At 41.1% G+C, this 115,278-nt stretch overlaps 6 protein-coding genes across 14 annotated transcripts in view; 3 read left to right on the top strand and 3 right to left on the bottom strand.

The window, feature by feature from the left end:
• The first annotated feature begins 1,616 nt into the window (after nucleotides 1-1,616).
• On the top strand, nucleotides 1,617-19,708 carry rimkla (ribosomal modification protein rimK-like family member A). Its single transcript, XM_010875598.5, has 5 exons — nucleotides 1,617-2,541; nucleotides 11,289-11,519; nucleotides 13,685-13,771; nucleotides 15,701-15,904; nucleotides 16,706-19,708. The coding sequence occupies exons 1-5, from the start codon at nucleotides 2,379-2,381 to the stop codon at nucleotides 17,215-17,217; spliced, it is 1,197 nt and encodes a 398-aa protein (XP_010873900.1). The 5' UTR covers nucleotides 1,617-2,378; the 3' UTR covers nucleotides 17,218-19,708.
• A 2,166-nt stretch (nucleotides 19,709-21,874) lies between these two features.
• On the bottom strand, nucleotides 21,875-40,809 carry zmynd12 (zinc finger, MYND-type containing 12). 2 transcript variants are annotated; one of them, XM_010875597.3, is made up of 8 exons: nucleotides 40,608-40,809; nucleotides 39,139-39,280; nucleotides 32,484-32,652; nucleotides 29,549-29,718; nucleotides 29,054-29,176; nucleotides 27,763-27,844; nucleotides 26,715-26,860; nucleotides 21,875-22,397 (listed from the first exon to the last, which is right to left on the bottom strand). In XM_010875597.3, the coding sequence occupies exons 1-8, from the start codon at nucleotides 40,751-40,753 to the stop codon at nucleotides 22,212-22,214; spliced, it is 1,164 nt and encodes a 387-aa protein (XP_010873899.1). In that variant the 5' UTR covers nucleotides 40,754-40,809; the 3' UTR covers nucleotides 21,875-22,211. The 2 variants fall into 2 exon arrangements, with proteins under 2 accessions (XP_010873899.1, XP_019907498.1); XM_020051939.2 differs by lacking the exon at nucleotides 29,054-29,176.
• A 214-nt stretch (nucleotides 40,810-41,023) lies between these two features.
• On the bottom strand, nucleotides 41,024-48,012 carry LOC105013806 (epithelial membrane protein 3-like). Its single transcript, XM_010875596.4, has 5 exons — nucleotides 47,743-48,012; nucleotides 43,296-43,412; nucleotides 43,074-43,176; nucleotides 42,847-42,987; nucleotides 41,024-41,963 (listed from the first exon to the last, which is right to left on the bottom strand). The coding sequence occupies exons 2-5, from the start codon at nucleotides 43,371-43,373 to the stop codon at nucleotides 41,788-41,790; spliced, it is 498 nt and encodes a 165-aa protein (XP_010873898.1). The 5' UTR covers nucleotides 43,374-43,412; nucleotides 47,743-48,012; the 3' UTR covers nucleotides 41,024-41,787.
• Nucleotides 48,013-49,374: 1,362 nt separating this feature from the next.
• On the top strand, nucleotides 49,375-82,873 carry ccdc30 (coiled-coil domain containing 30). 4 transcript variants are annotated; one of them, XM_020051848.2, is made up of 27 exons: nucleotides 49,375-49,484; nucleotides 50,286-50,493; nucleotides 51,155-51,337; nucleotides 52,997-53,117; nucleotides 54,868-55,058; nucleotides 55,189-55,263; nucleotides 56,094-56,177; nucleotides 56,674-56,827; nucleotides 57,575-57,690; nucleotides 60,182-60,273; nucleotides 60,382-60,574; nucleotides 60,813-60,914; nucleotides 61,242-61,367; nucleotides 61,546-61,683; nucleotides 61,958-62,136; nucleotides 62,838-63,084; nucleotides 65,620-65,742; nucleotides 66,410-66,580; nucleotides 66,868-67,077; nucleotides 67,218-67,375; nucleotides 68,221-68,386; nucleotides 68,609-68,769; nucleotides 69,966-70,107; nucleotides 70,339-70,475; nucleotides 70,605-70,728; nucleotides 73,253-73,320; nucleotides 80,825-82,873. In XM_020051848.2, the coding sequence occupies exons 2-27, from the start codon at nucleotides 50,473-50,475 to the stop codon at nucleotides 81,066-81,068; spliced, it is 3,726 nt and encodes a 1,241-aa protein (XP_019907407.2). In that variant the 5' UTR covers nucleotides 49,375-49,484; nucleotides 50,286-50,472; the 3' UTR covers nucleotides 81,069-82,873. The 4 variants fall into 4 exon arrangements, with proteins under 4 accessions (XP_019907407.2, XP_010874004.2, XP_019907408.2 ...); XM_010875702.3 differs by having other exon boundaries at nucleotides 68,648-68,769; XM_020051849.2 differs by lacking the exon at nucleotides 56,094-56,177.
• Nucleotides 82,874-86,695: 3,822 nt separating this feature from the next.
• znf362b (zinc finger protein 362b) lies at nucleotides 86,696-97,208 on the bottom strand. Of its 5 annotated transcripts, none has more exons than XM_034295806.1 (10): nucleotides 97,143-97,208; nucleotides 96,908-97,042; nucleotides 94,629-94,692; nucleotides 94,133-94,358; nucleotides 93,022-93,168; nucleotides 92,470-92,815; nucleotides 91,966-92,190; nucleotides 91,249-91,327; nucleotides 90,788-90,946; nucleotides 86,696-89,431 (listed from the first exon to the last, which is right to left on the bottom strand). In XM_034295806.1, the coding sequence occupies exons 3-10, from the start codon at nucleotides 94,689-94,691 to the stop codon at nucleotides 89,315-89,317; spliced, it is 1,362 nt and encodes a 453-aa protein (XP_034151697.1). In that variant the 5' UTR covers nucleotide 94,692; nucleotides 96,908-97,042; nucleotides 97,143-97,208; the 3' UTR covers nucleotides 86,696-89,314. The 5 variants fall into 5 exon arrangements, with proteins under 5 accessions (XP_034151697.1, XP_019907410.1, XP_034151698.1 ...); XM_020051851.2 differs by having other exon boundaries at nucleotides 94,133-94,385; nucleotides 97,143-97,207; XM_034295807.1 differs by having other exon boundaries at nucleotides 93,022-93,126; nucleotides 94,133-94,385; nucleotides 97,143-97,206.
• A 4,499-nt stretch (nucleotides 97,209-101,707) lies between these two features.
• Nucleotides 101,708-115,278, top strand: part of si:ch211-112c15.8 (tumor necrosis factor receptor superfamily member 1A) — an 18,265-nt gene continuing 4,694 nt past the window's right edge. The window contains exons 1-8 of the mRNA XM_010875590.3: nucleotides 101,708-102,002; nucleotides 102,621-102,714; nucleotides 108,148-108,255; nucleotides 108,552-108,686; nucleotides 109,759-109,846; nucleotides 111,024-111,145; nucleotides 111,388-111,543; nucleotides 114,440-114,465. Of these exons, the coding sequence (XP_010873892.2) occupies nucleotides 101,940-102,002; nucleotides 102,621-102,714; nucleotides 108,148-108,255; nucleotides 108,552-108,686; nucleotides 109,759-109,846; nucleotides 111,024-111,145; nucleotides 111,388-111,543; nucleotides 114,440-114,465 (792 nt within the window). The 5' untranslated portion in view covers nucleotides 101,708-101,939. The remainder of the gene's footprint in view (nucleotides 102,003-102,620; nucleotides 102,715-108,147; nucleotides 108,256-108,551; nucleotides 108,687-109,758; nucleotides 109,847-111,023; nucleotides 111,146-111,387; nucleotides 111,544-114,439; nucleotides 114,466-115,278) is intronic.

Genomic DNA, 115,278 nt, shown 5'->3' on the forward strand with positions numbered 1-115,278 from the left:
GACAGCCTGCCACAGATTTTACTCATTGTACACATATAGAGAAATTGTTTTCTGAACTAAATAGAAGCCTCTGTAAAAATAAGACCCTATGTGAAAAGGTTTTTCTGTGGAACCCAGAAAGGGTTAATCAAAGGTTTCCCCTCCCACGGGGCAGCCGAAGAACTCTTTTGGAAGCTTTTTTCTGACAGTACGGGCTGTACTGGGAAATCCACATTAGAGCAGCCATGTAGGAATACCCTGTTTGAGATTAGTTAAGCCTCTGCTTGAAAATAGTTAATGAGAGTCATATGAGAATATAATCATCCAATGTTTTGTCTTCCAAATGTACAAAATCCTTCCAGATCCTTGAGATCCTTCGATCGGCACTCATGGACTGTAATTGAAACCACATTTTTTTGGGTGAGATTCAGGTCCTAGGTGGCCATTGGAAAATGTTGATTTTATGGTCAATTAACCTTTTGTGGGTGTTGGGGGATGTCAATGTGTGCTTGGGGTCAGGAACTTGAAGTAAAATCCATTTCCTGACAAGTAAAAAACTCCTAGCAGGGGGAATAGGTTTTTTAGCCAAATCATCATGGTACATTTCTACAAATACCTGATGAAGAGATACATTTTCATGTCATCTAACAAATGTAAATGCATGGGGTTTGCTGAATAGCATTGCCTACATCCTTGAATCAGGTGATGTATTCTGCGTGCCTCTGAAAAGCTCTTAACCATTGTATTGGCAATGTACCACGTCCCTTGTGCCATTTTGCGTAAGTATAATTACCTTTGTCATCTTGTCAAGGCTGCCAATATTAGTGTTGAGTACATACTTGATCAGGGGTATGTGGTTAAAGACTGTACACTGTCAAAAGCTATTTCTAAACACAACACATTTTACTAAATGCATTTTACCTCATGAGCTGAGCTCGGCAACTAAACAAACGAAACAAATTCACTCGACTCTCAGCTACGCGCCATACGTCATCGATTTGGGCACCAGGCGTGTCCGTATCCTCCCCACAATTACTCTCGTGATGATCAGATCAGAGTGGATTTATTAACATTGGGTATATTGCTTTTGAGGTGTTGAATGATACAGATTAAACTTGGTTAACCCGGTACTAATGTCTTGTACAATCTACAGATTGTCTGGTCATGAAAGATCAGCAGTGGTCAACGTGTCTATTACGCCACAGCTAAGACACATTTTAACGCTGTTTTAATTCGTGCCCTTTCAGCATCACAACATGGAGACGGAGGCGTTGATATTCACCAAACCTCCCAGTACCCGGTCTGAACCGGTTCGGGTGATGCGCGAACTCGTGGTACTCCCACCTCTGCGCTGCATCTATCTCATGCACAGAATCACAGCACCCGCGCGCCCACGTTGGTCACACCCCAGTGTTAATTCACACATTCCGATTGGCTCACATGCCTTGCGAGCCTCCACGATGTACGTATCCTTATTGGATAGTCACGCTGGTAGATTGGTTCTCGCCCTGAGTCCGGAGTTTCACTTTATAACCAATGAAATTATCTAAATGCCCAAACTCCTCCTATCCTGAGCGATCTGAAACGATTACGCCTACTTCTGTGCGGTTTGGTTCATTAAATCCTATAGGGCCATATGACCGGTTAAACAAATTATCATTGGCCAAATATTGTCCGGGAACGCGGAGAATTGAGTTGTAAACGAAGCGCGTGCTTGAATAAAAAAGGCAGGACTGAAAACAGGCGTGCACCTTTTCAGCACCGATACTCGTGGATAGCGGTACTAGTCTTTTCCGCCAGCTAATCAGACCAGACAAGTGAAGGGATACGAGCAAACGCGGTTTCATCGATAATCTTAGAGCTAACACAATTGTGTTATTCAGCCAAGTGGCTGTCGTGTTCACTGGATAGTAGCTGTTGAGTCCGATGCGCGGAGGATTCGAAGAAAAACTGCACACGCTTTGTTTGCCCTAAAGGGCTGGCTTTAAGTGCGAGGAGTTAGGGAATAGACGGCTGCTGCTACTAGTATTGTTGTTTATTAAAGGGAAGAAAACGTATTTAAAACGGCCTTCTATCGTTACACAGCTTTTGACTTGTGCTCATTGTGATTCAGCGGGATCGTGAATCGGATGGGACCAGGAATAACGGCCTGCAAATGAAGGGAAGCAAGTGGAAATCGAGTAATTAATCAACTCAATTTAAACGAACAGCCTCAATCGTGGTGTTTGATTTTAAGCCACATTGCTTGTTCGTGTAGATGCACTCCATTGTGTGAGCATCTTTGTATTATTCCCGTCGCTCTCTGACCAGGATCCCGCGCTCTCGCCGGCCCGCCGCCCTCTCGGCTAAATCTGTGTTTTTGTGCATTTTGAATCCGCACGACCCAATTTGAGAGAAAGATGTGTTCTCGGGTTTGGTTTGTGACCGACCGGCGTATTCACCAGGAGTACCCTCAAGTTCAGATCCTTCGGGCTCTGAAACAGCGATGTGCCGAGGAGGATGTTGAATTCCGCTCGCTTCTCATGGACCAAATTGTGCTCACCATCAGCGATGGACATTTAGGCAAGTATCAGCGATTAGAAATTGCACATGTAGCTAATAGTTACACAAAACACGTATTGTTTTTTTTATAAGGGTTTTATTGTGTATTAGTGTCTATGGTGGGATGTAGTTGGTTACTTCACTGAAGTAACGTAGCTATAGCCACAATAGCCAGCCTAGTAGCAGGTAACGTTATTGTTTCTACGCGGCAGCTGAGGGCATGCTAACGCAAACTGCTATGTAGCTAACCCACTTCCAGACAGACTCGAGTGGTTAAGACGAAATAGCTAGCTAATGATACATCGAGTTAACTATTTTATCACAATAATGAAATACGTTCTATTCGTGGAACCTGCTCACCATCAGAGGGAACAATTAGATAGGCAAGTATCACTTGCTAGATTGGACGTTAAATCGTGTATTTCTGTCTATGTTGGGTTGTATGGTATTACAGCGTAGATGTCCATTAGCCAGCCTAGCTGTAGCAGGTATCCTCATTGTTCAGTACCGCAGCCCATAGCTGGCTATCGAGAACTGCTAGCGAGCGAACCCAGTTTCCAGACAGCTTCGAAAAAGAGCTTCCATTAAGTCGAATAATTGCTACGTTTTCAAAACGCGTGAGTGTTAACACTGATCATAATAGCATTGGTAGCTGTATAATAATTACATTGCTGACATTATACCATAACAAGCTGTCTTGAACAGCGCATAGCATAAGCAGGATGGCTAACAAGCTATTAGCCATTCTTCTGAGCCATCACAGGTTTGCTATCTAACCTGCGTTCAATGAAGGCATTGAATGGTACAGTAATATGATGTGCGATGTACATTGATTTGTAATTTGTGACGCGTGTTAGCTTGCAAATATTAGCTAGATTGTTTAATTGGCTGTATTTGTATACTTTTCTTCTGAATGCTCTTGAATCAATATTAATTCAATGATAGGTAATAAATGGGAGAAATCGGGTTTGTCACGAGGCACTTGCATGCAGGTAAAACACGTCTGGTTGTTTTTTGTCACGTGCACGATTACAGTAAAATGCCTTCATTACATTGTAAACAATTTTCTCATCGCCAGAATGCAGTGTTCAATATCAACTATTATGATTTGTATTTGTGGGTGACCATTGTGATAGAACCCACTATCAGTGTTTCTACTATGATTGTATTTTCTTCCGCAGCGGGGGCTGGTCATTTGGTATGTGTTCTGCGCTATTTTGTCCCATGAACCTCTTAGCTAACATTGGGAAACGATTTCACGTATCTTAAAACATTAGAATTTGTTTGTGTTGCTGTAAGCTATATTGTGTGCGTCAGGTAAATTTAAATGATGTTGGTCTGACAAATGTTCCTAACAGAAACCCTGCTGCCAACACTTGTGTTCTGGGCACTTGATCCTAGTCTAAATGTCCCTTCATGGACATTAGTCTTGTTCTGTTGCAGTGTATATACATATTGTATATTTTACTTTTACACACCTGCATACATACAGTCCCTACAAAGTATTCAGACCCCTGACAATTTCTGCTTTTACTGAATTACAAATGTTCTTTTAAATAGCAGAACTTAAGTCAATTATTGTTAAGTGGAATATATGTAAGAAATCCAAAAGATCTGGAATATGTTTCTTGCATAATTACTCAACCCCTCACACATTTGCCACATAATATGCTATTTGCCTTTTAAACTATATAACAACAAACTATTGCTGGGCCAGAGGTATGCGGTAAGACTCAACACATGCGTGCGCACAGCGAAATAGACATTGTCTTTAGGCCTCAGTTGCTGTGAAGAGTATCTGTCAGGAAAGTGTAAGTAGTCCCTGGAAAGTAGCATGCAACAACTAAGATTTTCACCTGTTTATGCATTTTATTTTTATTTTTTATCTCTAATGCAAATCTGGCCATGGGTAGTGTAATGAAGCTCCAAATCACAGTGTGAAAATATCTGGGAGTTTTGGTGGATGAAAAGATGAGTTTCACCACCCATGTAGAATACCTTGTCAGAAAACTCAAGCTGGTTATTGGGTTTTATTACCAGAACAAAGCTTATTTTTCCTTCACCACCACAAAAGAGTTGATTTAATCATACTGATCTCTCTGTGTCGGACTATGTTGAGACTTTACGCAGGCTCAAATACTGATTCATTCTTATTTATAAGGCCCCTTTGGGATAAATGCTGCCTCTATCCTCTATTCTAGCTCATAATGAAAACACAATCTATCCTCTGTATCAGCACAAAATAAAGACCCAAACAAGCTCAGGTCCCAATTTTATTTTATACTAACAGTTCCAAAACTGAGAATAGAGCTTTAGAAAAATTTTAACAAAATGAATATTACTGTTGTGATGCATCGTTGCCTTGGTAATTTGGAATGGGTAGCCTAATAGATCTAGTCAGCCTACTGGAAAAAATCATGTATTCCTGGCGGCTTTTCACTTTTCAAAGTATATATACTGTTAACTTCTGTGTTATTGATTTTATGGCCAACACTTACATTTGAGTAATAATAATTACCCACTTCAAACTTCTCATGAACTCTATAAAAAAGTATAGTGTTGAGTTTGATAGCAGTGTAAAACCTGTCAATTTGATTAGGCTGCTAATTATTTGCCAAATGATTTTTTTCCTAACTGATAAATAGCTCAAGGTCATTTTTGGCATTCTACCTAGGGCTGATTTAGGTTAAGTTCTACCTACAGATTACTATTAACATTAGCCTTATTCTAAGGTAACATTTCACCCACTATGCACTTACATGCTGTGGCTTTGACGTTCTGACACACCATACACAACAAACCGGTCATTATGTTTTACAAAAATTATACACATCTGGTTGGGTTGTCCTGGGCATGGAAACCTGAAAAAGAACTGCAATGATGATGCCTAATGTTAAGAATGTTGCGCATGCTTTCATAACTAGCTAGTTAATTGAGGTTACAAGTCAATACCAAACTCTGTAATGCATGCACATGATTACAGGATTCTAAACTTTTGGAAATGACTCATATTTCCTGTCTACAGCTTAATTAACTGTCCATTCAGATACTAATGAGATACATTTGTGTGGGGCCCATACAGAAATTGCCTTATTATTTTTCAGGAGAAACACTGCAAATCCTATGTGAAAAGGGTTTGTGTTCATGTTGCCATTGACTTAAAGGAGAAGCAGCAAGCTGACTCCAAAATTCAGGGAGGGAGCTGTCTCTTGACCAGGCTTGGAATTTTGTCATTTTAGGGGGAGAAATGAAAAAAATAAAATAAAGAAAATGTAGTCATTTTCGGTGTTACAAAAATGTTTAGCACACAAATGCCACATGCCAGGGCACAAAGGCCATTGAATGAAATAAGAAGATTTGGAGCTTACAAATTGACAACTTGAATTGCTTCATAAGAAGAAGAAAAAATGACATGAAAACTTTTAATCATACTTTGAATAATAACATTATAACTGATATGTTTTTTCCACATAAAAAGTTAAATGGTCATGTTTTAATTCTTGAAATTACATCTGTTGACCATTTTGTTAAGGCTAGTTGGCCAGAAGGCTAACATTACCTCAGTTACTTCGCTGGGTATATTTTAACATCACAATCACCTGCACTACTGAGTATGACCTACAAAAACAAGTATAGTGACTTTTGTGCACAGAGCAAATCATTTTTGTTTTTTAATCTTTCAACACGAACGTTGGCATGCCACCTGATGTCAAATCTACCGTTACTTTTCGGGGAGCTCACAAAAGGCCTTGGGGGGTATTCTCCCACTCAGAGGTCGGAACTTTCCCAGTTGCTCATGAACGCACCTTCCAAAACAGAGAGGTTTGATTCAGTTAAGCACTAAATAAGTCCGCTATCTATTGATAACTAGCTAGCTTGCTTACCTGCATGTAGTTGTTCTTGTGGTTGTTCTCGGTTGCGAACTACAAACAAACTTACGAACAAACTGCTGTCTGTGACATTTTGACAGTAGAAGGGGCACAAAAGCCATGGTGGCTGTAGGGTGTACCATTTTTGGGGCATCAAGGCCAGAGCCAAGGGCAACGACGGCCATGGCCGTTGTGAAAATCCTATGCTGCTCTTGACATGTGGCAGTTAGCTTGGGAATGTCCTCTGAATCCAAAAGCCTCCTCTCCAGTGGGATGGAGTCTGATCTGGGAACCAGACTTTAGTCTTACATGTAGGATAAATGTTGAATGTGTGACTCACTATTACCAAAACTCAAAGCCTCTTGGACACCTTCTGGCTGAATTGGTTAATAGCCTATTTCGATGGTAGATAATCTGTGAAAAAACCCAGGAGGAAGGGAGGGTATGACCATTGGCCTAGATAGTTAATCAGACAGCTGTCTAGGTTAGGCACAGCCACAACTGGAGCACCACCGTGTCCTGTGTGCCCTCTAATCCAGCTGGCCCTGGATATGGCTTTACCCGTTAGTGTTTACACCCCAGATTAATGGCCAGTGATGGCTTTAGCTCATAGACATTGACTGCAAAATGTTTTGTTTTTTTTACACATCTTAATGGGTTATCACATAGGGATATTCAACCAGTCCTTTTAAGCCTGGCAACACTCATGGTTCAGCTGAATCATTATGAAATTATTCTATGACTGAATAATGGGGTCATACTTGCATATTAGCGACATCCTAATAAATGTGGCCTCTGCGTGGATCTAATAAGCAGTATAAAATAACAGCAGGATTGAAAGTGTTTAGTTTGACCCTGTAGACTGTGAGCCATTCTATGTATAGAAGACTAACTGGCTTAGCTTGTTCCATGTAGTGGTGGTGTTTATTAGATGCTGTATGTTGTGGAGACTGGCTGTGCTCAATAACAAATGTTACTTTTACTACTTCCCGTAAGAGGCCAAACCCGGTGATCAGCTGAAGGAATCTCACATCCCATGATTCAGAGATATATAGTTGGCCTTCTGCATGGAGGCGACACACAAACACTTTTCACCACTAGATGACAAATATAACATATTAGTAATATTCCCAAACAACAGAGGATCTCTAGAGCTTTGGCCAACTGATCACATTGGGATTTTCCAGAGCCAGTCATGTGATGTGAGAAAAAATGCTTCAATGATAGACCAAAGAATCAGTTCTTCTTGAATCCTTACCATGGTATCCATAACATGATTCCTAGATTTGTCACGAGCACGTTTGCTGTTGACAGTACCCTTTCAGCTTGATGGTTGTATTTCAAACCAAACTTTATCTGTGAGAAATTGGACAGGTGCCAACTGGTCTGAAGTATAGGTAGGACGAAGAACACGTTAGGCTATATTAGCTTAGAAATTAACACCATTTCATGTGAAGAAATGCGTAGAATACATTACTGATATAAAGACTGCAAATTGATTTGAATCCCTCATTTGATGGAAAACAAAGAAATAAGCTACTTGTAGCCTATTTAAGAATGCGTTGAAGGATGCAGTAGTTGTGTCATGGCAGATAAACAGGACATGGTAATGATGGCAGGTTAGGAAGCAATTATACCAGTTTGTCCTTTTTAGTCGCCTAATATAATAACACCCTAGCGGTGAAGGACACATAATTCTTCTCCCCGTAGAAAGCTGTGTCAGGACAACTCATTTGTGTGTTCTCAAGCGATGGGAACAGTGGCATTTACATATTATGACTTGTGCAAAGCAGCTTGCATAGGTCTAGATCAGGGATGAGCAACTTTGACGGTTCGTGTCTGCATACTCAGAATCAACAGCTCATCTACAAATATGCAAGATATATTATTTTCCATCAAAATGAAATAAGTCTGAGGACAATTTTCCTATTAGAGTTTGTGTGTGTTTGCACATCCACCTCATTTCATGTTGTGGGACTGTCTGCTACATGTGGCTGTATTGTCAACATACAAGCTACAGTGACGTGCAGTCCAGCCAGACACCCTCTCCCTAGAGGAAGTGGTGCCCGGTTCGTCCTTGCCAGGGTTGCATCCAGGTCTGGCAAGGCCTGCAGAGCGCTGGCATGGGTCAACCCAGCCGTACTGTGACGTCAAAACGGAATGCATAGAATTCCAACGCGGGACGGGAGTCCCCCACTCAGCAGTTATGGGGCCAGTCGAAAACAACACCCAGTTAATTGGCCTGTGAGGATTGAAGGCCCGGTGTCCAGACAGGGGACAGATCAGACTGTTGGAAATGCCATTCTGTTACCCTACCCAAAATGGTACCACCTTCTCTCCCAATGTGATACCCACTAACACATACGTATTTTGGACATTTGACTGAGATGTCCGAGAAACACGGGACATTCCCCACCAATAGCAGTTCAGATTTATTCATCCTGTTGGGGTCACATGTCGAACAGCACACACACACAAGTAAATAAGTTCTGTATTTGGGATTGTTCTAAAGACAATGGACTGAATAAGAATTGGATGCCTGTAGTTTAGACAATAGACAAGCTGTAGTTGGGACCAACATAAATATTACACTAAACAGGTTTAGAAATGTCCCTTTTATCACTCCCCTCAGCATCCCCCCTTCAGTCCCCTAAACTCTGGCTCAAATGAGACCCTCAGCAGTTCATAATGGGATGAATAACCAACAGCAGAGTTATCCAAGATGGTCTACTACCCCACTACTCAGGACTTCTAAAGTAATAAGTTAGTATTGCAGTTGAAATGGGGAAGACAAGATGCACTTGATAATTTACTAGGCTAAGATTTTACTTCTAAAGTTAAGTAGCTAGCAAACCCGCTGATATTTTTACTGATGTTTTGGTAATGTAAATCAAGATCTGGTGTGCAAACTAATTCCCTTTCCTGGGACAGTAGGGATACGACAAGATTAATGATAAAACTTGAGAGATGTTTTTTTTTCTCCATAGAATGCAAGTAGAATGGATTTAGGATATGGACTTGCTGTGTTTTGAAATAAGAGCAGAAGGAAAACCCGAACAAAATGTTTTGCCCATTTATCAACTAGATTGTAATCATCTAGTTATAGCAGACACATTGGTCGGCAGAATTACATATAGCCTTTTTTATGATTAACTATACATAGAAGGATGCACGCAAAATGTCCCCAAATTAGATGTGCATTCGCAATGTGGCCTCGAAATTAGGTGTGTATGATGTATACCTGTGTTCGGCCTTGACTGCATCACCGGTCCTGACCTTGTTTCATCACAGCAACTCCCAGTGGGCTCGGGGGAGTAAAAAAAAAAAATCCAGTTTGCCTCCTCTGAAACACGGCTCTGCCAAGCCGTTCTGCTTCTATTCACATTGCTATCTCAACCAGAATCGTCTGAATCGGCGCATGAGAGTGCACACTCCTTCGCCTTTGACCTCAGTTAGGCTTTTATGTGAACAATTTGTCTGAGGGTGTCATTAGACAAGTCAAGGAAATCCCTGCCTGCCATGTCTCCCTGCATCTGGAGCAATGCTGGGCCAATATGCGCCATTCTTTACGGGATTCCCTGCCTGGTGTGGCATGACCAGGGTGTGAACCTGGCTCCCAGAGACACAACTGTGATGCAGGGCCTCAGACTGCTGGGACACTGACAAGGCTTTCGGATAGTTTTTTTTACATGATCACGTGGCTCCCTGACAGTACTGTATGTGCACCCACTCGCCCCACATGAATAAAGGGATTCATTGGGGTTTTGCATGTGCTCTGTGTAGTTCCCTTGGAATCTGAGACAAGCGTTGGGAAGTGACTCGGTCCGTGTCCTTTCATACTTGGATGTGTCCACGCCTGCACAGTCAGAGCAGCGAGAATGGAGGGCGAGAGGAGCGGCGACGGCCAGGGCTACTCCTAAACACGCTTTTTCACTTCTGTCATCCCTGACACGGTTCTCCCCACCTCTCCAGCAGTAAAATCTCCACCCTTTTTAAATGATGTGGAGTTATCTTTTGACCTTCGTCTGAACCAAATGTCTAATTTGTCCCATCTGCTCGCTACCTTTCCATACCAGAAGCCAGTGTTTGGGCTGTCACATAGTTTTTGTTTCCGTGCCTCAGACACAGCGACCTCTGTCGATCCAGGGTTGACGCTGTCGCTTTGGTGAGTGGAGATCTTAAGATGGCTGAAAAGCAGGTCACGGTGGGGAGAGGAGTGCTGCGTCAGTGAGAAGCCTCCCTCCCTCCGTCCGTCCCTTCCACTGCTCCTCACGCACCACCATCGCCCCATCTGTCTCTCCTGCAGAGCTGCTGGGCCACAGCCCCAACTGAAAACCTTGCTTCTGCCCCCCCCTTCCTTTTTCCTTTTCATCCCTTCATCGTATGCGGCCCTCTCTTTTGTTTTTCTCTCCACTCCACCATGTGCTGGTGCGAACACTTCTGTGTGTCTCCTCATTGTTATTTTCCCCTAATTAAAATGGCTGGTAGTTCGCCCAAGCGGGCTGTTCGTTGACGGTTAAAATCTCTGTGCGTTGCCCCAAGCTCGATTTTTAAAACATTTGCAACTCTCAAAATACTATTACGAGGGCTTCAACCACATGAAGAACCAACACATACTAGTCTGGGCCCACGCCTCTGCCAGCTCAGAGTTCCATAATCACAGAAGCTGCATACACAAACACAGCAGTAGCCATTCGCATTGAGACGGAGCCTACATTCAGTGCAGTGGTAACCGCTTCATGGGTGTGTTATAGCAGGATGCTGTTGCCAATGTTCCAGAAGGGCGCAGGTTGTCTGGTTGGCTGTCTCGTGGTACAAAGCAAGCGGCTGTCTCTGAAGCGTGACTTTGGGACATTTTAAGCTGATGTATGTCTTCTCTTCTCTGCCCCTTCTCCCCAGGTCTGCGGGTGGAGCAGGAGGTGGTGACATCCTACCCTCAGGTGGCGGTGGTGCGGGTGCCAACACCGTGGGTGCAGTCGGACAGCGACATCACAGTCCTGCGCCACCTGGAGAAGATGGGCTGCCGTCTGGTCAACCGGCCCCAGGCAATCCTCAACTGTGTCAACAAGTTCTGGACCTTCCAGGAGCTGGCCGGCCATGGGGTCCCCCTCCCTGACACCTTTTCCTATGGTGAGCCCCGAAAGCTTGGTCGTGTTATTGCTCATTCTCATATTTGGCCCCAAATGACGGTTTTCTGTTTAAAAACTAGTGTGTTATGTTTAATACATTCTTACGGTAAACCTACTTCCTCTGAGCAATGATCATTACGTTTTTTTTTTTTATGCAGTTTCCAATTGTCTGCAGTGTAGTGTCGTGTAATCTGATGGGATAATTTATGCAGTTGTACAATTGTCTGCAGTGTATTGTCCTGTAATCTGAGGTGGTTATTTATGCAGTTTCCAATTGTCTGCAGTGTATTGTCCTGTAATCTGGGGTGGTTATTTATGCAGTTTCCAATTGTCTGCAGTGTAGTGTACTGTAATCTGAGGTGGTTATTTCAGCCTTAGTGTTTTCCGGAGGTATATTTGCCAAGCTCAAAATGTTGAGTTCAGCGGAGATTGTGGAAATTACGTGTTGTTATTAGGGATTGTTATAAATACTAGCCAGGACAAAACCAATGCGGATGTTTTGGTAACGTACACGTTAGAGATTTAGAAGTGGGTTGATCAGTGTGACACAGCCCTTCCAAATTTCCACACAAGCTAGGAGTGTCAATTTGTAGCATGTATAAAAGTTAGCATAAGGCTCCTGGTCTCTGATCCCATTGTACTACCCTCTGTTGGTTGTTTGTCTCTTGATGAAGGCACTTAACCCCCCAAAGTAGAATAACTGCCCTCACCTGAATTCATCATCACTATCCCAATTCCACATCCTCTTTTCGTAGTGTATCTGGTCGGTCATTATTTGGATTTTGTTCCAGTGTAATTTAGTTTGTTTTCGCATCTTACTTTGTTTTGTTACGCCTTGGCTCTTTTATTAAAAAGCTCTGTTCTTGCTGCGCCTGTGTCCGGCCTTCTGCCTACAGTGTTACAAAACGTTTGTGGGGGGACTAAAAACACTGGCACAGAAATAGTTCTACTATCAGCAATGTTATTGCTTTTCCAAGGCTAGCAAAACAGAAAAGACCAACAACACAACACTAACCACGCTACAAGCTACATGTTTCAGTTGACTGCCTTGTTCAGAGGTTCTTAAAAGTTTGTGCTTCATGACCCACAAATGAAGATGTCTGTTGTGGAGCAACCCACTATAATGGTTGAGATGGAGAAAAACATACACGGACTAAAGAATAAGAAAAAAAAACGGATTTAATTCAATGTTCAAAACAGGTATTAATAATATTCTCGTTAGGTGGGTTTTGGCGCAGAAGAGGTGGTAAAGCAAAGACAAATATTTTCAATATCCCAAAACTTCCTGAAGTGTTGGCTAATGGCGCACATAGAAGAAAGTGGCAAAGTCATTACATCTACCCAGAGACAAAAACACACACACTGTTTTTGTTTTGTTCGAAGACTAAACCAAGGCTGACAGACAATTTTGAAATTTTAATTTTTTAACTTTATAATTCAACAGTGTCATGTTGGTTGTTTTCCCCCAAATGTTAGTGAGACTACAGAGGCCAGGCAGACCATGCAGTGCAGGAAGGCTACACTGCTTATGTAATGCCCTCCTCCACCCTAACGGCTTTGACAGTAAAAGATCCCTCCCACTGCCCCTCCCCTCCTCTGGCTTTCTTCCCGCTGCAGCAGCCAGTGACGCGGTAGAGGTGGACCTGACATTTGCTGTGCCCCTCTCGCTCTCTCTCTCTCTCTTTCTCTTTCGTTCTCAGCAGTGTGGGCGTGTGCATTTTGGAAAAGGCTTGTGCAGCACACATCTGGTCCTCTGTTTAAAAAAAGAAAGGGGGCAGAGAAGAAACGGAGAGCACAGAAACAAGAAGCATGAACCTGTTTCCTTCTCGCACAATGTGTTCCACGTTATTTCTCACATCAGAAACCCGGAAGGCCCAGGCGGAACCGAATAAAGCCAATTCCCTTCAATGTCTGAATGTCAACAAATTACTTTCAACTGTTAAACGTCTTATCAGATTTAGTCACATGACAAATGTGACAATTCTTTTTATTGTTAATACAGAATGACATAACCACAGCAATTTGAATCCAATGGCAATAATTTCCCAGCAACAACATGGCACAAATGCCCTTTTGCATAGTCAAATGACTGAGGTACAGAGCTTCAAGGTGAGGGTTTGATCACTGGACTAATTGGGATGGGTTTTTGTCTTGTGTGTTTTGTAGGGGGACATGAGAACTTCCGCAAGATGATCGACGAGGCGGAACCGCTGGGCTACCCTGTGGTGGTCAAGAACGCACGTGGTCACAGAGGTCAGTCAGACTCAGACCTAGGCCTCTGGGTTCATTCCTGCCCTGGTTCTATAATCATCTTCCACCATGTTGTGGGTTGTCACCAATCAAATCTATGTCCACCTATATAAGGTAGTTAATAAGGTAGTTAGTAGTTAATGAAGGAGTGCTAAGTGATTCTGATTGTGCTGTCGTAAAAAGGAAAGAAAAGAGTAATTATACTTATTTTATCATCCTTTAGTTTCATATTGTTTCCCACTTATTTTACCTGGTAAGTATGCTAAGAACACATTGTTATTTACCTTAACACCCTGGGAGAAATGATGGTTAACTGTCTTGCTCAGCAACAAAATGGCAGGGTTAATCACCTTGCCGACTTAGGGATTACAACAGGCGATCTTTCATTCACTGAGCTAATGGTTACCACTGGGCTAACCTGCCGCCCCCACTTATTTAAGGTAGGATTGATGGACAGGTTTTTGAACCTTAAACAAATGCCAGGCCTGGAAAGACATTGACCCTGGGTTATTCCCCAGTGGAATACCAACTGGTCTATTCATAGTCATTGACACTACCTCACAGCCTCCCACTTGGTGGTCCATTGTCTGTATGAAAAGACTAGGTAGCGACAGGGCATAATTATACTTTCAAGACAGGCCATTCTTAAGGAAAGTGGCAATTGGTGAAAATCAGCCGATGAACAACTTCTAAACCAAACACTACATCCAGCTAGCTATTCAATAGCAATGCCAACAGGGGCAGAGTTGTGTTCCCTTTGTTGGCTTTATTTAACTTGGTTGGCTGATGGACACAGATTCTTTTTTTTGGTGTGTGGGGGGGGGGTTTGTACTCTTCTCCTTACTTTCTCTCATTGAGATATGGCTTGGGGGGGGGGTTGTACTCTTCTCCTTACTTTCTCTCATTGAGATATGGCTAACATTCTGTCCCGTCTGCATGGTGTAACCAACGCAACCTATTCAGATGTCTCGACACAGACCTCACCACACTGGCGTGCTCCTGTTACGGTCGCGTTCCATGATCGCGCTGACCTGTGTCGGGGTTAGAGGACGTGCCACGGCACGCGAGAACAGAGTCTGTGCTAATTAAAACGGGCCTTGGTATTTTTGAAAGCCTGTGTGAGACGCAAACCAGTTCTCGCCACCGTGGCTTCTCTGTCAGTGTCTCGAGAGGTTAATACATTTCCATTGTTACATGGCCATCTACGTGAGAGGTGTCGAGCATTCACACCAACACGGTCAGCTTTATAGGCATACTGAAAGTAGTGTCTATGTAGACTGTACAGTACTGTCACATGGCTGGCTACAGTCATGTGTATGAGCTAGGGATAAGCACCGTTTTATTTTGTTTCTAATACATTTTGTCACAATCGAAACAAATGAGTGAATCAAATACAAATGTAGAAAGAATGGATCCTTTATGCATTTACATACAAGAAAACAAGCAAAACGACAGTATAAAGAGAAACAAAAACCAGCAGAGAACAACCACGAAAAAACCAAACCCAGGAATTCTTGTCTTGAGCCGTGTTCTTTGTTTAAGAGTCAGTTTTCTGGTGACAGTCCTTGTATTTGGTGGTAAAATGTTCAAGGCCTTTCTGAAATTAAATGCTGCTATCCATTCCTTGTAGTCTCTACAGCAGTGCTCAGCTCGTGTTTAAAAAAACGTGTATCTGGATATTCCCTGACCCATCCGTGGTACTATTCAAATACTAGAATCATTTGAGACACCCAGCCCTAGGCTGAGTAAAGGCTTTAAGTGAGTGAAGACTCTTGCTCACTCTCACGCTGTTGGAATCTCAACACTGAAATGTTGTTGAATTTTCAGAAAGCATCTTTGGCATGTGTAACGCTAGGTAACCAAAACATATCCCTCACTCTCGCATCCTTCCGCAACCCCCCCCCCCCCACCCCCCTACGCGCTGTCTGACAGGAAAGGCGGTGTTCCTGGCCCGGGATAAGCACCACCTGGCTGACCTGAGCCACCTGATACGGCACGACGCCCCCTACCTCTTCCAGGAGTACGTGAAGGAGTCGCACGGCCGCGACGTCCGGGTGGTCCTGGTGGGCGGACGCGTCATCGGCTCCATGCTACGCTGTTCCACCGACGGACGCATGCAGAGCAACTGCTCCCTGGGTGAGTGATGTTGAGCCTGTCTGGGAGGGCAGTGGATGCTGGACAGACGGGCATCTCCGTGGCCACACGGGACCCTTTTTCTCCAGCGGCTAGGTCTCTACAGTAGTTCTGGATAGTGACAATGGTCTGGGACGCATCAGCTTTTAAATGGAATTACATGAAACACATGTTTAATCATTTGGTTATTTGAAATGTTTTGGATCATAATTTCTTTTAAATTGCGCTTAGGGTTTACATGAGGATTTCAGTGTTTGTCTGTGTTTGGAAACGACACTGGACCACAGGACTGGTTGAATTTAGCGGCAGAAAGACAATAGTTGAGTTGAATGTCACTTTTGCAGTTGAAGACAGGCACGGTTACAGTTGTCTTAAGGTCTGCCGTTTGAGGCATGCTGACACGCTCATGGCTTATGACATTTTGTGGTCATTGTTATTTGACAAGTATCACATGATGTTTATAACAAGATTTAGTTTGTCTCATGCAAGCATAGATTCTCTGGCGCCATTGTGCAAAATAAACCCATTTTTCATTTGCTTTGATAGTATGTGTAGGTCGAACACCAAACAAATAACGATTACATTTTTTAATCAAACTTGATACACTCGATTTGGAACAACCTAAATACAAATGATCCCACTTAAAAAAAAAAAAATACATGTGATAATTTTGAAGAGAACAAATCCAAATGTTTACTGTTCTTCCACGCTAAAGGCCTCAAAGAGTGGGAATAAGGAAGTCCCACGGCGGCCAGTCAGCAGTTACTGTGTGATGACCTCCCCTTCCGCCCGTCTCGTCTGCAGGTGGTGTGGGGATGATGTGTCCACTGAGCGAGCAGGGCAAGCAGCTGGCCGTGCAGGTGTCCAACATCCTGGGCATGGACGTGTGCGGCATCGACCTACTGCAGCTCAACGACGGCTCGTTCGTCGTGTGCGAGGCCAACGCCAACGTGGGCTTCATCGCCTTCGACCAGGCTTGTGGCATGGACGTGGCGGGCATCGTGGCCGACTACGCCCTCTCGCTGCTGCCCAGCCGCCTCACGCGCAAGATGTCGCTGCTCTCCGTTGTGTCCAGCGCCAGCGAGACGAGCAGCGAGCCCGAGGTGTGCCCCGCCCCCAGCAGTGTCCTCCCCGAGGCCGTGTGCAACATGAGCGTGGGCTCCACTTCTAGCGAAAGCGACCCGGAGCTGGCCGATACGACCCCTCAGCCCCCGAGCCGTCAAGCTGGCCCTGACCCGGCGCTGCCCGAACTACCCGACCCAGCCTACAACTTCAACACCATCCTCGCCAACGAGATCAAACTATTAACTGAGTGAGCTGGACACAGCCACGCACGCGCACGCACACACCACACACACACAAACACACACAGACACACACAGACACACAAACACACACAGACACACAAACACACACACTTACAGACACGCACCTGAACACATGCCGACGGACATACCTGTTACAGAGCACAAACACAATCTCCTATACACGTTACACAGGCAGGATGTTACATGCAAAAGCATGAGCTGAACAAACAAAAATAAAATGAGAAAATGCCATGACCACAGAAACTGACGTTATGAACAGACGTAGACACACGCGCCTCCTCATACTAACCCCCCCCCCCCCCCCCCCCCCCCCAAAACACATGGAGATTTGAGGCTGCTCCCCTGACTCTCCTCTTCTCCCCACTGGCTACTACCCAGTTAGTTTACACCGATGGTGGCACAAGTTGAAACCAGAAGGTTAGCTGAATTCATTCATCTTTTAGCTTTCAGTTGCTTAGTGAAGGCGAGTTGAGCGAGAGTGTTTCTATTTTTTGGGGAGAACCCTAAAGAGCATTACATACACCAGCACATAGTCCACCGGAATCTGTCATCCAATTTAGCCGAACGCGTACAACCAAATGCCGGCTTATGCTGGAGAATGATATTGATGAGTGGTTGTCGTTGTAGATCAACCACTGAGGACCTAGCCAAGCTTGCGTTACTGGTGGTGAATTGAAGTGTTTTGCAAGTTATTTTCTCCATGACTGGGGAGGGGTACATAGGGACTCCATAGACGGTCCTACTGCTCCATGAAGCAGAGAACAAACAGGACACCCTGTCACAGGACCTGTTAAGTGCAAATTAGAGCCAATTACATTTTCTACCTGAGATAATTCTGGAAATAGGATGACTTGAAATTCACAACTTAATTAGCATTAGACTCATGAATTATCTGGCAACAAAATGGGATGTAACCCCCAACACTGACAAGGAGCCCCTGAACCTGTGGTCTGACTTCTCCACCCTCAACAACTCATTGACAATGTTAGAAAAGCTTAGAGTTCATTAGAATAACAAAAGTGACCTAGAACCTTCGCCCCTTGGATCACGTTGTATAACAAAACACTACAGGACCTCCACTCAATTGAATTCATTGGATTAATAAAAGAAAATAAATAAATAAGCATAGAGGTCAAGAACAATTGACAATGAAAGTCTCTGCGCTACTGTCACACGGTTTTCAATCTCATGTTTTTAGCAGATAGTTTTAATTAGCCTTTTGAGCTTTTTACAAGAACAATAGTAAAACGGTGACTTTCTCTTATGAGATGTTTTTTTAAATTTCATTTGAAATAAAGCACTTTAAGATAAACATATGAATTCCATGATTGAACTATACTCGGGAGGGTAGTTAAATCCGTCTACAGTGAGTTACAGTGAATTAGATGAGTTACTGGAAGTTTTACACTAACGAATAATATACCTCAAAACAGAAGTTCTCACTGCCATAGAATACACTACTTTGAGTCATACATATCAGCCAGCTTCCTTCTGATTTCAAGTGAATGTTCACATTAGGAGCTCCTCCCCTTGATACATAGGATGTACATTAGATATACTCAAGTCTATTGTTTGTAAATTATTTTAGAAGTGTTCATTCCAATGTCTCTGGCTGATATGATATCCCTATGGGCTGAAATAAATTCTCAATTTAAACACTTGAGTAAGCTATTGTGTACCTCAGGTTGGTTTGTACAGAACCGCAATGTGAAAAATAAAGTTTTAACTAAGAGCATGAATGCTATTACCTCTGTGAATTTGGCTAAATGTGGTTAATCAGTCCAATGCTTAGGCCAATGACAAATTACTGTTTATTCGACTCAAGTGAGGTAAACTTCATATAACATGTTGTACAAATAAAATGCAAAGTAAAACATTTTTTTTTCTTCCAGTGTGTTTTTATTTAATTTTGTATTCCTTAAAAGGAAAACATCTCCAGGGATATTTGTTTTCTACAGCTTCTCTCTTGGGCTGTTGGTTACTTGCAGTTAAATCTTATACCATTCAACCTTTAAAAAAAATTCTGTCGACCAGGTATCACCTCTGGGGCATCTGCCATCAACCGAAAACATTGTCAGTAATTATCTAAAGCACAACCCACCCATGTGCCCCTTAGTGACTAGCTACAACATTAGTCTTGAGACCCGTAGCCCATATATAGAAGGCACCTACGTTGAACAGTTGACCCTAAGACATTACTCAGGGAAGCAGCCTTGATCTCCTACCCACTCCCAAGGCATGTGACATATCCATCCTAGCTACAGGTCTGCCTAAAATGTTTATTGACAACAAACAAAAAAGAAATGTTAAACTATTAAAAGATGCAGCATACCATGAAGGTTAACATGCACTTTTTTCCTTGCTTGTTTTCTAATGTTCAGTGTTTTTTCCCTCTAATTTATGGTATTTTTTTAAGGAAAAAAGTGGTTTGTGTGCACTAATCCTGTCTCAAATAAAGTGAGGCCGCTGTGAAGCTTGATTTTTGTGGGGGCAATTTACTAACGTCTGGATTCTAACAGGGGTCTGTTTGAGACAGTAATCATGAGTGTGCCAAATGCAAACACGGCAAATAATTGATAACTTTTTAGGAATAAGCTGTCAAGTAGCTCAGCGGCTCCCCTGGGAGTTAACACCATTTACAGTACTGTGATTTGTCCAGCATTATGAAATGTCTTTCTGAGAAAACTGTGAATCCACTCTAGGGCCAGGGGGTCTGTTAATACGTTTAGGTTGTAGGGCCAGGGGGTCTGTCAATATGTTTATTTTTCAAAAGTTTACATGTGTTGTTGTATATGAAGCCTGTTTCATTCCACATCCTTCTTTTTTTGATTTATGTAAAGAGAAGACATATCCTCTACCTTAAAGGGATAGATCACTGAAATTACACAGTGAAAATTGGTTTCCTTACCCTGTAAGCAGTCTGTGAAAATAAATAAATCCATAGTTTTCCTGGCATTGCTTCCATATGCTAAAGATTTGACATTTGTTGCACAAATTTTATCCATGTCCTGGTACTGTGATAAGCATTTGTTGGTGATTTTAAAATAATGTTTTAAATATGCTAATATTGCTAAGCTAACATGACTCAAAGGGGATTTGCTCCACAAACATCACAAGGATGGTACTGATATTATAATATTTGCTTATAGTTTTCAAATCATCAATAAGTGAGTTACACCAACTATTTTAAATACTCAAATGATTCAAACAAGATGCCAGAAAAAAACACATATATATATATATAGCAGGACTTGGATGGGACATTTGCTATAGATTCTAAAACATTAACATATGGAAACAGTGCAAGACAAACAAACCCATTACATTGATAACTGTCACATCATGCCCAAAGGCTGCTTTCTGGTGATGGACAGCTGTGTCATTTTGTAATTTGGATGAACTATCCCTTTACAACCAGCCATAGGAAAGAATGAAAGGATTACCATTTCATCCAATTTATACATTGTTGAAATAATATCCCTATTCACTAGATTCATATAAACTACAAAGCATATCTATGGTCATTTACTCCGTATGGTTGTGTCCCAAAACAGTTACTATGCCTTATCATCCTATTTCCTTGGTGGGCACTGATTTGAAAATGTTGACAGTGTTCAGACTGGCTTAGTAAATACCCAACTATTCAGTGATATCATCTCGTCTTATCAGATCAGTGGTCATCATAGACAGGGTGACAAGGAACCAGTTGGTTAAAACAGGTTACACTGCCGATTCTATTTGACACAGCTGCAGGTAATTGGTAAGTAATTACATGGTCCTGGTAGGACAAAACACTCCAGCCTGCTCTGTACTGACCTCTGGTTAGTCAAAGTCTGTCTCACCAGTGGCGGTCTATACACAACCTCACAACAAAGTTACTATTTATTTCTGAATTGCTGCTAATGTATATTTCGCTCAAATATTTGAAAGGGAATAGCCTAGGGAATCAAGGAATCTGACATGTTTCTGAGTTTCTCTGCCTCTCAACACCTAGGAAATAAATCTGAATGCCAAAAACATGCATTTTATAATTAAATACTAACAATATTAGTAGTGAAATTATTTTAACATTATTTGTGTTTTGATATAATATTAGAAACATGTCAGAAGTGACTTGAAAGAGTTTCTTAGAAGCCTTTCATCCATCAATATGTTCAGAATTGAGCTTGAAGTTTGCTCTAAGGTTTACGACACTGATTGATATATTTAGTTTATCAATAAAAAAATGCTACTGATATGCCCCCTATTTGTTCAGGATTTGATTAAAATCTCTTCAATTTCAACATTAACCATAACACAAATGTCACCTTCAAAGCAACTGTGTATGATGAAATATTAAAAACCTATCTAAATTATATGCCATTTTAGAATGCGAATGCCAAGCTTCTTTAAGCTGGGGTCATGCAAGAATTATGCGTGAAGAAATATGGTAAATTATTGCTTTTATCATATGTGAACCATTTTGACAGCATGGCAAAAATGGATCCCACATTTGATTCTTACTGACCAATTTACTTTGTGCAAATATTATGTAAATAGACACCTTTTTTTTAGATTAAAATAAAGTGATTTATTCATTATTCATAACAGAACATTTGTTATTTTTCTCATTTCACTATTCAAATAAAGTTTCACTCACGGACAATGTGTTATCAGCATTATCTTATTCATGGTGATGCTATTTTAGAGGAATTGTAATTTATTTAGAAACTACAGTACATAGCCATAGTGTGAATCTATACTACCCACAAATGGGAATAGATGTTTCAAGTGTGCCCATGGTAGAACATGAATTTCACAACTAAAATGTACATCTGCTAACATGTCTGCTAACCAATCTGCATCATGGTACAACAATATTCTGAAATCCCAAACTCATTCTGGTAAGACACATCTTATATCAGAATCCTTACACATCCTATCAGAAGTCTTGGTGGAAAGTCACAATATTTTATTCTAAGATTGTACCATAACCCATTTTGTTAGGACTCTACTTTTGTGTTGAGCTGAGAAGGTGGCAGGTTGTTGGATGGACATGGTTCAGCTTGGTTGGTATGGTGTTGGGCAGTCTCTGCTGCCAGCTGCATCAGGCTCTGGATGGGCTCTGTCAGGTTGTGGTCTGGAACCAGCTGGATGGACTGCAGAGCCTTCCTGCCAAACTCCAGTGCCTGAGACAGCGCGCACACACACACACACACACACACACACATAAACAGTAGAGCTGTTGCACCCGGTGCCTGTGGTGCCATGTAGTATACTCTATATACTAATATGTATCACTGTAGGTTGCCCTTTATACCAACACCCTGACATTTTCTCCTTATTGATGTGCCCACTGATTGGAGAAAGGCTGAAAACCTACCCAGTCCTTTGATCTCTCAGTGAGAAGCTATGAGGTAACGAAGATGAAAAAAGAAAAGTATTCTGAACTACTGGAACACTGCCTGGACCTTCACTATGATCACTGTAAAAATGTTTTGCAAACCAGATAGAAGAAATGTAACATCATATGGGTTCATTAAAAAGATCCAACTTTATATAAGAGTCCCTGCCTAAGAATACTTACCAACCAATCACTATCCCCCTGAATTGAAAGGGGTAATCCACCCCTGAAACAAAAATCATCAGTCTGATGAGAGCCTGTTCTATCAGTAGATAAAATGCAATTTCCACAACTAAACTTCAAAGTGGTGTGCCTGTGAAATCTGAAAAACGTCTTGCAACTCATCTAACTCATTAGCTACATTTTCTTGTGATGGGGAATAATACAGCATGACATTTCAGAATGCTTTAAAAACAGATGCCTGCCCTCCAGAACGCCGTATCAGCCAGTATGATATGGCAAAGTTGCCTAGAACACATCCATCCGTGTATATCGTCATGACAAAGTAGATCCTCAGTATGCACTGCACCATCATAATCAATATTAGGTTCAACAGACTTATTCACATGTTGGTTTCTAGCTTATTTCAACTATAAAATGATAATACATGGTTCTCAGCCCACTGTCACATAGACTGTTTGATACTTTCTTTGGCTAGAGAATGAATTGGAATAAGAATGAACAAATACCTGTGCCGATACAGGACTCTTATTTAAATACGTCCAACAGCAAGCAAATGTGTCTCGTTTGTACGACCCGTGGCAATTTGTCAACCTGCCCTTTGTCAACAGTCTTTTGAAGCATAAGTAGTTTTTTTGCCCACTGATCTTTTCTACTTACTTTTGCAAGGGGTTTGTGCTTCTATTTGTTGACAATAAAATAAGTAAAAGGCACAGATCATGCTTGTATGATTCCTTGTCTGTTCTGTTTTGTGTTCAATAAAAATATATTTAGTGTATTTACAGTAGAAAAGTATATGGTGGGTCCACAAAATTGTATCAAAGAGCTTACTTCATAACCCAATGTTTGTATTATTTATATTTCATTATTCTTAATGAATATGTCTTACAATACAGCATTCATATTATTAAAGATTACAAAGAAAAACTAAGATTACAACGAAAACGTCATCTTTATAAAAGGGGTAGGAGGCCCAGGATCATTTTCAGGTAAATTTGTTAGGGAAGAGCTCCAGACTTCGGTAGTTGGCATGTTAAGTTACTTTTTTAATCGGACCCATCAGCACGACTTAAAAAAAACATGATTAGGTCAAACGCAATTGTGAGTCATGCATGTCCTGATATCAAATTCTCTAGAGTCGACGCATACGGAGTTGCGTGTTTGGCTGGGTGTGAGCAACCCTCCCTCTCGGTCACTCCGTGAGGGAATGGACTATCGGCAACAACAGCAACCATTTGGCGCAGTAAAATCTTTCAAAATGAAAGAGGATGATTTATAAAACAAATCAGATTGCGTAGAAGACGAGATCACAGTGAAACGCGGCCAATACAATAACCATTTACGAAGTTGAAATAATACATTGTTTTCACTATCCAAATTTTATTCGGGTGCAATGCTAAGAACAGCATTGAGGGCGGAGACACCTCAGCCAGCGTATATGGTCCATGTTCCACGCGCATTCTCGGCAGCAACACAGAAGTTCCGCTTTTAACAGTTTGATGTCACCAATACAGAAAAATCCGTTGTACACAAACATTATACGAACAACACAAAACACGTAGATTTTGTGATGAATACAAAAAAAACTATTTCAACGACTGACATTGACGTGCTGGCTAGCTCGATCTGTCTTCTGTGTTAATAAACCGTTTGGTTTGAATCCTGAATGCTGATTGGCTGATAGCCGTGGTATATTTAAGAAATAAGACACGAGGGGGTATTTAACATGGCAAAAGGTTCTTGGTTTGTGCTCAGACGCTAGAGCACTTAGCACCTCGTCCGAATTAGCGATTGCCACGTTCACAGTACGGTGACAATCAGAGAGCGGTGGGTACACATACATTTTGAGCATGCGCAAGTAATACCATACATTTACTTCCTAAATCTTTAGCATAGCATATTAATGCTAAAGCTTGAGGCATTGTGTATGCAAATAGCTGGTAAAAAAAAAAATCACAGTTAAAGCACATTTTCTGAGCGAATATTGCAGTTACAATAGGATCCTGTCTAGACCAGTGAGTGACAGATCTCCATGCTCTGGGAGAAACGTAGCTGGAGTCAGCCAGGCTAAGAAAACCTGCCTTCATAATTGAACAATTTTGTAATGTACATTTACACAATTTTACACCAAAAAAATCATATTTCCCTGGGGACAGAAATGGCACAGCATAGTAGGAATGTCCCAGGTTCAACTTCTAAGAAATGTAAGTGTAAGCAAGGAGTTTGTTAAGGATATAGCATAACCCCTTTTTAGGATAAACCTTTTACAGAAAGCACCCCCCGGCACATTGCTAAGGACTCCCAGATGAGCAGACCACACATACCCAGAGCTCTAGTCCAGCCTGGGAAGATGTGGGGATGGGGAGAGAATGGCCCTAGAGACCATGACACTGGTTTGAATTGGGTATTGGAACTGGTATAAATATGGGGACATACTTCATTCAAGTGTATGAGAGTCAGAGGAGTGACTAAATGCCAACATGAAGTTAATAGGTTCAAGTCCAGAGAGAGTATTTAAGCCGCTGTGTTAATGCAGTCTGTAGGCATGGAGGATTGTTTCTGGTCATGTAGGAAGTTGTGTGGGTGAGTACATAGCAGAAAGGTAACAATGTAACAAGACATCAGATAATGCTCCTGAGTTGAAGGATTAGGTCAAATATGCCACTGTCAGTCATATCTTGAAATCGAATTCTATAGTGTCTGCGCGTATAGGTGTTGCGTGTTTGGCTGGGTGTGACCAACACTCCTTCTTGCTCATTCTGTACGAGGGAGTGAACTATCTGGAACAACAGCATGAACTTGGGAGGTGTACGTCCCAATAGCAGTAGCCTAATCATAGATGGAAACATCGGTTTAAACATACAATCTAATCAAATTACTGAATGACGTTCCATGTTCAAATAAATATGTTAATGTTTTACTTTAATGTATGAGTTTATTTGTGGAGTGACCCAATCAAATGCTGGTGTCACCAAATGAAAAATGAATGCCACCAGTGGAAAATGTTAGTCTGGAGCCCTGAGTATGGATCTTACCTTACAATTAGCTTAACCGTAGCAAAATAAATCTGGTTGTGCATCAGCAGTTTTATTCTTGTTTTGTTAGTCACTGACATAGCATTTGTTTTTGTGACGACACCTAAACAAAAATGCCTGCAGGGGACTCTCAATTTGCATGTAGTTGAACTGGAGAGATTAAAGCAGGGCTGTCCAACTCTGTTTTTGGAGATCTAGGGTCCAGTAGGTTTTCCCTCCAACTCTAATTTAGCACACTTGATTCTAATTATTAGCTGGATGAAAAGCCTAATCGGGTTAGTCACAACTGGGGATGGAAAGAACCTACATGACAGTAGATTCCAAGAACAGGGTTGGGTGGTCCTGGACTAAAGCAACCATTTTGGTTAGGAGAGTTATTTTGACCAAGACATTATGTGTCTGGTGCACTAAAGACCTTAGGTACTGCAAATACTTGAACCCTCTGACATCCTGATCCATTGAACTCTGAGAACAGTCCTCTGGTCAATGGGGTGAGTGACCTTCACAAAGTTACCTATTAAACACTCTCTTGCAAATCATTCTCTTAATTTGCATGACTTTTCTCATAGATTTTGGCCCAGTTTCACAAGGCCTGGGCACCTTAAGAGGAGCACAAATGCCTCTGCTAAGCCGTAGCATACCTTCCGGATCAGAGAGACGATGCACTGGATGGAAGCCCAGGGAGGGGAGTTAGAGTATCAGGCCAGTCGCATCATGTCTCGCTAAATCCCAGCAGATCGATAGTCTTTAAGGCTTTAACAATTATAAGCCAATCTTGCCTTTACACAACGCTCCATGGGAAGCACACAATGGAGGTGAATAGAAGAAATGTCAGTGTCACGGTTCATTCCAGATCCAGGGCACATGCTGTTGTTATTACACCTCACCTTCTCTGGGGATCCACACAGAAACCACAGCATGGCTAGACAGTGGGTGACTAAGGCGTTCTGGGTCTTATCCTGCTTAGGGCTGCTCTCCTGAATCTCCAGCATGGCCCTTAGCATTTGATCTGCTTCCTCCTGCTGAGCCTCATCTGCATGGGGATTAATTACAAAACACATGTGCATCCAGGTCTCAAAGCTTTTTACAATGTTTATGTGTTTAGGGTGGTTGTCATGGAGGTAACCCACATCCACCACCAATGAGAATGTAGCCTACAGTAGTACCCAGGCCAGTCATCCTGTGTCACAACGCTCAACACATTAACATAAGGTGAGGTAGACGCACCGCAGCAGAATTTGGTGACTGGTGATAGCTAACAGCAAGGTCATACTATGCCGTGGAAGGTAGCCTGGGAAACTGCATTGTTGTTAACAGGCTTATTAGTGTCAGAACTAGGGCAGGACAGCAGCAGAGAGGTGGGGTAGGAAGCTGCGACAGCCAGAAATGTGTCATGAATGGTCTAAGTCAGCCTCCAGCATGTTGATGTAAAGCTGGGCTTTAGCTCTTGGACAGCACGTCAGGCTTATGATGCTAAATTTAGTGCCACTGACCTTATTTGAATTGATCCACAAGTGTTGCCAAATGCTATTGTGCTGGTGGAGATGATGATGATGATGCCTACTGATGTCACCAAGCCACTTTGCGCTGGCAGTGATGCTGTTTATTAAGTGTGTGATTGGCTGTAGCATGTGGCATGCCGTAGCCCACCGAATTAAATAGACCAATCAAATGTAATGTATCACAGAGGGTGAACACATGATTATCAACACAATTGTATATACAGTGGTTATAATTACTTTGACTTAAGGAGCTGAGGCTAAATCGCTGGAATCATTACAATCAAGTTTCCATTTTATTATTCTCTTGGTTTGAATGATTTGTCAATAAACTAACCTGCTGAAGAGGCAGTACACACATACACTAAACCACCATAGAATGTTTACATACTTCACAGCAGTCCTTGCTATGTATTCTATATAAAACTATACCCACCAAAGGATTGCTCCAGTGTCCTGGATCCTTCAGTATGAGTTTTCAAGAGTGTGGTAAGGTGAGAGTGCCATGTTCTTGCCACCTGTATTCACACAACATAGTCATAGCATACGATTACACAGCAAAACATTATTTCAACAGATGCTTTAAAGTTGATACATAAGTTATACTGCTCAAAAAATTTCTCGATTAACAAAATATATGAAGGATCTAAATCTTTACTGTACATTGTGTAATTCATTGAGAACAAAATGATGTAACAACGGTCAATGGAAACCAAAATCTGCAACTGATTGAGCGCTGGATACAAACTCACATCAAAGTAAACAATTGAAATCACAGTCTGTGTGGCCCTCCAAGGATATGCCTCCCCAGACCATCACTGACCCACCGCCAAACCGATCATGCTGGATGACGTTGCAGGCAGCATAACATTCACCATGGCGTCTCCAGACTTTAACGTCTGTCACATATGCTCAGTGTGAACCTGCTCTCATCTGTGAAGAGAACAGGGGCCCAATGGCGGACCTGCCAATTCTGGTAATCTCTGGCAAATGCCAATTGAGCTGTAGAGTGTTGGGCTGTGAGCACAGGTTCCGCTAGAGGATGTTGGGCCCTCATGCCACCTCCATGGAGTCTGTTTCTGACAGTTTGGTCAGAAATATGCACACCAGTAGCCCGCTGGTGGTAATTCTGTAAAACTCTGGAAGTGCTCCACCTGTTCCTCCTCGCACAAAGGAGCAGATACCGGTTCTGCTGCTGGGTTGATGCCCTTCTACAGCCCTGTCCAGCTCGCCTCATATCTCCTGGTATCTCCTGTATACTCTTGAGACTGTGCTGGGAGACACCGCAAACCTTCTTGTGACAGCACATATGGATGTGTCATACTGGAGGAGCTGGACTACCTGTATAACCTGATTGGGGTGCAGGTACCGCCTCATGCTACCAGTAGTGACAAGGACACGACACTGGTAAAACTACAGAAGAATTGGTCAAGAAGGATAAGGAGAGAACAATATTCTTTGGCCACCACCTGCAAAACCATTCCCTTTTTTGGGGGTTGTCTTGCGGTTGCCTCTCCAGTACATCTGTTGTCACTTTCATTTGCATCAAAACAGGTGACATTGATTCACAATCACTTGTGCTTTCTAACAGGACACATTTATATTCCTGAAGTTTAACTGACTTGGTGTTATACTGTGGTGAGTATGTGTTCCCTTATTCTTTTTGAGCAATGTATAATTAATATAGAACTCTTTTTTATTAAATTTTATGGAGACACTTATTTTACCTCATTGTATAAAGAACTGGCGATGTCCATCTTTCCTTGTTTGATAAAGACATTGGCCATTAAAAAGTAACCACCACAAGTGACAATGTTATTCATGCCATACGCATCACTGGCATAGTACACCTGAAAACCAAATAAACAATGTTAAGATATGTAATGCAGCAAAAATGGGGGGCGACTATTCAAATGGGTAGTGAACATGATGAATAATTCCTCCATCTCCAGCGTCGGTTTGGCATGGGGGATAGCAAACCAATTATTTTATTGAACACAGCCCAACTTAGACACACAAGGATATCAAGCATCTCAAAGTAAGATTGGTGATCGACAGATGCTTTGGAATACAAGCCATAACCTGAACAGCAATTATTGGTGAAAGGCATGAGTCATTCTATGCCCAATCGTAGTCCTAGTTTTACACTAAGATAATGTATATCAGTTTTACTTGTCCTAGCAGCTCTGTGGTTTTTAGGCACTGGTTGATTTGACACTCACGTCGTTGGCAAAGTGCAACAGCGCGCCCTCCAGGTTTTCTGTGGCGGTGTAAAGGCGACCCAGATTGCGGTGCAGCTGGTGGAGGACAGTGTGACTACAATTGGGTGTCTTCATCACTGTCCATTCAGCCTGAGACATATATTCCTCTGCCTGGGCTAGACTGCCCAGTCCTGGGGGGTAGAAGACAAGAGGTGGTTTTTCCTCCTTCAGTACAGTGGAAAAATCTGTAGCCCTACTGGCCTGCTCTACAGTAGCTGGGTCAACGCTCACATTAAGTTTAAAACTAGATATAATTTACTCTACAACATTTATTAGGAAAACATTTCAATTTAAATAATGTTTTTACATAATATGTAAACACAGTTTTCTATATACATTTGCAACAGGAATGTGTCACGCAGACAAAGACAGCTAAATAAATAGCTCTCACCGAGTTAGCTAGTTCTCAGAAATGTTCTTCCCGCCAGCTGCTGCAATGTACACAGCTCATGAAAAGGAGCTATTGTCAAGCTATTGTCAAGAAAACATGGTGGCAGACAGGCTAATAATTAATCATTTGGGGGGAGTATGATTACAAATTTAAGGGTTAGCCACCTAGCTACTTGATGTCTGCAAGGCGAAGCAGCCTTAGACATCCCCAGTTGCTGCTTAAGGGTCTAACATTAAAATCCATTGGTCATTGTATTCACACTAAAGTGAAAAATAGGGGCGCCATATTACCTCAGATGGTGATGGTCAACAATTTAGATGTTCACCTGTTTTTGCACTGTCAAAAAAGGTTATAGCCAATGTAAATTTGGCAGTTATTCTTGTTTATCAAAATAAACAATAGTGTAAATGGGCCCTTAAACAGTATGTACATATGGTCCTACAGATTAGAGGTAAGGGTTTCAACATCTGAATAATGAGAAAACAAAGCTGTCCAGTGATGGCAGAACACAGAGCTTGGATAGGGATGTACGTTTGAGCATTGGCTGCAGCAAAGGATCAAATTAACTTTAGTGGCATGAGAACATTTCCCAGCCACATAGATACTTTTTCTACCAGTCAAAAATGAAGAAGGATAAAATGTACTAATTTGCAGGGTGTTTTTGTCAAAATAAAAATGTTACTGAATAAAACACAGCCAAGTGCCACTGATGCCTTGTTCTCATCGGCGCCCTGGACACCTGTTGCCATGTTTGATATGTTCTGTGCTACACAAAAACACTCTCAGATACACCTCTACTCAATAGAACACAGAGAATTTTACTTCAAGCTGTTACATAGCGTAGAATACTGCTATCAAACGATTTGTTAATTTCCAAAACTACCAGGGGTTTGGCAGAAATAAAATCATATTGATCTGTCATTGTAACAGCAAATGGGAAAACACAAAAAAACTGAAGGATTGACACATTCCCTCTTTACATCACACACCCTCTCACACACCCTCCTCCCTCTCTTACACACAAACACGCACCTTGTCCATCATATACTGTACACCCGCACACTACTCCTGTCTTTTTCTCAGACATACACTATTCTCTCTGCATTTCTCTATCACATACACAAGTCACCAGAGTCTAGGCTGACATTTGACTGATTAGTCTTGTTAACCAGTGGAAGCGAAACATGTATTGACCTAAAACTTCAGGGAAATTCTGACTACATAGACAGTGTGCAGACACAATGTACTAGAGCATATTTTTCTTTCTATGTTCTTTTTCTCTTACACACCTATCGATGAGTTAATGCAGCTGTGCAATCAGCTACTATATTATGTACATACATAAAATGTGCAAATTTGTGTCAGTAGGTGCATGTTTTGACTACAGATACCCGGATGAGTGAAGCTGTGCTATTTTTCCTTTAGCAGTTAGAAGCTGCATAGCAGCGATGCCTACGCAGCTGGCTTGTGCTCATTGTTCTATCAGGTGAATTGACAATGCCCTATCTGCTCTCGTTAAGCAGGCGGCTCTCTTCTGTCAAATGTTTGCATGTGCAAACTGAGCACGGTCTGGGAAAGAGATTAGAGGGCGTTATGGTGTGTGTTTCTTAATAGATTTTGTGGAACCATGTTATTATCTGATTTAAAAAAAGTTACTCTCCTGTATGCTTGTTGGCTCCCTGCCAAAGAGGCTGATAACAGACAGATTAACCCGTAATTAGTACAGTGAACCCACATTGAGTATTTAATTTTATCCCCTGGCAGGAGGGGAAGTTACCCTTGCTATTCTGTAGGCAAGCACAATGGTTTTATAGTGGACACATTTCAATTGGAAGCTAGAGGAGTGAGTAGTGTCATGGGAGACCTTCGGAAGGTTGAACATAAGACTGGCCGTGGTATTCTAGACAGGTTGCAGAGGTTTGGTGGCACATGCAGGGAGCCCTACCAACAGTAAGATACATGCTGCAGCCCAAAACAAATTCTTTCCACCAGCACAGATAATACAAAAAAAGAAATGATCAAAATAATACACCAAAAATTCACCATATCAATAACTAACACCTAGTTGTTGCACACAACTCTGAGCCTTGCAGCCATTAGCAAGCTGGCGTTTTAGCTACATGTTCACACTTTTATATCAAAAAACATCCACGCTGGTTATATAATTAATATAGGTTTGGTAAATATAAGGGTTGAATAAAATGATAATGTACGACCATTTTTGCGGACAATAAGTCTAGTCTGGGAAAAAAAAAAGTAAATTTACCTGATTTTTTCAGTCCTAGACTAGGCTCAATCTGTGCTTGCAAAACTTTAGCTTCTTTAGCTTGTGTTACAACTATCTTGTGTTACAATAATCTCCCTTCTCCTGTACTACTACCATTAAATAAATATTGTAAATACAGTAACCCATAGCAGCATTTGAATTGCTTTCATTTCTGCCTTATATTGGTTCTTTGGTAAAACAGCTTTTTGGGGAGGAGTTTTCTCAGTAATGTAACTCACCCACATTGGCCTCGGCCAGTAGAAGGTATGCAGGGACCAGCTGGACAGCACTTGGGCCGTAGACATCCATAGCACAGCGCAACGAAAGCTTGGCAGCAGGAAGTGACTCCTGGTACTTCCCCTCAAACAGCTTCTTCTGAGCCACAGCCCTGGAAATCTCAATCAGCTCCTTCCAAGCAAAGAGACCCAGCCCAAATAAATGTTTGAGATTGAGGCCAACTGAAATATATAACCATTTACTGGCTGTTAACGGATGACTACTAGGGATAAACATGTCTGACAAACTTTGATTTGGTGGCAGAGCCTAAAATTAAGCCCTGCCACCCGCATTGGATTTGGTGGGTGGTCACACAGGGGGACCACGTTTCACTCACTTCTTTGGAGAAAAAAATCAAGTATGATCAGCTTCAAGTAATATGCCATAGCTATTTTCAAAGTATTTCTGCTTAGTTTATAGTATATAGTTGGAATACAAATCCCTTATACATTTATCTGACCAGGCACGGTGGTGGGAACATCAGAATGTGCACACTGTAACCTAAGTGGAGTGGTTTTAGAAGCCCAAAAATGTTAGTTTAAACTACAACCACTAGAAAGATTAGTACACTACACTAATCAGAATCCAACTAGCAGATTTCATAGGAATGACAATCCCCCACAGACACTGCCATTAGCTACATTACCAGAAACCTCATGCCAGCAACACGTTTGTCTCATCAGTGATACAGTATTTTGGTTAAATACTCAGGTCAAAAACCTTCTGCCAAAAACAAGGAAATGTTGCAATAATACACTGTTACTCTTACTAAAAAAAGTTTTTTGAGAAACGTTCCACAACATACTTCTTTTTTATTGGTGGTTAAGCCTGATTGTGGAGAAAAACTAAATATCAACAAGCCATTCAGATTTTCAGTGCCATTCCGCCGAATCGGTGCCTTAGCCGTCTCCAGGCATTACATGCACAAATATGCAGGAGAAGTATCCGTTTAATACATTATATTATCAAGCAAATTGTCCTGCACTTAGTCCTAATTGCAATTTGATAATACATCATGTATAACCTTAATAAAAACTACCTAGAACACTGAAAAAATAGGATTTTAGATTATATATTTTAGATTAGATTCAACTAGATTCAATGGCTGGGAGCTGGGTACCCGTGATGTGCTGGGAGGTTTTCCTTCCAGTTGGCTACGGCACAACCACCAAAACATACTGTGACGCTGTTGGTCAGAATGCTCTCGATTGTGTAGCGGTAGAAGTTCACAAGGATCTTGGTGGACAGTTCTTCAGCCTCCTCAAGAAGTACAGGCGCTGCCGTCCCTTTTTGTCCAGGGCTGAGGTGTTGAGGAACCAGGAAAGGTCCTCAGAGATATGGACATCAAGGAATTTTTTTAAGCTGGGCACACGCTCCACCTCAGTGCCATCGATGAGAACTGGGGTGTGACTGCAGCCTTTAGACTTCCTGTAATCCACAATGAGATTGTTGGTTTTCTTTGCATTGAGAGCAAGGTTGTTATCAGGGGTACCCCTCCACCAGTACCCCTCCTCCACCGTGCTGGCGCCTGACTCGAAGTGATGCCCTGTGTCCATTAGTGATGGCCACAGGCCCATCCATCTGGTCCATCAAGAGTCACCCTCATTTCATCTATCCATAAAACTTTTGAATAATCTGTCTTCAGGTATTTCTTTGCCCAATCTATACGCTTCTACGTGTGAATCTTGTTCAGTGGTGGTCTTCTTTCAGCCTTCTTGACCTTGGCCATGTCTCTGAGCACCTGAGACCTTGTACTTCTGGACACTCCAGGTAGGTTGCAGTTCTGGAATAAGATGGCACTGGAGAATAATGGGTTCCTAGTAGCTTCACGTTAAATTGTTCTCAAGTCTTTTGACCTCATTGCACAAATACACCTGAAAATGATCCAATCCAATGAGCATTCAAGTTTATATGGTTTGGAGTTGGACAATTTGCATAGAAATAGAATACTCACTTGCCTAATAATTGTGCATGCAGTGTATGTACCATTTGTAAAGAAAACATGAGTGAGCAGGCAAAACGCATGTCTTCTATTTCTTATGGGATTCACTTTCAACTGTCATAACAGAATGGCACATTCATAAAACATGGCAACAAAGAAAAAAATGAAATTACCCCTGTTCAAATGTCTGCATACTGTGTATTGCCCCCTTTAGCATCAATGACAGCGTGCAGTCTTTTGTAATAGTTGTCTATGATCCCTCCCAGATTGGCTCAATGATATTAAGGTCAGGAGAATGTGATGGCCACTCCATAACCCTCATCTTTGTCTGCTGTAAACACTGAAGGGTCCACTTGGCCTTGTGCTTAGGGTCATTGTCATGCTGGAATGTCCAAGAGCGTCCCATGTGCAGCTTCCGTGCAGAAGAGTGCAAATTGTTTGCCAGTATTTTCTGATAAAATAATGCATTCATCTTACCATCAATTTTCACAAGATTCCCCTTGCCTTTAGAGCTCACACACCCCCAAAACATTAGTGAGCCACCATCATGCCTCACAGTGGGAATACTATTCTGTTAACTATAGGCCTTGTTGGGCCCTCTCCAAACATAGCACTTATGGTTGTGACCATATAGCTCTATTTTGGTCTCTTCACTGCTTTTTTGTGGCATTGGCGCAGTAAAGGCTTCTTTCTGGCAACTCCACCATGCAGCTCACTTGTGTTCAAGTATCGTTGTATTGTGCTCCTTGAAACAACCACACCGTCTTTTTCCAGAGCAGCCTGTATTCCTCCTGAGGTTCCTGTGGGTTTTTCTTTGTATCCCGAACATTTCTTCTGGCAGTTTTGGCTGAAATATTTCTTGGTCTACCTGACCTTGGCTTGGTATCAAGAGATCCCCAAATTTTCCACTTCTTAATAAGTGATTGAACAGTACTGACTGGTATTTGCAAGACTTTGGAAATCTTTTTATATCCTTTTCTTTATATAGTTCCATTACCTTACACAGACACTAATTAAAAAGCCACAGGTGTGGGAAATTGACCTTTAAGTGCCATTTTCACCTGTGTGTGTCCCCTTGTGTGTTTGTAACAAGGCCAAACATTCAAGGGTATGTAAACTTTTGATCAGGGCCATTTGGGTGATTTCTGTTATCATTATGATTTAAAAAGGAGCCAAACAACTATGTGATAATAAATGGCTTCATATGATCACTATCCTTAAATTACATTTAAAAAATTGCATGATCAGTCATATTTTAAAAATCAATGCCAAATTATCACAATTTCTACCAGGGTATGCAATCTTATGAGCACAACTGTATATTGAATGTACATAGAAAGTGGCCAGAGCATATGAAGTGTTCATGTGATCAATAGAACAATGTTGCTAGTTGAGAAGCCTTATGAAGGAAGTATGGGGGATGTGCCCTGATGCTCCAGTAACATCTACCAGATAGCAGCAGTGTGAACAGACCATAGCCTGGGTGGCTGTACTGTTTTATGATGTTCCGTGATTTCCTAAAGCATTCTGTATGGTATTGTAGATGCCCTGCACAGAAGGGAGTTGGCAGCTGATAATGTGCTCTGCTGACTTGTAATCAGCAGCGGAGCAGCTGCCATAAGTGATGCAGTCTGAGAGGAAGGTCTCAATGGTGCACCAGTAAAGGTTGGTGAGAATTCTTGCCAAAGTGCCCTCAGGAAATATAGGTGCTTCCAGAAGTACACAATAATTCCCTTATTCTTGCGTTGAGAGTTTGTTGTCCTGGCACCAGTTTGCCAAGTCACTTACCTCATCTCTGTATTCGGTCTCATCATTGTCGGCCGCAAACTTAAGGATGACATTCGAGCTGTGTGTGGCCACACAGTAATGCGTGAACAGGGAGTACAGGAGAGGACTGAGTACACAGCCCTGAGGGGCTCTGATGCTCAGGGTCAGTGCAGAGCAGGAGATGTTGGCCATTCTCACCACCTGGTGTCTGCTCATCAGAAAGTCCAGGATCCAGTGCAAAGGGAGGTGTTAGGACCCAGGGTGCTGAGCTTGGATAAAAGTAATTGTGGGTTCGATCATAGGCACAAAATGGCCAGAAACAAAGAACTATCTTCTGCAACACATCAGTCCATTCTCTGAGAAATGAAGGCTATTCAAGAAACCGAAGATCTTGTACAATGCTGTTTAATACTCCCTTCACAGAACAGCCCAAACTGTCTCTAAGCAGAATAGAAAGAGGAGTGGGAGGCCCTTGTGCACAACTGTGCAAGCGGAAAAATACATTAGTTTCTAGTTTGAGAAACAGACACCTTACAGGTCCTAAACTGGCAGCTTCATTAAATAGTACCCTCAAAACACCAGTCACAATGTCAACAGTGCAGAGGCAATTCTGGAATGCTTGTCTTCTAGGCAGAGTTACTAAGAAAAAGCCATATTTCAGACTGGCCAATAAAAAGCAAAAAAAAAAAAAAAAGCATGGATAAAAGAACAAAGACACTGTACTGAGAAAGATTGGAAGAAGTGTTATGGACAGACGAGTCAAGCATTTGAGGTGTTCGGATCACAAGGAACAACATTCAGACCAAATGAAAAGATGCTGGAGGAGTGCTTTACACCATCTGTCAAGCATGGTGGAGGCAATGTGATAGTCTGGGGGTGCTTTGGTGGTGGTCAAGTGGGAATTCTGTTCAGGGTAAAATGTATCATGAAGAAGAAAGGTTATCACTCCATTTTGCAGTGCCTTACCATACCCTGTGGACGGTGCTTGATTGGAGCTAATTTCCTCCTACAACAAGACAGTGACCCAAAGCACAGCTCCAAACTATGCAATAACTATTTAGGGAAAAAGCAGTCACACAAGCACACACTCCATACATACACTCTTGCAAAAGTATGCACACACAATTGTTATAGTTTTTATGATGCTATTTAGACGTTAGACGTTTTTTATTTTGCCAAATATAATGACCTGTTTTATCTTGTTTTATTTGAAGGAAGTTGTGAGATATGCAGTTATTCTCTCACACTCAAACACTCATACCTGTTACTCAGTGTTCATTCCTGTTACCTAATTGTTTTTTAAACAACTTATTTTTCAATTATGTTTGGTTCATCATTTAAACAATTGTATGATAAATCAGAGGATAGACTTTTGAAAATATTGAAGTTGGGGTCACTCTTAAAAAAAAAAAATGTCTTGGTGTTTTAAGAAAAATTATATTTCGCCTACATATGTTGTGACTATTTAGCTACAGATATCTTTTTTAACATGAAGAGAATCATTTCTGTAAGATGCCATCTTAATTGAGGGAAAAACACAGAAACTAGTTGACTTATAATTGATATAAAAAAAGTTGTAAGACTTTTCAATCATTTAATCAATCAAATTTATTTATAAAGCCCTTTTTACAACAGCAGTTGTCACAAAGTGCTTTACAGAGACACCCGGCCTTAAACCCCAAGGAGCAAACAACAGTAGTGTTGAATTTCAGTGGCTAGGAAAAACTCCCTAAGAAGGTCGAATTTTAGGAAGAAACCTATCAATCAATCAATCAATCAAAATGTATTTATAAAGCGCTTTTTACAACAGCAGTTGTCACAAAGTGCTTTACAGAGACACCCGGCCTTAAACCCCAAGGAGCAAACAACAGTAGTGTTGAATTTCAGTGGCGAGGAAAAACTCCCTAAGAAGGTCGAATTTTAGGAAGAAACCTAGAGAGGACCCAGGCTCAGAGGGGTGACCAGTGAGATATTAAGAGTCCAATTGGAATAATAAATAAATTTCTCTTGGCTAAATCCAGAGTGTATTTGATTTTAGACTAGGTCAGAAGTATGACCAGGTGGACAAGGACAGGAACAGCAACGGTCCCCCCAAACCAGGTAATCCGCAGGTGTGGACCAGGACCTCATCTCTTTCTAAAATTTAAAATTGGAGGAAACTGAGAAAAGTTAGTAGTACATCCCTCATGTCCCCCAGCACAATAATATAGCAGCGTAACACCTTGGAAACTGAGACGGGGGGGTCCGGTGACACTGTGGCCCTACCCGGGGGAGGCCCCGGACAGGGCCCAACAGGCAGGAAATCAATCCAACCACATTGCCAGGCATCAACCAAAGGGACACCCACCAACCGCAACCCCCCTGAATGAGGGCCGAGTATTGCTAGTAGCATACAGCCCAACTGCACAAGTGCGCAATAGAGAGTCAACAACAAGCCAGTGACTCTTCCCCCGAAGACCAGGACCTCATCTCCTCCTAAAATTTTAAACTGGAGGAGACTGAAAAAAAAGTTAGTAGTGCATTCCTCACATCCCCAGCACAATAATATAGCAGCGTAACACCTTGGAACTGAGACTTTTGGTAACAGGACTGAGAAAAATGCAACCATCTTCCATTAAGAAACCTTGTAAAAAATAAATACAATTGCCTGAGATTGACCGTAACACATTTTGAATAGTTAAATGCGCTTATTTCATACCATGCTGAAAAAAGTTTAATTTTGAAGTTACAACATGCAAATGGCACCGATTCGACGCAATGGTCCTTAAGGTCTTGTTTGTTTGGCCAAACTATCATTATTTAGAAAACCGTCTAAAAGGACAAACAGGGAGCTAACTGCCTATTTTTTTATTTAGATTTGCTGTGATGAGCCCAAATGAATACACGCCTGGTAAGTGTCTGTTTTTTACTTGTCTGTGCTGTATCTGTGCACAGTGGTGGTCTCTGTCCGCTTGCAGGCTGTGGAAGGGCATTGTGGTGCGAATGGGGATGAGCAGCTGGCAGACCTTCTCATGAATCCCTACCCAGTCAGCCTGCTGGTGATCGGTGTCACTGGAAAAACACAAGACATGAGTTGCAAACCAGTCTAAAGAATAGACTCCTTTCCCTTTGTCCTAGTTGATGCCTGGGGTAATCCACAAGCAGGCTTCGAACCCTGGTCCTTTGTATGTCATACCTATATCAGTAAGTTTACAGAAATTAAGTTTTCATATTTTAAGTTTAGGATACAATTTTGGGATACTAGACCAGCCTGTAGTCACACTACCCTTTAATTTCATAAGAAGGCAAAGGTCTAACCTATCACATTCCACAATGTGCTATATCTTTTCAATTCCACAAAGGCATTGTTAATTGTATGCCATTACATTTCACATCTATAATTTTTCATCTTGCTATTTTCCCACTGCTTTCGCAACAGACTGAGTTTCCTCATGTTTTCTTTCTGTGGCGCTTGTTCATTCCAACATGTTTTTACTGGTCAGGATTCAAGGCACTGCAGCCACGTCATCGCAATAACTCAATTTAGCGCAACACATGTTGGGTCACAAAGGCTGAAGTATTCAGAGTTAAGGGGCTCTTGAGAACACTGAACTGTACTTTCTCATTCAAAAAAATTCTTGAATCTGTAGTATGCAGAGTTGAGCTGGTTGGGATTGCTTGTTTTGAATGTGTACAATGCTTCATTGATTCATGGAATTTGCATCACATTTTTAAATGCAGAGACACATGTCAAGGGGCCAGAGCCAGGGATATAACTCATTCTAGAGGGAATGGCTTTATTGGCTCTTCATTTTAAAGCTTACCACTAGCCTAGTGGAAGGCTATCATTAAGTATTTGGATACATTTATAAGTAGCCAACTCAACAAAAAGTGATCGATTTATAGAATATATAGTTGCCCTTTGGCTCAAGAACAATTAAGAATAGTGACTATATAGTATAAAGTAGTACAGTTGCTATCACAAGCTGCACTTCAGTGACCACACAGTCAAAAAAAGGCTTAGTTAGACATACTTGACATTCTTCTCTTAAAATACATTTCAGGAGAGCTAACTTACTTTCCAGCTGTTCTACTAACCACATGTTGACTGAGAAGACACGTTTTTCTTCTTCTGACTGACCATCTAGCTACGCTGGTAATGTTTGTGAACACTGCTATCTAGTGTTGAAACTGTCATAAAACGTAGTCAGAAAGCTGTGAAGTGCTATGACTTAACAGAACTAGCAAGTAGTATCTAGCCAAATACGTGCATTATTATCTAGGCTTTTTGACTTTTAAACTATTGAATTTATTGTTTAAGCTAGCTAAAAGTGTGCGTGTGTGGTTCACCAATTAAATAGCGAAGTCTGCTAGTACTATAGCGGTTACTTCAACTTACCAGTAGAAAGTGACCCGACATTTGGTGCATTGCAGGTACGCCGGTTTATGACAAAGCTCACATTGCTTTTTCACTCCTTTTGGGTTTGCAAGTGTATGTAACGTTGACTTAAGTGACGACACTTTTGATTTACTAACTGAATTCATAATAAATAAGTGTCCGGAGATGACAAATCTTGTTTACATTGTTTCCTGAATGCTTGAAGTTGCTATGGAAACGACGGTTGGTCCAGAAAGACAACTACGTCACAGAAATCTGTTTTTTCATGTAGGAATAGACCGTTTCTAAACAGTAACATCACCGCTGTTGTTGAATGTTAGTTAATACAAAATAATAGGCGTGTTTTTTTAGAACACTGAAAATAAGAAAATGTCTATTTAATATAATTGTTATATATATTTTATTTAGAAGTTAGAGCTCTAGCTGATAAGTCTACACATTGCATGTACAAAAATACTTGATTGGTCTACACATTGCAGGTACAAAAATATAATTCCCTACATACATACAGTATATTTAAAAGCAATACAAGTTTCATTCTGCAACATTAGGAATATATATTTGGCAGTTGTTATCATTAGCTTCATAAATCATAGATTTACAATAAATAATGGCTTGGAGCTTTCAGACATTTCCAGATATAGCTCTCTACGTATTGGGACATTAAATATTTTAAAATATAGACTTTTATTTAAAGTTTTTTTTTTAACATAGATTTCACCATTTATGAATGACAACACTTTTGATACATAATGTAACAGAACTATTGGGACAGATTCAAATAATGTCCAAAGCACTCATATTTAGTATTGGTTTGCATTCCCTTTGCATACAAAACATTTACACACATACCCTCAAATAAAAGCTGAGTATATACTTTAACCTCACAGCCCAAACCTTTGGAGTTTAGAGCCAAATTTACTAAAATAATCTTCACTGTCCCAATCCTTACAGAGGTAACTGTAAATGCCTGTAGCACTAAATAATGACGTTTTATTGTTTCCTGAACATGCTTTAGCAAGAATGTTTTACCCTGTGTCTAAATTGCAAAAACATACACGTTTTATCCAAAAGATTCTCCTCTATTGTTTTAATAAAAAAAAAAAAAACAATATATTTCAGCTGCTTCCATTTGTCAACAAACCCATACATGTACCAAATACTGTCCTCTCTCCCCTTTTCACTCTTTCTTACGTAGGTGTATGTACATGAAGCCACTGATAAGTAGTAGCGGCACACACACCCAGGCCAGTATGAAGCAGTACCCAAAATGTCCTTTAGTCAAGTCCTTTGAGTCCTGTAGGATCTCATTGTTGTGCAGCGTGTAGATGAGAGCAGCTGCAAATGCAGTAAGACCTGGATGAACAAACAGCCAAAACCAAGTTAGGAGTCATACTCTATAAGCCAGCACAGATGTATATGCTTCTCCCATTGCTTAGTTTCCTGCATCAAACAAACAACAATTCACCTTCACATAATGCTTCCTCAGATTACCTGATATGACATACAGTTCCAAAATGTATGCTCTCTGGGAGTGGAGTAGTGTTCTCTCTTGAAATTAACATTTGTCATATAAAGCATGTGGTATCCGGGAAAATCATTTGTCTTTTTTTTTTTTATAGTATAACCTGTGTAAGACATTGCATTGCATAATACTGTCTAGGGTTGATTGAACAGGAATTCGGATACTCCAGGCTATCGTACCTGGTTGTTAATATTCTATAATTGGTAATTGTCTATAAAAGGTGTTTTGTATTTCCTACATTAATCAGAGCTTGTTTTTTCAACTGTGTAACTACAAAATGAATTTTCTGTTATTTCAATAAAAATCTCTGTCTCTCTCTCTCTCTCTCTCTCTATCTATCTATATATATATATATATATAATACACTAATTTGCAATAATATAAGGTGAAGGGGTAACAATTGTAAGAAATAAATCCTGTGCATTAATTTACAGCTGGGGAGAATTAGGGGTATTATGATGCAGTAATTTAATTAGCTGGCTCACTGTGATGAGCATAGTGTTGGGAAGGTCACTTTTGTTGACACACATAATCAACACCATCTCTTTGCAAAACACTTGGGGTGGAGCAAATTTGAGCCTGGAAAAATTTGGACTGTAGTGATTTCTGATGCAAAGTAATCGTAAACCTACTTGCGTTTAATGATGACGGAAATGTCCACTATCTTTTTGAATAAAAATCTGCATAAAATCGATGGCAGATTCATGTCATTACCTGCAAAGACTTGACATAACCCGGTGAAGTAAAACAGCCCTCCTTTGGACAATGTGAAGAGCTGCCCAAGGAAGACCAGAAAGGAGACAGAGGAGAAGACCACTGACAACACCATCAACACCTGAACCGATTGGAGCCAATCTGAGAAAAACAAGGAAAGATCACTGAACATACAATGGTTCAAAATATAATTTCAATGATTTCATGGTGTAAAAAGATACATTTACCAGTCTCTTTGGAAGTGGCACACAACCAGCTTGCTGTGTCGTTGTCAAGTCTACAGTTGTGCCAGAGATCTGAGATCTCCATCCCATCCCAAACCCACCAAGACTAAGAGGGGACAGAGGTAGAATTTCTTTTCAGAGACCATCAGAAGTCTTTCTCTAATACAAGTACAATTGAATTATGTAATTAATTAAACCTGTATGTTGGTAAAGTAGATCTCCCACCTTCTCCATAGTAGCAATGAAGAGAATAGCCAGGGTGATAAGATGCAGCAGGGTCACAAAAATCAATAAGTACGCCATACCTCCAGATCCAGTCAGATAACGGATAACAAAGTGAGACTGAAATGACAGCAATGAAAATGATCATATAACAGGCAACATGTTATTTAGCAGTGACTCTTATTCACAGCAACCGACAGTTCTTAAGATGATCAGGAGAGACAATCACATATCATAGTCGTAGTAGGTAGATTTGTTCTAAATAAAGAAGTTATCAGAGAGGAGGGCTTTTATTAGGGGGAGGGCTGAAATGTTTGAGCTGTCATATAGAGTTTTACATAGCCAGGAGGTACCTAGGGGTAGTTCTGCATTCAAATTCATTGTAATAGGTAATCACTATGATGGTCTTGTAGTGGATGCAAGATTTGATTGAAAGTCAGTGGAGTGAGCAGAGGAGCAGGGCGACATGGGAAGGTTCTGGAATGTTGAACACCAAAAGAGTGGCAATTTTCTGAATTAGCTATTGGGGTATGATGAGTTCCTGAATCAGGACACTTCTTCCCTTGTGAGTAAAGGTTCTACTCAATGAATGTTGAAGAGCATGGAGTTGAGTCCTTCAGCAGTGAGTCAATGCTTTTATGTTTTCTACTTATGCCTTGACCTCTTCTTCCCCTGTTTCTCCAGACTGAAACATCCTAGTAATAATGTCCAGCTACCCAACAATCAGCCTACTCAACACCCAACTCTTCCCTTCCCCAAAATTCTCTCATCAACATACAAATCCGATTCGAAAAAAGTTGGGACACTGTACAAATTGTGAGTAAAAAAGGAATGGAATAATTTACAAATCTCATAAACTTATATTCAATTCACAATAGAATATTGATAACATATCGAATGTTAAATGTGAGACATTTTGTAATGTCATGCCAAATATTGGCTCATTTTGGATTTCATGAGAGCTACACATTCCAAAAAAGTTGGGACAGGTAGCAATAAGAGGCCGGAAAAGTTAAATGTACAGTTAAGGAACAGCTGTAGGACCAATTTGCAACTTATTATGTCAATTGGCAACATGATTGGGTATCAAAAGAGCCTCTCAGAGTGGCAGTGTCTCTCAGAAGTCAAGATGGGCAGAGGATCACCAATTAACCCAATGCTGCGGCGAAAAATAGTGGAGCAATATCATAAAGAAAAATTGCAAAGAGTTTGCAGTTATCATCATCTACAGTGCATAATATCATCCAAAGATTCAGAGAATCTGGAACAATCTCTGTGCATAAGGGTCAAGGCCGGAAAACCATAATGGATGCCCGTGATCATCGGGCCCTCAGACAGCACTGCATCACATACAGGAATGATACTGTAATGCAAATCACAACATGGGCTCAGGAATACTTCCAGAAAACATTGTTGGTGAACACAATCCACCGTGCCAATCGCCGTTGCTGGCTAAAACTCTATAGGTCAAAAAAGGATCCAGAAGCGCAGGCATTTTCTCTGGGCCAAGGATAATTTAAAATGGACTGTGGCAAAGTGGAAAAGTATTCTGTGGTTAGACTAATCAAAATTTGAAATTTGGGATGCCATGTCATCTGGACTAAAGAGGACAAGCACAACCCAAGTTGTTATCAGCGCTCAGTTCAGAAGCCTGCATCTCTGATGGTATGGGGTTGCATGAGTGCGTGTGGCATGGGCAGCCTACACATCTGGAAAGGCACCATCAATGCTTACAGTTATATCCAAGTTCTAGAACAACATATTCTCCCATCCAGATGTCGTCTCTTTCAGGGAAGACCTTGCATTTTCCAACATGACAATGCCAGACCTCATACTGCATCAATTACAATGTCATGGCTGCATAGAAGAAGGATCCGGGTACTAAAATGGCCAGCCTGCAGTCCAGATCTTTCACCCATAGAAAACATTTGGCGCATCATAAAGAGGAAGGTGCGACAAAGAAGACCTAAGACAGTTGAGCAACTAGAAGCCTGTATTAGACAAGAATGGGACAACATTCCTATTCATAAACTTGAGCAACTTGTCTCCTCAGTCCCCAGACGTTTGCAGTTTGTTATAAAAAGAAGAGGGGATGCCACACAATGGTAAACATGGCCTTGTCCCAACATTTTTGAGATGTGTTGATGCCATGAAATTTAAAATAAACTTATTTTTCCCTTAAAGTGATATATTTTCTTAGTTTAAACATTTGATATGTCATCTATGTTGTATTCTGAATAAAATATTGAACTTCCACATCATTGCATTCTGTTTTTATTCACAATTGTACAGTGTCCGAACTTTTTTGGAATCGGGTTTGTACATATCTTTCTTAGTTTTTTTGTCATTTAGCTGATGCTCTTACCTAAAGGGACTTATTACATAAATTTTTATTGCATATAGTACTGTGATGTTCCGATAAAGCACAGGCCTAAAACCCAACAACAACCAAGCCCAGTTTGTGAGTAATGGCCATTCAGATGGCGCCTGTAAGAATAATTATCTCTCTCCCTGTCCCTTATAAAAGAGGGGATGCTTCTGAGTTTGAGGAGGAACCCTGTGGACACAGATATACCCTCCCTGTTAGAAGGAGCTAAGGGCACTACAGAGTCAAAGTCCTGTGACTAGGAAGAAGGGATCATTTACTGCTTCAATTAAGATCTCATCAATACCCTTTAAAGATCTGTACTATAGGCCGGAGTTAAGCCTGCTTTCTGCACTCATAGTTCAAGACAAGTAACAGTCTTTGTTTTTGTTAGCTCCTAAGTCTCTGCTATTGTGGCAGTCACCTAACTTGGTTAAGTCAGTCTAAGCTATATACCTTTTCCTAATTTTTCAAGAAAAGGTAGTCTGGTCTGCTTTTGTTTATGTTTTTGTATGGAAGTGAGGTTATATATATAAAAAAGCACAAGGTTCCTTGACATTATTTTTTGGCTCTTTTATTTCCACCTGTCCTGCCCATTTTGTTTCTTGTTCGATTAGTTCCCCACAAACGTTCACAGTACCTATAGTACTTAAAAAAAAATGTTTTAGTTACAGTGGGGAGGAAAATGTTTGAATGAGCCAATTGGAAACTAGGGATGATGGTATGAAAGCCAGATTAAAACTGTGGTCAGGATACCAGGGTTAACACCTATCCTCCAAGACAAGTGCCTTGGGATCATTTGTCACCACAGGAAGTCAGAACACCCATTAAAATCCGATCTGAAAGACAGACCACTGACTGTCTCCCCTATGACTTTAAAATGACCACAATCAGACACCAGCAAGAAAACATTTATATCAGTATCCCTTCTCTTTTTACATTCGAAAACACTTGAGCAAACTCAAACATTAAGGTTATAGGTAGTTAAAAGAGGTAGGAAGGGAAGTGGGCTGAAGAGGCAGTGCCTGAAGACATGAGGGAGTAGAACTTAGTAGAAAGGAGAGATGACAGGATAAGAGATGTAAGGAGCGATAGAAAATGAAGATTGCCACAGCAATCAACGTTTAGGAGGGGTCCAATTTTGGGGTGGGAAAATCATGACTGTGAAATTATACCATGATTTTTTTTTTTTTGGGCTTGGTTGGAAAAATATATTGGTTTTGAGGGTATCCAAAACAATGTTTTCATTATAGTTGAAATCATGCTGGTAAAATGCTGGAATGAACAGCAAATCTATGTTTTTGATTAACATCACGTCACAAGCACTGCACCCCTCCCCCTCAATGTAAATGGAAAGTCTGAGCTGTGAAAATCCAGAATACACTCTTACGGTCACAAAATATGAACTCTTTCTAAAACTGCATGTTTACTAGTTTGTGTCACTGTACCATGCCTGTATTTAAATGACAGGGTGGAGCTGTTAAAATTAAAATGCTGTCAACCAATTTAAGTACCCATAAACTTCTGCTGTAACGGAAAAAGGAAATTACATGTGGGAATGGCACAGCTTGGAGGAGTCTGATTTAAATACCAAATACAGTTAACAAACAGTGATATATGCAGTAGTTCTGTAATAGTGTTATAGTAATAATAATTATTCTACCAAAGGGACATGATGAATTTACCCAACATAGAAGAGAGAAGGATGAATGTCTGTACTGATCTTTATCTTTAGGAGAGGTCCAATTTGAGGTGGGTAAGTCATGATTGTAAAATTATACCATTAAATAAAACCAATTCAATCTGACAACTGCATTCATTCTTTGATGTGACCATATACCACATATTCATGAGAATTAGACTAAAACTCCAAACAATTCTGTATGAAAAAAGCTTTATAACAAGCTACCTCAATTACATATTCCATGCGGTATGATATGAATACTTGTTGTGATATTACATTTAGGAGGTGCCTTTTCTTCTATTATAAATTCTGAATATACTGTAGTCCTATTGAATATGTATATTACAAACTGTATAATAGTGCAAAAGATCCATAATTGTCTTAGAAGATTGTCTACTCACCTAAGTTTGAATAGTTTTGTTCCTCTGAAACCAGCGTGCCCTTCTGTACCACTCCGAAAAAGTTTCCTTTCTGGTGGTCCTCTCTTTTCCACTCTTGTCACTGCCCACCCAATTCCCCCACTCCCATTTTTTAACACTCCATTTCCAAAGTTTCCAGGAGGAGGAATGCTGCAGACTTTTTTAAAAGGAACTTTAAACGCCCATTTCCTTCTGGTTGAACAGAGCTCCCTTTGCTTTCTAGACTACTGCCAGTCCAAAATCACCATCTAAAAAAAGAATTAACCCAGACCCACCCACGAGTGCTACAATAACAACTCAGATGAAAAGATTTCTACCACAGAAATGTGAATTTGAGTTAAAACCAAATCTGCTGGGATGATCAGATTAGGTATTATTTTTTTATGAATCAATGTATCCAATTAATTAGGTATTGTTGCGATGTAAATTGATATTGATGTATAGTGTGTTTTAATAAAAATAATAAAAATAAACATATTCCATGAAAGCATTTGTGCTAGGTTTAAAGGACAGATTTTTCATGTTTTTCTTTGGGGGGGTCTAAGATTCAGGTTGATAGTAAATATATTTTATTTGAGCAATAAGGTCTGAGGATGGGTATTTAAGGTCAATATACCCAGGCTACGAACAGCTTGTTTGACTTATTGCTTAATTATCAATCCATCTAATTTATTTTATAAAGACTTTTTTACATCAGAAGTTGCCCCAATGAGCAAGCTACAACAGGAAACTGATGCACAGAGGCTAGGAAAAACTCCCTGTAGGTTTGAAATCTAGAGACCTAGAGAGGGGCTGGACTCTGAGGGGTGGCCAGTCCTCTTCTGGCTGTGCCTGGCAAAGAGTACATGACCTGTTTGTGCCACAACAGTATTTTGCATGGTCAAATGACCAGTGGGTTAATAAGTACAGATGGGCTGTGCCCAAAAGCTTTAGGCAGAATCCAGATCAACTGCACAACCAGGTGGACAAGGACGACCATGTTGGGAAGTGACAGCAGGAATAATCAGCCAGAGACTAGATTTGTATCTTATCCAGGGGAAATTTGGACAGTGAAATCTAGAAGTTGTCAGGCCAAGAAGTATTGATGCATAGTCCAGGGATTCAGGTCCTTCTAAGATTCAACAGGACAGACACTAGAAGAATAACAATTATAAGGTATAAAATTGGGACTGAGACAGTACACACTGACCCTAGTCCCCAGGCACCACTATTGCAGCATAACACTAGGGACTGAGTCTAGGTCAGGAGACACTAACCTGATTGGCACTGTCTGGGTTATCATAATGGTTCGAATCCTACTTGCTGATTGGCTAATCCATGTGTAGTCTCTAAAGGTTTAGATAGGGAACACAAATTTGATGTTTATGTGTTCATATTGTTAACAATAAACATGTTCTCTTTATTTTATTAATTGGAATTATTTTTATTGAATGGATCAGATCCAAATTCCGATCCAGTTCCTTTAAAATCATTGTTCTGATTCGTAATTCGGTAACGGGAGGTTTCACATTTCCCCTTTGTATCACCTGAATGGTATATTCCGTTGCCTAGGTGCTTGTAGAAACAACCTACTTGTTCATGCCTGTTGGCTGGCTGCCGCTGTTCTTACGACGGCTGCGCAACTCAAGCTAGCAGCCTGACCCTTGACTGAAAGTGGTGGGGTAATAAGTTAGATCGACGTAAGCGTCCAAGATTTAAAGTCGTTCATTTATTTACTAGCACAAGTAAGTCAGAACTTCTTAGCATGCATTTGTGTCATTTAACGTTTGTTGTGCAAACGTTAGCAAGCTAACGTTAGCTAATGCTAAGGCTCCGTGATTGCTAACCTGACCGTAGTAACTTAGCTTTGAAGTTGTTCGTCGGCTGTGGGAGTCAGATATTTGGGGCAGAATTACTTGGAATTTCATCCAAACATTTAGCCAACGATGCACTGCCTGTTTTATAGCTAGCTAGTTAAGGCAAATGTTGTCTGGCCACTTGTTGAGGGACATTGCGCCCTGTAATCTTAGTGGTCAGGACAGCAATAAGTAGTACGTGCCTCTAGTTTAGAGACCCACAGATGTTTGACAATGTTTTAAAGCTCTGAAAAGGCTCATCTGATTCACTATTCAATGGCTTGGTGATTAGGTGAAAAGTCTAATCGTGTAAGCTTGCTCTGGAATATTCTAAATACACATGGAACAGTAGGGAGTCCCTGATGAGAGGGTTGAATAGCGCTGTGTACGTTTCTTAGTGCTCAAAAGGCAGTTTTATGTGAAAAACTGGGTGGGATTGGTTAAGGAAAGATCACATGGTTATATCCAGCTCAACAGTATGAATCAGCAATTGATCACAATAATACTTATATACAATAACCACATGTGCCCACACTACCTGAAAGGTGTATACACATTAACTATAACTTTAGTACTGCTCCATTTGGGAGACCCCATCATTTGAAAAATGTGCAATCCTAATCAATTATGTCTGCAGCTAATTGTCATTGTTTGCGTTTTCCTTGCTCATTTATTGTTGTTCTTTTTCAGGTGACTAACTTAGGATGATTTCACGAAAATATATGTTGATGTCGCTGGTTTGCACCAATCCATGTCTTGTCTTTCACATCACAAGCTGGTCAACAGTGTGCCATGTAGCCTGTTAGTTACTTGGTAACGTCTCCTGAGGAAACAGTTCATCAATTGCAGATGCAACTACCTGGGATCTAGCTAGTTCATGGACATGGATCATGATGAGGTAAGCTACATTCAACCCTTAATTTGTATTTTTAAATGAGATTGCCAGCTAAAACCTTTGCATTGCATGACATGAGACTGTTCAAATCACCATTTATTCAAGATGGCTAACATAGGCCAGCCTTCATTTGTTAGTTAGTCAATGGGGCTTTGTAATAGCAAAGTATGACAATTGGCCAAGTACTTGGCTCTGATAGTACTTGGCTCTGATAGTTTGTGTTAGATAAGAACCATAACTTCCAGAGTCATCATGTGACCAAAGGAAAACAGCACAGTCTCTTTGTATCAGTCCTATGCGGCACATTGTTTTTACTATAACAACCGACACCTTGGTGTGGTAATGAACGGTGTCTGTGTGAGACCTGATGATCTGTTGTAGCTTGTCGAGCTGTTCTGCTGACATTCGCGTGTTGAACAATATGGAAGTGCATAGCCTTGCAGTCTGTTGAACGATGAGCCGTCTCAGGTTACGGGACGTTTAAGCATAGTGTTGGCAGAGGTCTCTTTTAATTGTCCTTCTCCCATGTGTCATAAAAGTGATCACGTTACAGTTGGACATACTGCTTGGTCATTTTATCCCTTAAACTCAAACTATTACAATACAGCATCACATACAACGAGGATGTTACATTTAGCATAATGCGTCTTGTTCTGGTGCTCAGGTCCCTTCAGAGTTGGATCAGATCGCGTTGCGTTTGCAGGAGGGCGGCCTGGCTCCCTCAGCAAGTGCAGAAGATTGCCAGCGGCACCTGTGGCGTCAGCTCCTGCAGTGCGAGGGCGACCTGCACACTGCCTCCCTGGAGCTGCACTCACTGCGTATACAGCAGGACACCGAGATGAAGGAGGTGAGCCTCTGCTCAACAGACCGGTCTCATCACTCAGTCCGTATGAACAGACTTGGGTCAATTCCCACTGCAGAACTATGCAGCTAACCATCTTGAGGTACACAACACATGTGGTTCTGGAAGACTACACTAATAACGTAGAGCGAGTGCACCGTCCTATCACCAGCAGGGATTTTCAGGGTGCTGCACTGGGAACATGAATGACTACGGATGTCAGTCTGGCAATGTCTGAGACTTACTCTGGATTTACTTGTACGTGAATCACTTTTTCAAAAACTGCTCATCAGAACAATTAACTGCGGGAAGTAGGGCGGCCGATGCTCTCTGCTCACCTTGAAGTTCAGATGACTGACTAACTGAAATTCTGAAATCGACTAGGTCCATATAATCTCACAAAGCATAATATAATTCCTGCAAAATTAATTTTGAGGCTTGTGTGGAGTGAAATTATAGACTACATCAAATGTACATGTAGTTATTTATTTCCGTCAGCATGTTTAGATAATGCAATGTGTTTGTATCTTGGAGTCATAAAAGTTGGAAGTATTTTAGTCACATGAATTTGCATCCAAGATTAACTGAAATCCTTTCAGAAACATCTTTATTTTTTTTTATTTTTTTTTTACAGTTTTTAATTTCCTTAATCTTAGTTGATCTGATATATTTCAAAATGTGGAATTTACTTAACTAATGTCAACTACCTATGTGTATGTAGATCAACTAAAAGCCATCGTGCTATTGATGTATAACATTCTGGTGAGCAAGGATGTATTTAGTCTTCCACTAACTCTAAAGCAATGAGTACCATTATTTAAAAAGGCTTAGTAATACCAATACTGTGTAAACTTAGGTTAGTCTGGTTTTCCTAGAAGCTTGAAATACAATACCAAATGTATTTTCAATGTGTACAAAAATATTTCATATAGTTTTAGGATTACTGAGATTGTAATTATGTGCTTATCTCTGTTCAACTGCTTAATCTCAACACCACTCCAGCATTTGAAGGAAATAGAATGGAAGCGTAATACTGCACTGCTTTCAGCGAGCCTTTCAGACATGGCGCATTTGTTGGCGGTTTAGCTGTTAACTGTTACACTGCTGCTCACTTTCTGGAGGCTTTCAGTAAGTTGTTAGGTATGTATGGTAAAGCCAGGGGCCACAGACGGTATGCTATTTCATCCCTTCTCATGAAGAATGGTGAATGATAGCATTGATATCCGTACTTTACTAACCTTCCTACTGGTACACGAGGACACTGGGGAAAATCGCGGTGTTGTCATGTACAATATTAATTTTGCAAGAGCATGTAATATTTTGAAATTCATCTCAGCCATGTGTAATGTTTGTGGAGTAGTTTACTTCTTTTACATATGCAGCACAGTTCCTTATTGTAGATTCACTGGATGTTTGCAGCGTGTTCTGTTGCAGTCTAATAGAGTCAACAAATTGCTATCAACAAAAACAAAGTTTACTACCATTAGTTATATGCAATTTATTATACATATAACTTATGGTAGTAGAGTTTTAACAATACAGTTTAGTTCTGTCCAATTTTGAAACTGGTGCTGGTGAAAAACCGGTCCCGGTTCTTAATACATCCCTCCTATAGGGTGTTGGTCTCATCCATGGACCATTCTCACTCATGTCTGTTGGTCTCAGGTGGAGAACTATGTGGAGCACATCCGTGGTCTACTGGAGGAGCGCGAGGCTCTGACAGCTGACTATGAACGGGACAACCAGCAACTCCGAACAGACCTCCAGAAGATCCAGCTACAGCAAGGTAGAGTATTTATGCAAGATCAGTGGATATGCCAGACCCATGGAATATGTTTACACTGACACATATTGTAAGCGCAATTATCCATACTCATGTCATGTTGACCATAGTGGCCATAGTGGATGGTGACAACATCACTTAAAACAAGTTTGATTTGCACTTGTCTGGTGGTCAACAACAGTGGAGCACAATGAGCCAGTACCACAGAAACATGCCAAATGGCCTTTAACCAATTTGCCATATTCTATATGTTCACCATGTGGTGGTTAGACTGTTAACCTAATGAAAGAATGGAAAGCATAAAGCAGTAAAAATTGTCAAATAGGACAAACTCTGTTTCCCTCTAGTTATCTTTCAGAAAGTTGTTTTTTGCAAAGTAATGAGAGCGAGTGAGGAAAAGGTGTGCATTTGTAGTTTACCCTACCCCAATTCAGAATATACACTGATCAGCCATAGCATTCTGACCACTGACAGGTGAAGTGAATAACACTGATCATTTTGTTATCATGGCACCTGTCAGTAGGTGGGATATATTGGGTAGCAAGTGAACATCCTGTCCAGAAAGTTGATGTTTTAGAAACAGGAAAAATGGGCAAGTGTAAGGATCTGAGCGAATTTGACAAGGACCAAATTGTGATGTCTAGACGACTGGGTCAGAGCATCTGGGGTGTTCCCCATCTGCAGTGTTCAGTACCTATCAAAATGGTCCAAGGAAGGAAAAGTGGTGAACTGGCAACAGGGTCATGGGCGGCCAAGGCTCATTGATGCACGTGGGGAGTGAAGGCTGGCCCGTGTGGTCCAATCCAACAGATGAGCTACTGTAGCTCAAATTGCTGAAAAAGTTAATGCTGGTACTGATAGAAAGGTGTCAGAACACACAGTGCATCGCAGTTTGTTGCGTATGGGGCTGCGTAGCCATTTACCAGGAGAACACATGGCACCAGGATGCACTATGGGAAGGACCCAAGCCGGCGGAGGCTGTGTGATGCTTTGGATATTGTTCTGCTGGGAAACCTTGGGTCCTGCCATTCATGTGGATGTTACTTTGACACGTACCACCTACCTGAACATTGTTGCGGACCATGTGGATCCTTTCATAGCAATGGTACTCCCTGATGTCATTGGCCTCTTTCAGCAGGATAATGCACCCTGCCACAAAGCAAAAATTGTTTAGGAATGGTTTGAGGAACGCAACGAGTTCAGGGTGCTGACTTGGCCTCCAAATTCGATCCATGGAGGCCCCACCTTGCAACTTACAGGACTTAAAGGATCTGCTGCTAATATCTTGATCCCAGATACCACAGCAAACCCTCAGAGGTCTAGTGGAGTCCATGCCTTGCCGGATCAGGGTTTTGGTGGTAAAAGGGGGACCTACACAATATTAGGTAGGTGGTCGTAATGTGTTGGCTGATTGGTGTATATTGTACACAGTCCTTGCACACTTTGACATTGGTGTAACTCTTTTAGAATACGCATTTTATTTTCAAATGTTGAAAATGTTGTCCTCGCAACTCTCTCTTTGGCCGTTTTCTAAAACCGGTTGTTTGGTTTCTGATTGGAGGTGGCGTTTCAAGCTGTGCCGTATTGCCCGCCACAAACATACCCTAATCTTATTTGACAACTATCCATTTGTTTGTAGCTGTATGTCAACTTTGTGTAGATTTTGTGTGTTCTGTCCCTATATGTTGTCTACCACTAACAGCAGTTTGTGTAAATGTACTTAGTGAATAAGGTGATTCTGATTCGCTGTCAGACTCCCAAAGGAAAGAAGTAGTGGAGATGCTAGCCCAAGAGGGCTTGGGTGAAATATGCCTCAGTAGCCCCAGTGAACAGGTGGCTTACCTGCTTGTGGAGAGGGCCACTTTGCTGGAGAGACTAGAAGCTGCAGAGAGGCAGCTGGACACGCAAAGCCTTACAGGAAACCTCAGGGAGGTCCAGCTTCAGGTAAACAACATTGTTGGTTATTATATGGTTGTATTACATAATAAAGGGAATAAGTATAAATGCTTACAAATACAGTAAATTATGTGCAGTCTGTGTGATTTATGGGTTGTTGGGTTGCTGTGTTAAACAGGAAGAGCTTGATCTTATTCGTCACACTATGGAGGAAGAGTTAAAACAGCAGAAAAAGTATGAAAACATGATTCAGGTAAGCAGGGATATCTGAAGAAATGTGTGTGGAAAACCAAATTTTACTGTGAATGTTATGCTCCTACCACGTAAAAACAGTAAAGAAAGTTGGGAATGTAACTACACTGTATATATTTACAGTACCAGTCAAACGTTTGGACACATTCAAGTGAATGGGTGTGTCCATACTTGTGACTAATAATAATAATTTGTACGGTTGCTCAATTATAATGAGAATAAAACATAGTAATTGCTGTTTTAAATGTGGTCAAAGAGGTGTTGAAAAGATGTGAATAACTATTAATTTGTAATTAAGTAATGAAAATTGGTAGCAGCCTCAATTGGCTAGCATATTTACCATGTTTTTTCTCAATACCTAAAACAGAATGTCCGACGGTGTGAGAGAAAGCTGAACTAATACCACTACGCAAAAACGGTTAACTAACCTTAATTAGAACAGCTGCTCAATTTTAAATGTGCTTCTTGCACGTAGTAAACAGTATTTGATCAAATAATATTCTATTTTTCAAAGAACAAGTTACTGGACTTTAGTTAAAGCTATTGTCTAATATTTGTAGGGTTTATTTGGGGCAATTAAATTATAAAGTAGTGTTCATTATTGTTTGGAATTAATGATTTTACCCTTCTACCAGGAAATCCAAAAAAATGGCAGTGCTGGTTGACTGACAAACTTCTCAGTCTGCCTCCAAAAAGATTTTTCTTACTGTATCAGTTTTAGTGTACCAAGTTTCATAATCAGATCATAAAGTGAATGATGATGTCACCCATCTACTGGACTACGTAAGGTCTCTTTTTTGAATACTTTTACCCTTGGTCTTTCTACTCAAGGATCACCAGTCTCCAGCTCAGAGACACTGGAAGAAGCTTTTTGGCCTACGCAAGTCCTCACAGAGCACACACAGTGGTGCCCCTGTAGGTCCCATCTGCCGTGTCTAACTAACAATTATCTTGTACAGTAAATATTCGATGCAACACTGCATGGATCAAGGTTTCTGTGATTTTTTTTTTTTAGAGCCATACTAATGTTTGCAAAGCATTCAGGAGACTACTCGCAGGGCTAAGCCAAGAGCCTCGCTTACTGCCTCCTTCTTTTCCTTTTAAGACTGACATTCTGAATGGCATGGGCATGGGGAGTACTGGGTCTAGTGGACATTGTACTCCTCAATGTGTACAATCTATTTGACACCGGGCTACTCCGTCTTTTGCCTCTGTTGGCTATGATTTGGGCTTCAATATTAATTTTAACTTCAGTGAAACAAAGTGCCAATTGTTTTCTGTTCATCTACAGTTTGTGCTATATCAGGTTTAAATATCTATAAAGATTATATCTTTTTGACAAAAATGCATTAATTTTGACTTCTAACAAACGCATGGTTTCTTTACTCTGTATTTCTTCTCCATCTCTCAGGTCAATAACGAGGAGGTATCCCGGGAGCGCTCCAAGCACCAGCGGCTGGAGAGGGATCTGGAGGAGGCATCTCAAAGGCTTGACATGGCCCACGAGGACATCCGCAGGCTGAAAGACGAGCTGGAAACTGCTAAGAAGACACAGGACATGTGTGGTATGATTATACTATATACACAGACCAGTGGTTCTGTTGAACAAGGACTACCAAATCTACCCATCACTAGTGTAATTGAGCAAGCTGATTTAATGAAAGGCCACGGTAGTTGCTACGAAACATGTCTCATTAATTTTTAGATCAGACAGCAAGCTCAATCTACAAATGACATCATCGGTTACTTGAAGTCAACCAATGACTCATATTTTAAATCACTCATACACCCCAAGTAGTGTATCACGGTGGATTTTCCATTTTAATGCTTTTTTCCTCTATATTCAATTATTCAAGTCTGTCATCAAGAATTGGTTCACACACTTCCCTCAAGAGGAGTAGTAAGTAGTCAGAGCTTGTCTGGTAAGGAGTTCGGGAGCCATGCTATTATGCGACCACAACTAGTCACCATATGTCCCAACTATCTCCATTTGTAACAATACTTTTGTGTAAGAAAAGCCATATTTTATAACAAGGTTTGTTCACATCTCAATTTGTTATCAGTGAGAGAAATTAGATAAAACTATTTTTATTATATCTGTATTTATTTTTATCTGCGAAATATCTGTATTTCTCAAACCGGCAAACAATATCACCTCTGGTATGTGCATGTCTCTCAGCAGTTCAAGGAAATAAATCAGTCTGTTTAGTGGAAGTTATGTTATACTGAAAAGTCATTGCACCTCTTAAGTGGCACTTAATTTGAAGGGGTTCCCTGCGAAGCCCCTTCAGACCATACCTGTTTGCTTACAGATATGATGGAGATAAAAAAAGTGAAGGAGCACAATGAGAGACTGGAGGGTGAAATCCAGGTTCTGAGAGAACGAGTACGCTCCCTGGACTCTGAGAAGAAAACCCTCTTACAAATGGTGAGCAGTCACTGAATGTATAAGCCTAGTGATCACTCGGTTGCTTATTTATTCAAGACACCACCCTCTTTGCAGAAATATAGATTTCAGTCAGTGAGTCATGTGACCATAGCTAACCGGTTACCAGTCTTGTTAGCTATCGTTTGCCTGGGTTTTGAAACGCAAGCTGATGTACAAAATTAAAACCTATAGTATTGACGTTAATAGTATGCTACAACTACAGTCTACTATGTTTGCCTCAATCCTTTGTCGTCTTGCTCAGTTTTCTCGTTTTCCCAACAGCAGGCAGAAAGGCTTTGAAGCATTGAGATATCACTCACATTTATTATAGAAATCCCTTTTTACATCAGCAGCTGTCACAAAGTTTATACAGATACCCAGCCTTAAACCACAAAAAAGCAAGCAATAACAAGTAATTCATGCAGTAGCTAGGGAAAGCTCCCTAGTGTGGTCAGAACCTGGGAATGAACTTAGACAGGAGCAGACTGAGGAGTGGCCTGTCCTCCTTTGGTGAGGATGGCATTATCTAACAGGCGTGCCACAAACAGGTGAATAATGGCACAGAACAGTGGTGTGCGCAATGGTATCTCTGTCCAAAGAACTTGTCAGGCCTTGTCAAAGATTGGCTATTGGAGTAGACGACCACACTGTCAGCTAAAATGATGAGATTCTCCAGTGACCTTGTAATCTCCAACATTGGCCATGCCTGGTTTGACAAAACACAATTAAGTTTAATTTAGTGGTCTGCACGGTCACCAGAGCAACGTTTGGGACGAGATGGAATGGGCTGTTGGTGGCATAAATCCACTGCCATGTGGATAAATACACTGCCATCTGCAGCAACTGCCTGATGCCAGTGGGTCATCATGGACCAACATCCCTGTGGAATAATGTCATGCAAAGGGGTCTAATCCAGTAGTCCTAAAATATAAGGGGTGGGAATTGGTAAGATACTGAAAAAACTGCTACATACAGTATCTCACAAAAGTGAGTACATCCCGCACATTTTTGCAAATATTTGATGAAATCTTTTCATGTGACAACACTGAGGAAATTACACTTTGCAACAATGTAAAGTAGTTAGTGTACAGCTTGTATAACAGTGTTAATTTGCTGTCCCCCCAAAATAACTCAACACACAGCCATTGATTTCTAAACCGCTGGCAACAAAAGTGAGAACACCCCTAAGTGAAAATGTCCAAATTGGGCAGAATTTGCCATTTTCCCTTCCTGGTGTCATGTGACTCATTAGTGTTGCAAGGTCTCAGGTGTGAATGGGGAGCAGTGTTAAACTTGGTGTTATCGCTCTCACACTCCCTCATACTGGTCACTGGAGGTTCAACATGGCGCCTCATGGCAACAACTCTCTGAGGATCTGAAAAAAAGAATTGTTGCTCTACATAAAGATGGCCTAGGCTATAAGAAGATTTCCAAGACCATGAAACTGAGCTGCAGCATGTTGGCCAAGACCATACAGCGGTTTAACAGGACAGGTTCCACTCAGAACAGGCCTCGCCATGGTCGACCAAAGAAGTTGATACGCCGCACACTGCAACTATTTGATCTGCATGACTGTCGTCCCAGAAGGAGGCCTCTTCTAAAGATGATGCACAAGAAAGCCCACAGTTTGCTGAAGACAAGCAGACTAAGGACATGTATTACTGGAAGCATGTCTGGTGGTCTGATGAGACCAATATAAAGTTATTTGGTTCAGATGGTGTCAAGCGTGTGTGGCAGCAACCAGGTGAGGAGTACAAAGACAAGTGTCTCTTGCCTTCAGTCAAGCATGGTGGTGGGAGTGTCATGGTCTGGGGCTGCATGAGTGCTGCCGGCACTGGGGAACTACAGTTCATTGAGAGAACCATGAATGCCAGCAGTGCTGGAATTAATGGTGGCCACACAAAATATTGACTCTTGGGGCCCATTTTGGACATTTTCACTTAGGGGTGTGCTCACTTTTGTTGCCAGCGGTTTAGACATTACTGGCTGTGTGTTGTGTTATTTTGAGGGGACAGCATATTTACACTGTTACACAAACTGTGCACTCATGACTTAACATTGTAGCAAATTGTCATATCTTCAGTGTTGTCACATGAAAAGATATAATCAAATATTTACAAAAATGTGAGGGGTGTACTCACTTTTGTGAGATACTGTATATGTATAATTACTGTCAAGTGTCAAGTTTCTTGTCCAAAAACAGTAATTGGTCAGTATGCTCTGATGGGAGTGCACTCCTCTGAGCATTCATGATATTGATTCTAGAGATCAGAGTATCGATACAATACTGTGAGAAAAAGAATTGCGATTCTACATTAAGTCATTGTATCGCCACAGCATTATGAATATAGTGTTACCATATCACTTAACTCATTCTTTATAAACTTGAACAGTACTGCTGAACTCCTATTGCAGTGTGATATGTGTAGTACTTGTATGATCCCTTTCATGATGGAATCATTTGTTTACAATGTATTTTCCTCTTTGTCAGGGAGATGGCGACAGCAATGAGGACCCTAAAGGCCTGCCTACACAGTTGTTGACCTCATCGAAACTTGACGAACAGGAGCAGATTCATAAAAGGTATGGATGCACCCTCATCCCCTCCACAATAAGTATGGTCACTCCCTCCCTTCAACACACTTACCTCCACACTGTCTCTGTCCCTGATTCTGTCCCCACATCCTCCAGGTGTCACGAGGCCTTAGAGGATGTGAGCTGCCAGCTGCGGGAGTCGCAGCGGCGCATGCAGAGGCTACAGCGGGAACAGGAGGACCTGGTGGAGAGGAACGAGGAGTTAGAGGCACTGCTGGGAGAGGCCCAGAATGCCAGCAAGGAGGAGTCCCAGCGCCACGAGGGAGAACTCGAAGGACTCCACCGCAAGGTGAGATAATGGGTTGCTGTGGTTGTTGGCCAGGGAATGAGTTATCCTTTGCTGCAAGCATGTAGGTGAAAACGTTGTTATGCACTGCATCTCGATTTTTGACTCTCGCTCCTGCACTGGAGTGGTGACAAGAGAAGGCCGTCATCGCAAATTGGACATTAAGAATGTTGACTAGTTTTTTTTTTAAATGAATGAATTTAAATCATTATATAGTGTTTATTTAAACTTCCACTCACAGATAAAAAGCTTAGAAGCAGAGCAGAAAAAGATAAATGACCAGGAGCAGGCACAGAAGGATGGAGCTGTTGTTGGCAGAGAATCAGAGACATGCTTACATCAGGTAAGAACATTTTATACTGGTAGGTAGAGTGAAATTGTACAAGTTCACCTACCTGTACCATTTATTTTGTTCTGAGTACTTTCAAGTGTCAGGCAACTGAATGATTGTTATTTAAACCGTTGTTGGAGGCCAGAAAGGTTTGTTTCAGGTACACAGTTTGGCCAACACATAGGCTAGAACCCTTTGATTGCCAGCTGGGATTTTTGAATTTCCAGAACAGGAGCTGTGCTTGGTTTCAGAACAGGTGGGGGGGGGGGGGGGGGGATAACAAAACAATTATCAGTGAACATACATTTCAACCAACATTTATGTTTTTCTTTGTTCTAGTTGAAGGGCAGCAGTCAGGAAAGGATGGCTCTCCTGGAGGCTCGTCTGACCCAGGAGAAGGATTGGAGGAAACAACTGGAGGGGGACCTCAGGACGGCCCACATTGCACTTAAAAAGGACAAAGAGGTACACTGCAAGGCTTGCTAAGTAAAATAAGAGGGTTTGAATTGGTCACAGACGTCTCCTTTGGACAGCAGACTTTTCAAAGTGCGTTAAAGCAGCTTCAATTATTTGGAAATGCACAATAGCACAATAATTTTTCAATTTTTTAATGATATTGTAATACTGTCGTTGTCAACTGAAGTCATTGCAGAGAGATGAGAGGGAGCTGCGGAAACTGCGACTGGAGTTGCAGGGCCTGCAAACTGAATGCCAACAAGGGAAAACGCTTATCAAGAGCCTAACCCAAGTAAAAACTGAAAAGGGAATTTTGGAAGAGAAAGTGAGTTGGATTTGCCAAATTGCTCCTATCTTTTCTAACTGATGCATTATTTTCACCATTGTCACATTCTACAACAACATGAACTTTGAGTCACATTATAAGGCCAAGCCAAGATATACAGGCCCAACCTGGTTTTTAGAATAGTCCCGTCCTTAATTTTCTTCCGTCAGCAGAACATGCACTCCACTGATCAATAGACTATATGGTGGCATATGGAAGTTACCAATGAGATGACTAGTGAATGTGTTTTTAATTGGCCTTGTGCACACAACAGGTGGCCCAGTTGGAGCGCGCTCAGAGCAGACACCAATGTAACCGGGAGTGCCAGACCGAGAGCTGCCGAAACCAAGAGGGCCTTAAGCAGAGCCGGGAGCAGGTGGGGAAATTGGAAGCCAAAGTGGAGCGTCTCACTTCAGAGCTCTCCAGGTTGGAGAAAGACAATAGCACATTGAGGTTATTATCTAACTTACTCTGGACCAGATCTGGGCCATTTTTTATGCATTTTTTCCTCTTCTAACTTGGGACTGATTTAGACCTGTTGGGGTTGTTAGACCTGTAAAACAAATCTGCCCATCTGTATAAATTAAATACTAACATCATTTTCAGTTAAGAATCGTGACCACACACCTAACTTCCCCAACACTACGATTACTCATTCCTACTACCATTGCAGAGATAAATAAAAAGGCTATACAGATACTCTCAGTCAGCAGAAAAACATTGATTAGCTATTTTACATCTATATTGTTATATATATTTTATCTATATTTTTTGAGACTGAGAGAGTAACGTTCCCAGGCTCTGAGACTCAAGATAATTAACCGGGGCTTTGGGTCTACCCGAACCTCCATGACCACAGAGGCAATCCCAAAGATTCTAGAACAGAAGCTGCACAGATCAGGGCATTGGCCAAATCTCTTAGGGCAGTTTCCTCTTGGACGTGATTATACTTGTCACACATTACAGTTGCCAGGGAAAATAAGTCTGAAAATTCATCCTCCCATTTAGCGTTTAGAGTGTCTTGTAAGAAGTGTTTGTTTTTTGCTAAAGTTCAGGGACTTCAGGTTGTGTACTATTAGGTTGCCACCTAGTTCACACTCAACAGTGCAACAGTAAAAGTCCCCCTGTGTCTTATGGTCTGTGTCAAACTTCAGGGATGAGCTGGTGCAGGAGAAAAGGCAAGCCACAGACCTCCAGAACCAGCTGACTGCCAGGGAGAAGTGGGCAGCTAAAGGAGAGGAGAGACTGGGCATGGAACCGCTCCATTTCAATGAACAATTCCAACTGTCTAGCCAGTCCCGGCTGGAGGCTGCAGGGCACAACCGGCCTGGACGGGGCACCCCGGATCCAGACTACAACCTCCCCCTAGCAGAAAGGCTTAAAGATGAAGGCCTCAATCAGGTACCCTGGACAAGCATTAATATAGAGACAACAGTCAACATGGGGGCTTTATCCCAAATAACCCCCTCCCCGTCACCCCTCGGCCCTTCATTTGCCCAAGTGTCCCAAAGCTCAGTGAATGAAGACTATTCAAGGTGAAGGGCAGGGGTCAGTTTGACCTGGGATCAATTTGTTTTTTGTAGTAAGACCACTTAGGAAGTGGTGTTACAAGCGGTGTCACATGGTCCCAAGTTGTCTATTTGTCATTTATTTTATTGGTGTGAGAATAAGTTAAATGTTGCCATCCTGCAGTGATCCCTAACAAATTCATTGAGATTGAGCTTTAAAGGATTCACAGTTTAATGGCTGCCAATGTCGCCTTTACGATGTATTAACTCTGGGCTGTGTAGACATGCATAAAGATATATATTCTTTCTGGCATTTTATTCTTTATTGTCAGGACAGTGGTGGAAGATTTTTTGCTGAAAGAGCAGTAGGTCAGACCCAAATCCTCCATGCAGCAGCACATTTGCACTGGTGGCAGTGGCTATGACCACCCCAGACCACAAACTAAAGACATACAGTGGGGAGAACAAGTATTTGATACACTGCTGATTTTGCAGGTTTTCCTACTTACACAGCATGTAGAGGTCTGTAATTGTTATCATAGGTACACTTCAACTGTGAGAGACAGAATCTAAAAAATCCAGAAAATCATATTGTATGATTTTTAAGTAATTAATTTGCATTTTATTGCATGACATATGTATTTGATCACCTACCAACCAGTAAGAATTCCGGGTCTCACAGACCTCTTAGTTTTTCTTTAAGAAGCCCTCCTGTTCTCCACTCATTACCTGTATTAACTGCACCTGTTTGAACTATTTATCTGTATGAAAGACACCTGTCCACACACTCAATCAAACAGACTCCAACCTCTCCACAATGGCCAAGACCAGAGAGCTGTGTAGGGACATCAGGGATAAAATTGTAGACCTGCACAAGGCTGGGATGGGCTACTGGACAGTAGGCAAGCAGCTTGGTGAGAAGGCAACAACTGTTGGCGTGATTATTAGAAAATGTAAGCAGTTCAAGATGACGGTCAGTCTCTATCGGTCTGGGGCTCCATGCAAGATCTCACCTCGTGGGGCATCAATGATCATGAGGAAGGTGAGGGATCAGCCCAGAACTACACGGCAGGACCTGGTCTATGACCTGAAGAGAGCTGGGACCACAGTCTCAAAGAAAACCATTAGTAACACACTACTCCTTCATGGATTAAAATCCTGCAGCGCACGCAAGGTCCCCCTGCTCAAGCCAGCGCATGTCCAGGCCCATCTGAAGTTTGCCAATGACCATCTGGATGATCCAGAGGAGGAATGGGAGAAGGTCATGTGATCTGATGAGACAAAAAGAGCTTTTTGGTCTAAACTCCACTCGCCGTGTTTGGAGGAAGAAGGATGAGTACAACCTCAAGAACACCATCCCAACCATGAAGCATGGAGGTGGAAACCTCATTCTTTGGAGATGCTTTTCTGCAAAGGGGACAGGACAACTGCACCGTATTGAGGGGAGGATGGATGGGGCCATGTATCGCGAGATCATGGCCAACAACCTCCTTCCCTCAGTAAGATCATTGAAGATGGGTCGTGGCTGGGTCTTCCAACATAACAACGACCCGAAGCACACAGTCAGGGCAACTAAGGAGTGGCTCCGTAAGAAGCATCTCAAGGTCCTGGAGTGGCCTAGCCAGTCTCCAGAACTGAACCCAATAGAAAATCTTTGGAGGTAGCTGAAAGTCCATATTGCCCAGCGACAACCCCGAAACCTGAAGGATCTGGAGAAGGTCTGTATGGAGGAGTGGGCCAAAATCCCTGCTGCAGTGTGTGCAAACCTGGTCAAGAACTATAGGAAACGTGTGATCTCTGTAATTACAAACAAAGGTTTCTGTACCAAATATTAAGTTCTGCTTTTCTGATGTATCAAATACTAATGTGATGCAATAAAATGCAAATTAATTACTTAAAAATCATGATCACTCACAGTTGAAGAGTACCTATGATAAAAATGACAGACTTCTACATGCTTTGTAAGTGGGAAAACCTGCAAAATTGGCAGTGTATCAAATACTTGTTCTCCCCTCTGTACCTTATTTATTGATCTTGTGTGTGCAGTAAAGAAGTGTACACAATGTATTATTTTTTTTTGGTATGTGTTATTTTAAAATATGCTAAGTATGTGTGGGAGCAAAGGGGTCTTTCTCAAGGACCGAATAAGGAGGGTTTTCACATTGTTGGCTTTGAGATTAAAACCAGTGACCTTTCAATTACTGGCACAACACTGTTGACCGCTAGGCCACCCTGCCCTCCCTCTGTCCACTGAATGTTTTCTAGAATATAGCAGGCTATAGCTCAACCCCAGTATGCAGACATTGATACAAATAGTTTGACTCATGCTTGACTGGGTGTGTGTGTGTGTGTGTGTGTGTGTGTGTGTGTGTGTGTGTGTGTGTGTGTGTGTGTATTTGCATGTGTGCGTGCTGCAATTCCCTACTAGGTGGCGTCACTGAAGTATGAGCTAAGTAATCTGCATGCCAACCAGGTAGAGGAGCGGCAGCTGTCCACTCAGCAACAGCTGGCCCTACAGGCCCAGGTCAACGAGGCCAAGGCATTCATCAAGGTCAGGACTCAACCTCCACTGACCTTAACTCAAGCTCTTTTCAACACCACATTAGTGTTGCCCAATCAATTTTCCACTGAGCGAGGTCCCCTTGAAGACAAGCCGACATCACTCCAAATACTTTCTTACCTAATGCAATCAATTCAAAGAATTGCTGCAGACGCGCGCACGGAAAATCAGAAGTTCCCTGTTTCCTAGCTCTAAACCTAACCTTTATGTGGCCTTAACTTAATCCACCCTGAACACACAACCCAACCCTAAACCAAACCAGTAAGGGCTAATTTAAAAAGGATCCCTCAAATTAGTACTGAGAATTTGTAATTGCACCTCAAGATTATTTTATTAATTAATAATGGCCCAATCAATCAAATGTATTTATAAAGCCCTTTTTACATCAGCAGTTGTCACAAAGTGCTTTTACAAAACATCTGGCCTCAAACCCCAAGGAGCAAACAACAGTAGTGTTGAAATAATTTTTTCCCATCGGCTCGAGAGACCCACGGCCAATAATTATGGAGGGGACTGTATGTCAGCTTTGTTTTGAGCAGTCTAAAAATGTTAGGGATCATTAGATCACTAAATTTGGCATACATCTACTGAGATGTTTTATGATCACACTACCAGCTCTCCACCCATACTCATATCTACCTTCCTAATGCCCCTAAAGTCCCAGGAATCACTGCTTGGACAGAAGTCGGAGGAGAACAAGCAGCTGAAGCAGGACCTCCAGAGAGCACAAAGTCTGTTCACCTCGGCAGAGAGGGAGCTACGCTATGAGAGAGAGAAGAACCTGGATCTGAAGAGACACAACACCCTACTGGACCAGGAGAAAATCAAGGTACACTTAACACAGTCCTAGTTCACCGAGGGCCTATACTAGCATTTATTGACGTTTTTACTTAGTCATGCATTGGGGTATTGGAGGATAAGTGCAACATTTAGGAACTTTTCCCATAAAACTTGCAACCATCGAGCCCAGAATACCTTACATCTTGTCATCTTATTATAATTGTGTGTGGTTCTGTGGGACCTGGTGTTAATGAGGGGTAATTAACCATACCCACATTTAGAGTGTATTTACAAAGACATTTTGTGACTGGTGGTTTGTAATGTTTTCTTTCCCAGGTGTGTGCGGAGCTGAAGCAGGCCCAGACGAAGCTGTCCCAGGCAGAGCAGAATGGTTCGGTGCAGGCTGCGGAGACTGAGCGGCTGCAGCACAGGATCCGAGACCTGGAACTGGAGCTGGCCCGCAGCGGGCAGAGCCAGAACACCAACGCCAGCCTGCAGGAGGAGCTCCAAGCCGAGAGAGCTCGTGTAATTGCCGCAGACAAGAAGGTTAACTGCTCAGTTCTCAGTTTTGTCTTTCGTCTTAGTCATATACGTCCTGATTCAACTTCGATTGCCTCAGTTGATTAGTTTTGCCTCTATTACTGCTTAACATATAAAGCTTGTTGTACCTGGCCACTGTACTGCAGGTTTTGGATCTGCAGCAGCAGCTGAAGAGTGTCCAGCACCAGCTTCATCTGGAGGAAGCACGCGCTGGGGAGACCAGTCGGCTAGAGAGGGACAACAAGGACATGTCCGACATAATTTCCTCTCTCCGTGCCAAACAGCAGGAAGACCAACTGCAAAGGTGACTTACAGAGGGCTTTGACTCTGGTGTGACTAAATTCCGCATGCATACAAGTGTTTGCTATGAAGGACATTTACTTGTGTTGTAGTATTCTGAATCCAAGTCTGTTTGCTTTTGTGAGTTGTAGGCTATTTGCGTTTGGACTGTGTTTAAGTATTGGTGGAAATGGATCATCTGGTGAACGGCACGGGGAGTGTGGAAAGGCAGGCAGGCTCCACTCTGATGCTGATCTAACAGGCGCAGGGACGGTCCTGCTTCCCCTTGGCAAACCAGTCCCCAGTCGGCTTTTAATTAGCACAAGCTGTATGACTGAATGAATACCCGTGGCATAGAGCACCTAGGTTCGGTAGTCTAGGTTATATTCATGGTGCCTAACAAACCATTTTTGTAGTGAAATTTAGTTATGTCCCGCCCAGATTTGTTTTGTTTGATGAAACGTTTCGCAACTAAACCTTTTTTGGGGAGGTATGAATGCACTTAAGCTAACTTCAATGGAAGCTTAGACTGGATATCAATAATGTGGTGGCACAAAAAGCTACGTAAAGGGATAGCAAACCATTTAGTGGCTACATTTCACCATTACGCTACAGTGCTGTATATTGGGTAGATGTAATTCATTTCAGTTCATTTGAACCCAATGACTCAGACTTTAGCATTTGGACCAGGACTCGAGCATCGTAACTCTGACTCTTGTTGGAGAGACTTGTGACACCACCATTGGTGGTGTGGATTTGACCTCAATTCTAACGTAGTCACATGGACTTCACTCCGACTCCAGGTTGGGTGACCAAACTACATCACTGACCGATTTGTTGTTTTTCACGTGAACCTTGGCTTTCTTTCAGGACGTTGTTGGAGCAGAGGGAGGAGGAGCTCCAACATCAGGTCCGCTGTCTTAGGAGTAAGGAGGTGTCGCTAGGACGCAGCAACTCGGAACTCGGCCACCGTGCGCAGCAGATGGAGACCCGCCTGGCCGTGTTGGAGGCAGAGCAGAGCAGACTCACTGAGGAGGTCAGTCAATACTGGGCCCAGAGGTGGCTTCAAAACCTTTTTGAAATCGTTTAAATGTAGTGCTTTTTTATCCGTTGCTTCTATTACCACAGGAAAGCTAAATATTATTAAATTTTTTGTTAAGTTATTTAATTATTTGAAATAGTATTTCAACCGAGGTTTGCGGTAGATGCACCCAGAACATGTGCAATTATTGGAATCTGATAACTTGAAGTAAAACAGATTGACAGTTTGGCTTGGTGCATGTGGACTGGTCATCAGCACAGACATAGCCAGAGGAAATGTCTTGGGTTGGAAGAGGAGCTGCTGTCCAGTAAACAGGAGAGCGACCGGCTACAGGAGGAGCTGCAGCAGGTCATCACACAGCTGGACACATACATCAGGTCAGAGCTTGTTCATCAAGATGTCAACGAAGGGGCTTTTCACACTAACTGGACCTGCCCGGTTACACGTCCACCTGAGTTGCTGGAACTGTAGAAAACCAGCCAATAGGAAAGGAACACGTATGAGCCAGGACAATTTCTTTTCAAGTTGGTTGGACACAATATTCTGAAAATGGTTGGTGTAACTAGCACATTTACTCACAAAAATACCACCGGCCTCACCACCATGAAGTACTGTGTACCCATACAGCACACAACCATACCATGACTTCCTCAGTCAACAACATAAACACTTACACACCGTAGAACAGGGTCTCCTACCGGTTGTTTTGGAGCCCACTTGAGTAGCTTGACAAACCATTCTGAAAGAACATTGCAGTACTCGCATGCTTTACTACATTGTTTCAAAACATGTATTCAGCAGAAATTATTTTGGGCACATACAATAGGACATGCCAAAATGCTGAGCTTCTGTTGGTTAACTGATTTCACATTGGCTTCTGTTATGAAATGGAAAAGCTGCATCCCCCATTCCATTCAGGGCAATAAGAAATGTGATTTTCTCAAGACTATTCGAACAATGTAAAATGTTTTTCAAATCTATAACATATCATATGTTTAGGTTATTCTAGGCAATGCATATAATGGCACTTAATATATCATAATAATGTAACCTCTTCCCCTGAGACTGGGTTCTAATGTGGCTACAACATATTGCTACATTATTTACACAGTTTGCTCAAATTCTGTTCAAGTGAGAAGACAAGCACTGAATATGTAGGGAATCATTATGCCATATTAATTGCTATGAAATGTCTTTAAAATACCAAAACAATAGTTTTGACTGCAATTGTGAGCTGGTTGAATGAAAGATATTGAGAAATTTACTAGCACCGGTTTCTCTCAAACTTCCATCTATAGAGAAACCAAATAACCACCAAAGGTCAATTTTATAACTAACATTACCTCGCTTGATTGGGGAAAGTTGATTTGAATGCATTATTGCAAACTTCTCCATTAGCAGCAGCAGTACAAAAAGACCAGCACATTAGTCTCTCTAAATGGCCATTATAGGGCCAGATGCACATTTTAAAAGGTATTACAATCAAGAAACGAAGAACGGGACAAAAGTCTCATCCCAAGGTAATGCGTTCCTCTACCTCCATCTCTCTCCCATTTTGGCTATTCACATACAGGAAGTACAACGACAAACAATCACAGCACAAGACCAAGCTGAGGAAGGCCAAGCAGATCTTCCTGAAGGCAACGGCCCATAGAGACCGCACCATCCAGAAACTGGAGAACGACCTGACCCTTGCTTCCAGTCTCTCCCACAAGGTTAGTCTGTTCTTCCATTGGTTGCATGGTTAAGTCATTGGGAAAGGTACAAACATATAGAAACATTAACTTCACAGTCCAATACTATGCATGTTTTCAACACCACCACTCTTCAACAGGCACAGAAAAGCCCATGGGGAAAATCGTGGACTAGAAATAATAGTGATTATGATAACCTTCTCTTTTTCATTCCCTTTCTCCCTTACCTCTCCTTTCTCTAATTGGATGCAGGAGAAAGACTGGATCCGCACAGTTATGGAGGAGAATGAGAAATTGCTGGTAGAGAAGAGAGAGCTTCTGAAGCAGATGAGCGAGGCTGAGGAGATGGGGAGCAACAGCCTAAGAACAGCCTTCACTGTTCAGCACAGGTATCATGTACTTCATCTGGTTGTGGTTACATTTCTCTACACCCTTCCCCGGCTTTCTGAGAAAATATTTTGCCTGAGCTGCAGATGAGTGTTTTCCACATCCTGTCTCCTTGACTTATTTCATGATAGGGTCAACTTTCTGGAGGTGGAAAACCGACAACTTCAGGAAAGAACCCTTAAGCTGGCCAGTCAAGTGGGAATGCTGGAGCGGGCTCTAAGGAACGTCCAGTCACAATCACCATGCAACCTAGAGGTATGAATCCCAGAGGTCCTGACTTAAAAGAGAAAAAGCATAATGTTGTTGAAAGTTTACCTATGAATTATAATAACTGTATAATGATTCATCTCTAAATTAGGTTGGTTATCTACCCGAAATGAATCGCTGAAGACAACTAAGGTTCTGAAAGAGGTACCTTAAATTGTAGGGGAATAGCAACAAAAATCTCAGATTTGTTTAAATTCTTAATTTGCTTGAAGTAATTGACGGACTGTCTCTCTATGCATGCAGCTCTTTCGCCCAGGGGGAGCAGGGTTGTTCTAGGCCAAGTGCAGCGCCAGGGCTGGGTTTCATTTCTCATCCCCCATTGAAGCAAAGTTGCAAAATAACAATTATCTTTATGAAAACAAATGTTTCGTGACAACAAAATTAGGGAACCCCAATCGATAGTGGTGCATGCCATATACATTTAATGTGATTCATCTCTGTCGTGGCCTTTAAAGTTGACCTTTTCTAACATCTATTTCCTCTTTCTAAAATCTGTTTTTCTTTTTTGTTCATATTCCGCTAGGGTGCTTATAGTTTTGTATTACATTTTTTGTCAACAGTAGAGAAAACATATTTCTGAAATCAGTAAACGTCAATCTTTAGCCTCTTTGTGTTGACCGCGTACAACAGTAATTAAATTCAAAGGAATTACTTATCGAAGCCCAAATGTCTGTTAGACAGTTCAAAGAAACGGACAGACGTGGCAGTATGCAACAGGTGCTTAGACTGACAGAGGATGGCAGACAAGGACCGCAATCAGCCTGCTATTCAAAGACCAGTGTGCACATCCGGCCAACACACTGGAACCAGGCGCTTGTGCTTACTGAGCAGTTCCATATTTAAATCACAATGCACCCACAGCCTTTTTAATGACGAGATAAAAATCTCCTTGCCGAAGACGTTGTGAGTCTTCCTGTCAGAAACAAAGCTCTTCATGGCAGTGATTGATGACGTCCTTTTTCTTTTCTTTTTTGTCTTCCGCTGGATGAAATGGGCCTATCAATAAAGTGGGTATTGTTGCAGCCACCTGGCAGATAAGCGTCTGTTATATAGAGGGATTTACTGTAGTCGTGGTCTTTTGAGCTGCTCAGATGATGCTGTTTCAGGGTGTGATTCCGTGTGGATCGCTGGATTTTCATGTAGTTTCAAGGATGCGAAACCCTTTGTCGCCTTCTGCATACCCTCAGTTAACCTTCTCATAGTTTTCCCATTTTAAAGATGCTCAGCAGAGAATGGGGAGACTCTGGCTTTGGAGAAAGATCATTGTTATAGCCTCTCAGTTCACATTGCATCACAAATATACAATATACTGCAGGTGACTATGTTTCGGTTACTAGTCGAATGCTCTAACCGCTAGACTACCTGCCACTCCTTTACTTAATGTTGATTTAGTCAATGGAATTCATGTCTTTTAGTCGTTACAGTGTGGAAAGAGTTGTAAATCATATTACGGCCAATGTGTTTTTCTTTTTCCATTTTCTCAACTTTATTTAGTCTCAGGTAAGACATTTTAAGAACCAATTTTCATTTGCAATGACAACCTGGCCTGAAGCGTAACGATTGCAAGACAACACTTGGTTACTCATAATTAGAATCAAAACCACATGTATAATGGGACAGATTAGAGATGAGTAGACTACACCATGATATACATGAATACAGATAAGGTGGTAAGGTGTTCACTATAAGGGTGATGCTTATAAAAAGGTTGATGGGTCGAGAGTTTTCGGCAGTTTGTTCCAGTCATCTGTGGCAAAGAACTGAAATAAATGACAGTTGTTGGAATACAGCCATTACGTATAGTGGTTACTTTTGTTTATAACATACCAGTCGAACCAAGGGAGAGAATTCAAACGTTTATTGAGTGGTATTGCAAGTGTAGTTTCTTTGGTTGTTGTACTCCTCTCACAGATAAAACAGCAAACACTGATATTTATGCAGGAGACTAGAATCCCCAACACAGTAGCTCAAGCCCATTGGCCCCAATTATAGTTGCAAGCTTTGACAGAATGTGACTTCCTGTGAACGTGACTTCCTGTGAACAAATACAAAATAGTGTTCTGTTGTTATCTAAACACGTTTAACTCCTAACAAAACAATATTCTCACACGGTCAAAGGGATTGTCGACTTTAAGAATTACCATTGTGAGGTATCTAGTGCAACTTTCAATTGGGTTGGCTGATGTTGAGGAAAGGGCTGAGGTAGATGGGGATTTGCCTAAAAGGGTGTGGAAAGATCACAGCGTTGAGGGGGCAGTGGTGCTGATTCAGATGTTGTTCTGATGGACTACATCTAATTTATTCAAGTTACTATTGGCGGCAAGACTGTAAATGACATGGCTATATTCGTATGATGGTCATTTTTACAAGAGTATACTTGTAGCCATCTGTTTAGGGAATAGAGGGAACCTGTTCAGTTACTGTATAGAAAGAGATCATGAAATTCATTGTGACCCTTCTCCAACAATGTTTTCCTAACACCTTCTTTTTTTCCCTCTGCATTTCTCCTCAGGATTTAAAAAAATTGTTTCCTTCCGAAACTCTTGCGAACGACAGTGTCCTTCAAACACCAACATTAAGGTAAAAATTGCTTATGAATATATTGCATTTTATCTTTATATTTCATATGCTGTATTATAGTTTGTTTCATTATTTGTACAGATATTTGATAAATGAAACATTTTACAGATGTTTAAACAGATTTAAACATAATATATCCATATAAATTGGTGGGAGTACCTTTTTGTTGTTACGGTCTAGTCACACCACCATCAGATCAAAAATAGACTAAATTCTTGCTGGAGACTCTGTGTGGCAAGTTATCAGGAGATCACGGAAGACTGAATAAACAAAAAAAAACAGAACTAAAAGTTAAAAGGAGAAGGACAGGCTATAGTACCTCTTATCTGTTTTAGCTGATAATGTAAATGGAGTTGAAAGGGAAGAAATTGCAGAAAAAATATCTAGCTTACCTAAATTAGCTGATCTGTTTGATGCCGTCAAGACAGCTACTATGTTAACCAGATGAGTTGATAAATTACAAGAATTAACTGTCACGGCTGGGTGTAGTGGAGTGTGTCAAGAACTTGGAGCCAAACGCAGGGAGGCGATAAACAAAACTGTATTCTCAAAAATATAATAATACAACAAAGGCACGCTATACACGGCGACAAAACGCTCAAACGAACGTGCCTCTCTCCACAATATAAAGACATAGAACAATACCACACAAAGACACCCAGAAACACAGGAACTAATATAGGCAACCTAATGAGGGAATGGACACCAGGTGTGTGCAATAACAAGACAGGACAGTGCCGTGGGAGGAGGAGCGGCGTGGCTAGAGGACCGGCGACGACGCGCGCCGAATACCACGTCGGGGGGGATGGCGCGCGTCCTCCACGCGCGTCCTCGTTACAGTACCCCCCCCTCGACGCGCGGCTCCCGCAGCGCGCCCCCGCCGGCCCCGAGGCCGACCCGGAGGACGCCGCGCAGGACGATCAGGGCGCCGACGATGGAAGTCAGTGAGGAGCTCAGGATCAAGAATGTCCACCGCCGGCACCCAGCAACGCTCCTCCGGGCCGTACCCCTCCCACTCCACCAGGTACTGCAGGCCCCTCCCCCGGCGCCTCGAGTCGAGGATGGAACGGACAGAGTACGCCGGGCCCCCCTCGATGTCCAGAGGGGGTGGAGGGACCTCCCGCACCTCAGACTGCTGGAGGGGACCAGCCACCACCGGCCTGAGGAGAGACACATGGAACGAGGCATTAATCCTGTAATCAGGGGGAAGTTGTAATTTATAAGTTACCTCGTTCACTCTCCCCAGGACTTTGAACGGCCCTACAAACCGCGGGCCCAGCTTCCGGCAGGGCAGGCGGAGAGGGAGGTTCCGGGTCGAGAGCCAGACCCGGTCGCCCACAGCGTAGACCGGGGTGTCGTTACGCCGGCGGTCAGCAGCGGACTTCTGGCGAACACCGGCGCGCCGGATGTGTCGATGGGCCACGGACCAGGTGTCCTCGGCGCGCCGGAACCAGTCGTCCACCGCCGGAACCCCAGACTCGGGCTGGCTCTGCCAGGGTACCAAGACCGGCTGGTACCCCAGGACACACTGAAAGGGAGTCAAGGACGTGGAGGAGTGGCGGAGTGAATTCTGAGCATACTCTGCCCAGGGCAGGAACTCCGCCCACTCCCCCGGCCGGTCCTGGCAATAGGACCGCAGGAACCTCCCCAGGTCTTGGTTCACACGCTCCACCTGCCCATTGGCTTCGGGGTGGAACCCGGAGGTGAGGCTGACCGAGACCCCCAATCGGCCCATAAAGGCCTTCCAGACCCGGGACGTGAACTGAGGGCCCCGGTCAGAAACAATGTCCTCCGGCACCCCGTAGTGCCGGAAGACATGGGTGAATAGAGCCTCTGCGGTCTGCAGAGCCGTAGGGAGACCAGGGAGGGGAAGGAACCGGCAGGCCTTTGAAAACCGATCCACAACAACCAGGACCGTGGTATTGCCTAGTGAGGGGGGAAGATCGGTCAGAAAATCAATGGACAAGTGAGACCATGGTCGTTGTGGAACGGGCAAAGGATGTAACTTACCCGCCGGAAGGTGTCTAGGTGCCTTACACTGAGCGCACACCGAACAGGAGGACACGTACGCCCTCACATCCTTAGCCAGACCGGGCCACCAGTACTTATCGGTAAGGCAGCGCACAGTACGGTCTATGCCTGGGTGACCCGTGGAAGGGGACGTGTGGGCCCAGTAAATGAGACGGTCACGGACGTCCAGCGGGACGTACTGACGACCCGCAGGACACCCAGGAGGCCCAGGATCGCCACGCAACGCCCGCTGAATGTCCGCGTCCACGTCCCACACAACCGGCGCCACAATGCACGAGGCGGGCAGAATCGGTGTATCATCTACCCGCCTTTCACCCGCGTCGCACAACCGAGACAGCGCGTCTGCCTTGGCGTTTTTTGTACCCGGAATGTATGAAAGAGTGAAATCGAACCGGGCAAAAAACAACGCCCACCTGGCCTGGCGAGGGTTCAGTCTCCTCGCCGCCCGGATGTACTCCAGGTTACGGTGGTCGGTCCAGACTACAAACGGGTGTCTCGCTCCCTCGAGCCAATGTCTCCAAACAGTCAAGGCGTTAAACACAGCCAACAGCTCCCTGTCACCAACGCCATAGTTGCGCTCTGCCTCACTGAGCTTTCGCGAGTAAAAAGCACAGGGGCGACGCTTAGGAGGGGTACCTGATAGTTGGGACAACACAGCACCTATCCCAACCTCAGAGGCATCCACCTCCACTATGAACGGCAGTGACGGATCGGGGTGAGCCAGAACCGGGGCAGAGGTGAACATTCTCTTAAGGGTGCGAAATGCGACGTCTGCCTCGGTCGTCCAGGTGATCCGGCTCGGCCCACCCTTCAACAAGGAAGTAATAGGAGCTGCCACCTTGCCGAAGCCCCGTATAAACCTACGGTAGAAATTGGCAAACCCAATAAATCGCTGCACCGCCTTAACCGTGGTGGGAACGGGCCAATTACGCACGGCTGACACGCGATCGACCTCCATTTCCACCCCACCGGCGGAAATCCGAAACCCGAGGAAGGAGACGGCTCGCTGGAAAAACGCGCACTTCTCTGCTTTAGCGTACAGGCCATGCTCCAACAGCCGCTTCAGCACCCTGCGAACGAGAGACACATGCTCAGCACGCGTAGTGGAATACACGAGGATGTCGTCAATGTAAACCACGACTCCGCGCCCCAGCATGTCCCTAAACACGTCGTTCACAAAGGACTGAAACACTGCCGGGGCATTCATCAACCCATACGGCATCACCAGGTATTCGTAGTGACCCGTGGTGGTGCTGAAGGCGGTTTTCCACTCGTCTCCCTCTCGGATTCTCACCAAATTGTACGCACTCCGGAGGTCCAGTTTCGTGAAGAAGCGCGCCCCATGCATTGACTCAATATATTGGGAAATCAGGGGGATAGGATATGAGTACCGGATCGTCAGTTTGTTTAACGCCCTGTAGTCAATGCACGGACGCAAACCCCCATCCTTCTTCCTCACAAAAAAGAAACTCGAGGAGGCGGGCGAGGTGGAACGGCGGATCTGCCCCTGCCGCAGGGATTCGGCCACATAGGTCTCCATCGCTGCGGTTTCTGCCTGCGACAGGGGATACACATGACAATAAGGCGGCACAGCATCTCCCTTTAGGTCTATAGCACAATCCCCGGACCGATGTGGTGGCAAACGACTAGCCATGGTCTTCGAAAAGACCAGCGCTAAATCGGCATATTCCGGGGGAATGTGCACTGCGGAGACACTGTCTGGACTTTCCACCGAGGTCGCACCAACGGAAACACCTAGACACCTCTCCTGACACCCCTGAGACCACCCTGTCAACACTCTCTGCGACCAGGAAATAGTTGGGTTGTGTCCCGACAACCATGGAAGACCCAGCACCACAGGGAAAGCAGGAGAGTGAATAACATGAAACTCAATCTGTTCGGTATGGGCGTGCTGTACGGTCATCGTGATAGGGACTGTGACGTGCTCAACGAGACCAGTGCCTAGTGGTTTGCTGTCTAAGCCCGTAATAGACCTAGGTTGAGACAATGGCACCAGCGGAATGCGCAGTTTCCGTGCGTAACCGCTGTCCATAAAATTCCCAGCTGCGCCTGAGTCTACGAGCGCCTTACACTGAGAGTTAGTAGGGAAATCAGGGAAGGCCACCAAAAGTGTCATGTGCTTCGCAGAGAGCCCTGACAGTGTGTGTGGTCTACTCACCTGACTCGGTGTAGTGGTGTCAGGCTTCCTCCGCTCGACCCTCTCTCGCTGGAAACAGTGGGAGGCAGAGTGTCCCTTCCTCCCACAAAAGGAACACTCCCTAGACCGCACCGTCTCCCTTCGTGCGGCGCCTCCCACTTCCATGGGTTCAGGTCCGGCGACGGGGTGTACCGGAGGGGGCTGATCATTCCCGGTGCGTCCGCGGGTGGCTAGCAGATTGTCCAGCCGGATCGCCATGTCGACGAGCTGGTCGAAGGTCAACATGGCGTCCCGGCAAGCCAGCTCCCTACGGACGTCGGACCGTAAGTGGCACGGGAAATGATCAATAAGTGCCCTGTCGTTCCAGCCCGACCCCGCCGCCAGGGTCCTGAACTCCAGGGCGAAGGCCTGTACGCTCCTTGTCCCCTGCCTCAGGTGCACGAGACGCTCGCCGACCTCCCTGCCGTCGGGCGGGTGATCGAACACGGCCCGGAAGAGGCCGACGAACGCCCCGTAATGGGCCAACTCCGGCCCGTTAGTGGACCAAACGGAGTTGGCCCAGTCTAACGCCTTGCCCCTCAGGCAGGAGACAAGGGCCGAGACCTTCTCCCTATCCCCCGGGTGAGGGCTGAGGGAGGCGAAATATAGCTCCAACTGGAGCAAAAACCCAGAGCACTGGGCTGCGTCTCCGCTGAATCCCTGAGGAAGGCTCAGCTGAATGGTCCTTCTCTGCGACGGTGGAGACGATGGCAGGGGCACTTCGGCCGGGTTGAGTGTTGGTGGTGGTTGCTGCTCAGGTGGCAGCCTCGCCTCCAACCGCCGCATAGCCTGGACCATCTCGGTCATGGCCTCCCCCAGGGACGCAATCATGCTGCCATGGTGGTGGAGCAGGTCACTCCCCGCTGACTCCATGGTGGTGTGGTATTCTGTCACGGCTGGGTGTAGTGGAGTGTGTCAAGAACTTGGAGCCAAACGCAGGGAGGCGATAAACAAAACTGTATTCTCAAAAATATAATAATACAACAAAGGCACGCTATACACGGCGACAAAACGCTCAAACGAACGTGCCTCTCTCCACAATATAAAGACATAGAACAATACCACACAAAGACACCCAGAAACACAGGAACTAATATAGGCAACCTAATGAGGGAATGGACACCAGGTGTGTGCAATAACAAGACAGGACAGTGCCGTGGGAGGAGGAGCGGCGTGGCTAGAGGACCGGCGACGACGCGCGCCGAATACCACGTCGGGGGGGATGGCGCGCGTCCTCCACGCGCGTCCTCGTTACATTAACATACTTTACCAACTTGAGTGAGCTTTCTCTCTTGCTCTCCTGATCACTCAGATGCACTCTGTACTAAGAATGTCAGGAGAATCAATAAAAGAAAATAAGTCACCATCATCGCAAGTACAACAACCTCAAAAATCGTCAATGTTTGCGCTGTAAAGATACTTCTATGAGGCAAATGCCCAAAGAACCAGTAGACACCCAGAAGCTGACATTAATCAGCGGGCCTCTAGGAGAAAAAACAAAAATTTACTGTCATTATTTAACATTCGCTACCTACACTCACCTAAAGGATTATTAAGAACACCTGTTCAATTTCTCATTAATGCAATTATCTAATCAACCAGTCACATGGCAGTTGCTTCAATGCATTTAGGGGTGTGGTCCTGGTCAAGACAATCTCCTGAACTCCAAACTGAATGTCAGAATGGGAAAGAAAAGTGATTTAAGCAATTTTGAGCATGGCATGGTTGTTGGTGCCAGACGGGCCGGTCTGAGTATTTCACAATCTGCTCAGTTACTGGGATTTTCACACACCATTTCTAGGGTTTACAAAGAATGGTGTGAAAAGGGAAAACCATCCAGTATGCGGCAGTCCTGTGGGCGAAAATCCCTTGTTGATGCTAGAGGTCAGAGGAGAATGGGCCGACTGATTCAAGCTGATAGAAGAGCATCTTTGACTGAAATAACCACTTGTTACAACCGAGGTATGCAGCAAAGCATTTGTGAAGCCACAACACGTACAACCTTGAGGCGGATGGGCTACAACAGCAGAAGACCCCACCGGGTACCACTCATCTCCACTACAAATAGGAAAAAGAGGCTACAATTTGCACGAGCTCACCAAAATTGGACAGTTGAAGACTAGAAGAATGTTGCCTGGTCTGATGAGTCTCGATTTCTGTTGAGACATTCAGATTGTAGAATCAGAATTTGGCGTAAACAGAATGAGAACATGGATCCATCATGCCTTGTTACCACTGTGCAGGCTGGTGGTGGTGGTGTAATGGTGTGGGGGATGTTTTCTTGGCAAACTTTAGGCCCCTTAGTGCCAATTGGGCATCGTTTAAATGCCACGGCCTACCTGAGCATTGTTTCTGACCATGTCCATCCCTTTATGACCACCATGTACCCATCCTCTGATGGCTATTTCCTGCAGGATAATGCACCATGTCACAAAGTTCGAATCATTTCAAATTGGTTTCTTGAACATGACAATGAGTTCACTGTACTGAAATGGCCCCCACAGTCACCAGATCTCAACCCAATAGAGCATCTTTGGGATGTGGTGGAACGGGAGCTTCGTGCCCTGGATGTGCATCCCACAAATCTCCATCAACTGCAAGATGCTATCCTATCAATATGGGCCAACATTTCTAAAGAATGCTTTCAGCACCTTGTTGAATCAATTCCACGTAGAATTAAGGCAGTTCTGAAGGCGAAAGGGGGTCAAACACAGGTGTATGGTGTTCCTGATAATCCTTTAGGTGAGTGTATACTGATATGTCTCCCACAAATTGCAAATGTTCCTTAAAAAGGTAAACATTTGACTTGTTTGCTGTTTTATCAAAATATCTATCTAGAATCTTAATTTTAATGGTATTGAATAGACGTGCAAAATACTGGGAGTGTGAAATCCATTATAATCCATATACTGCGGCTACTGCCAACCTTCTCCTTCTCCACCAACTCCATCTAATTATGCTGTTGCCGTAATTTTTCCCCATCATTTTGTGACCCTATTAATGTTTCTGCATTGTTGCATTTGGTGATTTATGACGGTTTTATGATGATTGAGACCTGTTAATGGGAGATTTGTGATGAGTGTACTACAGTTTTATTTTGACAACAAAAAAAAAACCTAGGCTGGTCCCATGGTCTAAGCCTATACTGATGCAGAGTGGGGCAGAATCCGCCCAACTGCTTTGTCAGTAAAACCCTCGCTTGTAGCTCGGTCGTTTATAATTTCTTGCTTGCCAGTCCTCCAATTGTTCCAACAATAGCCACTTGTTTTTTTGCAGTCTTAAGTCTGGTGTGTGTGACCCTCTTGGCATCCTCAATGCCATTTGCCGGGTAAAAGTGGGCGAACACGTGGATGGCATCCAGACGTCGTCCTCCACTGCCGAGTCCCAATCCTTTGAACTGAGCTACCTGAACCTCACCTCTCCTGTAGCTCCCTCTGACACCAAAGATCCAGATGAGGCTAGTGACCTGTGTGGGGAGTACCCAGGTATGAGGAATGGGTTAAAGGGTGGTACCCTGTAATGCAAAATGGCCACTCCACTGACCACAAGAGGATCTGTTATTATTGGTCTAGTCTTCATTACCAGTCTCTGAATAGGCCTAGACAACAAGGCTATTGTTACAGTCTGGTCGTGTCTGAGTGGTAAACCTGAGTGGTTATTTTAAAAGACAAACATTTACTAATGTACTTGTTGAAATGTAATCTTTTATTTTTTTCTACTGTAATGACTTCCGGGTCTTTTCTGTTTTGTCTGTGGAACCTAGTTTTGAATTGTCAAATAATAGCACTATAAAATGAATGGTTTTGTATTCAACGGAAAAACAAGAACATTCTTTTTGTTTGAATGGTTCTGGTGTCACAAAGGTTTTGCATGTCAAATGGACAATAATGACATTAGTGACACAGCTAGGGATGGGAGGTATCTATTATATATTCTTTTGTCACCTCGTCCGTGTCCCATCCCAAGATTTACAGTATTACGCACACAAAAAAAAGTAGTAATTTATGGAAATGCTTACAATATTAGCTTAGCTACTCCAGATTTCTTTATAGACGCTCTTAGCTAATAATGCAATTAAACAGACTAATTGCAAAGTCAGGCAATCCAGCATTAAGTAATAGATAGTAGCTAGCTACCAACAGTTAGTTTTGGTGAGTTTGGACATTTTAGAAGCAAAAGAGAATGAGAGAAATTGAACAAATTTACATGAAGATTAAGTACCTACAATAGTTGTCTGTGAGTGTGTACAGACCTGAGTGAGTGGACAGCAGGTATACAGGTGAGAAATAGATGTACACTGTGTGTCAAATACAGCAGAAAGTTAGCACTATGACGCCCTGACTTGTTCAGTCACTTACTTGGCTAACTAAAAAGTTACATTAAATTCAAAACAGTTTGCTTTGTGACCTGACATACTGAAAAGGTGACTGCTGGTATTTACTTGAAAAGCAGCAAAGAATATAAAAATGTATAAAAGAAAACGTAATAGAAAAATTAACAAAATTTTTAACAAGGTATGGAAAACGTTACTGTTGCTATTAATCAAAATGGCCCAGGGATATGTTATATATGATCGCCAAGCCTCACCAATCTCTCTGATGTTAAAGAATGTACTATAATGACATTGTACTGGAATATAACAACTACACATGTGTCTGGTTTCAAATAATGTAAGATTGAATCATAGTTATGAAATTGCTTCTTTGAAATGATCACTTAAACATTTGAGTTGGTTGACAATGAGGAATGTGGCAGTGAACTGGTAGCTTTAGGATGTGACCATTGTTTGCTTTTATTTTCTGTGAAAAATAAGCCATTGGGATTGTAATATGTTTATTAAAATGTCTAGGACTAAGCCTTAATGTGGGACAAGTTTACAAATGTTTTCTATTGAGTAGAACATATTGTGTCTGTAATGTAGGTGAGAATGTTAGTTACAACTGTATGTTGTATGAAATGCTGCATATACAGTCACCTCCAAAATGACGGTAGCCTTGATGAACATGAGCAAAAAGGTACACAAGTAAAAAGCTATATTATGCTCAAATTTACAACTTCAGAGAGAACCTTTAACATGCCTATTTCAGAATGATAGGCATCAAAATAATTGGCACCCCTAAAGATTCTTCATTTATATATTTTTATATTCTTTAGACTAAGTACATTTTAGTCTTAAAGGAGCCATTTGTAAGCTTTCCACAAAACAAACACATAAAAATGCAAATTGTATTATAAAGGGTATTGTGGGAAGATGGTAACTGAAATGGAGAACTTCACAAATATTTTGTCAGCGTATTCACGCTAATAGATTCACCGTCTTACTAATGATTGTCTCCTGTTTATTTTGGTCTGCATGTTGTTTCTTTACCTGTCTTAAAGATATTGGGGTGCCGCTCTGAAGACAAATAAATATAGGTTTCACTTTCAAACAATGGAGGAAAGCCCACGCTAATATGGACCTGGAAAGCATTCTGTTGACCATATTTATTTTATGTGGGTAAGAGTAACAAGCTAGCTACATGGTAGTTGGCTAACCATGCATCTCTGTCCAGAGCCACTCAGTTATAGCTATACCACAAGTATGATTGACTATGAAAACGGGAATTCCAAGTCTAACATTATAGCTAGCTGATTCTATATGTTGATGCTAAGAATATCTAGAGTTCTAATCGACCATTTGTTATCAATCGACATGGGGGAAGGCTAGGAACTCACAAATGCAAAGAGACTGGTGGTGTTAACCTTTATAAATCAGGTAATTTATTAAAACCTAAACATATCACGTAACAATATTTGGGTCGTAATTAAGAGTTTCAAAAAGAGTTGAACCAGACCAGTACAGTTTGTGAGGAAGATGGTTGAGGCGTCAAAGAAGAATATACAATTAGATGCTATTGTCAATATGTGGAAGTGTTGCCAGAAAGAAAAGCCTTGATTTGAGATGAACTAACAAAGCGCATAGAGCTTGCTCAATAGCAAGGACATGTTAGTCAAACCTGTTTGCTTTTTCAAGGAAACAGAAGATGGTGTACCCAAGAACAGAAAAAAAAAGTCAATTAAATTGGTTATTTACCACAAAGACAACATTTTGCAATAGCCATCATTGTCTCCAGACTTTAAAAAACCTTTGATTTAAATCAAAGCAGGCAGTCCATAAGGTCATACTAAATTAGGAAGGTACCATGAAAGAATATGTATTGAGGAATGGTCTAAGATCTCGTGTTCTCCACACTCATACAAATAAATTCTTAGTGCTATTTTCCTAGAAAGGCAAAGGTGCACACAGAGCTGAAAACAAGTGTGCCAATAATTTGCACAAGTCCCTTTAATCCTTAATGAAGTAGAATATACTGTCACTAATTTTGGAGGAGACTGTATGGGTGTGTAGGCTGAATGATGAGATACAGAACGCAGACTTTTAAGTGGCCATTATTAGCATCAATAACTTTACCACCAAAACCATTTAAGCAGCGGTTCTCAAACCTGTCCTTATGGACCAGCGGATGTTTCACATTTTTATTTCACACTTGAACTAGCTCATTTGATTTACCTGAACTAAAGAGTGATAATTAGTTCACAAATTAAATCCGCTATGGAAAGGTTGACGGTCCACAAGTAAAGGTTCGAGAACTGTACACTGTAGGCTACAGTAGGGTTGTATTGCTGTTAGAAACAGGGGGGTTACTCGTGGTACAGAAAATGTTGTCCTCTTATTAACACATTCCATACAATTCAATAACATTTTAAATAATTAGAATCTTAACAGAATAGGACATCTCTCCTGACACTGATAATTTAAACAACCATCTAATAGGCCTATCCCTAGGCCTACAAAAAAACAATCGTATAATCTTTTTTTGTCACAGTGTTTATTTAAAGGCTTACAGAGCAATGTCAATATGATTGTTATTCAACCTTTATTCAACCACTGACTGTGTACTAACAGTTATGGTAGCCTTTAGAGGTTGAAGCTAAGCATCTAGTATTATGTATGATATGCTTTGTTATTCTCTAATTTGACTTTAATGTGCCTCCAATGATAACGTGTAATGCTCTGTCTCATTGCTATGCTGAGAGCTGAATAACAATCTACAAATAATGCATACTATTTACAGTCATTCATCTGAGACTTGCATCATAATTGAGAAGTTGACACATTACAATAATGTTTATTTTTAGGTATTAATGTAAATACAATATTTAAAAAAATAAAACATGTATTTTCTTAAAGCTAGTTAATTGTTACCTATATATTTGATTCCTTTGTGTGATTTAAGTTATACTTGGGTTATTGATTACGGTCAAACAGCAGCAAAACATTTAGCAACATAAAATGTTTTGCAACTGAATTGACAAGTAACATTCCAACTCTGAAGTGTTTTAACTAATGGTTGTGTTCCAGGATCAAAACGACTGTGCCCACTGAATGATTTACAAATTACCTTGCATCATCACTATATGGACTCTTTCACATTCTGTGGCATTACAAAGTGTACTTTAAATGGATTTCAGTCTGCTTTTTTTTGATCTACCAAAAATATTATATAATGTCGGAGTAAAAGTAACATTTTATATATGTTAAATACAAAAAATTATGAATGAAACAGACAAGCCTAAATTAGTTACAATTTGGCCTAACAAATCACACGACTCAACTTGTAAATTTGATACATGAGACATCCCATCAAAGAGGGCACTTTGGATTATTCTGCGATGAGTACAGTAAGTAGTTAATGGGAATCACTACATAAGTAGTTAATGGGAATCAACTAGCCTAATATTTGCATTAATTACATGAACAATAAGCAAATTGTAAATACTATTAAAGGAGAATTTAATTTGTAATCTCTAATATAGTGTATTTTGAGAAGTGACATAGTTGAGGAAGTATCTGTACCCATACCAAGGCATTTTATGACTTAGCTAAACAATTATGTGATGCAGCCTGACAACCTGAACGCATAAGTTCAATAGTATTGCCATTTATTGACCACTTAGATTCCTGTTGCGCTATATAAAATAATTTATGATTAGTTAATGGAAAAATAATCCAAATTGATATGGTAGACAAGTATCTCATTATATTATAGCCAATACCTAGTTTAGGGCTCAGGAATTCTCACTCCTTTCTCCTTTTATGTTCTAACTGAATAAACTCTTTGTAAATATGAGCAATTATGCATTATAGAAGCTGCTATCTTGGCAATGGGATGTTGCACTAAGTAATAAATGAGAGGGTTTCATTTTGTGGAAACCCCCTCATTTAATATATGTTTAGAGATAAAGAAAATATGAAAAATACATTTCTTTCAATAGTTTTACTTTAATTAAAGATTAATTAAATTAGATTAGGTAAATAATTTGAATGAAAGACCAAGAGGATAAACAGCAAAGACACTATTTTCACAACCTGTTTTGCTCATATTTACCAAGGGTTTCAATATTAGTGGAGGGCACTGTATTGCAATGTTGAATGGAGAATGACATGTGGCTGTAAAAACATTTTTTGGTTTGAATTGTTCTAAACAGTAATGTATAACAATTCCAAGTTTGTTGTAACAGTCTGTTTATTAAACAAGGTATTATTATTTTTTTTACATTGATATTCTTAGTTTTACTTCTCAGTCTTGTGTGTGCATATTAAGTTGTCTAGAAACTTTATATGAAATCACAAAAGACAAAAGGTGTAATTAATCTACACATAATATATATTCATTGAGAATATGGGTTAACAGTTAATTAATATACAGATTACAGTTTGGATATTCCATGCGGAAAAAATAAATGTTTACAGGACTGAATACTGAAGAACACAATACAGAATGTGAAAATAAAATGGTCATTCAATGATAATAGTTAAGGCTTATATGTAAATAACTGATATAAAACATGAATATTAATAACAAATGATCAATATTCAGATAAACTAAAATAATTACAGTTCATACATAAACATACCTGTACAAAACCCTAACCCAAAACAACAGTTTATGAAAAATTAAAATGTATACTATAAATGAGCATCATGTTTTACAGTACAGCAACATGTACATTTCCCCATTTTTTTCTCAGAAGAGATTAAATTGAAGAGGCAGGGTTTGTTGTTGGCATAAATGTTTGTTTTCAGGCCAGTGGCATGAATTATAGTTTTTTTTTTTTTTTTTTTTTTTTTTTATACATACTATATGTATTTAACAATATCCTCAGTTACATCTCAAATAAACATCTAGCCTTAGCACCTTTTCTAAAGTAACCTGAAGAATACAGGCTACTAGTACCATCCAGCAACCAGAAGGTTAAATTACAGTAAAAATACAACAAACAATACTGAGTATACCATGATGAAACACTTGCAGTAAAACTGCCAGTTCATATGAAGTTATATGGTATGAACCTTTGAACAAACTCAAATTTACTGACTGCACTTTAAACACGTAAAAACTGGCTGAGACTTTGTTTCACAAATCAAATTAAGATAAAAGGTAGTGGGTTTAGGGTTTATATTGGGTCACTTTTTGGTCCAACTATGCTTATTCCAATATCACTGTCATGTTAAAACGGTTGTATTGATTTTATATAAATGAAGCAGCACAGATCTCTGTTCCCAGGCTTGGTAGTAGCTTTACTTGACTTGGTGATAATATTTTGAAGTGTAATGTGAAATAAGAGAGTATAACAAAATACAAGTAAAAAAGAATTAAAGAAACAAGCCATTTGACCTTCAATAAATGTATGCTTACTATATGTGTTGAAAGTATAATTATATTTAGAGAAAAACAGTACCAAAGTGGCAACATTTCCCCCCATTAGTGGCCTATCTATCTCTATTATGCAGTAATTCTGTCCTAGGCCAGAAATTCTCATTAAGCGTTTACCTCCAAACTGATGCAGGTTGCTAATACATATTTGCAAAATGGGGGTAGGAATTTTTTGGTGCCCACATGGATGACATGAATAATAACAAGAAATGCATTGCAGCTGTTGAAGATTGAAATTTGTTTGTGTAATAATTACAGTGAACTGTGTAATTAATATTAATATTTGGACAGGCACCTGGACAGCGTTGTCAATTGATTCTCTAAATTAGAAATATAAAGTATAGGCTCTGTTAATATGGATAGTTTTATGAAGCATTTGGAGAGTTCATTCTGCATGCTGCAGTGCCTCGGGTTTGTCTATTTAAGACCAAAGAATGCTGGAAAATGATTTAACTGTGCTTGCCTCTGGCAACAAGGGGCTTGCAAAATGAATGTCTATGATAAAACAATCTTGGGGTAATTCAGAAGGGTTCTAAAGTAAAATAATATCCTGCAATTTCATCTTTTATAATGTTGTGAGATTCCCAGCGCATATTCTCTTCTTTTAAAAAAAAAAAAAATCATTAAAACAGCAGAAGTGGCAACATTGGATATTAAACTTTAGGGCCAATATTGTACATTTGACAAAAAAAAAGAATACATATTAATGTTTATTGTTTGATAACATGGTAAGCTCTGGACATGGTCTTTCAGGTAAAGACTACTGGTGTGGGTCATTTAACTTGATGGGTCCTACCCCTCTAGCCAAGGCCTGCCTGACTGTCACAATAACAGTCATCAGCTGTTGGACCTATATGTCTTAAACTACCTGCCAATCATCGTTCACAACACCTTTCCCCTAACCCTGCCCTGTACGCATATGTCTTGTGGGTACCACTAGTTTGTGTTCGGGTCCTGCCTTTATATGGAGCAGTTGTGTAATTCACAAAACAAGAGTACAAATACTTAATCCAGTAAAGTCACTCCCAATAAGGCCAACTTTGAATCCATTCAATTCCATGCTTATATGTGCTGTGTAAAATAGCCTTAGGACAAAATAATATTGCACTACACAGCTAATTTTCACCTTTTTGTTTAACAATTAATCTGGATTTGGCTCATGTTGGTGTAAAGCCACCAACTCTATAAGACCTGGCTGCAATGAAAACAGGTAAACGGTTCTGTTAACTTTAACAGTTCAGTAAATTGGTGTCTGCTCTTATAAACTATTGTATATGATCTTGATTCCATTAAGAATAAACAATGATTGATCTTGACAATAGTAAACATTAATAAAAAAAAATTACAGCACTTTAGGTTGTTTCATCATTCCTCCATGGGAAACAACATTACAATTGATTTGGCCAATGATTCAAATTGTTTTCTGCTGAAATGCTTTTATAGTCTGACACTGTAAACTCTGCTTTAACAAAAATATAATAATAATTAAAAACAAACACTTTCAATTAGACACAGTCAATACTCTTAGCTGCCTCAAGCAATGCTTTTGCATTTCCATCGGAAAAGATTGAAACATTTGGAGCCAAAAAGTGCTTTAAGATTATCTTTGGATGTCTCCAGAACACACCCAGAAAATATCAATCTATTCATTTTCTGTATTAGGGCAAATATTGTCTAGCACATTTTAGAAACCCATTTGATGGAAGAAAAATTATTAAACATGAACTTTTTAGGGCCAATGCATAACAACTTTGTAAGTGCTCAGTTGTATCTGACTCAAGACATTCTAACCTTTGTTCCCATTGACACTGAATGTGCCACGCTCAATTTCAATTCAACTGACGCAATCTGTGTCAAAATGGAAAAAGGGTTTGAAAATAAATGTCTGGCGTCGTATGACGCATATGTACGTCTTGTTTTGATGGCCTTATGTGCAGTGCCCCTAAACTATAGCCTTACATATAAAATGAATACAACAACATACAGTAATGCTGTCTGGATGGAAATCTCAGATGAGGGAGATGCGTATTGGGATACTGGGGGACTCTGTCCTCTGGGGGGACTGGTGACTCACTAGGTGCTCCACCACTGTGTGTTTGGACATGTGCTTCATAAGGTAGGTTTCCTGAAAGACACACAGTAGACGACACAAAAATGATGGTTTTACCACACGAAAGCCTAAACACAGAACTAGGTTGGCTACTAATTGGGCTGGATTCACAAAGCATCTCAGAAACTACAAAGAACTCCTAGCTCAGAGTAGGTTTTTGGATGATGTTAATACACTGCCCAGAGAAGAAGCCAGGAGTAAAATCAACTGAAAACATTTCTTAGCTGCTGATCACCACAATTTGACATATAGCAAAGGAAAGAGATGATACTCATTGACATTAGTATTCAGACAACCAGAGTAGGGATTTACAATTAAACTTACATTACATACAATATTTATTTAAACCTGACTCAGCCGCATGTTATGTCAGTTTATAGTTCACTCTGGGGCTTCATATTGCTAAGAATTCAATGCTTTGATGATTTTGTGACACTTCTTCAGTTTGTATTTAATATTGCAGCCAGAGATGCCTCATCCTGACTGCAGCAATGACATTGAGTGTCTTCACTGTCTTTTCTTTCCCGGTTCCTGAAAATCCTGATTACCAGCTGGTAAACGCGTGGGAATTGGTTTCATTTCTTGCTCAGTGTCAAGTATCATCCTTAAGTCTGTTAATCTTCTGTTCTTAACAACACAGGGAATCAATTTGTGAGTTTTCTAGCGGAGATTGAAACGTGCCTGTATACATGGAGGGCTGTAGCTCACCAATGACAAAATGTTGCTCATTACATTCTCCTGCCAGTGCAAATGATCTTGAGCATCATGACGCAAATTGGGTTGACATCCATTTTACTGACATCAGCAATGTCACCCCTTGCATAGAGCCTATAGCAATGTATTTTTATTCAGTTTCCCAAAAAAAAACAAGAGGCATGACAGAAATTGATTACTTTTCTAGAGAGCCATGGCAAGTATGCAAAAAATGTGTTACAGCAACAAGTCCTTTCCTGACAAGTTTTATGAATTTCCATTAGTCAGATTGACCCAAGTTGGTAGAACTGTAGCTCCCTCAATATCTACCTCCACATCAGGATCCAACATATTTTTTCCTAGCTGACTGCAATGTTGTCTAGTACAGTTCTGATCTGGACGTTTTGCACTGCATGAGTCAGATTCAATGCCTTATGCAATCGTTTGTGTGAGACATCGATGAGTTATTCATATTAATGAGGATTAGGTACACACACGTAGCATCGGCTGAAATTTCCGCCAGGCAGAAAAGTGGGATATCATTTGGTCAAGTTTACCAGACCTTTAAAACGACTCAGCTTGGAGGTTTGGCGTGTCTCTAAGGAACTTTTCTAAAATCCCGTGGACACGCCTAGGACCGTAGTAATGTAAAACACAACAGTGGGATAAGGTACTTACTGAGGTGTATGCCCGGCCACACATACTGCAGCAGTAGGCCTTAGCGTTTTTTATGGCGTGTGCTGACAGGTGGATCTGTAGCGATGCAGAGTCTGAGTAGGCACGGTAGCAGTTGGGACATTTGTACGGCTTGTCTTTGTTATGCTGCCTCTGGTGAGACTACATACAGACAGGAAAAAAGTCAGAACAACTCAGTATTCATTCAGTGCATCCCTGTTTTAATTTATTACTGCACGGTTAAGTAGGCCATCTACATATATTTTAAGTATATTTTCCTCCTTTTAGTTTTTGTTTATTTGTTTAATAACTTTCAATTCAATTATTTTATTCCTGCAGTATATGTCATTAATGTTACTTTCAGCTTGAATTGTTACATTTTTTTCTTTAACATTATGAAAAGATTCAGTGCAGGTTAATGTATAAGCAACAGTAAGTTATCTGCTATGATTAGGTATACTGACCTGAAGGTTAGACAGCTGGGTGAAGGCCTTTTCACATCCAGGGGCTGCACATTTATAGGGTCTGTCACCAGTGTGGATTCTATGACAGAGGGAGACCAATACAGTCATGTTCAATATGATATGCACCATTGCTAAAGATGAGCAGAAAATACCATATTCACAATAAAATTGTTTCCATTAATTTGCACAAAATATTCTGAAACAACCATGACAAACTGCAAATGCATCCAACAAGTTTATATAGTCAAACAATTAGTAATAATTGCATCCTAGGAATGTGGAGATTAATCTTTGTTTGATTTTAGATATAATTTTCATGCCCATCATTTTGAAAGAAGCAATTATTACTTCCTTAAAGAAATCTCTCTCACACACGCATTACACAGTAAATATCCCATACCAAAGGTCAAGCATGGTAGTGTGATGGTTTCGGAAAGCTTTGCTGCTTCAGGAACTTGGCGTTTTGCCATCAGAAAAAAATAAACAGACCTAGATTGGCCAGCTTTCTTGTCAAATGCTTGATACTTATTTGGAAACTATCTATAACTGATGAAGCAATTTCTGTCTGAGTTCACGCATGTTCAGTATGAAGAGCCTTGCGCTGTACCACCTCAGCCATACAGTAAATACATCAATGTGTATTACTAAAATTAGTCCGAAAAACATTTGCCCCCCCAAACATTTTTTTTTTTTTCCATGGAGGTGAACCCGACTGACCTGGTGTGCTGCTGCAGATGCGAGAGCTGGCGGAAGGAGTTCTCGCAGTAGGAACAGTGATAGGGCTTAATGCCCAGGTGTATGCGGAGGTGCTGGGCCAGGTAGGACGCATTGGCAAAGGACTTTGAACAGTGGGGACACTTGTGGGGCTTGGCCTCTGTGTGGGACTTGGAGTGGATCTGCATCTCTGACTTGGACAAGAAGGTGAGTGGACAGACTTTGCACCTGGGTGGAAGGATGCATTCAGATGTCATAAGTCACGGTTGTAGGTTGAATTAGGAGTGACACTGCAACATGAAGTGTCATGACTGATTTAACAAATGTGCGTGAATGTGATATGAATGCTTAAAGTTTGAGTTAAATGTGCATACACAACTTCCATCTAACTTTTGTGTAATTATCCCACTGTTAATAAGGTGTTATTCATGGGAATGTGTGAAAGGCAAGTGGGTCAAAAAAATCTGTTTGATTTGTGCACAATGATGAGATGAACACCCTTCATACCTGTATGTTTTGCCCTCTTTAGCAGGGAAAGTGATACATCCCTGGTCGGCGCCTGAGGCCATAATGGGGTAGGGCACCACCAGCAGTGGCCCTCCACTCTCCGCTTTGATCTTCTTCCTCCCCCGGGGCATCTTAGGTGGGGGTCCTAAGAGTCCAGCGAGGCCCCCGGTTTTCATCTGATCCATGCCGGGGCCACTAGCTAGCCCAGACACAATATTGACTGAGGGGGCCCCTCCCAGTCGGTTCTGGCTGCTGGAGGTGGGTGTGGTCGGCGTAAGGGCCTCCGAAGTGCTGTGGCCATCGGGCCGTGACGAGGGAGCCAGACCTGTGTATGGGCACATGAAGACTTACAAATGATAAGCCATGCAAAAGGTTAGCGATTTAGCTCCTGGAAAGACTGCGCCTTTGACGCCAACTAATTAGGGCAATGGTAGGACTGAAAATATATTTGTCTCTTCTCTGATCCTTTGTCGTGAACTACACAGCTTTAGTGTGATTTCACTGAGGATCTCACGTGTATGTTTCCTATGAGATAGCGGGGGTGGTTATTACCTGACCGATGGTTGACTCTTGTGGGCTGATCTACGATCTGTCGCATGTGCCACTCATCCCACAGTCCTTTGGCCTTCACTGCTGACTTGTCGTCCATATTCACGTCTGCATCATCGAAATTGAAGGTAATAAAATTTACTGATCTGACTGAGGGACAAATGAAAAAATCACTTATAAATGGCAGCAGCTTGTACTCAACATTCACCTTGCACTCTGATCATTTTCTGATATGAAAGAACTGTAATTTTAGGCATAGAGTATGACAGTCATCTATGTTTTCTGAAAGCAATACAGATGACAGAGTAGATGGAAACAGGGGACCCATTGAACAGCATACAACAGGGCTATTGAACTTCAGTCCAGGAGGGCCAAAGTATTTTTTTGTTATTTATACCTGGTAGTTTATTGAGCTTGTCTGGTATTCCATGTCTAAATAATCAGTCTTTGGTTACAAGGAAAGGATGGGGTAGCCCGGGTATAAAGAGGCTATAATTGTTGGCACCCTTGATAAAGATGAGTACAAATGACTGTACAAAACAAACAATACAAATACTGAGCTATATTGTAGTTATTTTTATACTAACATCGTTTCTAAGAAAGATTTTGCTTAACAAGAACAAATCTATAATAAACATCATTGTAATTGTTGTGAGTCACCCCTTTTCCAATTACTATAGCTCCCTCCCCTTTTACTAAAATATTTTATGAATTTTGGTCAGGGACAGGATTATTAGACTCTTCCACTATATAAAAATCTTTCCAGATCTTTAATATTCTCCATCTTCTCTTACAGATCCCCATCTATGACTTTTACCTGACCACAAGATCGGAAATTATTACGGGATGTAGTAGTCTTTTTGTCTTCGTAAAAACAAACTTCCCACTGATTTATTTTCATTCTTTGTTTAGCCATGAATGTGTTTTTCAATCCCTTATCTATACTATCGCAGTAAAGGCCAATTCCATTGTAATTACCAATAATGTTATTTTCAATCTTAACGGTCTTAACTTCAGCAGTTTGTGTTTGTGAGCCCACCACGTTTGAGTATGTGCAGGAAATGCTTCAATGCGCCATGTGACAGAGGTCTACTGGGGCCTTCACAGTACCAACCTGGCACAGAGCTGGAAGCCGGGCGGGCATGCAGTGCGATGTCGGGCTGCTGGACCGAGCCCTGGGGGTGGTGCTGCCCCTGTTGGGACTTGGGCATGGGCATGCCGTGCTGCTGCTGTCCCCCGTCTGTGGGGGAGGAGGCCACCAACAGGGTTTGTTGGGAGGGGGCTGAGTTGGGTGGCAGGTGTAGGGGCCGGATCTTCTCAGCCATCAGCTGCTCCTTGATCTTGTTGATGAGCACCAGGTTATCCAGCTGAAAGGGTTAACCGGTCATGCTCAACAGAAAACAACTCCAGTGTATCAACCATCAGGCTAAAGCTGATCCCATTGTACTTATTATACTTCTTTTGATTTCGTTCAGTTAACCCCATATACTCCTGGGCATCCACACACAGGATATAGCCTGAGCCTAGATTTGAATATTTCGGCGAAAACGAGCTGCGTATGCGTAACAACCCGTCAGCCTAAATGGAGGGGAAAAGGTTGATGTCCTTACCTGGCCAGGCATGGAGGGAGGTGGAGGCCAGAAGTAGGGGTTGTTGAACCGAGGCTCAGCCATCCTGATTCAGAAACACTTTTCATTAGATATTCTCTACTTTCCCAAAGACAAATCTTCTAAAAACATGACTCCATGCCCTAGAAATTGCCCATTCTAAATGTAAGTACATTGTGTTTTGAGGGGTCAGTTACAAATAAAAAAAACAGCTTTGAAGATAGTAAGTCTGATTAACTGAAATGCCATATTTGAGATTCCTACATACACTGGTCAAATACAGTCTGCACTCCAACGGGAGGATAATAACACATTGTTTAATATAGAACATTTTATTTCAGAACGCTCGGTATGACTTCCCTGCATAATTGCATTATAGCAATGTATCAAAGATGGTGAACACCTTGACGGACTACATAGTGAGCCATGGAGCATGTTCAGAGGCTAAGCCTTTATACTCGACATATCTATTCATACACACCAGCACTTTCATGACATTGTCTAACCTGTGCACGTCATTCTTGGTTGTGAAGATAGCTTAAATGTTTCAGACACACTCAAACCTATGGAGCTACGTGCTGCAAGATGTAGAAATGCATTTAGTTTGATAAAATAGAGCACCATATGTAAGAGCAAACTTTCACTTGATTAGTTGGTACATAACTTCGCCTAACAACTGTGTACCATGAAATTGGATTTCTCTTGCTTAATTTTAAAATGGGCTGTTATGTGTTTATTATGTATATTAGACTCACATACTCACATACATATAATATGTATACATAATTAAGCAATAAGGCATGAATGGGTGTAGTAAATGTCCAATATACCATGTAGGAGAAGTTTCTAGACACAACACATCACAGAGTGCACAGTCCAGGACTGCCCAACCCTGTTCCAGGAGATCTACTGTCCTGTAGGTTCTCTCTCCAAATCTAATCAAGCACACCTGACTCTTATAATTAGACAAATGAAAAGCTAAATCAGGTTAGTCACAAATGGGGTTGAAGAGAACCTACAGGACAGTAGATCTCCAGGAACAGGTTTGTGCAGCCCTGGCATATTGGAGATGTCTTATTGTTATTAAAAAACAGTTACGCAAATAGAGCTGTGAAAACTCATGATAACTTACTATGGTATACAGGTATATCTTATATATTAAAGCTATGAGACAATCAGCATTCAGGATTCAAGTACCCCTTATAATACTTAATATATACCAATTATGAAATAACTTTGACATAGTTCGAATAGAGGAACTTTGTGGTATACACAAATTGAATGAGCAATTAACCGAATACTCTCCACGTCACAATAACACATTTTCATATTAACGCTATCTAAACGTGGTTAGTAGGCTACGTTGCGTTCATACCACCTAGAGAAACAGACCTGAAAGGTCCTGACAAGAAGGCAATCAAACATCATAACTTTCACATTCATATGGTCACACCTGTCAGTCATTTTTTATATAATGTATCCTAACTGTTAATTGAAAGTACCTACAGAAAGCTGAGCAGTAATCAAATGTATGGTCTACAGAAATCAATAGAGGCTTAACGTCAAAGTTGTCTTTTTTCCCCCAAAAACGTATTTCCTCTAAAATATTAGTTATCTCACCTCTTTTAGTTCGGCAACTCTGATTTTTTATTTATTTTGGTATATAATTGTGATAACATGCCCTAGACATCTCTGGACTGAAGTCACATACATTTGTAATGCGACCATTCGATCCGATTTTCAGATTGTTTTATTGAACATTTTTAGACAAAAGAGAAACAAAAATGGCAGCCTGAGTTATTTTTATAAGGCGGGACGCCATATTCTGCAAACCCCAAAATGTGTATTATCCCATTTTGCTCCATAAGGGAAGCCATATAACACAAAGGTATGTTTGTCAAAAACATGAATGATTGTTTACGACGAATTGCAGGTTTGAATAGCCCGGCCTCCCAACCTCTAAAAAAACGGACACTTCCTACAACAACCATGCCCTGCAAAATAGCACGGAAATTGTTAAGATGCTCGAGCTTTGCACCTAAATGTTGATAAAATATATTCGATGCATGACGTTCACAATGTAACAATCGCAGGCAGACAGAATAACGTTATAAAAACGTTCTACCAATCTTTCCTAAAATGCGTTCACTTTGTTATTTTTAACATTGCAACTTTTTCATGAATCGAGGGACATTATACTATCTGCACAATGCATACGTTCACAGTTAATAAACTTCCAGAAATTCACATTTACAAACAACATTAAACAATTGCACACAGACCTGATGGTGTACCGATTGCAGATTTTCCCTTGCTTTATTATAAAAGGTTGATGTTCTTTCTGCCTGGGTGCCTCCAAGTACAGCGCTTCCGGTTCGCTTTGTTCACTTCTGGGTGCGCGATGTTCGGTGCTGATGCTACGTTGTAGCCATCCAGAGTTGACAAAAACATATTAGTTGGTGCTGCAAGCTGTCAGATTTCGAAGTTTGGAATATGTTTTAGATTTTATGTCTTTACCTTTTTGCCTTTTCGTTTTATGGGTCGCATACACATTATATAGCCATATGTTGACGCGGGTATAGGGGAATGCCTGTGTTTCGGGCCCTAACAATGCAGTTTATCTTTAATACGTAGTCAAACATAACCGCACATAACCATCTAATAAATATTTAAAATTTTAATAAATGTGAATGTTTGCATATCAAAAACCAGCTGTACTCCTAGTCAAAATATCCTATACGATTTTCCATTTTGTAACTGTCCTGTAGAATAATTTTTACAGAAATATCTATTCGATTTTTACTTGTTAGATTTTGAAACCAATCCCATATGATTTTCTATTATTTTACCATCCAATAGGATTTTTGACTTGGGTAGAAAATGCAAAGATCTGGTGAACAGGATATACCTTCAGTCTATAATGTAGCTTTATTATCATGTGATTTATTACTGGTTCAAACATTTGTATACATCATTATCTCAGATATACAGGGACACCCTGACTTCTAGAGGGCCATACAGTGATTGGTGTATAGGGCTATCATACAGAAACTTAATGATAGTATCACCACAAACATTAATTGGAAAAATAGCTGTTATCATACAGACTTGCTAGACTTGTTAGTATTTGAGATGCTGAGGGCCTACACTGAATTAAGCAAAAATAAATTGACTTCCTTGCCTTATTCTCACGGACTGCCTTGCAGAGTAAACTTAAGAAGCATTGGTGCCTATAAGGCAGATCTAATAACTGATACAAGATCTTTAGTGAATGGTTATCTTAATGTGTGAGCTTGCTACCTGTGTTTTTTGTTTAGTTAAATTTTTTTGTTCTTTATTTTCTCTATATACTGTACCAGTCAAAATTTGGACACAACCAGACATTCAAGGGTATTTCTTTAGTTTTACTACACTATTTTCCATATTCTAGAACACAGGTGTCAAACCGATTCCACAGAGGGTCTAGAGTATGCTGGTTTTTGTTATTTCCTTTACATTGGTTCCCGGTTCAGTCGTAAACAACCAAAGGAGGGTACAACCTAACCAATTAGTGACCAAATTAATCAATCATGTACAAGGTGAGAGCGAAAACCTGCAGACACTCGGCCCTCTGTGGAACCAGTTCGACACCTGTGTTCTAGAATGATAGTGAAGACATCGAAACTTTGAAATCTATATTATGAAAATACCTTTCATGTTGTATATTCTTCAAAGAAGCCACCCTTTGCCTTGTTGACATTCTCTTAACCAGCTTTATCAGATTTCCAACAGTCTTGAAGGAATTCCCACATGCGGGGCATATATTGGCTGCTTTTCCTTCACACTGCGGTCCAACCCATCCCAACCCATCTCAATTGGGTTGAGGTTGGGGGATTGTTGAAGCCAGGATAATCTGATACAGCACTCCATCACTCTCTTTCCTGGTCAAATAGCTCTTACACAGCCTGGAGGTGTGTTTTGCATTATTATCCATTAAATGCAAATCAGATGGGATGGTGTTTCACTGCAGAATTCTGTGGTATCCATGCTGGTTGTGTGTACTTTGAATTCTAAATAAATCACAGACAGTTTTCCACTGGTCCATTTTTAATTTCTCGAGTTTCTTGACCCCAGCAAATCTCTTTTTCTTATTTGTGTACTTCAGCAGTGGGTTTTTTTGTGGCAATTCCACCCTGAAGGCCTGATTCATGTAGTCTCCTCTGAACAGTTGATGTTAAGTTGTGTTTGTTACTTGAACAGGGAAAATAATTTATTTGTGCTGAAATCTGAGGTGCAGGTAATGTCTGTTAGTGTTCTTCCTCTGTCCAGTGTCTGTGTTCTTTTGCCAATATTGATCTTTTCTTCTTATTGGCCAGTCTGAGATATTGTTTCTTCTTTGCAAATCTGCCTAGAAGGCCAGCATCCCGGTATCGCGTCTCCACTATTGTCGTTGAGACTGGTGTTTTGCGGGTACTATTTATTAAAGTTTCCTGTTGAGGATCTGTGAGGCATCTGTTACCCAAAGTAGATGCTTTAATGTATTTGTCCTCTTGCTCAGTTGTGCACCGTGGCCTCCCACTCCTCTTTCTATTCTGGTTAGTGATGCACTGTGTGTTCTGACACCTTTCTATCAGTACCAGCTTTAACTTTTTCAGCAATTTGAGCTACAGTAGCTCGTCTGTTGGATCGGACCACACGGACCAGCCTTCGCTCCCCACGTGCATCAATGAGCCTTGGCCGCCCATGACCCTGTCGCCAGTTCACCGCTTTTCCTTCCTTGGACCACTTTTGATAGGTACTGACCACTACAGACCAGAAACACCCCACAAGGGCTGTAGTTTTGGAGATGCTCTGACCCAGTGGTCTAGCCATCACAATTTGTCCCTTGTCAAAGTTACTCAGATCTTTACGCTTGCCCTTTTTTCATGCTTATAGCATCAACTTTGAGGACAGAATGTTTACTTGCTGAACATTCATATATCCTACCCACTGAAAGGTACCATGATAACGAGATTATCAGTGTTATTCACTTCACCTGTCATAGGTCATAATGTTATGGCTGATCAGTGTACAGTGAGGGAAAAAAATATTTGATCCCCTGATATTGTACGTTTGCGCACTGACAAAGAAATGATCAGTCTATAATTTTAATAGTAGGTTTATTTGAACAGTGAGAGACAGAATAACAACAAAAAATTAAGTTTGGCAACTTAAACTTTCAGCTCCCTCCACAGATTTTCTATAGGATTAAGGTCTGGAGTCTGCCTAGGCCACTCCAGGACCTCAATGTGCTTCTTCTTGAGCCACTCCTTTGTTGCCTTGGCCGTGTGTTTTGGGTCATTGTCATGCTGGATACCCATCCACAACCCATTTTCAATGCCCTGGCTGAGGGAAGGAGGTTCTCACCCAAGACATGGCCCTGTCCATCGTCCCTTTGATGCGGTGACGTTGTCCAGTCCCCCAGAAAAAAAAACCAATCGCACTAACTGTTGTCACCTTCTCACCAAGCTGCTTGGAGATGGTCTTGTAGCCCATTCCAGCCTTGTGTAGGTCTGCAATCTTGTCCCTGACATCCTTGGACAGCTCTTTGGTCTTGGCCATGCTGGAGCGTTTGGAATCTGATTGATTGATTGCTTCTGTGGACAGGTGTCTTTTATACAGGTAACAAGCTGAGATTAGGAGCTTGTTTTGATAAGCAATGCAAACAAATGCTCTTTGACACCATCTAGTGGCTATTTCTATAATCCATTGGCAAAAGTAAATGAGTTCTAATTCTAGTAAATTTGTCATTGGTTAATTCGGTCACAAGGCAAGGTCAAGTGTCATCCGGTCTTGTTCAGCTCCATTTCACTTAGCTCCATCCTTTATCCAAGAAAGACTTTTTTTATTTCTGCTATCTTTTCCCATCCACCTTGTTGTTCCTTGGAGAAGCTATGCTTTTAAGTAATGCTGCTTTGCTAAAATCAATCTGTGTGTATATTTAATATAATGTTTTTACATTTCTGTAGTTTGGAAGGAAAATAGCTGACCTCATGATTATTTAGTGATAATGATTAATAGTGATAATACAACCCATCTAGCTCAATAGATGGCATTGTAAGTTAGGAAACAATTCATTTAAAGTGTCTTCATTTACATTTCAACTTTGAGATATTTTTGAATGGAGTGTAATTGAGTCCTTTATTGTATTTCTTTTTTTTAGTTCACACTGCGTAGGATCGATTGATGTATGTACATGTGGATTTGGACATACAAGTATAACTAAGAAATGTATTTCACCGCCTGGGTCTTCATTAAATCTCATCACTCATTCTCTGTGTTTTGCTATCTGTCTACTCGACCAGAGTCATGCTTGCAGGGAGACAGAATAGGAGCACTCCTTTCTTTCTTATTGCAGAGGTCGAATACTTATTTCACTCATTAAAATGCAAATCAATTTATAACATTTTTGACATGCGTTTTTCTGGTTTTTTTGTTGTTATTCTGTCTCTCACTGTTCAAATAAACCTACCATTAAAATTATAGACTGATCATTTCTTTGTCAGTGGGTTAACGTACAAAATCAGCAGGGGATCAAATATTTTTCTCTCTCACTGTTTATATATATATATATATATATATATATATATATATATATATATATATACACACACTACCATATATATATATATATATATATATATATATATATATATATATATATATATATATATATATATATATATATATATATATATATATATATATATATATATATATATGTATGTGTATATATGTATATGTATGTGTATACATGTGTATATATATATGTATATATGTATATGTGTGTATATATATGTATATGTGTGTATATATATATATGTATATGTGTATGTATATATGTGTATATATATGTGTGTGTGTATGTATATATATATATATATATATATATATATATATATATATATATATATATATATATATATATATATATATATATATATATACACACACACACAGTTAAGCCCAAAAGCATTCATACCCATGCCAAATTTTGAGCCATAGTAAATTTAGTAGAAATGTTTGCTTACGTATGGTTGTATACCAGCAATGGAAACAGATTCTTTATCTGACAGGGTTTCCTGTTATTTCATCAGTTTTGAAAGGGCTGACACCAGCTAACACTTCCTTAGACCAAACTCTAACTCATCTTTGTCTTTCAAGAATCAACTTAGGTTTTTAAGCAGAATTTTTACTTGAAAAATCTCAAATGGCTAGCTACAATGCCATAAAAAGTTTCTGTTGACTCACTTTTTAAAGTATTACAGATATTAGAGATAATTACTTTTATTTGAAATGAGAGAAGCAAACTACCTACACTTCATTCACATTTGTTTCAAAATGTGGTTCTATGTGTTGGTAAGTATTCTAGCAGTTATTATCAATATGTTGTTTTCTGTATATTCAATTTGTAGACATTGTTTCCACCTGCACCCCATGGATTATTACTTCTGTATTGTGTTTACGGTGAGGTGCTGTACTTTTACGCAGCTAAAGCCAAATTGCGCTTACGTGTTGTCGTCACGCACTCCCTACCCTCGCACCTTAAATGGATTTTGTAATTCGATTGCTGATGTGATTGCTTGGCCAGGTCTTGTAAAAGAGACTCTGATGCTCAATATTGTTTTTCCTGGTTAAATAAAAGGTACATGATGTTTGAAATGATTAACATTTGGCCTTGGGTGATTATAGTTTTTGGAAGTATGTAGACAGTCCATTTGATTTTAAGTATTCCTAATTATCAACCATACTTTGCATATGTATACAGTATACTGAACTGGTGCTAGATAATGAAGGGAGTAAAAAGCTGTAAAGTAACACTCATGTTGTGGCATTAGTGAGATGATTTCCAAATGCAGTGTGTTTTGGAGTTGGAGGATACCAGTAAGTTGGCATTGTAATCTGTAACAGCTCATGTACTAATCATGGAAAAATGGCATATAACCAATGATTAATCTCTGCCTCTTTGTCTACCAGGTATTGACAGTAGCATGTCTTGCATCTGCACAGATTTGCACACAGAGTATGTTACAAAAAAATCCAGATATGGAATGCACTCAATGTCCGCCAGGTAAGTAATGTTAATATAATTATAATCAGATCTTAAATAGATGATGGGTTTGTTGCAAACTACCATATACGCCTTGCAAAAGTATTCAGATCCCTGACCAATTGTATATTCTTTTTGGTAATGTTTCTCTTAAAACCTGAAACTCAAAATAAATGACAACCCCATTTCCAAAAATGTTGAGACGCTGTGTAAAATGTCAATAAAAAAAGAATGCAATTATGTGCAAATCATTTAGGCCCTATATACAATAGAAAATAGTACAAAGATCACCGATGAAATGTTGAAACTGAGACATTTTATTGTTTCTTGTAAAATATATGCACACTTTGAATTTCATAACAGCAACACATTTCAACAAGGTTGGGACAGAAGCAACAAAAGACTGAAAAGTTGTGTAATGCTAAAAAACGTAACCTGGTGGAATATTACACAACTAATTAAGCAGTGGTGTATAAAGTACTTGATTGTCATACTTGAGTAAAAGTACAGAAACTGTAAACCAATATGAAAATCACTTGAGTAAAAGAATTAAAGTAGCTCATATTAAATGTACTTAAATATCGAACATATTTTCCTGGTGTTAGTATGTACTTAGGTATAAAAAGTACAAATACAAAGAAAGGCATTTGACAGAATTTTTTTTCTTACTCCAAGCTTTATTTTTTCCTTCCATCCCTCAACTCCTTTCTCCTCTTGCTCTCTCCCTCTCCATGTTCCCACCATTTCCCTTGTTACCCCCTCTTTACCACCTCCCTTCTCCTCTTCCCCTATCCTCTTGCTCCCTCACTCTCTCCTCTTGCTTGCTTCCTCCCTCTGTCTCCTCTTGCTCCCTCACTCTCTCCTCTTGCTTGCTTCCTCCCTCTGTCTCCTCTTGCTCCCTCACTCTCTCCTCTTGCTTGTTTCCTCCTTCTGTTTACTCTTGCTCCCTCCCTCTGTCTCCTCTTGCTCCCTCACTCTCTCCTCTTGCTTGCTTCCTCCCTCCCTCAGACAGCTCTCATGGCCACTTCTTGCTTGTCTTTAATTTTCTTGAGGAGCATTTGCACAAACAGGAACAAGGCATTCCACCGGGCAGCATTTGAGCATAGCAGCTGGGGTCACCAAGTGTCTTCCATGTCTTCGGCTGCTAGAGTAGATTTTCAGCATTTATTCCAGAGCATGTGACGCTTACTGAACGTTGATTGATGCACTTTCTTGTATGCATTGTTGGCAGTTGCATTCACAGCAACTGTAGAGGTTGAGAAGATGACACGTCCAGTGTTGGTGCTTTGGTAGCACAAATTCAGGACTCTCTTATCGCATGAAGTGCCACTTTTGTCTGCCAAAATGTTGGCGGTAGGAGTACGGAACGGCACGATTCCGGAAGTCTGTTAATCTATTTCTATTAAGAGAATTATACACATCACTTTTACACATCACATTCTGTTTTTATTTGCATTTTATGGATTGTCCAAAAGTTTTTGGAAACAGCGTTGTATTACAAGGTGCCATTGGTTTTATGTAGGGATATATATACAGTGGGGAGAACAAGTATTTGATACACTGCCGATTTTGCAGGTTTTCCTACTTACAAAGCATGTAGAGGTCTGTCATTTTTGTCATAGGTACACTTCAACTGTGAGAGATGGAATCTAAAACCAAAATCCAGAAAATCACATTGTATGATTTTTAAATAATTAATTTGCATTTTATTGCATGACATATGTATTTGATCACCTACCAACCAGTAAGAATTCCGGCTCTCACAGACTTGTTGTATTTTCTTTAAGAAGCCCTCCTGTTCTCCACTCATTACCTGTATTAACTGCACCTGTTTGAACTCGTTACCTGTATAAAGGACACCTGTCCACACACTCAATCAAACAGACTCCAACCTATCCACAATGGCCAAGACCAGAAAGCTGTGTGAGGACATCAGGGATAAAATTGTAGACCTGCACAAGGCTGGGATGGGCTACAGGACAATAGGCAAGCAGTTTGGTGAGAAGGCAACAACTGTTCAAGATGACGGTCAATCTTCCTCGGTCTGGGGCTCCATGCTAGATCTCAACTCGTGGGGCATCAACGATCATGAGGAACATAGGCGCCGATACCGTGTGTGCTCCGGGGCTCGAGCACCCACGGAAAATAGCGAGCACCCACGGAAAACAGCGAGCACCCACGAAAATACCGAGCACGAGCACCCACGTGTGCCAGACCGCCAGTCCGCCAGTAGGCTACATTCATTTAAAATTAAACTTGCCGTTGGTGATATGTAAAGCGTCTGTCACACTGTGATTGGTTATGTCGATGTTAGTGACAGCGACTTAACCAGTCGCCTGCTCCGGGTGCTCCCTATCCACCAATCACAGCGTTTCTCAGATGAAAAAATACCACTATCAAAAACTCGTAGTAGAAATTAGGGAGAAACTCCCAGAAACTATATGTGTCGTTTTTTTTAATCGATATTTAGATAATAGCGCAAAACATTAATTTCCCACGAACTGATCACGGTTAGGCCTACGTGTCTGTTAAACTTTTCATCTCCAATCCTGTATTTGTTATAAGTGGTCAATTTTGAAAGATCTACTTTACGGCTTTATTAATAAGTAAATGAATAGGTGTGCGTAGTGCGTTTATATATGTATATATAGGTGTATATATAGGTATATACAGGTGTGTGTATATATAGGTGTGTGTATATATATATATATATATATATATATATATATATATATATATATTTATATATTTATATATATAAATGGCGTGCGCCTATGAGCACCCACGGTGGAAAACATAAATCGGCGCCTATGATGAGGAAGGTGAGGGATCAGCCCAGATCTACACGGCAGGACCTGGTCAATGACCTGAAGAGAGCTGGGACCACAGTCTCAAAGAAAACCATTAGTAACACATTACGTTGTCATGGATTAAAATCCTGCAGTGCACGCAAGGTCCCCCTGCTCAAGCCAGCGTATGTCCAGGCCCATCTGAAGTTTGCCAATGACCATCTGGATGATCAAGAGGAGGAATGGGAGAAGGTTGTGGTCTGATGAGCTTTTTGGTCTAAACTCCACTCGCCGTGTTTGGAGGAAGAAGAAGATTGAGTACAACCCCAAGAACTGTGAAGCATGGAGGTGGAGACATCATTTTTGGGGATGCTTTTCTGCGGGGACAGGACGACTGCACCATATTGAGGGGAGGCTGGAAGGGGCCATGCATCGCGAGATCTTGGCCAACAACCTCCTTCCCTCAGTAAGAGCATTGAAGATGGGTCATGGCTGGGTCTTCCAGCATGACAACGACCCGAAACACACAGCCAGGGTAAATAAGGAGGGGCTCCGTAAGAAGCATCACAAGGTCCTGAAGTGGCCTAGCCAGTCTCCAGACCTGAACCCAATAGAAAATATTTTGAGGGAGCTGAAAGTCCGTATTGCCCAGTGACAGCCCTGAAACCTGAAAGATCTGGAGAAAGTCTGGCCAAAATCCCTGCTGCAGTGTGTGCAAACCTGGTTAAGAACTATGAAACATATGATCTCTGTAATTGCAAACAAAGGTTTCTGTACCAAATATAAAGTTCTGCTTTTCTGATCAAATATACTTATGTCATGCAATAAAATTCTAATGAATTACTTAAAAATCATACAATGTGATTTTCTGGATTTTCTTTTTGGATTCCGTCACTCACAGTTGAAGAGTACCTATGATAAAAATTATAGACTTCTACATGTTTTGTAAGTGGGAAAACCTGAAATATCGGCAGTGTTTCAAATACTTGTTCTCCCCACTGTACATATACAGCAGCAGTCAAAAGTTTTGAGGGTATTATTGTTTAGTTTTACTATTTGCCACATTGTCCAATAATAGCAATGACAACAAAACTATAAAATAACTTATATGAAATCATGTAGTAACCAAAAAAGTGTTTGTCTAGTTAATGTGCTAGAGCTAGCTAAGTAGGTTAGTTTGGCTAGCCAGCTCTTCACATTTTGCTGTTGTTACAAACAGATCACTTGCCCATGGGCCTGCATTGATTTTCTTGAGATTTACACATAACATGTGAACATATAACATACACATAACATGTGAACATATTGAATTGAAGAAGACTAGCTTAACCAAAAAAGGAATGAGGCAAGCCTAGTTCAGCCAACCCGCAATTAAAAGTGATAAATATTGTTGCCCTCACTGTACTCGAACCTGTGTCTTTAACCACTACGCCATGGAGCTATACATTTGCCCAGTGTCGGTATAGCATCTCGACATTAGATCATTTTGTCACGTATTAACATCACGCCAAATTTGAATATTTCGCTAGATCATTAAGTATTGTGATAAACTGACTAATGTTTCTTATTAAGTTTACCTCCACCACAAATAGCATCTATAAAATGTATAGCTTTGGCCACTGGCCGTTTATTAACAGCGTTTATTAACAGCTTATTAGCCATTGATTGGCTTACTAGTATCTACTAACTTACTGCTTGGAATAGTCATAATAATTTAGCAATTGCTAGCAAGACTGAAGATGAATTATACACTGCCAAAGCAATTTTATTTCATGGCATAAAAACTTTAGTTTTTCTGTAATTTGTGAATGATGTTTTTGATACAATAACTATCAATATTGGTGATGATAACTGACTTTCTCATCAAGTTAAAAGATGAGAGAATCGTGGAAACCCCTCCTCTTTTACTGGCCAAGGGGTTTTGATCTAGCCTATATTACCCCAAAAAGCATGCAGGGATTCGTAGTTTGAAGATCCACCAGAAATAGTCACAATATAACCATAAATAGTTTTAGTTTAGGCTTACTATAGCGTAGCTACTGAAGGTTGTATCCAGCAAAGTGTTTGTCTATCCTGACCCAAAAAGCATGCACGGATGCATACTTCGAAAATCCACCAGAAATAGTCGCAATATTACTGTTAACAGTTTTATTTTAGGCTTACTATAACATAGCTACTGAAGGTTGTAGACACCGAAGTGTTTGTCTATCTGGAACAAATCCTAATGCATCATTTGGGGTAGTCAGTCAGTCAATAAGAGACATTCGCTCTTCTTGGCTTGCTCCGCTTACGTGGTCCGTCAAAAACGAGTACATTGCCAATCTGCCTGATAGCAACATTTGCTTTAAAACTGCTAAATGTTTTTGCCATCAAAATGATGGTTGTGAACAGTATTTGGGGGTCACTAGTATTGTAAAGGGCAAGTTTATTACTAGGCAAGTACAGTAAACGAACCATTACTACTTACAGTAGGATATTTTATGGGATTTGAACTAATTTGATATTGTTTGAAATTCTTGTTCATATAGTATTGTTGTACTTTTGATTACACCCTTGATTTTAGACTGTAGTTAATTTAAGACGAATTAGACAGGCATAAAACCTTTTTTGTGAATCTTTGATGAAGATTAATACACATTTTACTTTATTTCCACATGATTTTCAGGCTATTCCAAAAAGGGTGCCAAATGTACAGAATGTCAAACCGGGACATTTTCAAAAATAACAAATGTGCTCTCTAACTGTCTGCGCTGTAGATCATGTGATACAGCAGGTAAGACTGCTTGAGTCCTTTTCACATGAATGTTTCTGAATAGTAATTATGCATTGTAATGATTTTCAATGATTGCCATGTGTGCATTCATGTTTGGTTGAAGCGCTTTTGTGTGTTTGGTCACAGGTCTTAGGCCTATCAAAAAATGATGGGGTGTGTGTGTGTGTGTGTGTGCGGTGCGGTGTGTGTGTGGGTGGGTGTGTGTGTGTAAGAAATAGTGTGTCTCTTTCCCCTGTGGAGTCAGTGTCTGTGATGAAAGGGAGAATGAGATTATTTTCTGTGTCTTCATGTTATAGGAAATCAACTTATGGTAAATCCTTGTAAATCCACGAATGACACTGAATGTGGCTGCAAGAAGGGATATTACCCAATAACCTCTGGCTCAGATTTAAGATGCAAAAGCTGCTCATCCTGCACGAACTGTAGTGAATGTAAGTATTACTAGTTAATGTCTTGATAATAATCACAATGCTGTTAAAAATGGAAACAGGCTTGGTATATTCCACACTGCTTTAATAATCAGCCCATCTCTATATATCGATATACTCAAATTTTGCCAAATATCTTTCAAATGGCCATTTGAACTATTGGTCTGTAAGTAATACTATTTCCCTAGCGTGTTCCCACTATTTAAATTGATATTTAAATCATTAGTCAGCGTCCGCAAGACAACAACAAACTAACTTTGGATAAGGTCCAGAATGAATGGGGGAGAAAGTAACCTATTCAAATGAAATTCTACTTGCTATCTACTAGACTGGTTTTTTCAAACAGTTTAAATTTATTACTTGATATTTTGGACAAAAACTGAAGAGGACAACCTCGACTACACAAAAAATGACTTGTAGCGAGATTGGTATAACATGTAGGCTTTGTCAAATCTAACAAAACATGATAACATTTATGCTTTTACTGAGCATACAGCTTCTTAGCAGACCTTGTATTTGGAAGGCTAGTAATGCTATGGATCATTTGATTGATATCATACTATGATGTAGGCCAGGGCCGCACAACCCTCTTCCTGGAGATCTACTGTCCTGTAGGTTTTCTCTCCAACTCTAATTTAGCCCATCCGATTCTTATAATTTGATGGATGAAGATCTCCAGGAAAAGGTTTGGGCAACCTTGATGTAGGTGAACTTGATATTGTGCACCCAGCAGAGAATCACTGATGAAAGGTAGCATTGTGCAGACTTTTAATAGAATCAAGCAACGCATTATGAAACATTGAGTAACTTTGGCATTGCATTGATCACATGGATGACCATCCCCATGACTAGAATAAATTAGTTCTGAACCCTCACTGACTGAAATCACGATCCTCCACCATCTTTCTTCAGGTACAAATTGCTTACTTTTCTGACAATCCCTAACTACTAAGCAGTGTTGAAAAAAAGAAGGACTTATGCAAAAACTGTTTTGAATGACCCCAATGTTTTTACAATAAATGTGTTCACAATGAATGTCTCGTGATCAGAATTGTCCTTGTGTCTTTCCCCTCAGGTTCCACGTGTAGTGACACAGAGAAGTGTGATCTCTGTAAGTCAGACTATGACAAAGGCGAGGAGATGAAATGCACACTATGCCAAACGTACGACCACCAGATTCCAGCTTCTACAATATTTATGCATTTAGTAAGACGAGCATATGAACCACACTTTCTGTTTAGCTCTGCGTTTTTCTGGGTCTTTTTGTTGTTATTCCATCTCTCACTGTTTAAATAAACCTACCATTAAAATTATAGACAGATAATTTCTTTGTCAGTGGGCAAATGCACAAAATCAGCAGGGGATCAAATAGTTGTTTCCCTCACTGTAACTGCTGCCTGCTTACTGACCAGCGGCGTCGCTAAGGGCACAATACATTCGGGGCTTAGCCCACCCTCCCGCCCCGCCCGGGACAGAGAGTACAGGGTTTTGAATGTACATGCCCAGAATCTCGATGTACACGCTAACATCCTACACGTCATAATGCGCGATCCGAATTATAGATGAATAGATCAGCTATTTTTTTAAAATATTAATTATTTTTGGTCAATTTGCCGGGGCTATTCATAAAAGATCTGGGGCTATAGCCCCGGACGCCCAGTGCTAACAACGCCAATAAAGAAGTTTATATGTTAGTATAACACTTGATATTTCAATTTAAAAATAATGGTTGGGTTTCCTTTAACCTGAGTCTCTTTAACATCAGCAGTGCCTCCTAGCCAAATTTGAGTGCACCTATGTCCTTTCTGCTAAAACCAAATCACAGTTCTTTATACATAGCCATGGATTTGAATTGTGTGCTATAGAATTATCTTACTATGCTCTTGATGTCAGTTAAGGAACCAATGTTAATTTTTAGATGCTGCTTAAAGATAAAAAAAAATTGTGCATTGAGGTCACTGGGTTGAGGATTTCCTCTAAGAGCGGAGCTTTATAAGATCTAAAGTTCCTGAACATCCTGTTAAGGTTTCTGAGGTACTCTCATGTTTCTAGTATAAAATGTTCTAAAGGGACACACACATACTACCACAGATTCAGGATTGAAATAACCAAATATAGGCTAATTACTGGTGCTAATGGCTGTTACAGGAGTTATATATAGTTGTATTTCTAAAATGGATTGGGCGATTGTTGATAGCTAACATAAATACTTTTGCATGTCAATTGTTTACTGACAGTAAGTTTAAACATTTGATTTATCTGACATTCCTTTTGTCCATGTAAAACAAAAATCTCTGGTTTTAATGTGTGACCTTATGTTTTTCTGCTTTCATATTTCAGGAAAGAGTGTTCAAGGTATACAGTCTGTACAACCCCATGCCCAGTCACTAGCCCAACCATAAATAAAAAACTCGTAACCACTTCACCCAACCCCAGCATCAGCCATTTGCCTCCAGACAATTGTGAGTTTTACCAATATTTGCTTCCACAGATCCTTCTGTGTTGCTAATTGACAGATCATACTGTGATATTCGGCTTCTTTAATGTTTTTGCTTTTTAGCCTAAATTGTTCTATGTTTATAATTACATTTTACTTGCAGATGTTCTTCTGAACCTTCTGTTTCTGTTTTGTAATCGCATTGTTCATGTGGTGTGGAATAAATGTGGTGTGAAATAAATTAATGCTTATTCATATCTTCAACAGATCACGTTCTGACCATGATCATTGTGGTTGCCCTGGTGATCATTCTGTTAATATCCAGTCTACTTGTCCTGACTAAGAATGCATGGAGGGGTCTTTGCCGTTGTTTGATCCCTGATAAGAATCTATTTTTGCCTACAAGGGACACCCCAGGCAATGGTAATAGTAATATAATGCTTTTATCAATGATTTATCAATTAACCAAATGAAGTCAAAGACCTACCAGTAGTGTTTGATATTGTTAGTTAGTGGGACCCCCTGAGCAAATGTGACAAATTTCATCACCTTTATATTACATTTTAGTCATTTAGCAGATTCAGGCTGACTCGCAGTAAGTTCATTCATTTTAAGAAAACTAGGTGAAACAATGACACAGTTTTGTAGCAAGCGCATTTTAAGCAATTAATTGGTTATGGTCAAGTGTTTGCTGGAAAGAAGACCACACAAATAGGCATAAAACATAATATTCAAGGTTTACAAAAACACAACAGAGGCAGTGGCAGTGGAAACTCCACCATTGAGAATAGTTTTGACTGCATAGATCAGGAAGTGTCCTGGAGAGGTGGAACGACCAAGAGCCCATTGGTGGCTGAATGAATAAACCGGCGCCGGGATTTAGGGTTTGAGCATTGCCTGAAGGTATAGATGAGGGTGTCCTCTTGTTGCTCCATAGGCAAAGGCAACTCAGTCTTGTCAAGGTTAAGCTTGAAGTGGTGAGCCAACAGGCAGAGATATCAGCAAGGCACACTGAGATGCGTGTTGTCATCTGGGTGTCAGAAGGAAACATAAAGCTGAGTGTCATTTGCATATTGGTGACAGGAAAGAACATGAGGATATGACAGAGCCAAGAGACTTGGTGTGTAGATAGAAATCAAGCAGACTAGGGTCTCTTTTACAGTTTAGCTCTGTATTACAGAAATAATGTGTGTGTGTGTATATATATATATATATATATATATATATATATATATATATATATATATATATATTCTGTATTTCACAGTGATCTATGAAATCACATTAGCAGGGGAAGAGCAATATACCTACACTCCTTAAGAAAGTTGTGTGCATAGAAATACAGTCCAAAAATGTCTCAAAGCAATTTATGAACATAGACACATTTTTGATATTTTATGTTATTCCCATAAAACAACAGATTGTTTCTGTATGAAGAAATCATGCAGGAGCAGAAATCTTGCAGGAGCACAACCTTTTTCATTTCAACTTGTGCCTGTTATTGCAGGTTTGACAGCATTTGCAACATGATTACCATTTTGTTAAAATATGAGTGTCCTGTGATGTTAAACATTGCAGTCCATAAGTATTTGGACAGTGATACAGGTTTTGTTGTTTTGGCTGTTCACTCCAGCACATTGGACTAGTAATGAAACAATATATAATAGGTTAAATTGTAGGCTTTCAGTGTATTTACACTCATTAACTAAACTATTATCTTCAATAAAGTTGCATCATGTAAATTCTAAATACAGTTAGATCCGGAATTATTTGGACAATTTTCATAATTCTTGCTCTGTATGCCACCACAGTGAATTTGAAATGAAACAACTGAGATGCAATTGAAGTGCAGACTTTCAACTTTAATCCAAGGGGTTGAACAAAAATATCATATGAAACGTTTAGGAATTGCAACCATATTCATTCAAAGTCCCCTTATTTCAGGGTCTCAAATGTACACAATCATAAATAAAATATTCATTTTTAATACTTTGTTGAGAATCCTTTCCAGGCAATGATTGCTTGAAGTCTGGAACGCATGGACATCACCAAAATGCTGGGTTTCCTCCTTTGTGATGCTTTGCCAGGCCTTTACTGCAGCTGTTTTCAGTTGTTGTTGTTTGTTTGTGGATCTTTCTGCTCCAAGTTTTTTCTTCAGCAAGTGAAATGCATGCTTGATCGGGTTGAGATCAGGTGACTGACACAGCCATTGCAGAATATTCCACTTCTTTGCCTTAAAAAACTCCTGTCATTGTCCATCGGTAAAGTGAAGTGCTGTCCTATCAGCTGAATTTGGCTGAATCTGAACAGACAATATATCCCTATTCACTTCAGAATTCATCCGGCTGCTTCTGTCTTCTGTGACTTCATCAATATACACTAGTGACCCAGTGCCATTGGAAGCCATGCATGCCCATGCCATCACACTGCCTCCACCGTGTTTTACAGATGATGTGATGTATTTCAGATCATGAGCCATTCCAAGACTTCTCCATACTTTTTTTCTTCCCATTATTCTGGTACAGGTTGATCTTAGTTTCATCTATCCAAAGAATGCTGTTCCAGAACTGGGCTGGAGTTTTTTGGCAAAGTCTAATCTGGCCTTTCTATTCTTGAGGCTTATGGATGGTTTGCACCTTTTTGTTAACCCTTTGTATTTGCTCTCATGAAGTCTTCTCTTTATGGTAGACTTGGATAATGATAGGCCTACCTCCTGGAGAGTGTTCTTCACTATGCTGGATGTTGTGAATGGGGTTTTCTTTACCATGGAAAGGATCCTACGATCAACCACCACTGTTGTCTCCCGTGGATGTCCAGGCCATATTTTGTTGCAGAGCTCCCCAGTGCATTCTTTTTTTCTCAAAATGTACCAAACTGTTGATTTGGCCACTCCTAAAGTTTCACTTGCATTGGGAGCTCCTTTGACCACATGTTGTGGGTTCACAGCATGTGGTCCCTTGAAAAAGAGGGGGATACATATTAAAGAGCTGTCATTCCTAAACCCTTCCTCCAATTTGGATGTGAATACCCTAAAATTAAGGCTGAGAGACTGCACTTTAAGGCCATATTCATTATTTAACTGTAACTTGAACATATTTTGGTTAACAACCAAAATAATAAAACTGCATTTAACTTTTTTAGGTGACTGTGAGCTGTTTTTAAGCATTAGTAATACTTTACATACAAATACGGGCTATAACTTCAATTGAGTTATTAAAATGTACTATAAATTGTCTTGACTCAAATGATGTAGTGGCTTTATTTCAGAAGCTATTCACCGCAACAGAAAACCTATAATATCTTTCTCTAACTCAAACAGGTCAGCAAAACAGCCCACCTACACTGGTAAGTTTCCTTTTCTTGTGTTAATGTATTTTGAACATGCTCAGTGATAGAAAATTAGTAGGCTACCCTTACTGATTTTATTTACAGCTGGAATATGAGAACAAATGATTGTTTGAATCTATCAATTAAAAATACAATTCCAGTCATAAGTCTTTGTTGTATTTTAATATAAATTTAAAATTGTAAGGATGTGTCTGATGTTACCATATAATATGCGTAGTATTTAGTGTTGCCACAGACCACCCGAGAGGTCCCCATTGATCTTGGGCCTAAGATTGTCTTATACATGTTTTTATTGTAGATGGGCTTTTCAAAACAGGAGAAGTACTAGCTTTTACAGATCCTTGGGATCTTGCTAGCTATCTTTTGAGATTGGGAAAACAATAGCTTCCTTTGGTAATTCCTCGTTAGAAGAGTTGGACATTGCCATGATTTCTGGATATTGTGATTTGCTTAAAACCAGGAAATATAAATCGTTTTTACCAGTGAAATGCAAAAATGCTTGTATTTGCATTCAAAATGTTGAGGGCACCTATATGCTAATATCATATTAATGGACATTAATAAAATAGCACCAGTGATAGTGTCTAAGGAAGGATGTGTATGGGGTCATAGGCGCCGATACCGTGGGTGCTCCGGGGCTCGAGCACCCACGGAAAATAGCGAGCACCCACGGAAAATAGCGAGCACCCACGAAAATACCGAGCACGAGCACCCACGTGTGCCAGACCGCCAGTCCGCCAGTCGGCTACATTCATTTAAAATTAAACTTGACGTTGGTGATATGTAAAGCGTCTGTCACACTGTGATTGG

The sequence above is a fragment of the Esox lucius genome, chromosome 12, assembly GCF_011004845.1.
Source record: "Esox lucius isolate fEsoLuc1 chromosome 12, fEsoLuc1.pri, whole genome shotgun sequence".
NCBI lineage: Eukaryota > Metazoa > Chordata > Actinopteri > Esociformes > Esocidae > Esox > Esox lucius.

Bases quoted from the DNA above. Each gene is read 5' to 3' on its own strand.
- LOC105013806 (XM_010875596.4), bottom strand. From the start codon at position 43,373: ATGGCGTACTTATTGATTTTTGTGACCCTGCTGCATCTTATCACCCTG. The intron at 42,988-43,073 runs GTAAATGTATCT...TGTTTTTCTCAG, and splicing joins TGCCACTTCCAAAGAGACTG to ATTGGCTCCAATCGGTTCAG. The intron at 41,964-42,846 runs GTAATGACATGA...TTGTTCATCCAG, and splicing joins GTTATGTCAAGTCTTTGCAG to GTCTTACTGCATTTGCAGCT.
- znf362b (XM_020051851.2), bottom strand. From the start codon at position 94,691: ATGGCTGAGCCTCGGTTCAACAACCCCTACTTCTGGCCTCCACCTCCC. The intron at 93,169-94,132 runs GTTGGTACTGTG...TTTGTCCCTCAG, and splicing joins GGCTTCCAGCTCTGTGCCAG to TCAGATCAGTAAATTTTATT. The intron at 89,432-90,787 runs GTAAGTACCTTA...TGTGTCTTTCAG, and splicing joins GTGGCCGGGCATACACCTCA to GAAACCTACCTTATGAAGCA.
- zmynd12 (XM_010875597.3), bottom strand. From the start codon at position 40,753: ATGAATTCAGTTAGTAAATCAAAAGTGTCGTCACTTAAGTCAACGTTA. The intron at 29,177-29,548 runs GTGAGTGTCAAA...TTTGGTTTTCAG, and splicing joins TGTTGCACTTTGCCAACGAC to GTGTACTATGCCAGTGATGC. The intron at 26,861-27,762 runs GTGGGTATAGTT...ATCCCCATGCAG, and splicing joins GACACTGGAGCAATCCTTTG to ATGAGGCTCAGCAGGAGGAA.
- ccdc30 (XM_020051848.2), top strand. From the start codon at position 50,473: ATGGACATGGATCATGATGAG. The intron at 57,691-60,181 runs GTGAGCAGTCAC...CCTCTTTGTCAG, and splicing joins AGAAAACCCTCTTACAAATG to GGAGATGGCGACAGCAATGA. The intron at 73,321-80,824 runs GTAAAAATTGCT...GTTTTTTTGCAG, and splicing joins CTTCAAACACCAACATTAAG to TCTTAAGTCTGGTGTGTGTG.
- rimkla (XM_010875598.5), top strand. From the start codon at position 2,379: ATGTGTTCTCGGGTTTGGTTTGTGACCGACCGGCGTATTCACCAGGAG. The intron at 13,772-15,700 runs GTCAGTCAGACT...GCTGTCTGACAG, and splicing joins GAACGCACGTGGTCACAGAG to GAAAGGCGGTGTTCCTGGCC. The intron at 15,905-16,705 runs GTGAGTGATGTT...TCTCGTCTGCAG, and splicing joins GCAGAGCAACTGCTCCCTGG to GTGGTGTGGGGATGATGTGT.